At 44.3% G+C, this 121896-nt stretch overlaps 3 protein-coding genes across 3 annotated transcripts; 1 reads left to right on the forward strand and 2 right to left on the reverse strand.

The window, feature by feature from the left end:
• The first annotated feature begins 53098 nt into the window (after positions 1-53098).
• On the forward strand, positions 53099-66374 carry LUZP1 (leucine zipper protein 1). Its single transcript, XM_033158054.1, has 3 exons — positions 53099-56280; positions 63473-63671; positions 64978-66374. Exons 1-2 carry the CDS (start codon positions 53119-53121, stop codon positions 63653-63655), a joined length of 3345 nt encoding a protein of 1114 aa, XP_033013945.1. The 5' UTR covers positions 53099-53118; the 3' UTR covers positions 63656-63671; positions 64978-66374.
• Positions 66375-71465: 5091 nt separating this feature from the next.
• Positions 71466-105828, reverse strand: KDM1A (lysine demethylase 1A). The gene is made up of 20 exons (XM_033158055.1): positions 105445-105828; positions 101435-101600; positions 94332-94391; positions 87972-88105; positions 87000-87078; positions 86183-86275; positions 85000-85106; positions 82941-83022; positions 82348-82442; positions 81944-82086; positions 80728-80818; positions 80125-80259; positions 79272-79345; positions 77857-77968; positions 76574-76706; positions 75553-75740; positions 74781-74895; positions 73889-74016; positions 73188-73334; positions 71466-72052 (listed from the first exon to the last, which is right to left on the reverse strand). The coding sequence occupies exons 1-20, from the start codon at positions 105811-105813 to the stop codon at positions 71867-71869; spliced, it is 2637 nt and encodes an 878-aa protein (XP_033013946.1). The 5' UTR covers positions 105814-105828; the 3' UTR covers positions 71466-71866.
• Positions 105829-107351: 1523 nt separating this feature from the next.
• ZMPSTE24 (zinc metallopeptidase STE24) lies at positions 107352-118095 on the reverse strand. The gene is made up of 10 exons (XM_033158056.1): positions 117884-118095; positions 115727-115873; positions 113436-113522; positions 112889-113005; positions 112414-112566; positions 111583-111724; positions 110777-110964; positions 109618-109722; positions 108560-108703; positions 107352-108214 (listed from the first exon to the last, which is right to left on the reverse strand). Exons 1-10 carry the CDS (start codon positions 118004-118006, stop codon positions 107990-107992), a joined length of 1431 nt encoding a protein of 476 aa, XP_033013947.1. The 5' UTR covers positions 118007-118095; the 3' UTR covers positions 107352-107989.
• Between the last annotated feature and the right edge of the window lie 3801 nt (positions 118096-121896).

Here is a 121896-nt window from a genome sequence, read left to right on the forward strand (position 1 = left end):
TATATTAATCGTGCCTTGGGAAAGGTTGTCCAGGGTTTCAGGGTTTGGTGTCACCAGTATGATGATGACTCTATTTTTTCCTTTCCACCTAAATCAAAGGAAGCTGTCTTGGTTCTGAACCAGTATTTGTCATCAGTTATTTATTTCTTTAATTAATTAATTAATTAATTAATTAATTTCTATACTGTATCATATATTAAAAACATATGCAAGTGGTGAACAAAAAACTGAAGCAACAACCTGGATGGCCAGGTTTCTGCAGTGGCCAGGAGGAGTGCATTTGCACACTTAAATCTAGTGCGCCAGCTGCGCCTGTTCCTAGAGATGTCTGATTTGGCCACAGTGACACACGCCTTAGTTACATCCTGTTTGGATTACTGTAACGTGCTCTATGTTGGGTTGCCTTTGAAAAGTGCTCAGAAACTTCAGCTGGCTCAAAGAGCTACGGACAGATTGCTGACCAGGGCTGGTTATAGGGAGCAGGCGACTCCCTCGTCAGAACAGCTCTACCAGTCTGTTTCTGAGCTGGTTATGAACTATAAAGCCCTACACCAGGGGTCAGCAAACTTTTTCAACAGTCCATCAGACCCTGTGTTGGGTGGCAGACTATATTTTGAAAAAAAATATGAACGAATTCCTTTGCCCCACAAGTAACCCAGAGGTGCATTTTAAATAAAAGGATGCATTCTACTCATGTAAAAACACGCTGATTCCTGGACCGGCCGCGGGCCGCATTTAGAAGGTGATTGGGCCGCATCCAGCCCCCGGGCCTTAGTTTGGGGACCCCTGCCCTACACGGTCCAAGCTATCTGAAATATCATATTTCCTCATATGAACCCGCTGGGGTTTTGAGATCTTCAGAGGAGACACTTCTTTAAGTGCCATCAACCACACTGGCCCACTTGGTGGGAAAGGGCCTTCTCTGTGGCTGCTCCCAGACTCTGGAACTCCCTACCTGGAGAAGCTCGACTGTCTCCCTCCTTGTCCTTGCACCGGCAGGTGAGGACCTTCTTCTCCAACAGGCTTTGAAAATTGACTGCTTTTAATGAAAGTGCTGGTGCCATGCTGTTTTTATTGAAATTATCTGTATGTTTTAAACAGATTTTATATATGTAAATAGTTTTCATTCTATTAATGTTTGCTTGTTTTTAATGGTGGTTTTTTTCTATGTTTTTAGAGGTTATTGTTTTTATCTGTAAGCTGTCTTGAGTCCTGTCAAAGAAAAAGGCAGGGCATGCAACAACAACAACAACAACAACAACAACAACAACAACAACAACAACAACAACAACAACGCAGCCAAGTAAGGAGAATGTAGAACTGAAGACTCGCAACTTTGCAAAACATAAGCAATCCGACCTGAGTCATTTTCTGAGAGCTTTGCTAGATGTGAACTTCATTCGGCTATTTAAATAATTTCACATCTCTGTACTTTTCTGTCTGCTTACCTTACCCGGTCCATGACAACCATCATAAACGCTGCACAACCATTTTATCTAAGCAAAAATAAAATGCAAAGTGATTTGTACCATTCAGCCGGATCCCATTACTCTTAAGGTGACTGGATCTAGTGGGATTTACTAGCAGAGGTAGAACTGCAACCTCCATAGGTTTGGGTAGGCTATATCTTTCCCAACTGCAATTGCTCACATGGTATCTTCTGCAGGTTGATAACAATGTCTGCCAGTAGTTCTCTGTTAACATCCTGGGCTCTGCTATCCTGAGAAGGGGAAGTTATGGGTAGTCTGATGAAGCTGGGAAGCACGGGGGGGGGGGTGTGTGTGTGAATGTGGGCAGAAACTAGCCTACTGTACAAAGGTTGCATTTGCATTAATTGTTCTGCTCATTTTCGCCTCTGGCTCTGCCTGCCAATGGCATGTGGCCCTTGGAATGCTGCCCAGAAGGGGATGCGGCCCTCATGCTGATCACACTTCCTCATAATTGCCATGGGATCATGGTTATTTTTCAAAACCAGGAATCCTCTAAAAAGCAGAGGTGCCAAAAGGTAGCCAAATTGCAACATCGCCACCTTTATATGTCATCAAGAAATGCTCCTGTCCTGACTTTTTCCAAGTATTGGGAGCGGGTGATGATGCATTGCTTCTCAAATGGTGGAGAGCATCCTGTTTGCCAGAGCTAGCACATTTCCTCATTCCGGATGAAGCATGAATGCTTTGGGAAGAGTTCATGGCAAGAAGAGCTGTCCTATCCCAGCTTTGTGAGTGCATTCCTAACCTGCCCATTCTGAAGATTATCTGGATTCCAAAAGCTGGCAAAGCAGTCAAAAGGGACTGTCTTACTGTCTTTCCCTTCCTCAGAAATTATGCTGAGCCTTTGGAATCGGCAAGCAGAGCAGAGATTTAACCAAATAATTGCTGGCAGGATTTTGCACTGCAGCAGCGCACCCGTGCCTCCATACTGGGATCCGTTGTGCAATGCTGCATTTCACAAAAGCAGCAGCAGCAGCCTGCCCCAGCATGACTAGAAGCAAGAGTTCTTCACCCTACTTCCAGGTATTATTGAGGCTTTTTTCTCCCACCCCACCCCCATTTATTTCCTATTGCCAAGTTTAAAACAGGCTTTTGTAAAATCCGGTGATTTCTCTCTGTTGTGCTTTCTTGTACTGCATTATGCTATGAATATACGGGGGGGGGGGAGGAGAGAGAGAGAGAGAGAGAGAGAGAGAGAGAGAGCGAGAGAGCGAGAGAGAGAGAGAGAGAGAGAGCAATCTGAGCAGGATATTAGAGTACTGTATGAGCCATTTAGAACCCTGTGATTCAGCACACTTAGAGCATAGCTGTCAACCTTCCTTTTTTGCAGTGGGAAAAGGCACTGGAATAAGGGAATTTCCAGCAAAAAAAGGGAAAGTTGACAGCTATGACTTAGAGCTATATGTGACTGAAACCCCAATGACAATTGCTTCCAAGCGAATGTGTTTTAGGAGTCTAGGGCTGCAATCAAACTCAGTGGCAAGCCTCCCAAGGATTATGTGTTGCACCATACTATCCTGATTTTACATGGGAGTAAATTCCTCAGATTTCAATGGGATTTACTTCCAAGTAAGTTTGCACTCTTAGGAACAGTTCTCCCTAGTGAAGAAGGCTGCAGTCCTCAGTTCGTATATATCAAAGTAACCCTGTGAGTTTCAGTGGGACTACTCTAAAGTCATTTGAATTTGATGGCTTTAAGTTTATCTGCACAGGTTTGACAGTGAGATTTCCAGAACTCTATGGTTTCATAAAACAATACACTCCACCCCCCCCTCCAAGCATGGATAGTAGAAAACTACCTTGCATTGCTTATCCACCCAGTGTGATATGGATGTAACTGAAATTGTTGAAGCTTATGGAGTATATGGTGTGTGTGTCCCCCTCCCCCGCCGCTAATACTTAGGTTCATTTCAAGCATCTTTTCTTCTATCAGACTGAGAATACAGTCTAAAACACCTAATGGGTTGCATGGCTTAAAGAAGAGTGGGAAGTAGAGAAAGAAGTAATAATAATAATAATAATAATAACGCTGAGTTAGCAAAGGATGGAACAATGCAGCTCAACATAGCAAATCAACACAGTTCATACAAAAAGATCTGGATTTGCTAATATTTAAATGCATTTTTCTGTCCCATCTGTATTTCTGGATAGGTTCTTTAAAAAAAAAAATTGGGACATTTTATGGGAAAATTGCATATGGGATTCTCTAGAAACATTATAGCTGCCTCTTTGACACGCCTTCTTAGTTCATGCAGTCAATACTATGGGGGATACGGGGGGGGAGGACAAGTGTCATATTTTCAGCCCCCCCTTTTTTGCTATTAACTGTTATTAACCTCCTATTAACATGTAACTAAAGCTAGTACAAAGCATCAAGACAAGTGCAACCTTCTTCTGTCAGTGCTGAATAAAGCCATTGTTCTAATACTCTGCAAATCTAACGTATTATCTTCTGCATCCCACCCCTCCTCCTCTCATGTCTGCTATTACAGTACATGAGTGGAAGGGTGTGAGCTTTTATAATGAGATAAGGAAGGTAAATGAAAGGAATATATATATTATAGGGAAAGGGAACAGGGGAAAGTTCTGGTAAAAAGTCTGCTTGGTGCTGTATCTCTCAATTTGGGAAATGATGGCATCGTGGTGTGCATAACAAATTCTGTACCAATTTAAGAAGGATCTAATGTAAGGTTACCAGACGTCCCCGTTTCCCAGGGACAGTCCCCGGATTTACAAATCAGTCTCCATACAAAATCAATTGAAGTTGAAAAGTGTCCCCGGATTCATTGAAACAAATCTGGTAAGCTTAATCTAATGTCGAACTGCATGCGTCCAAGACTAAAATATAACTTGTATTTTGATAAAAGTTTCTAAACATTTTCAATTGGTTTCAGTCCCACTTTTTTTTTTTTTTACGTTGTGATGCTGATATTAGGCCCCATCCTAGGTTGGGGCTTACTTGTGTCTATATAACTGTAGGCACCTGGGATGCTTTAGGTGTTGTTTCAGGTACTCACCTGTGTTTCCAATATATTGATGCGTGTCACTGATTTTTTAAATAAAATATCAACAAATAAAGAAATACAAGCTAAGATACACTTTACATATTTAGAAATATGTCACTGATCCCCCCCCCCCCATGATTGTTGGACGTTAGGAGTTGACCCACATGTACTTAACTTGTTTAACTAAATCAGAGAGTGGGGAACCTGTACATGCTGCAGGACTGCTCCTCAAATCACCCACAGGGCACTAGTTTTCCCACCCAGAACTAAATGATTAGAAGATATTTGGCCAGCCAACTTAGGATCTGACCCCAGGGGCAGTGGAGAGACCTCAGGGCTGGATCCCATCTAGGAAACTGCATGATGACAGCAGCAATTATTGCCACCTTAAGAAAAATCAACTTGCAACAGAACAGAAAGGATCCTGAGAACTGATTCTTACACCATTTGTGGTATAGGACGATAGCTGCTTGCGTGTGATTGAGATATGCAATAAACAGGTCATGCTTGAAAGTGGGAGATCACATGGGACAGATGAATGAAGTTGTAACTTTCTACTCCAGTGCCTCAACTCCCAGGCGACAGACAGCATTGGCATGGAAATAACCATAACATCTCCTGTCCTGCAGTCTCACCCTTCCAAACGTTACTAGTGCAACATGGTGTGTAACATCTGTGTAAAAGTGGCGACCATTATGTCACAGGTTGATATAAGCATCTCCTTGAAATGTACCGGTATTAAGAACCAATGTATATCTCTTGCCTTGCGTAATGTATTAATACATTCTCGAGATCCAGGGCTTACCTAGGTGTAAGTCCCATTGGACTCAAAACTGACATACAGATGGTGCTCTACAAATTACAAGAGGGACAAGACCCTGTCTCAAGGAGCATGCAATCTAAAAATCAGGATGTGGAGGGAAGAGCAGAAATATTCAAACTCACTTCTTGCACTGACTATCAATTTGTTACTCCCTTCTGCAAATAATTACTCATTTGAGCAGCTGTACTCCATGGGCAGTGTATATTGTCAGAGCAACAATCTTATGCAAGATTCCCACCCCTTTCCTTCTATGAACAGGAAAAGGAATAATAATCACAAGGTTGCAGGGTTGTGGTTGTTTTTTTAAGTGTCCCTTAAGAGCTGAATTTCAAAAACAATAGATGAAAGATGCTAACAATTGCTAAAGTTGTTTTCAATTGCCAAAATGCTGAATTTTTTATGTGTACTAAATTTTAGTCCCAAGGATTGAATAATCAAGTGATAGAAAATGTGGATCTGGCCCATATGTACCCATTGCTCCTATTTGATGGGGGCAACATCTGCTTTCTGTTATCTGCCACTTGCAAAACACTGTTTTGTCTTTTGGGGAGTTTTTTTTTAACCAGACCCTTTTCTTGGGTCTTTAAGCAGTTAAATCTCCAAATAAGTAATGCATGCATCTTGCCTCTAATCCACATGAAGTAACATGAATTAACTGACGAGACTGTTTGTCCCATCTACTGGTATCTCAATGCTACCGGTATGTACTGGCAGCAGCTCTCTAGGGTAGCAGAGATCCTTCTAATTGGAAATGCCAGGGATAGAACCCCTGAGCTATGGTACCTTCCCAAATACCCCTGCTCTATCTTGCCTCCTTTCCACCTCCCCATAATCACCTATCCAATCAGTGAATATTGTTGAGTATATTTTGACCTGCAGCCATCCTATGAAGGTTTTGCCCTAATATGGATTTCCTTTCCTTTCTGTGACTAAATGTTATATCATTTTATTAAAGTTATTAAAAGAAAAGAAGTTATGGCCAGTTTCGGAAGCCAGTGCCAGGCAGGCTAGCACAAACCACAGCAGGATGGAGAAAGAGGGTTTGTGGTCTCGGGTATCAATCTTGATGTGAGAATAGGTGTGGCAAATGAATGGTAGGAGAATTCAACTTTGGGGTAGGAGTGGCGACATTAGAAAGAGGTTATAAGGTAGGCTCTTGGAGGTTCTGTTCCAAATTAAGTTGTGTGTCCCCCCCCCCCCCCGGTAAACAAATATAACAAAGGTCACTGTGCTTAGCTGGTATGTACTGAAGATTTGCATAGAAGTGTCTGCCTCTGCCTCTCACAATTGCACCTTTCCCTTATTTATTTATTTATTTATTTTATTAAATCAAATTTAATAGAGTCTCCACAACAAAATAAACATAGCATTAAGATTATAATGTCATTTTACATAATCCCAGGGCATTAATGGGTCAATATAGGCTCTCCAGAGACAGGTTTGCAAAACTGGTGGGAGAAATTTGCTATCTGCTTTCCTGATGTATGAAAAGAAAGGGGGGGAGGTTTAATCAAAGGTGTCTCTTTTTATATATATATATATATAATACCTTTTGCTACTCTTCTAAGCTCAGTGGGTTGATCTGAAATAGCCACACTCCCAGATATTGCAGATGTAAGTGTAGTCAGTGCGGTGCCATCCGCCTGCCACGTGGTGATTGATAAGACCTTACCAATTTATTGTAGTGACCGAACTGCTGTTTGAAGAGCAGATGAGGAACCAGGTGTCCTTTGGACTCCAATTCCCATCAGCCCCGGCCAATCCATGGTCAGGGATGATGGGGAAACCACCCGCACCTGGAGATCCAGACGACCCGAGTCCTTGGAGTAAGGAGCCCCGAGCTGAACCTCCCTCCCCCCCCCCCCGCTCGAAGCTCGCTTGCGTGACTTTGTGGCTAAGTCCCTCTCTCGCTCACCCTAACCTACCTCACAGGGTTGCTCTGAGGACAAACGCGCGAGGAAGGGAAAGGACCAAGAAAGAAGGAGCCCCAAGGGGGGGTGGACTTTGAAAGGAAAGGCAGCAAATGGAACGCGCGAAACCTTCCTCGGAGGAGGAAAAGTGTTGCCTTTTAAGGAGCCGCGGTCCGCGAGTGGCGCTGACACGGGGAGGAGGGCAACCCTCCTCACGACGGCGCTTCTGCGCGGGAACTTGCGAGTCCTGGCTCGAATGCCACGCGCGAGGCGGCCCAGGCCAGCCAGGCCCCACTTTGGCGGGCGAGGGAAGCAAGAGAAGGCGGCTCGGGGAAAGTCTGCGGAGGCGAGGCGAGCGGCCAGGCCCTCCTTTTCTCCTCCTCCTCCTCCGCCACCCTTCTCCTTCCTCCTGACGTCAGGGCCGCCCGCCCGCCAGCAGGGGCTGCTGCTGCTGCTGCTCCCCGCCTCTCATTGTCAGGAGGAGCCCCAGCACTGCAGCCCTGCGAGCGGGCCGGATCCAAGCGGGCCGCCGCCGCCGCGCATCGCGGAGTGGGGGGCCCCGGGGGTCTCCGCTGCCGCAGCCTAAAGCGACGAAACCCCGGGCTGCAACTGCAACTGCTGCTAGTGGTGGCGCGGCTGCCGCCGCCTTCGCCGCTCCTCAAGAAAGTCCTAGGCGGACTCTTGGATCCTTCGTTTCCCGGCTAAGTTCCTTAGGGGAAGGAAAAAGGTGGCGGATTCGGCGGGCAGAAAGAGGTAGGCGAGGGGATTTTGTGTGTGTGTGTGTGTGGGGGGTTGCTATGTGTGAGTTGGGTCAGGATGGGATCGGGGTGCTCTTTGGTGGTCCGGGCAGGAGGGGAAGTTGCGGGGGGCTCTCCCTCCGTGCCTTCAGATCGCCCTTTTCCGCCTCCTCCTCCTCCTCCTCCTGGGCTGATTTCTGGGCTTCAAGAGCGCTGCCAAAACCAAGCTGGGGCTGGGAAGGAATTCAAGGCATCCGCTTTGTTCAAGTTGCCAGTGTGTGTAGACAGACCCTTAAAAAAACTAATTAGCGACTGGAAACTGGGAGGGTTTCCTGTGGCTGGTTTCTTTTTCATCCTTTTTTTTTTAAAGGATGACTACTTTTCTTCTTTTTTTGTTATGTTTCGAGTTTTTGCCACTGAAATCTTAGCTTGGGATAGAGGAGAGAGAGAGAGAGAGAGAGAGAGAGAGAGAGAGAGGGCTGAGGATCTCTCGCTTGCTCGCTCGCTCGCTCTGGGAACTTCCCAAGCATCCAAGTTTCTCCCCGGGAGAGGCCGGGCCCTTTCCTGCAGAGGAAATGCTTCGTAGGAAAAACGGCTTGGCGGTAAGGGTCGGGGATGGTGCACCGTTCCCAAGGATGCAAGCGCAGGCGAAAGGAGTCGGCTTCCGGCCCGATCCTAGCCATGCTTTACTCAGAAGTAAATGTCACGCAGTGGGAGTTGCGAGCAAGGAGGTGCGCATCGGATTTTTCATTTTGGCAGCATAACCGTAAGCGGGTTTACTCGGAAGTAAGCCCCACTGATTTCAGTGAAGCTTAACTCTAGAAGGATATTTAGGGTTACACAGCCTCAGGGATTGGCTTCTGTAGCATCTTCTTAAGACTTCTTGTTGGATTAGATTTGTATCATTATTATTATTCCCATTCTCTAAAGAAAGAATTATATAATTGTTGAGTTCGAATGGACATGGCTCCTTCACTTTTTTATCTACACAACAACCCTGTGAGGTAGGTTGGACTGAGACACTGTGTGTGTGTGTGGGGGGATCACCCAGTAAACTGCAAGGCATAGCAGGATATAAACCTGGATCTCCCCACCATCACAGCACACCATGATGTAGAAGTGAAACCCATTGAATTCAATGGGTCTAAGGTCACTTGAACTTGGTAGGACTTACTTGAAAGTAAACATGCATAGGATTGGGCCGCAAGGCTGCAATCCTGAATGTACTAAATTGAGAGCAGGTCCTCATTGTAATCTGGTGAATATGGTTCAGAGGAAGTATCCTTTTGGGGTGTTGCTTCTCATTTGAACAAAGCTGCTGGAAAAAACCCGTCTGCCTCATATTGTGATTCTGCTATCGACTTCCTGAGTACCCTTGGAAAAGTCCCTTTGTCTTGGACCAACTTTCCCAGGCCTGAAAGGGGGAGTAATTGTGTTCCACACCTCACAGGTTTGTTGGACATTAGTGCGGCTGGAATAACATTATGGTTGCCACCACCTTTTTTAATTTTCTGTCGGTGCCTTTCACAGGGTTGTGATGAGCAGACATTCAGCAGATACAGCTTCCCTCACTGAATGCATATAAGTGCCAGCAAAAGCTGTATCTGTTGAGCCTGTTACTCAGTTGTTAAGGGCACAGGGAAGCTGAGCTAGGAAAAAAGGTTGCAATGTAGGATGGGTGCACGGCTTTGAGGAGGATGCTAAATCTTACTGTCTGAATTGTGTTTGGACTCTTGCAATCATGCCTGTGTGCCTAAGAATTTGGGAGATGGATTTCCCTGTGGTAGGCTTGTCATTGCTAGCACTAGTGTGGCTTAGAAACACTTTTTTTCATCTGGATTATATTTCTGCAGTGCTGCACTGCTGTCTTTATCTTGTTTCTATACCACCTTTCTTCCAAGGAGCTCAGGACACATGGCTCTTCCCCACTCTTTTATCCTTGTGACAACCCTGTGAAGTAGGTTAGGGTAGAAGAAAGCAAATGTTGCACAGTCATGTCACGGGCTTCATGGTTGAGCAGGGATTCAAACTCAGGATCAGTCTGACACCATTAACAGCTAGAGTCTAACCACTATGCAACACTGCCCATGGTAGAAATGCCACTCAAGGTTCTTAGTCAATAGTGGGGAGCCTGTGTTCCTCCAGATGTTGTTGTTTTACAGCTCCCATCCTCAACCGCTGGCCATGCTGGCTGGGGTTGATGGGACCCTCACTACATCTGAAGGTCCAAGGTTTCCCACTCTTCTTTGCTACATCTTGCCAAACTCAGAGTGGGGGCTGCAAACTTTGTCTTCACCTACTTGAGTTGAACCTTTTCCTTCACCATTTTGGAAAGGATTTGGGTGAAAATGGTGGAGGAGACCTGTTGCTTCTTGCCCCAGCCTTGGTGACTGCAGCTTTTGCTCTAAGGTTTAAGATAAACAAACAAACAAACACAGAATAACATGTGAGGACTCCTGGTTTTCTTTGTTCCCAGATACAGTTCCAGACAACCTCCATTTAAACAAAAATGGATCAATACAATAAGTTGGACTATTCCGAAGGAGGAGAATACTTTGGAGTAAGGAAAAGCACTGGAAAATGTTGGTTAGGCAAGGCACTGTTGGTTAAGCAATTTGAAATATGTCAGTTGTAGGGATATGTCTCTCTGTGTGCCTTTGCTTTGCTTGGTTGGCAGTGTTGTATAGTGGCTACAGTGGTGGACTAGAATCTAGGAGACAAGGGTTCAAAATCGCTACTCGAACATGAAGCTCACGGGGTAACCTTGGGCCAGTCCACTGTCTCTCAGCCTACCTTCCTGTGCAAGGTTGTTTTGAGGAGAAAATGGGGAGGGGGCTGCCATGTATATTCACCATTTAGAACCCCTTGGAGGAAAGGTGAAATATAAATGTAAAAAAACAGGTCTGCCGTGAAACGAGAGAGCAAATCTCCTTGTGGCCTGGCGGAGCAGGGAATCTTTAAATGTAGTAGAAAGCTGAGAAATCTTCTGTGTCAAAAAGACTTATTTTAATCAGACTTCACCCCCAGGGTAGAGATGCTTTTGCTCAATTTACTCTGAGGAATTTTTCTTCTTCTTCTTCAGCTTCTTCTAAAATGAAACCATCTTTCCCTCGCACACAGGGGCAGATTCTGGGTGTGAAGCTAAGCATTGTTTATTGCCTTGTAAGTCCATTTCTGCTCATTTAGGGCTGACGCGAGCCGACTCATTGCTCTGAGAGGAAACATGGCATTTGTTTTCACTAAAGAGCAATGGAATTTAGCACTTTTGGCTGTGGCTGGGCTATTGTCTGCAAGTAAAAGCAGGCCAAGGGTTTCTGCTTTCCTTAATTATTAATTGCATCTGGTTTCTCATTCAGGGCCACAGTAGTAAACTACAGGTACTCAGCAAGCCGTAGACAAGGCTGGGGGTGGCAGTGGTGGGGAGATGCCTCCCAGACTTGCACCCCCTCACATTCATAGCTAGAACCCTGCACTTATTTGAAGGACAGGTACTTGTCACATAAGAGACCTTTTCTTTATTATTGTTTGATAGGGTTGGAGTCAAAACAAATAAATGGGTGTTGCAAGGTGGGGATTTTGACCCTAAGGATATCTCTTGCAGTGGATGAAAGAGGACGCTTGTGGGGGTGGGCTGTACATTGGTGGTTATGGCATCTGCTTTGAATGCGGAAGGCCCCAGGTTCAACCTAGGTATCTACAGGTAGGATTGGGGCAGGATCCTGCCTGAAACCTTGGAGAGCTGCTGCCAGACAGTGTAGACAGTACTGAGCTAGATGGATCAGAGGTCTGATGCAGGGCTAAAAATTTTCAGGGCGCCAGGCGCATTTTGCACCTAAAGGTTCTCTATTTGTGAGCACCTCAACAAGTCTGGGTGCCATTTTTTTGCGCCTGGCTGACACTTGACGATTACTGAAATGTAAGTGCTTTGAAGCCTCGAAGAATATGTTAAAGATAGAAACTATGTTAAGGAGTTTAACAATAAAGAGTATAGTCGTACCTTGGTTCTCGAACGCCATGTGACTCGAACATTTTGGCTCCTGAATGCCGCAAACCTGGAAGTGAGTGTTCCGGTTTGCAAACATTTTTGGAAGCCGGACGTCCGATGGGGCTTCCGCAGCTTCCGATTGAGTGCAGGAGGCTCCTGCAGCCAATCAGAAGCTGTGCCTTGGTTTTCAAATGTTTTCGGAAGTCGAATGGACTTCCGGAACGGATTCTGTTAGAGAACCAAGGTACGACTGTACAGTGTTTTGAAAACTGAAGTATGGTACCAATATTTTTATTGTAAACACCAAATTAAACATGCATGTACGATTTCTGATAAAAATGTGATATTAACAATGTGTCTCTTATGTGAATTGCATATTAGTTCATGCTTATCAGAATCATAAATAAAAAGGCTTGCCTACCCCAACTCAAAAAATGGCGACAAGAGATTCTGTTTTGGCGCTCACAACCTAGGTTGCAGGAGCCTTTGGCTCCTAGCTTTTCTATCCCAGTTTCTAACACTGGCTCAGGTGTGGTATAAGGCAGCTTCCTATGGAACTGATGGCATAAAGCTGTGGTGGGCCACATCTGGCTCTCCAGTTGTTGTTAGACTGCAACTGTTACCAACCCTGCCCACTATGGTCAGTGGCCAGGACAGGAGTGATGGGCGTTGCAGTCTGGCAACATCTGGGAAGCCACACATTCTTCACCACTGGTCTGAGGCTTTGGAGAGCTGCTGCCAGTCAGAGTAGGCAACAGTAGATAAATGATCTGACATTGTATAAGGCAGCTTTATATGTTCTGTGTGTTCTCTGTGCCTGTTTTCTGGTAATACAAAATGAGGAACATGCACATATTAAGCAAGGAATGATTGTGGGTCTTCTCATTTTAAGGACCACATAAACTGGTTGCTTGTTTTATCATTTTCATGCATGCACATTTCAGTTGTAAGACTGAAAGTGGTTAGGTGTTTCCTCCATTCTCATGCAACACATTCTGCCTTCAGGCTGCAAGGGATGATAGGGAAGGGTTGTAGGTCAGCAGTAGTACATGTAATTTGTGTGCAAAAGGTCCCAGGTTCAAACCTCAGATTTTCCAGGTAGGGTGGGAACAAATGTCTGCCTGAGACCCTAGAGAGCTGCTGCCGGTCAGTGTAGACAGCACTGAAGTAGATGGCACCAATAGTTTGATTCGATAGAAGGCAGCCTCTTTGAAAGCAGGAACTGGTATATGAAAGGTGTGGCAAGACTTCTAAAAAAGCAATGTTGGTCCTAATCATAAGTGTGTGTGTACGTGTGTACCATTTGTGCTCTACTCTAGGCAAGTAAATATTGGGGGCTGGCTCACCCCCACCCCCACCCCGTGCTACCCCTGCAGCTAGTCCCTGCAGCTAGTGTTTGCCAACACATTAGGGCACATCGGTTAAGGGTGGATTCCCCAAATGCGTGTATTCCTTAACGGTCATCTTGAAATTATCTGTTCCATATACTGCGTCATATTTTCAGTCGCGCAAATACTGAAGGCCACTAGTATTGGCTGGTAGAAGATGAAACAAAGGAACATGTTTTGGGTTTCTGTTTGAATATTTCTGTATGTAGGCAGGAGCATAAGGCAGGCTCCAGATTCCTGTAGTTCTTCCCACTTTTTATTTGCATTGATTGCTGTACGCAAGCGGGTGGCTAACATGGTGCCGTCAAGCTGTTTTGGACTGCAATTTCCATCGTTCTTTACCACTGGCCTTGGTGGCTGGGGCTGATGGGAGTTGTAGCCCAAAACATTGTGGGGAGGGGAGCAGTGTGTTGGCTACCCTAGCTCTGTACGTTCAACAGGGAACTGGCAGTCACTTCATTTTGAGTCCACAGCCCCTTTCAATTGGCTTCACTTGCTGACTGGGTCCTATACAAGCTGAGACATGGGCAAAGGGATCTTTTAACCCCTTTGGTCCTGGTGTGGATAGTTTTGGGCAAAGGCCTCCCTTGTCCGTTTAGCTGCTGCTTCCTTTGTGTGAGTGGAAGCAAATGGAAGCGAGAATCTCAGATGCGTGGAAAATATAAGGGCTCGGCGTCAGAGGCTTGGCTATCAGCAATCGGGAGGAGAGGGGGTAAAGAATATTGGCCAGATGAGGTCCATAATGACTAAAGGCCTTTGCCCCAAATCTGGTATAGCTATTCATAGTGAGGATGAGGATGGGGTGTGTGTTGCCGTCTAGATGAAAAGCTTCTGAAGTGCTTGGTTGAGTACCTATTTAGGGATTTCGACATTGGCTGAAAATCTGCCGAATTGTTGAGCATAAGAGAGGATGACTGAGTAACAAGTGTTTCCATTGCTATTCCAATTTTTTCTTCTTCTTTGAAGGCTGTAGGACAGCAACCAGTTATACCTGGGCTTTTCAAACTTTCTTGCAATAAGCCTTTCCTAAGTCAAGAAACAAAAGTTTGATCCCAACCCACCTGTGCTATGAAGATAAAGCCAACTGTTTTGCAAGGTGTGGAGACAAGTAAATTGGTGGGAAATAGTGAAATCAAGAACCAGAAGAGAACAAGGGAATGCTTTAGGATTAGAGAAAGGAATGGAAAAGTAATTCCTCCGTTGATCTCCACCAGACAACAGAAGTATGTAGCTGCTGGTGATAGGATGATTGGAACTGGGTGTGTATGTGTGTCCATAAGTTAACAGACCAATTCAAGAATAATAATAATAAAGTCTTAACTGTAGGAATCAAGGAAAACAGAAACTGAAATTTAACAACCGTTTTTGTTGGGATAGCTGTCATGTGTTTGGAAAACCTTTCCAAAGCACTTGAAGTGATCACAGAAAAGACACTTCTTATAGATACTGGACATGATCTTTATTGGGGGTAGGGTAAGGGCAAAGCTGCACAATTATGTAGGCAATGAAAATCCACTCACTTTGTTCTGAGCTGGTAGTCGTCTTGAAATTATCTGAAGAAGTGTGCATGCACACGAAAGCTCATACCAGGAACAAACTCAGTTGGTCTGTGTATCTGAAGAAGTGTGCATGCACACGAAAGCTCATACCAGGAACAAACTCAGTTGGTCTCTAAGGTGCTACTAGAAAGAATTTTCGATTTTGTTTTGAAATTATCTATTCCATTCATCCTGTTTCCAGTGCCCAGGTTTGAGTGCTGATGCTTATGTAGGGAAGCAAGTTTATGTAGGGGAAAATGCCACCATCTGGGTACAAGAGGAAGGTATATGGTTGTAAAAGTGTGTTGTTGTTTTTCAGGCTCTTGGGGGGACATTGTGAGGGGGGTGGAAATCACCCCCAAAGCCCAGTGATGACTGAACATGCTTGGTAGCTATGATCCAATATCCTAGGACTGGATTGCTGGTGGAAAAAAATGGAAATCCAAAGGGGAGGAAGAATATCATGGAGCATTTCATGCTGACCAAAAGAGTGAACAGGCCTTCACCCTGCAACATTTTATTGCAGTTCCCTCTTTTGTTGTACATTCTACATATTTGGGGAGCTTTCCCACACTTCTTAAAAATGATCGCCAGAGGATCATGCCTTATAACTATGGAAAATGAAGTCCACATTTTAAAAGTGAATTTGAAGAGACAAGGAAATCTATGCCGTAGTGTGGGCAACAATGACTAAATTAATCCACCCAGCTGTTCTGAAATGGTAGTTATCTTGAAATTATCTAATCATAAAGGCAATATGAGTTATCCCATTATTCATTTTCTCCTCCATCTGCGATTAAATGTCAGTCGTTGAATCTTTTGGTTTGCGACATGGGACACTTTGAGATGCAGTTCTGAAGAATTGCTTAAACGTCTTGGGTTTTTGGCAAGAAATCTAAGAAAATCCGACTTTCTCAGAAGATCTACTGTAATAATAGTAGGCATACATTACTTTCCTTTAATAAACGCTGCAGTTTTATACTCACTTCCCTTGGACTAAGTCTCATTGATACCAATATTTCTATAGGATTTATACCCTGCTTTGCCTAGAAAAACAATTCAAGGCTGCTAAATTAGTTGAACTTAATTCCTATTGAAATCACACAAAACTTGAGTTAGCTAACTTAGGCCTCATCCGCACTGCACATTCAAAGCAGTATCATACCATTTTAAACAGTTATGAAAGCTCCAAAATAGTTCTGGGATCTGTAGTTTGTTAAGTGTGCTGACAGTTGTTAGGCAACCCCCTAGTCCCTTCACAGAACTACAATTCCCAGAATGGTTTAACAGTCAATCCAGCTTCCCAGGGAACTCTGGGAATTGTCACTCTGAGGTGAATAGGGGGTCTCCCCACAACTCTCAGCACCGTTGGCAAACTATATTTCCCAGGATTCTTTGGGGGGGGGGGGAAGCCCAGTTACAAAGGCTAAGCAATGTGAAACCATGAGATAAAACGCAACCGATAAAAGGATAACGGCAGAAGCAGAAAATAAAGTAACTATATTAGCACCTTATCCCAGCGACATAAAACCTTATCAGCTGGCTATGAAAACAGATGTCGGAGGCCAAATGCCCTTCTAAAAAGACAGGTCTTTATTGTTCAACAAAATACCCACAAGGGATAGGGCAGCTTGCTGCAAAAGAGGACAAGGCTCTTGCGCCTTTTAAATAGGAAAGTTCAGCAAATGTAGATGTCAGTGGTGGCTGGTCCCCATTGATCCTGGTGGAGTGGAAGGTAGGCAAAAAAATGGTAGGGGGAACCTGGGACTACAATAGGCAGAGCCAGCAGTAGGTGTGACCACTCCCAACCCATTGCCATTTTTTCCCTATTGGTCCCACTCCTCTACTTTTAACAGCAGCCAGACATGTGGAAATTAAACAAGCAAAGCTATTTGTGGCATGGGAAAAGAACTTCCAGCCTGCCTTTCTTCATGTATGCTTAGACCCACTGTGTTCAAGAGGATTCACACTTTAGGCTAGGAGCATGGTTTCAGCAGCTTAGTTTTTGCATATCAGGCTGCTGTTGCTAAACTCATAGGAGCAGGGCTGGTTTTTAAAAAGGTGGCAATCCCTTCTGCTCCCAGGTATTTCAGGAAAAAGCCTCAGGCCATTTGCAGGGGAAAGTAGAGTCACCACCTTTTTTCCTCCTTCAGCTTGATGCCTCTAAGGACCACCACTTACGAGATACTTTTACTTCAATTCTGAGTCCCAAGAACATGCCTGAACTTGGTCAGTAGCTTTCAGGGATGACCGATCACTTCATTAGATGTATGAAGTGTTATCCCAACTTTCACTTAAGACCCTATACTCTGTGTTGCTCAGACTTCATCTGATGACGTGGTTGGTAGACCATGAAAATTTCTGCCATATGACATTTGTCAGTCTTCAGTCTGCTTGTGCCAGTGCCACATAAGGATCTTGACTCCAGGGCTGAATAATGGTGCATACCAAAAAAAGTGCAAGGAAAGAGTGTAAATGTTTATTCTTTCTCCATACCACAAGTCTCTTGACTCCAACCTCTCATCCCTGATAGCCTCTATCAGTTTTGAAATAAAGGGTTATCCCAAGTTTCACGTAGCCTCATACCTGGTGTTACTTAGGAATTCTACGAAGCCGAAGAAATCGGCGGTTAAAATCAGTGTAGTTTTGAAAGATTCAGTCCACCATCTTGGTTTAGATCAGGGGTCAGCAACCTAAGGCCCCTGGGCCACAAGCGGACCACGGGGCTCGTTTAACCAGCCCATGAGCCACCTGCTTGGTGAGTCCCCACGCACTGAGCTAAACCGGCGCAGTGCGGGGACTTGCTTCCGTGGCGCTGGAAATCGCACATGCACATGTGCGAGCAATCCAGCCCACGGAGGGATCTCCACTGGAGTGAACTGGCCCAGGCGAAGTAAACCTTGCCAACCCCTGGTTTAGACAGCATCCCGTTGTTTCCAAACTTAGGAAAACCTGCTCCTTGAAGCAGGTACCATCATGCAAAATTTGGTTACAATATCTTAAGAGGTACCCAAAGACAATGGACAAAGTTGCAAAATATATAGTACACACACACACACACAGAGAGAGAGAGAGAGAGAGAGAGAGAGAGAGAGAGAGAGATTTGTAAACACTGAGGTTAAAGGAAAATGGACTGCAAGGGTTTTCCAGGGCATCTTTCTCAGCCATCCTTGGAGAGGTTGAACCTGAAGCCTTCCGCATTCAAAGCAAATGATCTACTATTGCACAATGATCCCTTTCCCAGTGGCTTTTCACCTGCCCACTCCAGGGACTGAAGATTCTTAAGCGAGGGATTGGATTTGCCTAAGTGGTTGCATTAATGAGATTTGAACTGGAAACTTCAAGCATGTAGTTCATGCATTGGGTAACAAGGGATATTTGAACTTTGTTGGGGTTTTTTTGGAGGGGGCCTCTTCTAATTGGCTGGGCTTCTTGCTCTGCCGTGACCTAAGGGGTGAATAGTCATGCAATGTGGAAATCTATCTTTTTCATTAATCTTCACATAAGGGACAGACAGCTTGTTCAGTGTCTTGCAAACTCATCCTGAGCTGACTTATTCTCCCTTCACGTATTTAGCAATCTGCATGAATAAGAGTGGACAAGTCCAGTCTTGCTGGCTGAAGTAACAAAGGTTCCAGGTATTGTGCGTTCCAAATACTAAGAAAATAATCATCATGGTTTAGCCCCACAAAATAAAATCAGCGTGGAAGAGAGGATAATGGAAAACAACATTGGCATGGCACCCGTACAACTAGCTACTGTATAATGTGGATTATAGGCAGCTTCACCATGGAAGAACTCAAAGAAGAGCCCCGCTTGATCAGACTAAAAGATCCATCTAGCAGGAAATTTTGCAAACACATAAATAGATAAATGACAGAATTATTAGTGCTGTTTCTTTTATAGCCTGATTCCAAACATCTCTTTTTGGGAGTGCCCCATTGAGTTACTGGGAAACAATCCTAACTCCTCTCCATACCACTTCAGGCCAGCACGGCTTTATGGAGTGATGTGCAATCATAACATGGGAGTGGGCCTGGCTCAGCCCACCCCTGAAAAGCCCCATTTTTGGGTTTCTGGAGGCACTTTTCTGCTTGCATGCTTGGCTGGAATGGGGAGTTCATGCCTGTGGAGTTATGCTGCCATCACTTTTCAAGTGGTGAGCAGCAGGAGGCTGACGGTGGCTCGCAGGGATGAGAGCAATCCAAGCACCCAGCCAGAAGCGGGTCTGGAGTGCTCTGTTAGTAAATATAAGAATAGCCCTGCTGGATTGGACCAATGAAGCCCACACCCCATAATGGCCAACCAGATGCCTCCAGAAAGCCCACAACTGGGACACAAGAGCAATACCAATATCCCTTCTTTTGTATGTTGTTCACCAGTATTCACCAGTATCCTGTTTCTGAACCTGGATATTCACAAAAGTCTTTGTGATTATAATAAGGAACGTGTTCAAATTTCACTCCTCTGCTTTTGGTAAGAATTTTTAGAAAGATTTATACGATCTGAAGAGAAACCAGAGTATTTTTAGACGTTCTGCTAAAGGAGCTTTTAAATCAGATTGAAGAAACTCGGATGAGCTTTTAAAGTGTATAGTTCCTAGGCGTTCATGGATCAGATTTTCATCACTTTATTTCTCCATCCCTCTTTCCCAGCGAAGTGGTCACAGTTGTGATAGGTGTAGATAGAAGTCTCTCTATGTACACAAACACACATGGTTGAGTTGTGTTGGGAGAGGGACATGCCTAAGGAAATGCACATAAAGAGTCTTGTGGCACCTTGAAGACTTAACACATTTGTTGTATTTAAAGTGCCACAATTCTCTCTTAATGTTTGCTGTAACAGACTCACCTGGCTAGACCTCTGGAATTAGTTCCTTAAGGATCTGTGGACAGATGGTGTTGGGGGTGGTAGCATTTTCTTTACTTCAAGAAAGAAGAACTTAGCATCTCCAGCGGCACATTCTGCATTGGTGTTTCTGCCAATGAACCCTTGCACATTGCAGAAGAGTTTTAGGGCTCACTTTCAAGCTTGTTGGCTGTTTCTGATGTTGTCGTTGAGGAACACCTGATAAAATTACCAAGAACCCTGAGGTTTAATTTAACTATGGTTTGTGGAAACAAGCCAGTTGCACATTATGTTTTTGATTAAGCAGTTTTGTTGTGTCCTCTTAATTCCAAAAAAATGGTTGTCAATCTTAACTATGGTTTGTTTGAAACAAGCCAACTTCAAACCATGGGTTATGAAGCTGGTTTCTCCCCCCCCAACAAACCATAGTTAATATTAAGCATGTGTCCATGCAGCATGCTAAACATCACTTAATCTGCAATGCATAGAGAATCTTCAGAGCTCCTCCTCATGACTGCACCAGAAAAGGAGAGGGGAAGGAAGAGCACGTGAGTCTGGTGGGATGTCATGATAAACTATGGTTTGTTGTGATGTCTGGACGCAGACACTATTTCATATATGCTCTGATATATCTATCGAGGAATTCAATTTCATTTTAATAAAGGAGTTGGAAATTGAGGGGGGGGAGTAGGAAGCGAAAGGTAAAGGATCAGTTTTCACAGAAGGGGGGGGGGATTTTTTTTTTTAAGGATGTGTATGTTTACAATCTGAAAAATAAATTCAGTTCTGTAATGCATACCACCATCAGATATCATTGAAATTATCAATAAGAAAAAAGAATATAGTTAATGATGACAAAAGAACAAAAAGAGATAGCACACACATTTCATAGGAACAACATTAAGAACATCAAAAAGAAAACCATTATGTAAGGTTGCCATATGTCACACAGTGAAAAGCCGGACAGAAAAGTTGTTGAGCTTCGGCAAAGTTGTTGCCATACGTCCGGATTTTCCTGGACATTTGACCTATTTTCTCACGGACACAGTATTCCGGATAGGTCCAGGAAATTCCAGACGTATGGCAACCGTGTGTGTGTGTGTGTGTGTGTGTGTGTGTATATAATTACACACACACAAACACACGCAGTGGTACCTCAGGTTACATACGCTACAGGTTACATACTCCGCTAACCCAGAAATAACGCTTCAGGTTAAGAACTGCTTCAGGATAAGAACAGAAATTGTGCTCTGGCAGCGCAGCGACAGCGGGAGGCCCCATTAGCTAAAGTGGTGCTTCAGGTTAAGAACAGTTTCAGGTTAAGAACGGACCTGCGGAACGAATTAAGTACGTAACCAGAGGTACCACTGTGTGTGTGTGTTTGTGTGTGTGTGTGTGTGTTAAAGTAAACTCAAGAGGTAAATCTAAATGCAGTTCATCAAATCTATCATTTATCATGCAGTAGTATTTTGGGGTTAGGTGTTCATTAATCAACTTGAAAGGTGAATTAAAGTGACAGATTTGTGAATGGTGCCAAATGAAAGTCTCAGGCTCTAATGCATGGCTTTGTTGCACCACACAGCACTGAAAGGTCCTGTGCAGATGCCCCTTTCACCAGTTAAACCCAGCTGTATCTGGGATCCAGAGGCTGCGTGGCCTGGCTTCTTCCAGCATCACTTAGAAACATAAGCAGCCGCCTTATACCAGGTCAGATTATTTGTCCATATTGGCCAGTATTATCTGACTGGCAGTGGCTCTCCGAGGCAAAAAGAGGTCTTCCATATCATCGATCCTTTTGACCGTTGAAGCAAAGGACCAAATCTACGACCATCTGTATGCAAAGCATGCTTTTTACCACTGAGTTGTGGCCTTGTGGCCAGGAAAGCAGAATTCCATGAGCTGCAGGCTTGCAGCACCCTATTCTTAGGCTGGAGGCTGTTGTGACTGGTTCAACCAGTTGCAAAACATCTCAGCCAGGAATGGGGAAGTGCTGGTGGTGGTTCTGTGACTGCACTCTCTCTAGCTCCCAGACATGCCTGGGATTTTTCCAGGGCTTGGCTGCTTGCACTGATGGGAAGGTGGAAGGGCAGATCAGCCCAATGTGTAAGAGAAAAGATCTGGTTGGTGCCTCACAGCTGGGATCTTAAGCACACTCACTTGGAAGTAAGTCTTACTGGAACAATTGTATGGGGCTGTCTTTGCCAACAGAATAATCAAGAGTTATTAAATTACATACCTAGAGCTTCCATCTTCATTTACGGGGTATGTCCACAGGCTGTAGACACATTGCATTACTTGCATACTGGTAATCTTATTCTGGAATATTTTTGAATGTAGAAAACATTGGGTTGCATTCAGCTAAGGTAGGTCTGTAGAGATTAATGAACCTAAATTAGTCATGTCTATTAATTTCATTAGCGGGGATGCGGATGGTGTTGTAGTCTAAACCACAGAGCCTAGGGCTTGCCGATAGGAAGGTCGGCGGTTCGAATCCCCGCGACTGGGTGAGCTCCCGTTGCTCGGTCCCAGCTCCTGCCAACCTAGCAGTTCAAAAGCACATCAAAGTGCAAGTAGATAAATAGGTACCACTCCGGCAGGAAGGCAAACGGCGTTTCTGTGCGCTGCTCTGGTTTCGCCAGAAGCGGCTTAGTCATGCTGGCTACTTAGTCATGCTGGCCACATGACCCGGAAAAACTGTCTGCGGACAAACGTCTGCTCCCTTGGCCAGTAAAGTGAGATGAGCACTGCAACCCCAGAGTTGTTCACGACTGGACTTAACTGTCAGGGATCCTTTACCTTTACCTTTATTAATTTCATTGGGTCTGTGCTGCGTAACACTGACATTGAATAGCACCCATTGATTTGGCCCTGAAGAATCTTGCCAGCAAATGGATCTAAAAAAATTTGAATTGAAGTAACAAAATGACTATGGTTTGTTTGAGATTCGTTTCATAACCTTGTTGGACCCGTTTGTTTTAATCATGAGATCTGGTAATGATATTTTTTGTTGGAGACTGTGATTGAATTTTAGGGATGGGGCTGCAGCTTGATTTCATTATTCCATCTTGTGGCAGCTTGATCAGTTCATGGTGTTTATTAAAGGGGTTGCTGGATCTAATGAGTGACGCCTATGACCTCACATGTGGCTCTAACGCATATATTCTGTGGTGGGGGAAGTTGGATATGAGCCCAAATTCATATCTACACCTCACTGTATGTAGACAGAACATGGCGGGGGGGGGGCTTTTGTGAATTGGGCCCAAACGGAAGTGTTATATGGTAGAACTTACAAAACCATAGAATTGGAAGGGACCGCACAGGTCATCTAGACTAACCCCATTCTGATGCAGGAAATTGCTACTTCAGCACACTTGATAGATGACTGTTTTGCCTCTGTTTAAAAACTTCTAATGAGGGAAAGCCCATCACTTCCTGAGCCAGTCTGTTCCGCTGTCAAACAAGTCGTACTTTCAGGAAGTTCTTGTAAGGTTCTTCCTAAATCCATTTTTTTTAAACATTTGAACCTGCTGAATCAGTTCTCCCTCTGGAGCAACAGAAAACAAAAATGTATTCCTTTGTCTATGTGACAGGTCTTCAGATATTTGAAAATGTCTATCATATCATCTCTTTATAATCTCTTCTCCAGGTTAACACACTCAGCTCCTTCAACCTTTCCTAGTAGGACTTATGGCCACAAGCATACCTGACGTTTAGAGATGTATTATACCACTTTAACAGTCATGGCTTCCCCTCCATGAATCCTGGGAACTGTAGTTTGTTAAGGGTGTTGAGACGTGCTGGGAAACCCCTATTCCCCTCAGAGCTACAATTCCAGAGTCCACTGGGAAGAAGGATTGATTGTTAAACCGTTCTGAGAATTGTAGCTCTGTGAGGGAAATAGAGGTCTCCTAACAATTCACAGCATCCTGAAACTACAGTTCCCAGGATTCTCGGTGTGTGTGCCATGATTGTTAAGGTAGTGTAATAATGCTTTAAATGGATGGTGGAAATGTGGCCCTGGTCTCTGGGACCCTCACCATCTTTGTTGCCTTCCACGATTCCATCCTCCTCTGCAGTTTCTCGTTGAGTCCATTTACCATTAGTCCTCAAAAGTGCATGACCTTATATTTTGCTTTTTGTTCTGTTCTTGTTCCGTTCATGAGGTCACCTAACTTGTTGTGTAGGAAACTTCCTGATCCCTTTCTGTGACAAGACCGCCTGCAAACTTGGTGTCACCAGCAGATTTCAGCAAGCTACTGTTTCCTATTAATAAAATGCAAGGGTAAAATAGGTCCCACCACTGAGAACTGCAGAACCTTCCCCAGTTTCCCCCAAACAGCTCTAGTTCTGCAATTCATCCAGGAATAGTTGGGCTGTGCTGTTGTTAGCAACATTTATTTTTCTCTGTGTGTAAAGCCATTGAAAGCCAGAACAGCATTATTATTTCACAGAGATATCTTTCTGCCTCACATTCTGAGCCCAGAGGTCTCCAGCAAGATCCCAAATCTTGCCTCACCAGAGCCATCCTGTCATTCTTTATACATGGCCAGTATTGCTTTTCCACCCAGAGCAGTAGTTTTCCAGGATCTCAAGCAGAGATGTATGCAAAAGTATGAAACGTGCTTTTTGAAAAAACATTCAAAGAGCAAAAGCCACTCTGCCCCCCCCAAAAAAACCCCAGCCAAATGAGGACATAGAATTCAAAGTGGCCTCCAGAAAGCAAAGGATGTTGTGTTTCAGGACTTAACCCGCACTTCCTCATCCCCCTGCTTTCCACCAAGGAAAAGTGCTCAGGCTGAGCAAGCAGCAATTGGGGTTTTCTGTGGGTTGACATTTACTGCAATTTAGCACTAAAGAGCTGGTTTTCCCTAGGAAAGGAGCAGAGCAAGAGGGAAACCGCTTGGACCTGTGCTTTCCAGGCACAGGACAAGCGGAAGTGCGGACCAGCCCTCCATTGAAAGAGACCACCTGGATGGAGGTGGGTGAACAGTGAGTTGAAATCTTAAGCCCCTTTAGTATCCCAGAGGAAGTCATGGCTGACTGGCTGGCCCCCTGAACAGAAGCATTCCTGATACTGGGTGAGGACACCTTTATCTGCATAATCCTCCATGAATTCACATGATGTGGTCCGTCCCCCACCCGGAGTTTGTCTTCTGCCTGGGCCCTAAATCCTTCAAGAGACATTACAGTCCCGTCCCCCCTTTTAACTCTTTGAGATGTATTTTTTGCAGGTCTGTGTGGCCAGCAAAGAGGTAATCACAGCTAATGCTCTCTTGTGATGTCTCTTATGTCTCCAGCATGCGCTCTGTGCAAATGGCACAGAACCATGCTCTTGCAAGACTTCATTTGTTCCAGGGAGCCTAGCTTAGGAGACACTGTGGGCTCCCTATTTTCTAATGCGTTTCATCTCTACAACACCCTGGTTCTACAACACTTGATCTCCCCCTTTTCGCTTTTATTTCTTTTCAGTCCTGGCTGCAGTAATGTGGGTAATATAATACTTCTGGTATTTGTTGCATAAGAGCAAAGACTGTATATAACTGAACACGTCTGGGGGCAAATGCAAAGCAGAAACTACAGAGTAGTTACACTATAAACGTGCTTCACTGGCGCAAGGATTCTGCTTTAAAATCTACCATTTGGTTGTGGGGAGGTTGCCAGGTCTTTTAGCAATCATTTATACTGTTTTTATGGTGTTCTTTCCCCCCCCCCTGTATATATATTTTTGTGAACCATGTTGTATTGTGTTTAGAATGGTAATATTGGTATGTAATGCAGGGTTTCATGTTCTTACAACAACTCTGTAAAGTAGGCTGTTACTACTACCATCCACATACAGTGGTACCTCGTGTTATGGACAGGATCCGTTCCGGAGGCTCATCCTTAGCGTGAAATGCCTGCAACTCGAAGTGCTGCGTCTGTGCAGGCGCACAGCGCGATTTGGCACTTCTGCGCATGTGCGAGCAGCGCAACCTGGATGCAAAGAGAGGTATGACTGTATTGCAGACCAGGGTAGGGGCAGCTTAGCTTGCTTAAGGCCACCCGGTCAGTGATTTGAGCAGACATTTGATCCTTCATAGTTTATACCTTGGCATCTCCTGGTAGGGTTGGTTGGGTGACATTCCTGTCTGAAACCCCGGAGAGCAACTGCCAGTCATTGTAGAATATACTCAGTTAGATGGACCAATGGTCTGACTCAGTGTAAGGCAGCTTCCTGTGTTCCTATATACTTTCTTGATTAATGGGGTGGAAAGCGGGCTAAAAATATGCTGCATTTACTCGAATCTAATGCTCACTTTTTTTGGCCAAATTAGGTTGCGAAAATTAAGGAGGTGCACATTAGATTCGATGGCACATTTACATTTGCCAGCAAATACTTTGTTTTGTTTCAGTGTTCTGAAAATTGAGGTGCACATTAGACTCGAGTAAATACGGTAGTAAATCAAATACTGGTAGTTTGTGTTCTTAAAAATGTATTTCACAAAACGCATTTGGGCCTGGAGTCATCCACTCAGAATCATCTACAAGCTGCCTTGGAATCTTCTGTCGAAAGAAACGTTTTAGAGAAAAACTGAATGCACACCAAGACATCAGTGCTGGGGAGGAGCAGTAATTTGTAAGAACATAAGATCAGACCAATGAACCATACAGTTGTATCCTTTTCTTCACAGTGATCAACTCAGTCTTTCCCCCTAGAAACTGAAAATCATATGGTTTTTGTGGAAAGGCAGATGTATTTGAAATTTCAGGAGATTGAGTGGTGAGACTTTTTGCCCTACTAAATGTGAACTCAGGCTATATGGCGCCATAGTATAATAATAATAATAATAATAATAATAATAATAATAATAATAATAATGATGATGATGTGTGTGTGTTGGGAGATTCACAATCACGATAATTTAATTAGATTTACTTACACTTTCATTAAAGTGAGCTACGCTTATATCCTCCTTGTAATTCTGCAGAGTTCTGTTGGTGCAATCATTGACTCCATTGTGTTTATTTCCGGTCACTTCTTGTGTTCAGCTCTCATTCGCATGATCAGGCAGAAGTCAGCCTCATTCAGAACAGCAAATTTTATTCAGTGGAGTGAAAGAGCACTTATCTGCTGTTGCTTATGGAAGTTCGCCAGAGTTGAATTTGTACTTTTGTTTATTCTAGGAAACCAAACTTGACTCCACAATCGAATATTTTTATTATTATTTTTAACTTGGAAGTGAGAATGCTGCATCCGATGAATTTCATAAGGCTGGCGTGCAGGCGTTCAGAGAATTTAGTGGGGGTTGTGGGAAATTAAGCCAATTGACTGATCCCATTGTTGGTCCCCTAGTAACTCAAAGCTAGCCACCACACTTTCCATGTTGAATGTCCCAGGTTCAGCTGCTGGCATCTCTAGCTATAAGGTGAAAATGTTTCTGCCTGTCAGAGAAGCGAATGCTGAGGTACGCAAGCCAGATAATCTGATTCAGAGGAATGCAGGGGGTGGAATGGGATCCAACTGGTAGGCCACTCCCACAGGCCACATTTGACCATTGGACAGGGTTACCCACCTGCCAGTCACATGATGTCACAACGACATCAAGCGACCCATATTCCTTTGCAGTTGCTGATGATCAGCAGTGCCCGCAAATCTGTTCTTGGTGGAGCTGCATATTTCTCTGCCCGCCCCCCACTTGCCATTGAACCTGCAAGCCAATGGGGGGAGGCCAGTTGGGCCAGAGGTTCCTTATCACTGAATATGTCTACCTTTCGCTTTCTTCATTCATGTGTGCAGTAAAGGATGAGCTGGACCAATTATGTGGAAGGTGTAACATACCTTGTGTGCACCAGTTGTTAATCACAGGGCAACACCAGGTAGCTTACATGTGATCTGAACATAGTCAGGAATTTCCACAAGCTGAGAAATCTTCGTGCTAAATTAGGGATACTCCATTTTGTCTCCACAAGATTTTGTCCCCTGTGAGACAAATTAGGCTGAGATAGTGACTGCCACAATATCAGCCGCTGAACTTTTTTTTTAAATCTTTAATTAAAGAGAACCATAAAACAAATATAAAGCAGATCAGAAACATCAGAAACAAAAGCAGTTATCGTAGCAACAGTAAAAATACAAAAAGCAGCAGGTATCTGTTAAAATCCTGGGCAATATATTATTATTATTATTATTTTGGAAAATATCTAAAACATGGCTCTCAAGGAACCCAGTCAGGTGGCGGCATATAAATAATAGTAATTATTATTAAAACCTGCAGAGTGGCAGGGATATATAGAGAAGTCTGATGCCAGACTTAACAAACGGGTTCCTTTTTAAAAAATTAAAAGAAAAACGAGCTAACATTTTCAGTGAATATATCCCCTCCACAGACACCTCTGTGATGATGATGGCATTAAAATATCCTGTTCTGCTTCAATAAAAGAGAAAAGGGGGAAAGGGGAGACCAAATCATGGTTGAGTGGGGATTTGAACCTGGATCTCCCTGTTCCTAGTCCAAAACACTAACCCCTGTATCGCCTTGGTGGTTCATAAACCACTGTATGCTTGTGCCATCCATTATACAGAGTGGAAGTCTTTGTCTTCTTGTGCACAAACATATCCTATCTTCTTTTTGCTGTTTTGATTGCAGTTTAGGAGAAAGCAACAGGGTGCCCTGGTTCTTCCACTAAGGTCCCACCATACTCATTTGGCCTTTGTGTCATCCATGTTGCACTATGATGTCATTTCACCAGGTAAATTTGCTGCTTCTTGGAAGCTGGATGGAGGATTATGAGTCTGTGCGCTTTGTGGTATAATATATCTCAATGGATTTTAATAGGCTATATCAGGCTTATGCTGTATAATGTAATCTGACACAAAATAAATATTTTAAAGTTGAGTTTTAATTATCCACTTGGAGGTTCACCCCAGTTTTTCCCTCCAGCAGAAAACAAAAATACATTTCTAACAGCCTTGCAAGCATGGTGGATCCATGTGAGCATTTGCTCTTAGTTAGGCTTCTGCAACACAACAGCTGGTGAAGATTTAAGGCATTTGCTTGTCTGAATGGAGGTTCCTGCAAAAATCAAAGGAAGGACGCAAGCATGGATTGTCCCAGCGACTATGTGCAGTTTTAGGAGCATGTAACCCAAACGTTTCAGCTCAGGCCAAAATGTGAGCAGTGGTGCAGACACAGCTGGATCAGAGAGTATTCAGAGGTGGCAGGCTTCATGATTCAATGGCTGAACTTGTTACTCGTGGTGGTGGTGTAGGTTTACCCCATTAGATGGGGAGTTCCCGGGTTTCACAGTAGGAAGTATATGACAATATAACAAAATAAAAGTGCGTTGACCACCCTTGTTTTACCCCAGCTCTCCCAGTTAGTGGCTCTCCAGGGTTTCAGACAGTATTTCCCAGCCCAGGCTGAGGATGCCAGAAGCTGGGACACTTTGCATGCAAAACGTGTGTGCTGCCACTGAGCTGTGGCCATTCCAGAAGGCAAGGCAGTGGCACAGTTCACATGCCATAGGAAACCATAGCAAGCCGTTTTCCACGAGGCTGGAGTTCACACCTCCATCAAACCCACAATCCCCAACTTAGCGTTAAGTCCGAATTGAAGTGTGTGGTTTGTTTAGCTCAAACCGCTGTTGGCAAGCCAAGAGTAAACCTTGGCTTAACATTGTGGTTTGTTTGGAGTGAAATAAACAATGATCCCCATTTTGGGCATAACTGAGTCAGGAATAGTAACTTGTTGCTTGCGCTGGGGGAAAAGTGACATATTTGTCCATCTAGCCAAGTTGTGTACAGTGGTACCTCGGGTTAAGAACTTAATTCGTTCTGGAGCTCCGTTCTTAACCTGAAACGGTTCTTAACCTGAGGTACCACTGTAGCTAATGGGGCCTCCTGCTGCCACTGTGCCGCCAGAGCACGATTTCTGTTCTCATCCTGAAGCAAAGTTCTTTCCCCGAGATACTATTTTTGGGTTAGCGGAGTCCGTAACGTGAAGCGTCCGTAACGTGAAGCGTCTGTAACCTGAGGTACTACTGTACTCTGGAAGGCAGAAAGTGTTTAGCATCTCAATGGTCTTCTGTGCAGAATAAACTCCTTGCAAAGAGAAAACTAGGATGTCAGGAAGGAAGGTTATTTCCCAGGCTTTTGTCTGCTGTTCTAGGTTTTTAATTTGTGTGCCTGTGTGTGTGTGTGGGGGGGGTATTTTAAAATGCTTTCTTCCACTTGTAGCAGCCCATTGTGTAGGGACGGGAGAGACATTCGGTTCAGTTTGTATTTAAAGTTGAACCTACCTAATTTGCACTCTCCGAAAAAATACGCAAACCAAAATGCAGCCACGCTTCAAAATTCACACTTCTCTGACTTTTGCAGCACAGTTCTCCATCCAAGTAATGTAAACAAAAATTCAGATTCTGGGGAGTGTGTTATATGAATGGATATAGCATACAAAAGCATTATTACATTACAGAATATCGCCTTGCAAAAGTGTGTATATTAGGCAAAGTAGCATTCCGAAAGTAGGAGAAGTTTTCATTAAAATGCAGGTGAATTTTCATGACTTTTTTTTAAAATAAAAATCACACCACTGCAAACTGATCTGGAAATGTGGAGATCTGAATCTAAGAATGGAGAAATGAGAAACTGAGAGAAGCCAAAATCATTAGATTTGCCCGTCCCGCCCTTTATGGCGCCTTATCCTCACTTCTCTCTTCTGCATTTGTTCGCCAGTCCTGAGTTTGAGCTCAGTGGGTCTTTCCCAGAAGGAACTGGAGAGAGCCAAGGCAACTTGTCTGCTGCAGAACTGCAGTGCCCTGTTTTTAATTCAGTGTATTCCTAGTGCAGTGCATGCAATATGCAGTTCACGACATGCCCCCCCCCATCCTCCAGGCCAGTGCCTCATTTATGGGGGAAAGGGGGTGCTTAGTGAAATCTACAAGCCCCGTGCTCTTGACCCCCTGTGGTCCCCCCATATATATATATTTAGACAAATCTTGGCTTCCCTGTAACCTTCCAAGAACATCAGCTGAGGGGGTATTTCCCCTCTGGTTCTCCTTCTCCCCGCTCAGTAATTTGGGTACCATTCTTGGCCCCTTGCTTTTGCTCTGCTGCCTGCCTGCTACCAGGTTGTTGTTGTTGTTGTTGTTTAACTTGCTGGTTTGATTGGCATGAAAATCGGGAGTGGGTTGAAACACACCCAGAATATGACGTGTGTGCATGCTTCAGCCCTAGTTAAGCACTTTGAAGTCCCACTGAAGAAGCAGTGTGTGTCTTTTATAGCTTTCCCATTGAAATCGAGGGGAATTCAAACTGGTTGGATCGTGACACCCCTAACCCCCCTTTTCCTTTCCTTTTCTTTTTTTGCATTATTCAGAGCAAGTTTAAAGTTCAGCACACACAGACAAGTAACTCGCAACGTGCTGAGACTTTTGGGTGGGGGATAGAATGCGCCACCCTTTGCCATTCAGTTGGGGAAGGGGGCAGTTTATTTTTTTGAAGCAGCATTAAACCCTGCTTGCTTGACCTCTGCAGAGAACAGGATGTTCCCTGCGTTTGTCTCAAGGAATGTTATGACTCCTTTAGACCTACAGATGGTCCTATTCCAGAGGTTTGGGGATGGATTGATAATAATTCGCTTTCAGAGTACCCCTGTGAGGTAGGCCAACTTCCACCCTCTTTTTTTGCAGATTAGGAAAGCTGAGCCATTCACATCTTGGGTGGGAGAGTTCAGAGGGAGCTTTTTTTTTTTTTTTTGCTGATCACACAGCCCCTTAGCACAAGCCAGCCAATAAACAAGGATGTCTCCCGTTAACTATGGTTTCCTGTTTCGTATGAGCTGGGAAACTATGGTTACTCCACTTCCAAACAAGCCAGAATAGTAAGACCATGGTTTTTAAGTTGATTTAGTATATTGGTTTATTCCAGTAATAAACTGGGAAATTATAGTGAATGAAAGACACACATGCAAAGGGAGGATGGGACGGGTTGTATGTGTTTGTGGCTAGAAAACTCATAGGTTTGTCTGATTGTGGTCAGTAACTGTCACATTGTGTGATGACTTTGCATTATTATTATTATTATTATTATTATTATTATTTGCAAGATACAGATAAGACGCTGCAGACAGAGAGGCCTTCCTGTCCCCACCTCCATATACATACGTACATACGCATGCAGTTATTTTGTAAAAAGGGAGTTTTGTGTATTGAGCTGCGAATCACATCATCTGATCGGTTCATGGATGGCTCTTTTGCCCGAGAAATCCAATTTGAAGTCCAAATTGCAACAAACAGGACCTCAGCAGATGAGGGATACATAGGAACACAAGGAACATAGGAAGCTTATCCATCTACCTCAGTATTGTCTGCCCTGACTGGCAGCAGCAGTCCCAAGGTTTCAGGCAGGGGACATTCACAGTCCTACCTGGGGATACCTGGGGTTGAAGCTTGCACCCTTCTGCATGGAAAGTCACTGAACTGCATCCCTTGAACTGGTCTAATTTGGGAAGTGGCAAGCAAAGGCAAATGGGAAGGAAGGGTGAGGCTGTCGGTGCCTTTGCTTGGAGAGGGTGTGTGTGTTTGGGAGACAGGATTTTTTTAAAAATAAATCTCTCCATGGGGATGCTTTTTGGTATGATATAGATAAACATGCCACTAGAATGGAAAATGCAGGGGGAAAGAAATCCATTCTGGTGCGAGGTTTATTCACATCATTCCAGGAAGCACCAGGAGAAAATTGTTATTTTGGAGCTGATGTATTTTATCTTGAGGATGTGTCTATAGCCTACAATCTTAAACTGCTTTGAAACGGGTCTCCCTGCTTGTGGTTTCTTTCAAAAGACCCTAGTAGTTATAGCCTTGAATAGGTGCTAAGATTTATTTAAAAGACTTCACAGAACTTGACATTCCCAGGGTTCCAGGGTTGAGATACACTCTGCATCTGCACCTTACATTTAAAGTAGTGTTTCACCACTTTTAACAGTCATGGCTTCCCCCCAAATATCACAGGAACTGTAGTTTGTAAAGGGTTTTGAAACATGTTGTTGTTGTTGTTGTTGTTGTTGTTGTTGTTGTTGTTGTTCAGTCGTGTCCGATTCTTCGTGGCCCCATACGCCAGGCACGCCTATCCTTCACTGCCTCCCACAGTTTGGCCAAACTCATGCTGGTCGCTTCGAGAACACTATCCAACCATCTCATCCTCTGTCGTCCCCTTCTCCTTGTGCCCTCCATCTTTCCCAACATCAGGGTCTTTTCTAGGGAGTCTTCTCTTCTCATGAGGTGGCCAAAGTACTGGAGCCTCAACTTCAGGATCTGTCCCTCTAGTGAGTACTCAGGGCTGATTTCCTTAAGAATGGATAGGTTTGATCCTTTTGCAGTCCATGGGACTCTCTTGAGACATGTTAGGAGACCCCTATTCCCATCACAAAGTGCTACAATTCCCAGAGTTCCCTGAGAAGAGGGATTGGTTGTTAAATGACTCTGAGAATTATAGCTCAGTGATGGGAATAGCGAAGTTCCTGACAACTCTCAGCACCCTTAACAAACCGTCCCCAGGATTTTTTTGGGGATGCCTTGACTGTTAAAATGATGTTATACCTACTGCTTTAACTGTTAGGAGCAAATAGGGCCGTAGTTAAACCAATTCAATACTGGATTAACGTGTGTAGGTAGGCTCTAAACCAGTCCTTTGCATCCAGTGTTTTACACTTATTTTATTGTTCCGCTTTTATAAACGACATTTTTTCCTTCCCATCCTACCTCCCATGAACTTAAAACCACTTTTATCCTCACAACAACCCTTTAAGGTAGATTAGGCTGCTAAAAGAAACTCAACTAAGGTCATCCAGAGTGATCTTTGTAGGAATTTCAACCCAGAACTCCTTGGTCATAGACCAACACTCTTAGTCAGGCCAACTGGGAAGGGGAGGATATGTGACCCTCCAGATCTTGTTGGACTTCAGTTCCCATCAGCCCCAGCTGGTGTGGCCAGTGATCAGGGATGATGGGAGTTGGAGTCCAGCAACATCTGGAGAGCCCTTCCCTGCTTTAGATGGCAGCACAGTTCACCAGTGGCAATTCTTTCACCTTAAATTAAAAGTGGGAACTATTTTTTATTTCAGTTATTTGTGCACAGAAATAAAAAAAAAAATGCTATTGCAGTGTTTTCATCCCTCCACAATTAGGCTCAGTCAGTTAGGCTAAGAGGGTGGGACTGATCCAAGGTCACACCAGTGAGCTTCACGGCTGAGTTGGAATTTGAACCCAAGACTCCCTCATCTGAAACAGACGCGGCCACTACACCTCACTGCAGAAGGCAAACTTTGCTATAAATATCAGCAGATATAGAGGCACAGTTCCTCCCAAGCTGGCTGTGCAAGTACAGCTGTCTCCTAGCAGGCTGTAGCTGTACTGCATTCAGCAACACAGTTTAGCATTCTGGGTAGCTGGTTTTGCTGCAGTGCCGCGGGTTTGTTGCGTCCTACACCAGGGTCTGCCCTTGTTGTTTGGTTGTTGTTGTTTATTTCCCTTTTAGTCATCAGTAGTATTAAAAGCTTTTAATTCAATCCGTCTTCCAAAAGCCAAGGGATGCCTGCGTATGTGTGATTTGCCGGGGTGGGGTGGGGGACTGGGAGAGAGGGAGGGAGAAAGACTTTCTCAGCAGAGGTGATTGCAGACACTGGAAATGCAAGCAAGTCACCTGATTCCATTGCAGTACTTTTCAGCTGCTCGCTGATGTCTTGGCAGCCCATCCCCTTTCTCATGGAAGTGTGCAAAGCAACCTGGAAGGTGTGTGTGTGTGTGTGTGTGTGTGTGTGTTTGCGCGCACATAGCTGATGAATTTTCTTTGTGAACTTGTTGTTACATGTGGTAATCCTTAGCAAAACATGCCAGAGGAGAAAGGAGAGCTGGAAAGTGAGTGATATTTCATTGTTGCCTTTCCCCCACCTCCTGGCAGGGGGAAAAATCATTCTGCTCATTCACTTTCAAGGTATTCCTTGGTATGGGCCAAATAATCCCCCCCCCCGGTGCACACACTTCTCAACCACAGACGCCATTGAACATGCAAACATTTTGTCTTAACTTTTAGCCGACTGGCAGCTCGTGGGATGACAGCACATAGAGAACCTGGCTGCTCTTTTTCATGCCCTGGTAACCTCAAGGCTAGACTACTGCAGTGTATTGTGCATGGGGCCAGCCACCTTTGATGACTTCCCAGAAACCTGTTAGTAAAAAAAAAATGCAACTACTATGCTTTTTACAGGGAGCAGTTTATCTTACCAGGTCTTAAGCAACTATACGGGCTTCTTATTGTTCTGAGCATAATTCAAAATGCTGGTGCTTGCTTAAAAAGCCTTAAGTGGCTTGCCGACCCTGGGTATCTAAGGGGTTGCCTTCTGTTGCTACAGAGTTCTGCCCAAGCACTACCTTTATCATCTGCGGTTCTCTTCCAGAACCCGCCGATTCGCAAAGTTAGATGAGTTGCGGCCAGAGATGGCCTTCTGTGACATGGCACCTGTTTTATGTAATGCCTTCTGTTGGGTGGTTTGCTTTACTTGGTTCCAATCATGAATTTATTTCCCCAGGCATTGCAGCACCCAGCGTGAGCTGCTGGCTGGCAGTCTAATCTGCTTTGCTGAATTTTAGTTGCTATTCTATTTTGTATTTGGCACTAACCATTGTAGACTGTCCTGACGTTTCTGGTTGGAGGTGTCCTTAACATCTTTTGAATAAAGCAAAGATTAAATTTTGGACAAATCCTGTCCAAAGTAAGTTGTCTTGAAAGGCGCAAATAGCCCATACAAATGATAAAGATATGGGGCAACCCGCCATTTAGGATTACAGGCAGTGTCCTGGTCTATTGGTTGCCTGGCTTTCCTGTCTTTTTCAGCCAGACCTGACTTTTGGGTGGCATCACTTGTGCATGAAACCAGGAACAGGAGAGCGGCTTCCGCCCACCCGTATATTGGCGTAATAACCACGGCTTGAGTTGTTGGTAATTAAGGACTGATTCATACATAAGTATACACCAGTTAATGTCTCATCCACTTCATGACTCGCAGCCACGGATGTGAACCGCCCCCCCGTTGAAAAGCATTGTGCTCTAGAATGGCTATTTCGCACATATACGTCATCACTTGACCTTGTGCACAAGTGTAAATCGCCCCCCCCCTAAACAAATCTGCTGGTTTTTGTTAGAAAATTAGTGGATTTGAAAGAAATGCTCCAGCTTTATCTTACAAGACCATTATCTACATACTGGATGTGACTGCTTAGGATTAAGTCGTGTGTATAAATAAATCTAATCATGCTACCGTAGTAGACTTGGTTAAAATTTATATAGTAAGGCTCTACTGATTGGAATATGTGTGACTGCCAGATAGTGTTTGTTTACTTTCTAGACTGGTGTTCTGACTTGATTCTAAGCTTGCTCTGTATTTTATTTCAATATTTTGATTCTGGATTTTTATTGACACCATGTATTTCCATTTTATTTGTATTCTAGTCTTGATTTTTCGTTTTTGTTACTTTGTAAGCCACTCAGAGACTTTAAAAAATATTATGCAATCTGTAAATTGGATGGCTGGATGAATGAATGAATAAATAAATAAATATGCTGTCTTTCTGCCACAGGAATCAAGGCATTGTACAATATAAATTGATGTCTTTACAATCCAAGGGACATGTAAAATGAAAGGGGAAAGGACTTGGAAAGGAAGAGGCAAAATAAGCAAATGTAGGTTCCCAAAACATTCATCCTGCTATATAATGAAGTAACATGACCTGTGGAATGGCTGCTGATTAAAGCAGTTCTGGGAGGGGAGGAGACAAATGTCACGTGGACCCAAGCAGGCTTCTGCAGAGGGCCTCAGTGTCTCACTTCTCACTCAGATGGTTGAAGATGAAGGCAGGTTTTGGGAGGGTAGGAGCTACCTGGCAAATGGTCTTCACCAGGCTGAGGGAAGGGGCTCTACTGTCTCGCCTGTCCCTCTGATTTTTTGGGGAAACCCCTGATGCCATGTGGTAGGCCTGAAAAGGAAATCAGAGATTAATCATTTCACCTGGAGGAGAATAGCAGGCATCTGACAGATATGAAATAAAGCTGAAGCCAAGCTCTTCCGTCCCACTGAAGACCAAACTGTTCCTCATTTCAGGGAGAGCGATTTGCTTTGTAGACGTATTTTGCCTCAAGCCAGAAACCATAGACTGCCTGTCCCTGCTGAAAACAAGATGACTTCTTTTCTGATGAGTCAGCAGGGGGCATTATCAAGTTGCAGATGGCTTGCTTGAACTTGCCTTCTGGTACTGGGGGGGGGGGGGTTTGTTTGTTTTCTGGACCCTTGGCGAGTTGTCTGAAGCCTATACCTGATGCTTGTTGGGGGAAAGACTGATCTTGTTGCTTATCGTACAACAGGGGCAATAATTCATTTTCTCTCCCTCTTGCCCCTAAAAAAAAAAAATCACAGTCTTGCCTTCCTGGAGATTGTTCTTGGCCAAGACGTGAAATGGCAGATGTTTAGTTCGGCCACAAGTATCTTTTACAATGCAGCACAAGCTATGGGGCAGGGTTGGGGCACCTCAGACCCTGGAGTGCAAAAGTGGCCCTCCAGGCTTCATTACCTGGCCCTCTGAACCCTTCATAGGCCGCGCCATTCACACCCCAGTTGTTTATGCCTGGTCAGAAAGCCTCTTTGAATGCTTCAGGCTTGTCTGGATGGAGGACAGAGAGTGTGTGTAGAAACTAGTTTCCTGTAGAAAGGTAAAATTTGCATGCATTGCTCTCCCCAGTTCTGCCTCTAGCCCCACCCACCATTGGCATGTGGCCCACGGAAGTTTGCCCAGGAGGGAATGAGGGCTGGAAAAGTTTTCCCACTCCTGGTCTAGGGTGATCTGAAGATGGAAACACGGAGCAGAATTATGATTTTGATGGCTAGTAGGTATAAGCCTTTCTGTTGTTGTTGCCCTTGTATTTTTAACAGTTTTCCCCAAGCTCTCAAAGGTCAAGAGTGACTAATGTAACAGGATGGATGCAATCAGATTTTTGCAGGTGGTACGCTCCAAGGACAAAGCTAAAGGGCTTTGGTCAAGTATTATTTTTAGCCAAATAGGTCCCCTTCTTTGATTCGGCCCAGAGCAATGTGAGCTGCGTAATTGGTTTAAATAAATTTGGGGTGTGTACCTAGATAACTTGAGCAGTAGTAGGACTTCTATGGAGGGACACAACTCCTTGTGGGCTTTTCCTCATGGGAGGTCTTTGAGCAGAGTTGGGGCAGCCAACTCTTGGGGATGTTTGACCACTAGGTTTTCTGCATTGAGAGGGGTGGGAGAGTTTGGATCAGATGGCCAATGAGTCTTTATCCAATGCTGTGATTCTATTATCTCGAGGACTGAGCTCAAGAGAAACAAACCAGTTGTATCAGCTTGCAGAAAGAAGTTGGCTCTGAGCAGCTGGGGTCATCACACCTAACCCCCCCACAAGCAGTTTTTCTACTTAGAAAAAAAATGTTGGCATTTTTTATTTTAAAAAAAATCAAAAGGTGGTGCATGATTGCAAAAACATAAAAACAAAATCTAAACTGCATTTGTAGCTGGCTTTGGTGGCAAGTATGTTTCTCGTTTGCAGTAATAAGGTAAATTAATATGAGATTGCTTTTCAGGAGAACCCCACTTCCCAAAAGAAAATGCAACCCTGGACTAACCTCTATTTCTACAGATATCTGTCTCTGCAGGCAGTTTCACTGGTTCTGCTGGATGATGGGTGATGATAGGCTTCCAGCTCACTTGTAGTTATTTATTATATTTATAGTCATCCCAGATGCTCAGGGCTGTAGACATTGTTCTTCCTTAGTTTATCCTTGCAACAGCCTGTGAAGCAGATGTGGCTGAGAGATGGGTGACTTTCCCAAGTATATTTGTGAGTTTTGCGGCCGAGAGGAGATTTGTACTTGGGCTACTCCAACATGCTAACCCAGGAATGGGGAATTTGGCTCTCCAGATGTTACTGGACTCCAGTTACCATCAGCCCTAGCTAGCATAGCCAGTGGTCAGGGATGGTGGATGTTGTGGCCAAACATGGAGGTTCAGGTAGGTAGCTGTGTTGGTCTGACACAGTCAAAATAAATAAATAAAATTGTCCAGTAGCACTTTAGAGACCAACTAAGTTTGTTCTGGGTATAAGCTTTCGTGTGCATGTATCCAAAGAAATGTGCATGCACACGAAAGGTTATACCCAGAACAAACTTAGTTGGTCTCTAAGGTGCTACTGGACAATTTTTTTTATTTATCAGTTGGAAGGCCATAGTTTCCCTGTCCCTGCTTTGGCAAGTTGAGGATGCAAGTGCTTGCTTCTCTTACCTTGAAGCCCCTACAGCAGGTATGTCCAAAGTCCGTTTCAGGGGCCTAATCCAGCCCACCAGTCAATTTATTCTGGCCCCTGTGGCAGTTTCTTTCTATCTTGGGGTAAAATCCAAAAAGAAGGCCAACAACTTCCATCCTAAAAAAAGGTCAACAACTTTGGTCGGCCCTCATGAATGTTCACTTCATCACATCTGGCCCTCTTTGAAGAAAGTTTGGATACCCCGGCCCTACAGCTTGTGCTGAGAAGGGCCACAGAGAGGGAGACAAGAATGCACTTCTTATGATGTTCTGCCTGTCCTGGATATTTCAGTGATGGTTACCGGGTACAGACCTACACCAGACTACAGAAATCTGTCTCCCTACATATGTTTTCTGCAGCACCCTTTAACCCTCACTGTTGGCCATGCTGGCGGTTGGGGGAAGTTGGAGTCTAACAACAACCTAGAAGGTTACAGACTCATCATTTCTGGCCTAGGGCAGTAGCAACGTCAACAACAATGACATGTTAGACAGAGTGAATGGTAAGACAGGAACAACAGGCCAGGCCCACGCTCCTGCACTCAACAACTGCCTTCCATTCCGATTAGTCAGAGTTTTATAAACCTAGATAAAGTAGGCCATGGATTTCTAAACTAGTAGGTGTCATGGGGTTATTAGAGCCATTCCCATCTCTCACTCTCCACCTGATTTTGGGAGTTATGTTCTTACCCTGCCCTTCCTCCCACTAACTGAAGGCAGCGGACGTGGGTGATCTCATTCTGTTTTTCCCTCTCACAGCAGCTCTCTGGACTGAGAGATGATTAGGTGGTCAAGGGCCATGCAGTGAGCTTCATGTGAGGATTTGCAGGGCTGGCCCAAGTCATTTTGTTGCCTGGGGAGGACAAGATGGTGCTCCTCCCTCTCCCAGAAACCGCCTGGCCTGGCCGTTGAATCTTAATTCAACACTAGTGATAGTCTACTGCCCTTACACCACATGTAAGGGCAGTAGACTATCACGGGCTCAGGGCAGGCCATAGGACACACAGAGTTCTGTTCTCCCAAGACTTTTTCACCACAAATGCAGATCTAGGCACTAGACGCAGAGCTTCCGGGGTGCTACAGCAGGAACCACAGCTACGGCATCCAACGGAAGGCCCGGGGGGGGGGGGGTAGATTTTGGCGCTGCACAGGGCGGAATTTGAGATGCCCTGTCTCACCACTGTTCACTGCTCTGCTTGGTGCCAATTCAAATAAAAGCAGCATGCAACGCATGCATCTATCAAAATAATGAATGGAGAAACTTTGGGAGTTCGTTGCGTTGGCTAAATTGACTCATTATCTTAGATATAGAGAACAAAAACAAAGGTACAAAAGCTTTGTGGTAAGATGGATTTTTAAAAGCGAAGTACAGCAATACACACACACACAGAGGTGGAAAAATGTAAAGTATCAGTTTATAATGCATAGCTTTGTTATGAGTTGGCAGTTAACATGTCTTCACCAGGGCAACACTTTCCCTTTGTATTTCGTAGTCTGGCTTGTAATATTTGCAATTAATTATGGCTATTGATAAAACTGTGATGTGCTAAGGACATTTACCAGTTAAACATTAATTTTAACACATAACATTCAATTATGTAATGTTTCCTTTTCAGTGGAATAATTAAATGTGTTTTCAGTATGGTAGATAAAAAAGCTACATTTTGGGTACTTAGTGAGGGTGCCATTACAACCTTCTGATGTGTCCTGTGAATAAAGCACATTCAGCCACTGCCTGCTGCCTGCAAGGAAGGCTAAAAATGGAGCTGTGATACCTTAGGTTTGTCTTTTCTGTTTTGTATAGCAGGTTCCTGGCTGGGGTCTTGAGTTGTGAGCACTTCGAATGTTCTGAATCCCAGCAGGTCTTAAAGAAACAATACCTAAGAGCTGTGTGTTTCGAGGTTGTTGACGTTTGGTCCAGATCATGGGTCAGCAAACTTTTTAAGCAGGGGGCCGGTCCACTGTCCCTCAGACCTTGTGGGGGGCTGGACTATATTTGAAAAGAAAAAAAATATGAACGAATTCCTATGCCCCACAAATAACCCAAAGATGCATTTTAAATAAAAGGACACATTCTACTCATGTAAAAACACGCTGATTCCTGGACCATCCATGGGCCGGATTGAGAAGGCAATTGGGCCAGATCTGGCCCCTGGGCCTTAGTTTGCCTACCTATGCTCCAGATATTAAATTCCATGCATCTGTTGGGTTAGGTCACACAGGCAACCCGAAAGTAGGCAGAAGCGAACGAAAGACTCCGTTGTTCCACAGTCAACGCTTTCGCTCGTGATTTGCATTTCTGCCCGTGTGGAACCTTGTGGGTCTGTGTCCCCTGCAGCCATCCAGCCCTGAGCAACATGCAGACAGGAATTCTGCATCTTCTAAAGCTGCGTCGCAAGGGCCTGGCATTGTTTTTGCAGTAGGAATTCGAATGCCACAAGGAAGTACAAGAACAATAAGCAGAGTATGTGAGGCTGGGAGCCAAGCGACCAAGTTCCGGAGTATATGTATAGCAGTAAAGTGTCAAGGATCCAGCAGTTTACTCACCCTGCCATAGCACATAATTTTAGGTCCTCCGCCTAACGAAAATGCAGTCCCAGTGAAATCGCATGAGGGCATTTAGCTAGCGAGGTGCCTAGCTGTGACTCAGTATCTGGCTGAAATGGGTGGAGTATCTGTCATTTCTGATTGACTCGACGACAGGGCTTGCTTCCTGACATGCAAATCGTAACTTGACTTGCCTGTCCCCTTGTCCTGTCCTTCACTCCCAGAGGCAACTGGTTGCTGAATGGAACAAGGAGAAGGCTTCAAGTTGGGCTAAGAAGAGAAGAGAGAGGCCTGCAATCTTGTTGCTCGTCAACAGCTGCATGTGAGAAGCCCCTAAGACAGGAATGGGGAACCAGTGGCTCTCCAGATGTTGCTGGATTTCAGCTCCCATCAGCCCCAGCCAATGATCACAGGGGTGATGGTAGTTATAGGTCAACCACGTCCTGAGGACCACAGGTTCCCCATCCCTGTCTTAAAAGAATTTCAAGACTTGCAGCAGGCTCTTGGTCAAAGTCAAATTGCCTCCCTTGGCTCATTCGGGAGGAAGGGTAGGATATATATTGATGATGATGATGAATATACAGGGTGCTTTGATGCAGGTGATGGGAGCTGTGGTCTTGATTCAATGTACAGCTAAAGAGTGGCTTTTGCAGTACAGCATACAATAGAGCTGGCCTTTGCAGTTACGGCACTCAGACCTTGGATCAGCTTGTTTTGAGAAGTTCATCTGGGGCCAGGATTTCTGCCCACTCTTTCTGCAGCAAAACACAATTAAAGCAGCTGGTGCAAATATTAAAAGACCAAAAAATAAAAAAATATGCAAACAGTCACATATAAATAGCAGCAGTTGAAGTAGACATAAAAGAGGCCAAATTAGTAAAATGCATGTGCTGGCTTTTAAAATCTTTGAATTGACTCTGCTCCTCCACATGCAGCTGCTGGGTGACCGTGGGCTAGTTACACTTCTTTGAAGCCTCTCAGCCCCACTCACCTCACAGAGTGTTTGTTGTGGGGGAGGAAGGGAAAGGAAAATGTTAGCAACTTTGAGACTCCTTAGGGTAGTGATAAAGCAGGATATCAAATCCAAACTCCTCCTCCTCCTCCTCCTCCTCCTCTTCTTCTTCTTCTTCTTCTTCTTCTTCTTCTTCTTCTTCTTCTTCTTCTTCTTCTTCTTCTTCATGCCATTGGTCACTTCAGTTAGGGCTGATGGGAAGGCCACAGCTTCCCCCATCCCAGCAATGTGTTAATAGTGACTTCTTTCCCCAAGTGTGGATCCTTATGTAGCCAAAACAGCACTACCTTGCACAAGAAAGCAGGCATTAGCATGCTGTGGGGGGAACTCCCAAGCTTTGCGGAAGCACAACAAACTTTAGAGGGGAGGAAGATAAGGGGCCAAAGGGCCCTCTCAAATAGCCTGCAGAGGGGCTGAACATGCAAATTGGGCCTGGAGGACAGGAAAGACTCATGGTTAATTTTGTGAGATCACTACAGTTACAAGCTGGGGCATTTCCCTTTTTTGAAAGTATATTTTGGGTTCAGGGGAAATGTAAGGTGACAATGTATAGGGACGCGGGTGGCACTGTGGGTTAAACTACAGAGCCTAGGGCTTGCCAATCAGAAGGTCGGTGGTTTGAATCCCCACGACAGGGTGAGCTCCCGTTGCTTGGTCCCTGCTCCTGCCTACCTAGCAGTTCAAAAGCACGTCAAAGTGCAAGTAGATAAATAGGTACCACTCCGGCGGGAAGGTAAACAGCGTTTCCATGCACTGCTCCGGTTCGCCAGAAGCGGCTTAGTCATGCTGGCCACATGACCCGGAAGCTGTACACCGGCTCCCTCGGCCAATAAACCGAGATGAGCGCCGCAACTCCAGAGTTGTCCGTGACTGGACCTAATGGTCAGGGGTCCCTTTACCTTTTTAAGGTGACAATAGGCCTTTAGGCTGCAGCCAATGAACGAAGGTTGCCAGTGGAGCCCAGTCCAAAGTGATGATAATACGTGAACAAATCAAAGTTCAGGTTTGAGAAACCTCAAATGGCCAGCGTCTTGTCTTCCTTATCTTTCAAAGCTGGTGCATTAACTACTTAACATCCGTCACAGAGACCTGCTTTCTCTGAAGACAAAAAACCCTGACATTGCTTCTGGCTAACAGCCCATGTTTCTGTCAAAAGGCTGCAATCCTATGCATGCTTACTTGGGAATGAGCCCCAGTAGATGCAGTATAACCTACTTTTCAGTCAGCAAGCCTAGGATCCCACTGTAAGTGTTTTTTTTCTGTGTAGCTGGGATCACGCAGAGCAAAAACTGAAGTTGAATTAGACCAGAAGTAGGGAACCTCAGGCCTAGGGGCCAAATGTGGCCCCCAAGCTTCTCTGTCTTTCCCCCAGGACCTTCCTCAGACCACACCCCTTTTCCTCAGGCCAGGTCCCTCACAAGCCCTGCTTCACACCCTCGAGTGTTTTTGCCTGGCTGGGATATGTCCTTGAACTCTGATCGTACCTCTTGCTTGCCTCAATGGTGGATAGAGAAGGCTATGGGAATGTGTCTAGAAACAGGCCTACAGTGCAAGAGTAAAATGCACGTTTGCTGCTGCGTTCAACTTTAAACATTGGCATGTGGCCCCCGGAAAGTTTCCTAGAAGGAAATGTGGCCCTCGAGCTGAGGCAGGTTCCCCACCCCCACCTGTTTCAGGGGTGGACTAGGAGTGGGGAGACCTGACCTCAAATCCCAGCTCTGCCATAAAGAACACTCTGCCATGAAGGGGGAACGCTGCTTCGACCCAGTCGCTGTGCAAACACAAAAAGTACAGAACAACATCCTTCAAGGCCAGACCATAGTACACCGGCCTGTGCCTGACTTGGCTTCTAGGCTAAGTCAGGGCTGTCTCAGGCTGCAGGCTGGACCGGTGACGGAATAATTTATTGCTTGCTGAAGTTCCTCAAGATGTGAAGATGGACCGTGATTCATTTGGTGGCATTACTAAGGGATTAGTCCGATTCGTGGAGTAGAATTGGTCTGTCAACAGCTGTTAGATCGCTCAATAGAACTTCCATATTGAATTGCTGTCAACATCTGAATACTAGGGGGGCAGGGAGGACAGAGTTTTTGAAAAAGATTAAGTGGCTTCTAAATCAACCATAAATGGCAGGTCTCTTGTTTCTCTGCCCTACTTGTGGTTGGCCGTGTTGGAAATGCCTGGCTCGGCTAGATGAGCCCTGAATCTGATCCAGCAGGTGCTCTTTTTGCCCCGGCACCTTTCTAAAGCCGCTTGGGCTCATCTTTTTAAGTCAGTGGCAACCTGCTCTGTCGCTTCTGCTGTTATGAGCTCCCAAAGCTTGCGCTTGGCACACAAAGAGGAGCTGGCTCTGTGTTTGGAGGTCATCTTGGGTTATCTCCCTCACTCTTCTTCAGCCGTTGCCAGCCATTCTGAGCACTGTGCGCGCTCACAGTTTTTGACCGCTCAGATTGTTTTGGTCTTAGTAAAGCAGCTTCTCCTTGGTTATATTGTAGTTCAGTGGTAGTGCATTAGAAGGTCCCCGGTTCAATCCCAGGGAGAGCAGGGGAAAGCTGCTGCCTAAAGCTCTGCAGAGCTGCTGCCAGTTAGTGTAGACAGTACTGAGCTAGATGGACCAGTGAGTCAGCACAAGGCAGTTCACTGCTTGGGAAACTGGTTTGGCTCACTTGGTTTTAATGTGTACGGAGCCGTTAACATCCCTTTGCTGGTGTGCTTGCTCTCTGCTCGTGTTAGATATACTCTAGCCTGCACTGCACGCGCAATTTTATGGGCCGTGAGACAAGGCAATAGCTATGCTTGCGACACAGGTTGGACTAAATAGCCCTTAAAGTCCTTTGAACTCTTTTGCCTTCTAATGAAGATTGAAGAGGTTATCGCAAGGAAGCTGGTTTTGTAAACAAGTTCCTAGTCCCCCCCCCTCTGTGTGTGTGTATGTGTCTTTACAAGAAATATATTTAGCAATGGGAGGAATGTGCTAAGAGGAGATGACATTGTGAAACATCACAGTCAATTTCGTTTGATTGGATGCATATCTCTTGGCCATTTCCATTGACGGGGAAAGTACCTTCTCTTTTTAAACCTCCAGCTTACCTTGACATGCCCAACCAAAATTCTTCCTGCAGCCAGCCATGTTGGCTGCAGCTTTGTGCATAAGGCTGTGCATGATTTCCCTCCCCCCTTTAGAAGGGCATCAGATCAGCGGGAAAACTTAGCATTTCGTGGAGCATCTGTAAACTGCTGCAATTAAGCCTATGTTTGCAGGAGCTGCACCTAAGTGGCTAAATTTTCCTGGTGTTCTCAGGATAAGAGAGAAAGCTAGACAAGGAATATTGGGCTGGGGGTGTCTCTGCCAGCTGCCTTTAACTTAAGGGAAGAGCCATAGACTCATGAGGGGAAGCCCCACCTTCCATGGATGACAAGATCCGGTGGTACATGGCCTGGATTGTTAAATAGAACACTTCCAAGTCCAGGGTCTGTTTCCCCCTGGAATTCATGGAATCTTTAAAGAGCAGCAGCAGTAACATCTAAGGGCTGGGGAGAAATACATATTTTTACCATTCCCGCCCCCCCCGCCTTCATCAATCACACTGCTGCCTTATATTTAATTTAAATCTTGCTGTGTTTATTGTGTCTTAGACTCATAGAATTGCAGAGTTGGAAGGGACCCTGAGGATCATCTAGTCCAACCCCCTGCAATGCCAGAATATGCAGCTGTCCCATATGGAGATTGGACACCCAACCTTAGCATCATCAGCACCATGCTCTAACCAACTGAGCTATCACCAGCTACTTTAGAGACCAGCTGCTGGACAGAGAAACAGCAAATAGGTATTTTACACAGAATTGAAATGGGGAACCCGTGATCCTATGACCAAGTCATTCCCACCTGCACAACACCTGATGTCATATATGACAGTAGGTGTGGGGCAGGTAACAAGAGGCTTGGACAAGAGGAACTTTGTAGGCCCCACCAGTCAGCTGATTGGCGGTGCCTGCAAGACTCCTTAGGCGCATGCTGACAGTCAGAACTTGAGAAGAAATGTAAGGCTTCTCATGTACTGACAATCAGCTGATTGTCAACATTTGAGAAGACCTGCTGTGCAAAGGTCTTCGCACACACCATCAGTTAGCTGATAGTAGGTGTTTTGCCCACTGTTCTGCCAACACGATTTGGTTCCAAGCTGCACACTCACCTGGCATTGTTATGTTGCCAGGTGATTGACAGGGGAGCAGCCCAGACCCATTTCCCTACCTCTGTTCTACCGTCTTTAACACTACAGTTTTCTATAATAATTGGGGCTCTGTGTGTATTCCACAGTTCTGGGACCACACCATGCTAGTGAAGAATTCAGCATCCTCAGCGTAATTGTCTATTTTCTGTCCTCTAAGGGTGCATAGGTAACTTTGAAAGGTAGTGCCTGATCAAATCAAAAGGAGCCAGAACAGTAATTAAACCGAAATTTGCAGGGATGCATATTGCACAATCGTGCAGAATGTGCAGATCAGTACAGTGGTACCTCGGGTTAAGAACTTAATTCGTTCCGGAGGTCCGTTCTTAACCTGAAACGGTTCTTAACCTGAAGCACCACTTTAGCTAATGGGGCCTCCCGCTGCCGCTGCGCCGCCAGAGCACGATTTCTGTTCTTATCCTGAAGCAAAGTTCTTAACCTGAAGCATTATTTCTGGGTTAGCTGAGTCTGTAACCTGAAGCGTCTGTAACCTGAGGTAGCACTGTATTGGTAGAATGCTGTGTGGGTGAAAGGAACTACAAACAAGGAAGCTGGCTGGAAAGCCTATATACATGCGTATTCCCTGGATATTCCAAGTGAAATTGGGTGTATGGCTAATGGAAGATGGTTCTGCCGCCGCAACTGATTTCCTAGTGCAGGGGGCCTTTCTAGACACTGTCCTTTTCTCCGGAGAACTGTGACTTATAGTGACTGGAGCAGCCTAATCCTGGGAACGCTCCTCCTATTGAGAGGGAATATTAGGGTTGCATTTAATGCTAGTCCTTGTCTGGGTAAACCTACTGTAATTAATGAACAACGACTAAGTTAGGCGTATTAATTTCAATGGAACTACTTTGAGTAAAACTTAGTTGGAAATAATTCTTACCGTTAAATAGCATTCATGCTTCATAGAGTGTAAACATCAGTCGTTGCCTTCAACTAATGTGGAGTTGGTGTGCAGATGGTGGTTATTTTTAGAGGGCATCTCAAGACGACCTGTTTATTTAGTATTCATCCTAATTTGCTTACACAAGGTTTACATGGTGGTTAGATTATGTCTGGTCTTTATTGAGCATTTGTTCTGATTTGTTTACAGGGCACTTACATAACAAGAAGGATTCAAAAACTGCTAGCACATTTGCAAATTTAAGCAGGGTCCGATATGGTTTCAAATTGGATGCAGGACCTCGTGCTGAGATTCTTGCTTTGCAGGGGGGTTGGACTAGATGACCCTTGGGGTCTATTCCAACTCTACGATCTTGCATTCATCCTTATTTGCTTGTGGGGTGTTTATACACCATCCTGTTAATCATTAGTTCAATGCATTTCCCTGTCACTTTCCAAACCCACACTTTTTCTTTTTATTTTTTAAAAAGTGGACTTGTCCTGCTTCAATCCACTTTAAATGCACAAACCTAAAGTACCAGCGTGCGCCTGAATTCCTCCTGCAAAATACTGACCAACTTAGTTAGTCTCTAAGGTGCTACTGAATGGGACACGGGTGGCGTTGTAGTCTGAACCACTGAGCCTAGGGCTTGCCGATCAGGAGGTCGGTGGTTTGAATCCCCATGACGGGGTGAGCTCCCGTTGCTCGGTCCCTGCTCCTGCCCACCTAGCAGTTCGAAAGCACATCCAAGTGCAAGTAGATAAATAGGTACCGCTCCGGCGGGAAGGTAAACGGCGTTTCCGTGCGCTGCTCTGGTTCGCCAGAAAGCAGCTTAGTCATGCTGGCCACATGACCCGGAAGCTGTATGCTGGCTCCTTCGGCCAGTAAAGCGAGATGAGTGCTGCAACCCCAGAGTCGTCCACGACTGGACCTAACGGTCAGGGGTCCTTTACCTTTAAGGTGCTACTGGAAGGAATTTTTTTATTTTGTTTCAGACAGCCAGGAGGCAGTGATGTCAGTGGGGGCATGTCACAAGTCCATCACCTGCCCCCTCTCCCTCTGTTGTTCTTCCCTTCATTGTCCGTGAATTTTCCCTGCCTAGCACCTGAAGAGATCAAAGGTCCCAAGGAAACAGCAGCCCAGACAGCAATGGAATTGTGACAGGCTCCTACTAAAATCACAGGTGCCAGCCCATCATTACCCATGTTTCTTAAGATAAACACCACAATGACTTTCAGTAGTCATACTGCTTGCAGACAAGGAACCTTGTGAATAACATCAAATAGCCATTTGCACCACAAGATTGCTCATTGGGATAGCATCACTTGGCTCTTTGGCAACTGAAGGCAAAATGTTGCAAGGCTATTGCAGCAAGGCTAATCAGAACACAAGGCTAGCCGTGGGCCTTTTATTACGTAGGAATGAATGGGGATTTGCTGCAGAGGACTAGTCCTGGCAGATCCCTCTGGGATAGCTGTGCGAAGGAGCCTTCAGTCAAGAAGCACGTTAGGAGTAAAGGTCCTTGCAGTTACATTTCCCATGGTGTCTGTTAAGCGCTGGGTCCTTCTAGGTCACATTCAGAAGTCATCCTTTCCCGTCTGGTTTCTGTACCGTCTGTGAGATGGAGAAGATGTTACCGGTGGTTGACCCGGTGTGTGATCTTTGTATTGAATTTTCTATTGAACCAATGGGCTTCAAGTTCCAAGAAAGGCGACTAAACATCAGGAAAAGCTTTCTGACAGTAACAGCTGTTCGGCAGTGGAACAGACTTCCATGAGAGGCGGTGGACTCTCCTTTCTTGGAGGTTTTTAAGCAGAGGTTGGATGGCCCATCTGTCACAGGTGCTTTAGCTGAGTTTCCTGCGTTGCAGGGGGTTGGACTAGATGACCCTCGGGGTCCCTTCCAACTCTACAGTTTCATGATCCTATGAACTTGTTAAGGGAAATTCCTCCTTTCTGCTCTTGCTGGATCTGCCTGTAGCTTTTGGTACTGTATACCGTGGTATTTTGTTGCATTGCCTGCTACATTTGACAAGTTTTTAGGGGAATGCCTTCCAAATGATTTCATCTGTCAATGGCAATTGATAGGAAATGATAGGAGGGTGATCAATATATATTGCTACACTGATGAGACCTCACTCTAAATATATTTTGAGTTGCTTTGGGACTGTTCATGTGTAAAGTGACCCATAAATGAAATACAGTTGTATCTCGGGTTACAGACCCTTCAGGTTACAGACTCCACTAACTCAGAAATAGTACCTCGGGTTAAGAACTTTACTTCAGGATGAGAACAGAAATTGTGCGGCAGCAGCGGGAAGCCACATTAGCTAAAGTGGTACCTCGGGTTAAGAACAGCTTCAGGTTAAGAACGGACCTCCAGAACAAATTAAGTTCTTAACCCGAGGTACTACTGTAATTAAAAGTAACAGGACATTCAGGATCAAGTTACAGGGTTGTTTACAGGTGAGTAAGTGCACAATCTATGTACATAAATAGTTGAACTGCACAAATGAACAAGCTGCACTCTTTCACACAACGACTTGAACATGTACAGAGACAGCTTCAGTGTAATGTGTGAACAAGCTTTATCTATGTCCTGAACCAGGGTCTGAATGTCATCTTCAAATGGCTGAGGGTGAATAAGTTAAAACTGAACCTAGACAAGCTGGAGGTGGGGGTGGTTGAGAAATAGCCTTAGTCTGGAGGGGATCAGCCTGTTGTTGTTGTTGTTGTTCAGTCGTGTCCGACTCTTCGTGACCCCATGGACCAGAGCACGACAGGCACGCCTATCCTTCACTGCCTCTCGCAGTTTGGTCAAACTCATGTTAGTAGCTTCGAGAACACTGTCCAACCATCTCATCCTCTGTCGTCCCTTTCTCCTTGTGCCCTCCATCTTTCCCAACATCAGGGTCTTTTCCAGGGAGTCTTCTCATGAGGTGGCCAAAGTACTGGAGCCTCAACTTCAGGATCTGTCCTTCTAGTGAGCACTCAGGGCTGATTTCTTTAAGAATGGATAGGTTTGATCTTCTTGCAGTCCATGGGACTCTCAAGAGTCTCCTCCAGCACCATAATTCAAAAGCATCAATTCTTCGGCGATCAGCCTTCTTGATGGTCCAGCTCTCACTTCTGTACATTACTACTGGGAAAACCATAGCCTTAACTATACGGACCTTTGTCGGCAGGGTGATGTCTTTGCTTTTTAAGATGCTGTCTAGGTTTGTCATTGCTTTTCTCCCAAGAAGCAGGCGTCTTCTAATTTCTTGACTGCTGTCACCATCTGCAGTGATCATGGAACCCAAGAAAGTGAAAGGGTTTCTACCAGCGACCAATAGGGCTTTTGTGATCCTCGGTTTTCACGTTAAGAGCCTAGGATCCAGCAATACGTTTTAGAGAAGCAGGCCAGTGCTGTTGCCAGGAGGTGTTTTTCTCTCTCATCTTGGGCTGATTAGGAGGCCATTTTATGGCGAGGCGATACCTTGCTACATGCCAATCCATGCTTTGAAACTTTGGGCCTTGATTACTGCAGTTGGTTTTACATGGGGGTTATCATCCAAGATGACTTGGAAGCTTCAGCTGTCAAAGAACACTGCTGCACACTTTCTGACATAGGGAGTTATCTTCTGCCAACTTGGACTATTAAAGACCACTGCTATTTCTATAATGACTGGCCGTGGTTCTCCATGGGTCAGATCAGACATGAGGTGGTAGTACACAGCCATCATGATTGGTAGCTATTGGTAGACTTATGCTCCATGAATTTGTCTGTTTTCCCTTTTAAAGCCATCTGTGCTGGTGACCATCACACCTTGCGACACCGAATCCCATAGTTTAGCTATGAGCTGTGTGGTATCCACCTGTCTGCCCTGAATCTCCCAATATGCAACTTGGGTTTTCCTGGGATCTAGGATTACGTGAGAGGCCTGTGTCCCATTTTCTCCATGCCACGTAAAACAATATGCACCTCTAGCACATTCCCCATGTTCCTAAAACTAAAAAAAACTAAAAAACCAAAAAACTTTCCTGATAGGCGAATTGCTCCTACCCCTTTCTCATTTCCTCCAGGCCCCCTTTCTGCACCTTCCTCAGCCCCCAGGTACTGAATGACGGGCAGGGAACAGGAAATTCCCGACCCTTTTGGGGAAAGAACAGCGGCCCCCCCTTTGCAAAACTGGAGAACTGCATTATAACCTTGTGACTCACACCTGAGGTGGGAATTGGGACAGAGACTTCTGCCCTTGCAAACAGATGGCACCAGGATACCGTTGGAAAGGAACGTCGCTGCCAAATAAAAGGAGGATACAGGAGTATATTTTTGGCTTGCTCGTATATGTAGTGTCATCATAAAAATTGGGCATTCCCTTCTCTCCCGTCACTTTTGTGGGGGCTTTCTCGGTTGTTTTCCTCCTTCCCCTTGGCATAATGGGACTCATCATGATCAGAGCTGAGAATATTGCATACCTTTGCAAATACGCAGCCCGCCCCTCCTTCAAGGCTGAGTTGGGGAGGCGAGGGGCTGCATTATCTTGAAATTCTGGACATGGAACACTGCCTATGCCTTCTGCTCAAAGTGGTAACTTCAGGAAAAGAGCGTGGCCTGCTTTCGCAGAGGCCGCAGGTGGCCGAGTTGCTGCTAAATGACCTTCTGCCTGCGGGATGTGAGTCATTTCCAAACAGGCTTCGCAGAAAGGCGCCACAATGGCCTTTAATGCTCCTCATGACAGTCTTCTCTTGTGAGGATAAACTCATAAGGGCTGGCTGCTTCTGCATCACCCTTGCCCAGCATCCTTGGTGGCAATATAACAAACCTTGAATCATAGAATTGCAGATTTAGAAGGGACCCTGAGGATCGTGTCCGACCCCCTGCAATCCAGGAATATGCAGCTTACAGGGATCAAACCTGTGACCTTGGCATTATCAGTACCACGCTCTAACCAACTCAGCTATCCAGGTTCGCCAGGACCTGTTCTGCATGTGTGACAGAAAACTGTTATTTAGCTTGGCATTGTCTACACACTGACTGGCAGCAGTTTTCGGGGAGGGGGGGGTGTACATTAGTCTTTCCCAGTCCTACCTCAAAATGGCAGGGACTGGACCTGGGACCTTTTGCATGCCAAACATGTGTTCTGCCACTGTGCAATAGCCCTTCCTCTACCAATCTGATCAATTTGAATCACAGCTCTTGAAAAGAATAGCAGTTAGAAATATCCTTTCCATTATACTTACCACCTGCTTTCTCTTTCCAGGTGCTGGTCATCTTCCCAAGGAACTTAATGAAACAAGTAGAAGAATAAAGAGTTATAAAAATCCACTTGCTTGCTCCCATCTGGGGGGGGGGGACTGAAAGCAGGGGGGTAGAACAAACATGGCGGACTATTCAGCTTATAAAGAGACGTCAAATCGTCACTTACGTTTCAAGCTCCAGAGTCTCGGCCGCCGTCTCGATGAATTAGAGGAAGCGACGAAAAACCTCCAGAAAGCTGAGGATGAGTTGCTGGACTTGCAGGACAAAGTTATCCAGGCAGAAGGCAGCAACTCGAGCATGCTGGCCGATGTTGAAGTTTTGCGCAAAAGAGTCTTGAAAATCGAAGGGAAGGATGAGGAGATCAGGAAAGCGGAAGAGCTTTGCCAGCTGATGAAGGAGAAACTGGAGGAGGAGGAAAGTCTCACGCGGGAGCTGAAATCCGAAATCGAGCGGCTTCAGAAGCGAATGGCAGAGCTGGAGAAGCTGGAGGAAGCTTTTGGCAGGAGCAAGAATGACTGTACTCAGCTCTGCCTCAGCCTCAACGAGGAGAAAAACTTGACGAAGAAAATCTCAACGGAACTGGAAGTTCTTCGGGCAAAAGTAAAAGAACTTGAGCAATCTGAAGACAGGCTGGATAAAACTGAGCAGAGCTTAGTGAGTGAACTGGAAAAGCTTAAGTCGCTAGCTCTCACGTTTGTTAATGAGAAGAAACACTTCGCTGAGAAGGAGAAGCAGAATGAGAAAATAATACAAGAGCTGACACAAAAGCTCGAGCAAAATAATAAGCTGAACCGGGCAGATCAAACGCGAAACACATCTAACCTGCTGGAAAGATCATCCAATAGTATTCTCGACAGAAATGACCTGAGGATTGAAGTTGACTTGACAACTTCAGCACTGTCATCGAAGGAAACAAGGAGAAAAGGGAGTTTGGAATACCTAAAGCTTGTTGAAAACGAAACTCGGAACAAATCAGAAAATCAGAAGAATAAAAATCAAGAAGACAACAAAGTGAAGGACCTCAACCAAGAAATCGAGAAGCTAAAGACTCAAATCAAACACTTTGAGTCTTTAGAAGAGGAGCTCAAAACCCTGAGAGCAAAGAATAATGACCTGCATGATAGCTACTTGAGCGAGCAAAACAAAAACAAGCTCCTCATAGGCCAACTTGAAGAAATAAAAACACAGATGAAGAAGCAGAAAGAGTTGGAGAATGGTGAGGCAGAAACAGAGGAAATTAACCTACCTAGCCGAGTGAAGCACGACAGACCCAAACACAGAGCTGTCACAGCCGAGTCAGCCATTTCTAAGCATAAGTCTCGGGAACTTTCTCCTCAGCACAGGCGGGAGAGAATACGCAACCGAGAATTCTCATTTAATAGCGAGAGCCAAGGCGGCAAGAGGGCCACAAGCCCTAACCTGAACAGCAGGAGAGCAGCCAAAGCATCGAGCACCTCAGCATTATTGGACACCTTAGCAACTGATGCTAAACGGGCAGAAGACAAATCCATGCTGGGCATGCACTTTTCCTCACAGAAAGACAGCGGAAACCCACCGGCTGAAGTAAAAAAATCTAGAGAGCAGCCATCTGTGCTTAGTCGTTACCCACCTGCAGCACAGGAGCACAAGTCTTGGAAAGCCTCTTCGAAACCCAAGAATGAGAGCGCGTTGAGGAGCAAAGTGGAAAAAACATCTCAATCACCAAACGACGCTCATCACTGTAAGTCTGACGAACTTGAAGAGAAGCCCAGCAAAACTGAAACCTCCATATCACCTTCTGAAAAGGGAATTAAGACGCGCGTTGCAGAACAATCTGCTCTTTCGACAGAGACTCACATCTCGAAAACTAACCGGGGGGCCTCCAATGGAGCTGCTTTGTCCTATAGGCATTATCTCTCTACGGAGACATTAGCTGCTGAACCTACCAGCTCAAAGATGGAAACCGCTTTGGTCTCATCTCGCAGGCAGCACTTGGAAGAGAGCTCTCCGAAGGCAGTAAACTCCCAGGAAAGAGAACCTCCGCACGAAATGGTAAAGCCCTCACCTTTAGCAAAATCTTGGCTCATTTCAAGAAGTCAGGAAGATCTCTTGCAGAGTCCCCCAGATCCTCAGAAGGAAGAAATGGATCAGACTGCTGCCTTAGCCGCAAGCTCTAACAACGTGGGCCTAAAACCCACGTCTGCAAGAGCCAGAGCTACCAACTCCAATAGCCATGAAAAATTCATCACCAGTGAAGAGACAAGTAAAATGGCAACCGCTTCTGCTACTGCTGACGTAGGGTTGAAAAGGGAACCTGCATCTAGAGAGTTCGCAAGCTCCAAGAGGGCTATTCGAACATCTCCTTTTGAAAACGAAAAAAATGCTAGCGGCGAGGAAGAGCTCAGCAGGTCCTCCAGGGTGTCTTCAGCCGCTGCCCTTACAGGGTCGAAACCGAGAAGGCAGTTCAGTCCCAGAGAAGCACTGAGGTCTAAAGCCGTCATCAAGCCTGCGATTGTGGAAAAGGACGTGAAGGAAATCATGGGTGGTACAGGGCCAGAAGCCAGCTCTGAAAAGCAGCAGCCTGTCTTTAAGACGGTGTCACACAAAATGACAAGCAGTATCACCATTTACCCATCTGAGCCTGTGACTCAAAGGACCAGTGCGAGCGACGCCACAAAAGAACAGCAGCACATATCTGCCAGCAACATTCGAGTGCTTCCGAATGAGCTTTCACTGGGGACAAACGCGACCGGCACACCTTACGAGATACCGATTAACAAGAGCAATATAACCCTGAAGTTACCCGAGGCTGAGAAGAACGGGGACCCTGCTCCTAGGAGCAGGGTGGAAACAGTCGTCTCGAAAAGCAGCATTACGATAAAACCGTCTGAATTCGGCGAGAAGAACAGCGAACCGCCCATGGAGACAATCAACTGGAAGAGCCATAGTGCTTCAGAGGCCAACTCGCCTGACACCAAACACGTCACAGTGAGAAGCGCGTGGCGAACGCGACGGGGCTTGCAATCTTCGGAGGACTCTGCGACGAAGGCTGTTGAAAATGCAGCCCCTCGAAATCCATATAGGTCATCTACCGACCCCCACAAACCAGAAGGGACTAGCGCACGCATATATGCAATTGAGCAGAATTCCAGAAGAGCCAGCGCTGGTATAAACTCTTGGAATGCTCCGGAATTAGACTCTAGAAGGACCAAAAGTAGCTTAACCGCATCTGAGATGCTCGGCCGGAGGAGCTGCATTAGTGATCCTGCGACTGCTTCCCCCTGGAGCTGCACAGTATTACCGGTAAGTGTGCTTCGAACTTTTACTTTAAAACTTTTGCATTCCTAAATCAAGATTTAAAAAAAGAAATCAAGGGGAAGATGAAACTTTATTGAGGGCATGGGCTACACTTGCTAGGAAAGTCAGAATCTGTCTCAGTCTTGGCCTCCCCACCCCCTCAATATGTAATAATACAATAATAACATTGGCATATTTTATGTATGTGTTTATTCATATAATATGTTTGACTTTTGCAGCTTCATAGAACGCCACTTGCAGAGTTCTTTTAAACAATAAAAACGGTCAAATAGTAAAATATAAAATGCATGACCTTGGGCAGGGCTCCACAAACGTTGACTTGGCTTATGAGGCAGCTGTCATTTGTGCTTGTTATCACTTCCCTTCCCTGCATTATTTGGCACTGGGGAGAGACAGGGGCTTTTCTCATTTCCGTGGGATATGGGAGATGAAAGAAACAGAGGGAGTTGCTCCCGTTGCTCAGAAGGGAGCCCTGTTGTTCCTTTCTTGCTCAAAAAAACCCAGTGGAAAGGAGACCTCTTGGGTTTGCCCGGTTCTCAAAAGACAACAAAGTGAGTGTAAGGCAAACCTGTTTGGCTACAGAATTCTGTAACTGGGTTGCCCCCTCCCCTGTCACCACCCACCTTAAAAAGGTAAAGGTACCCCTGACAGTTAGATCCAGTCGTGGACGACTCTGGGGTTGCACGCTCATCTCATTCTACAGGCCGAGGGAGCTGGCGTTTGTCCGCAGACAGCTTCCGTGTCGTGTGGCCAGCATGACTAAGCCGCTTCTGGCGAACCAGAGCAGAGCACGAAAACACCGTTTACCTTCCCGCCGGAGCAGTACCTATTTATCTACTTGCACTTTTTTGGCGTGCTTTCGAACTGCTAGGTTGGCAGGAGTAGGGACTGAACAACGGGAGCTCACCCCATCGCGGGGATTCGAACCGCGGGGATTCGAACCTTCTGATCAGCAAGCCCTAGGCCCTGTGGTTTAGACCACAGCGCCACCTGCGTCCACCTGTAAATGGGTTGTCACGTCTGAAAAAGGCCCCCTCCCCTGTCACTACCCACCTTACCTCACCCCAAATAGCAGTCACCCAGATTCTAATAAACACCAAATATGTATTTAAATACCAGCAACCCATATCTCTTCATTGGATCAGGTGCTGTACTGACTTGTCCCCATCCCTTAGCTAAGCACAGGCTTCCTCAAACTCGGCTGATCCCTAGCTAGCAGGACCAGTGGTCAGGGATGATGGGAATTGTAGTCTCAAAACATCTGGAGGGCCGAGTTTGAGGAAGCCTGGCTAAGCACAAACCCTGGATGTCATCATCGATGGCCAAGGGAGAGAGACTGTGGCTACAGTTTTATACCAATTTACCTGGGACCAAACTTCAGCGAATTCTTGTGGGATTCTCTTCTGCATAGACATTTATAGAATTGTCCTCTTAACATGTCTGACCTGTTGGGGCACAGTCCTTGGGAAACTTTCCAGCATATTCCATACTAATTAGAGAGAGACAGAGAGATGGGTGCACTTTTAAATAATTCTTACTGTTTCACAGAGTTGTCATAAATTTCACATTTTTTTGATGAACTGAAATGGGTTGTTTTCTTCATCTTACAGTGAAGTGGAGGAGGTGGGGAAGGAGTTCTACTTAGATTGTTTATCTCAGGCACCAAAATATCCCAGGCCCTTCCTGTCCAGTCAGTTGCTTTATTTTCTCTGTGTGCAGTTCATTGGGGATGGGGTGTCAGTATAGCACCTAATCTAGTGGAGAGATTCTTGTCAATATTTAGATAACTAATTGGTGCTTGATTTCTAGTGTTAGGAGGGAGCAAAGTAAACTCTTCTCTGCGCACTTTCTCCACAACATGCATAATTTTAAAAAAATTCTATCATGTCACCTCTTGCTTGCCTTCCCTCTAAATGAAAAAAAATCACCAGAATGCATAGGAGCATAGAATCTTAGAGCCAATGGCCATCTAGTCCAACCCCCTGCAATGCAGGAAACTCAGCGAAAACATCCCTGACAGATGGCCAACCAACCTCTGTTTGAAAACCTCCAAGGAAAGAGGGTCCACCACTTCTCATGGGAGTCTGCTCCACTGCCAAACGGCTCTTACAGTCAGAAAGTTTTCCCCCGAATGTTTAGTCGGAGTCTCCTTTCTTGCAACTTGAAGCCATTGGTTCAAGTCCTACCCTCCAGATCAGGAGAAAACAAGCATGCTCCCTCCTCCATATGACAGCCCTTAATATATTTGAAGATGGCTATCATATCTCCTCCTAGTCTCCTCTTCTCCGGGCTAAACATACCCAGCTCCTTCAACCGTTCCCCATAAGGCTCGGTTTGCAGACCCTTGATCATCTTGGTTGCCGTCCTCTGCACACGTTCCTTCTTAAATTGTGGTGCCCAGAACTGGACACAGTCTTCCAGGTGTGGTCTGACCAAGGCAGAATAGAGTGGTACTCTTGCTTCTCTTGATCTGGACACTATACTTCTGTTGATGCAGCCCAGAAGAGCTTATCCATCCCCTTGATAATTCTGGTTGCTCTTTCCTGAACCTTTTCAAACTCTAAATATATCCTTTTTGAGGCGAGGCGACCAGAATGGTATGGTTGCGTTTGGATTTCTGAGGTGGGGAAACCCTGTACCTATAGACTTTTATGTGCACAGGCTTCCTTGCTTCAGGCATGGCAGTGGCAGAGCCAAGGGGAGCCCCGCTTCAGCAGTGGTGGCAGTGCAGTCCCAAGGCCCTGTAATCTCCCATCGTGTGACTAATGTGTGAAGGGGGGCTTGTCTTAACCAGCCCAAAGTGTGCCTAGGTTTCACTGAAATCAATAGGCCTTGAGGTTATAAGTTCAACTGAAGAAAAAAAATGTTTACAAAAAACCCCACCACTGGGCACAGAACAACGACCGGCCGTTTGTTGGGTGTTCACACAAAACTATGGGGGTGTGTTTGTGTGTGTAATGGAGTTTCCTGGAAGAGGGCGTGACTGAACAGAAGCATTGCAGGCTGCAGCACATCGTTGCACATCCCATCTGTTAAAAATAAATTATGTAGGCAGTATTTACAGTGCTAATAGGAGCCATGTCAGTGAGAAATGAAATTTTAAACCCTTCTTACACTTTTGGCACCTTAAATTTAGAATGCAGCGAGGCAGGAAGCACTTATTCCATCCAAATCAGCTTTGCTGCCTCTTCGTGCTCTTTTACACCTGCGCTATAAATATTCTAGGCAGTTCCTTCCATTGCCCCAATACTGTCACAGGTAGGGTGTGTGTGTGTGTGTGTGTGTGTGTGTGTGTGTATGTATACACACCTCATATATACATAATGCATGGACCAAAAGGAAAAAAAAGACACACAAATATAAGTGCATTAATGATACACTGATACACAAGTCAACCTATTTCAAAATCATTAGCAAATACAGTGTAATGAGAGTCTTAATCGCACAGCTTACAAGGGCGTTATCTGCAGATTAATCAACGATAGGAAAATGGGTCTAACGACAGTGCATTATATAGCTCGAAAGGAAACAGATCAATCTCAAAACGACTTGAATCATGAGCATAAGGCACAATCAGAATTGGCTACTGAAGGATTTCATTTACCGTATTCGCCTGAATATAAGTCTCACTCTCCCCAAATTCCGACTGCGAAAAGTTAAAAGTGCGGCTTATATTTGTGACCTTACGGTATGCAGCCAGGAGTGTTTCCTGCTTGGCAGGGGGTTGGACTGGATGGCCTTGTGGTCTCTTCCAACTCTATGATTCTATGATTCTAAGTGGTGCCCGCCCCGTGCGTAGTCCCCCATCCTCTCTCCCAAGGCTGGGATGGGAGAGAGTGAGGTAGGGGAAAGGCCTTTGGCAATGCAGCACGGCTCCCCCCTCCCCCCCAGCCCAGTGTGCAGCAGCTTATATTTGGGTTTCTTTTTTCCTTCCCCTCCCCTCCAATTTTAAAAGGTGTGTCTTATATTCGAGTGCGGCTTATATTCAGGCCAATACGGTATTTCATTTATAGCTTTCCTTTCTTTCTGCTTTCGTTGAGATCCCTGCATTGCAGGGGGTTGAACTAGATGACCCTTAGGGTGCCTTCCAACGCCACAATTCTATGACCCACGGGGGTCTTTCATCCAGACCCAGCCCTGCTTAGCTTCAGCGAAGCTGCTGCATCGTATTCCTTCAAGGCCATGCCCTGGGATTTATTTGTGGAGTTTTATCACTTTTAAGAAATTTGTAAGCATCTTAGGAGCTTCAAAAGACTCTGAGATATGCCAAAAGGTGGTTGTTGTTTTTTGGGGGGGAAGATCTTAAGAAGCGGGGGAATCTCTTGCTGACTCTCTTGTTAGGATATATCCCTTTCCCCTTCGCAGAGCTACAATTCTCCACGTGGTTTTAACAGTCCCTCTTCCCAGGGAACTCAGGGAGCTCTATTGGGGGGGGGGGGGATAGAGGTCTCCTAAGAACTCCCGCTGCCCTAAACAAACTACAGCTCTCAAGATGCTTTGGTGGAAATCATGACCGTTTAAAGTGCTCTCACAGTAGCGCAGAGTACTAAGACCAGGCAACTTGATAATCACATTCCAGTGAAATAGTTTGATTGTAACCAAAGTGCCGCATAGTTCCACTCACTCCTGTGCCATTTCCCTAAACAAAAGCTTTTAACAGAAGAGCCATAGCTCAGTGGTAGAGCACCTGCTTTGCATGCAGAAGGTCCTGGGTTCAATCACCAGCACCTCCAGGTACTGCTGAGAATGTCTGCTTCCCCTAAAGACCTGGGGATACTAGTCTGATTCAGTATTAGGTAGCTTCCTAAGTGACGGTCTCTTGTTTCGCAGCTGTCTCTTGAACACATGGAAGACAAGAATCAAATCCTGTTGCTTTTGTCCACCTGTGTGTGTTTGTGTGCAGGAAAAATTGGAAATGGGAAAGCCCTGACATTAGGGAGGGTCTTCCCTTTCTGATGATAGCCATTTGTTCGAATAATATAATCAACGAAATGTTCATAACACGGAGATTATTTCGGGTAGAGGGAAGACTTAGCAGACCTCAAGTGCACAGCCTTCTGAATGCTCGAGGAAGCAGAAGGCAACAATTAAAAGTGCATGCGTGCATGCACTTTTTGTTTTAAAGGGCATGTGATTCTGAGGGACGCTTACGGAATGATTTTTGAACGTTTCTGGGTTTGGTTACTGCCCCACTTGAATAATTCCAGCTTGAAATTAAAGCTTGGCCTTGTGTTGTAGTTCCCTCTGCTGGTGGTAGCCTGCAAGTGCAGTATTATTATTATTTTTTAACGCACACCCCAACAAAGTCCCATCTGGAGTACTGCAGTGCGTTCTACGTGGGGCTGCCTCTGAAGGTGATTTGGAAACTACAGCCAATCCAGAATGTGGCTGCTAGACTGGTGACTGGGAGTGGCTGCTGGAACCACATAACACCAGTCCTAAAAGACCTACATTGGCTCCCAGTACGTTTCCGAGCACAATTCAAAGTGTTGGTGCTGACCTTTAAAGCCCTAAATGGCTTTGGCCCAGTATACCTGAAGGAGCATCTCTACCCCCATCATTCAGCCTGGACACTGAGGTCTAGCTCTGAGGGCCTTCTGGCATTTCCGTTTTTTTGTGAGAAGTGAAATTGCAGGGAAATTTTGGTTGTTGCACCCACCCTGCGGAATGCCCTCCCGGCAGATGTCAAAAGTGCAGTCCCCTCCTGAGAAAAAGATTGCTGCCCCTTTTGAACTTATGGGGGCAGCCACCTTTCCCCCTCAATACAATGCCCCTAAAAGGTACTGTACATCTTTTCCTCCTTACAACACCCCAGGAGGGGGCCTGCCCAGTACGATGTGCGGTTGCTTCCTAGAGCATTTTAAAAGGCATTTTCTGCATGTGGTGCTGTGCTTCACTTGCTAGGTGCTCCAAGGAAGTTGAAGATGATTTTAAAAGAAAGAAAGGGAGGGAAAGATTGGAACACCTCATAAATTGTAAGTTGTCAGACTGTTACGCCCAGAGTGGTTCATTGGTGCGCTGGTTGGACTAGCACCTGGGAGACTAAGGTTCAAATCCCCACTCGGCCATGAAACTGTCTGGGTGATTTGGGGCCAGTAACTGCCTCCCAACCCAATCTACCTCACAGGGTTGTTGTTGATTAAATTAGGTGAGGGGAGAAACAAGTTTGCCACCTTGTGCTCCTTGGAGAAAAAGGTGGGATATAAATGCAACAACAACAACAACAACTACTACTACTACTACTACTATTATTATTATTATTATTATTATTATTATTATTATTATGTTTTTATCCACCTATTTCTCTCCTGTTTGCTGGCCCAGGAAGTGCACCTTGACTTTGTGAGTGCTGCAGCAGTTCTTAACTTCCGTGTCTCAACATTTTGTTTGCACTGGTAGGCATTTCTAAATCCACTGGAAGGCAATGAGAGGAGGCTCCTTGCTGGCCGCAGCTACCCTTCTTTCTTTCTTTTTCTTTTTAAAGCATTTTAGTAATTTTTCATCCAAGATCAACAAAAGATCCGTAAAGTACAATTGAACAAATGCAGATCTCATATCATCCCCCCCCCCCACCCCGGTGAATTAAGATACATGGCAGGTGGGGCTACAAAGCCAGTGTGCGAAATATAGAACAAGAAAAACGTTGAGCCAGTCGTGCCAATGCACAGAGTCTCTCGCAAAGCCAGCATGCAGAGCAGAGGGCTTCAGACCTTCGGAGGTGGAATTAATAAAAGTCAGAAATGGAAATCGCACATTTTCCAATGTGTCTGGTTTAGCTTGGCCTTTGGCCAGTCTCAAATTATGAGTAAGCTTCTCCATCAAAGCCAGACATCAAATACGCCTGGTACCAGTTTTCGGTGGAGGGGGCTGAGGATGTTTCTCACTTTCCCACTATTGATATCCTAGCTGCAAGGAGAAGAAAGGAAATGAGAGAGCCCTGTGGCTGACCAAAAGGGAAAGCAGGGCTGGAGAGGGAGACTTGGGGACTGTGTGGCTTATGTTTTTAGAAAGCTCACAGCCCTCCTACAAAGCCACGGAGTCAGGCTTTGGGGAAGGAAAGCTGGGGGAAGTGAGAGGGCAGGGCTCGATGGCTTTGTCCAGACTGTGTGTCTGGAAGCAACTCCTGCGGGGCTCCATCGTATTAAAACACCCAACCTTTTTCCCGGTTCTGGTACAGGAGGAAAACAAAGATTTTGTTCCCAGTTCCAGAAGAAAACCGTTTGGCTCCTCTGAGCAGCTTGCCCGGGCTGACACACCGAGGAAGAGGCCAGACGCCAGGCTGGAAGCGACACGCCAGCTGTCGGACAGCAAGGCTGAGGAGCGGAGGCGTTGGACCAAAGGCTGCTCAGAAGACAACTGAGCCTGCTGACACTGAGGTATGTTTGTGTTGTTTTAAACAAGAGGTCCTTGTTCCACTTTGTCCTCTTATGGGTAGTGCCTGAGGGTGTCATCTCAGCCATGTGCTTAAGTTGGATTGATGGGGCAGCATGCAAATCACTTGCTTGAAAGCATCTGATCGAAGTCTCCCTGCATATGCAAAAATGTCACAGGCTTTCCATGAATGGTGATGATAATGAATGATAATATATTGCTCCACGTGTGACTTCATGCTATGCGATCTCAAGGTGGTTTGTGTAGGACAGAAGTCGTATAAAAATGGATTCCATTTCAGGAAACCGCGAACAAACTGACTACAACTTCAAATAACTGAAAACCTGCAACCACCCGCACAAACATTAGCATAATCACCATCAAAACAGCTAATAACAAAACCAGCAGACCACCTAGAAGTAAATCTTGACCTACCACTGAAAAGAATTGCAAGGTTGATGTCAGGCAGGCCTCCTGGGGAGTGCAATCCAGTCGGAGGAGCCACTCCTGGCAAGTCCCTCTTTCTTGGCAGCCTTCTGTATTTCTCCTGGAGTAGACATGAAGAAAAAGGCTCGGATAATTACATAAGGGTCCGAGAGGTAGATTCCTACTGGGAGAAATGTTTCTTAAGATATTGGGATCCCAATCTGTAGAAAGGCTTTGTAATTTAGAACTGGAACTTTGAATTGGGCCTGCAAATGTATGCAGTCTGTCTATGCATAACATTTACTGGGAGTAAAAAAATAAGGGGGGGGGGAGAGGAAACGGACCCTTGGATGGTTAAGTTCAGTCAATGGCAACTATAGGGTTTTGCCGCTCATCTCACTTTCAAGCCAAGGGAGTTGCTGTTTGTCCACAGGCAGCTTTCCGGGTCATGTGGCCAGCATGACAAAACCAATTCTGGCGCAACGGAACACCGTGATGGAAACCAGAGCGCACAGAAATGCCATTTACCTTCCTGCCACAGCGGTGCCTACTTATCTACTTGCACTGGCCTGCTTTCAAACTGCTAGGTTGGCAGGAGCTGGGACAGAACAACGGGAGCTCACCCCGTTGTGGGGATTTGAACCGCTGACGTTCTGATCGGCAAGCCCAAGAGGCTCAGTGGTTCAGACCCATATTTACTGGGAGTCACAAGTGTGGAGAGTGCTGTGTTCAGGTCCTGCTTTCAGGCTTCCCTTCTGCTTGGCCATTGACTGCACAGACCAGGAAGAGCAAAGCAGTAGCGATCTGTGAAAAAGAATTATTGTCTGTTATCCCACGGCTTAATGTGGTGACTTTTCTCCCTCCCCTCTCTCTCCCTCTTCCTAGGGTCTTTCCCCCTCCAGTTGCATGACCTCCAGAAGCTGAGCTTCATTCTTCATCCCTACACTGGTCTCTTCCCTGCAGCCAGTCCAACACAGGGACATGTACAGTGCCTGACTTTTAACCCCTTCAGTGCTCAAGGTCCTTTCTGCCCACTAGCTGTGGGTGGATTTTTTATTTTAAAGGTGGCTTTGTGTTTTCCTTCTCCTCCCTGGAGGAGGCCGCAGACACTTTGCTCAGGGGAATCCCACTCTGAAATCTTATTGAGCTTGAATCAGTGGTAACCCATGGCTGGTGAACGGCTCTGCATCTGTCTAAGAGGTACCCAGTAACTTTGGATCAGGTTGGACAAACCTTTGAGGCCAACAGCCTTGACCTCTGCCATCTGCCACGCTTTTCCCTGGAGAAGCAAGAGGTGTTTTCTTGTGTGCGGGTAGGTGTTGGTAACCGCTGCAAAGCAAGAACCGCCCCAGGCACACCTGCTTGCCGGATCTCAAGAGCCCAGAACGGCACCTTGAGAATTTCCATTCCTCGCCGGATTTTTGCTGTTCCATCTTCTGAAAGAAGTTTACATTACAAAGAATCTGGTTTCCGTGTGCCACAAGTACTCTCTGAGATGCCGCTCCGGAAAGGATGATGCGGGGAGGGGAATGACACAGTTCCAGGAACCCAACTCCAAGGCCATTGCTTCCCACCAGCCATAGCTCTCTCGCAGCATACCTGCACTGCAGTGGCTTGGCCACTTGCAAGGAACTTCTGCCTGAGCCCGACACATAAGCAATAAGCGCGACATCCAAGATTTTCGCCCATCTCCCGCTCTGCAGGCTGGGTGCTGAGGAAGCAGCCCCTTCCCTCCCCGAGCGCTTGAGTTCTTGCCTTCGCTTCCTTCCTTGCCCGCAAGCCTCGCAGGATCCAAACTCTGGCTGGACTCAAATCAGGAAGAGCAAGAAACCTCGCCAACACCCCGAGCCCAATGTCATCCCAGCCAAAGCAGGCGGAGTGCTCCGTGGGGCCTTGCTGGCTTCCTTGGAAGAGCCTTTGGCGCATTACTTGAACTAACAGCCTGAGGCCTCAGTGTGGGCTGCACCACACCTCAGGACTGGGGCAGCCACTGGGCATTTGGCACAACCTGCTCAGAGAAGTGGGGAAGAAGAGGCTCCTTTGTTCAGCACCTCAACATATCCAGGGGGTTATTCCTTTATTTCTGCTACCTCACTCTTCACTTGCATGGGCAAAGGGACCAGCGGAGACTCATCCAGAGACACAGCGATTGCCCTCTTCTGCACCCGAGTCAGCAGACAGAACGTTGGACCCCACCAGTGCCACGGCAGCTGCTCACCTTGTCCTAGTCTTCTCAGTCTTCCCCCATGCATTTGGAACATAAGGCTTAGATGCTGCTGTAACGTAAGTGTTTTGTACCCACCTCCCCTGCTGGGCCTTTCTAGGTATCCATTTGGTGGCAGATCAGACAGCACTGTTCCCTTGAGGAACAGTGCCCCCGCCACTCTCCCTCCAAGCAGAGGCAATCCATTCATACTTAAGAAGGAGGCAGCTCAGTTTCAAATCCCCATGAACAGGAATTGGGAACAAAACAATGTTTTAAAAGTTAGGTAGAGTTTAATGTGCATTAGCAATGCATCGCCACATGGGTTCGGTGCATAAAGCGCATTCATTCTGCCCGGAGTTCACACATGCACAGTTAGGAGAGGCCTACAACTCTGTTGAAAAGCCAAGAGCATCGGCTAGGCTTCCAGGGGTTGAGATGGAAAACCTGGCTTAGGAAAAAAAAAACCGAATTCACTTCTTTGCCTTTAAAAAACAAAACAAAACATAGCGAACCTTTAGAAATGAGGTTTGCTGTGGTTCCTACTCTATCCTTTAACCAACAGTTTTTAATTCAGCCAAAGGTTTTAAAAAACATTTTAACTGATTCAGATGTGAGAAGCACAGAATGCGGACAATGATGCCATTTATCAGACCAAGTGGTTAAAAGTGTTCACAAGCTTCAGGAGGACCTTGAAGCATGAGTGTTCTAAGAATAAGTTTACATGCCCCTGAGTTTGGCTAGCAGTGCTATAAAAGGCACCATTGTTACGTACTAATTTCTCACAGGTGGGCAGAATGGTGTGCACCATCTTTTTAAAATTATTATTACCTAAACTGTGCTAACAAAAATTAACTTCTGCAACTTGTATGAATCATTCACATTTTCACGTGCTCTCCCGCTGGTCAGTGGACTGGGGAAGGCACAGAAGCCAAACAATGAGATCATCTCAAGTATTGACCACGTTCTTTCACGCATATTTTCAGTGTTGAGGTCTAGAACCTTGTGTTTCATGCTCCCGTCTCTTTGTGATGTAATCACAGTGTATCTGTGGTCCCACTTTCATTCACAAATTACAGGCCTCTCACCGGGGGGGCCAATTCAGATTTTAGCTTGCTTCCATTGATGGGTAGTCTGTTTACATAAAGGTCTCAGCAATAATTGATCTGTAAGCAGCCATTTTGAACTGACACACCCTGTTATGCTCAGATGGTGCCCATCTAGCGTTCAATGGGGGTTGTGATTTAATCCAAAGTAGGATGGTGATTGTTTTTGCTAAAAAAAAAAAACATTTTAAAAAGCCATTTCGTAGTTGATTCAAGAAAGCACTTTAGCACCTGAAAAGTTCGATTCAACGCTGATGTTGGATCTCAGCCTACTTGAAAATTAAAGCAAGCCACCAACGGGGGGTGTTGCTATCTGAGCCATTTGTTTGGCTGGGTCATAAATGCCTAGAATTTCCTGTGATGTGTACCAGCTTCAAGACCACTAGTTCATAAAGTGATAAAATAGCCCCTTACTGAAACATATTTATATGAAAATATAAAGTTCCTCTTGGACTTGTTTGTCTGCAATTATACTTAGGAATGCAGCCTTAATGGACACCCCCCTCCCCCGGCATGTTGAAATTGGAGCCATTTTCATTGTGCCTGTTCAAAGCAGTGACACTTTCTGAGTGCCCTTAGAACGCCCTGCCTGATTTTCTGGTGCAAAAGAAGCCCCACAATGCAAATGACAACCCAGGTAATTTTCCTGTTGGAAAGTTGGCTTGTCTGCATTCAACACTGCAAACTTTTCACAGGATCTGGAAAACACTCCACCCCCTCTGAGCACTCCGTTTACCATAAGAGCTAGAGATTATTCACTTGAATTTGAAACTATCTTCTGCATGACTAATGCATTCACAAGTTTAACCATACACGCACTGGTGCAAAAGAATGTTCTGAACGACACTTTCTCCAGGACTGAGTGCTCAGGGTCAGAAAGCTAGGTATCTGGATCCATGTAAAAGTCGCCCAAGAATAAAGGGTTTGGCATTTTAGCCAGACACAGAAGGATGAGGGCAAGTGTCCCTTGTTCCTAGGCTGACAGCACCTCTGAAAACCGCACTGATACCTTTCCCTTGCCAAGTGGACATAGCAACGTCCTCTTCATCTTTGCTGGGGAAGAAATGACCCAGTGGCAGTCCAGATTTTTACAAAAAGGGAAAACTTAAAGGCACCAGTTATGTGTCTTAGGCCTTTGTTCCCTAGATGGGGAGTGTAAGCCCTCCAGCTAGTTTGACCACCATCCTGGGTGGGGCTGATGGGAGTTGCGAGTCAACTATTGCTGGAAGGCCACAGGTTCCACATCCCTAGAACATACTTGAGCAGCTGAGAGGAAGAATACAAGTCTCTCCCCCACTTCAGATTAATTAGGAAGCTTTTATAACAGTAACACCTGGCCTTGCTTAACCAAGGAATCTGCCTCAGCAATAGGGCTTGATGGACGAGGTTGCTGCCTCCTTTCTGAAGGCACGTTATGGATTCCCCGCCTCCCCCCAAAAGAGAAATGAATTTGCCCTGAGTTATTTTAGCTAGTTTATTGCTTCAGGGCGGAGGACCCCCCCCCCCCTTTTATGTTTTTCAGGCCTGGGGTCTGTCAATAGTCTTACATTTCACTAAGCATAAGGAATGAATGTAAATATCTGTTACAGTATCAGTTGGGGGTTATTTTATTGATGGCCCCATAAAAAAGGATAAAACCCTAAGGAGACCTTAACCCTGAGTGCAATAGGAGCTGATTGTATTATTGAACTAGCAGTGGTGAGTTCAGGAAACAAGAGAGACTGTTTGGCTCAAATTGCACACTTTAAAAATAAACAGCTGTAAAGTGTATTTGTAAATATTTGCCAGCATTTTGGCAAGTTAATTTTTGTTTTAACTGTAGCATATAAATACAGTAGGAATCCCCCAGGGACTTTCTAATGCTGAAAATTTGTGTGTAAAAAAAACAAAAAAACAATTCCAGTGTTGTAATTATATGTGCTGCATGTGATTATTCCTTTTTATGTAAAGAAACAAAAAAAGCAAATTCTTCCAACTGGAGGTCAGAATTGCCCTCATGTACAGCCCGCACATCGTTGCATAGCCTAGTAAGATCTGCTCCTTCACCTTCTTTCATTGCAAAAAGCAGAACCGCTTCTCCGATGAAAAGCCAGAGAGAGACCATAGCTCAGTGGTAGAGCAGATGATGTGCATGCAGACAGTCCTGGATTCACAAGGCCTTGAAAGAGAGCCATTGTCAGTCCAGCCCAGTGTAAGGTAACGCCATACCTCCTCAGGCCATTAGTGAGTCTCTGGTTTTGCGACAAGATTGTCAAGAGTGCCAAGAACCTAGAGTTTTAGCCATACATTTGTCAGAAGGGACCCATACGTATGCAAGCAGCCAGGACATTTATTGTCTCACAGGCTTTTTGGAATTGACATTTCCCCTTCTCAAAATGTGTATGAGATGAGAGGGGCTTACATGATGCCACCCCTCTATCCTGGGCATCAGTGGAAGACAACCCCACAAAAGATCTTGCTGCTTCAGTTGAAACCCCAACTTTATATCCAAAGAGGGATAAAGTGGTGAAGGTACTGCAGTGCAGGGCCCACATCCTTCCTCCCCTTTCTCTTTCCTCTTGGCTAGAGACCAAAGGATTTGCTCAACCTTTCTGTGGCTGTTGGGAGTACAGTATACGCCTTCCACATCTGCACAAGGGGGAAGGCATGCCGGTCTTCCTGCCATTTATAAACACTTGAGAATCCTTCAGATTGTGTGGAATGTATTTTTAAGAGATTAAAATATATTTTTTCTACTTGCTAATGTTAAGACTGGGTGGAAAGGGATTGTTGAATCCTGACATGGTGTGCTTGCAGGCAGATGAGCATCTCCTGCCTTAACATTCCCTCGCTTTCAAGTTAAGAGAAAGCAAGTGCAATTTTTAGCAAAATGTGTTCAGAAACCCTCATTTGCCAGCCCTCCAGAACCCAGAAAGCTACCAGCACTGTCCCAATCACTCCATTCCTGACTCAAAAGGAAGCACTGTGGTGCTAGTATGTTCAGCTGGGGAAAGGCCCTGCTCTTTCACCTCCCAAACCTGCCTGCACACGGGACAGCAGGTGGTGCTAGCCTGCTAGTCACAGAGCAACAAGTCTGCATGCTATGTTTAAATGCAAACATTTGTCCGCATGTTATCTTCTGACTAATGCTGTCTGTTCTACAGTACTTAATCAATAAAACTATTTGTATGTTACTCAAATGTGTGAATTGCTTTGAGATGGAAAAAACCTTTTGCTTCTTGTGAAGAAGAAAGCCCAGCCAATTTTGCATACCCCACCCACAATGTTTTGGCAACAGCTCTAAATACAGTGGAACCTCGGGTTGCGGACGTAATCCGTGACGGAGGCACATCCGCAACCCACAGCGTTCATAACCTGCAGCGCCGCGTCTGCGCATGACGCTATTTGGTGCTTCTGTGCATGTGGTGAAATCTGGAAGTAACCCGAAGCATTTGTAACCCAAGGTACCACTGTACAGAGAACTGCATTGACTTGTTCAAGATCCACATGGTTGCTAAATAGTCAGCACTTTTTCAGGCATTTTTTGGACCTGCACAATACAATTTTTGTCCCTGAAATTAAAGGGTTTACAAGAAAACCTGCCTTTGTGCATATCAGGTACCTCTTGCCCCCGGCCTCTGGCAACCCTGTCAAATGAAGGCAGGACTGGGTAAGACATTGGGCCATGAAACACAGGATTCAGAGCCTGGCCAGGAGAGTGGAATCTCATTACAAAACAAGTATAAATATAGTTTCTCAGTGCTTGGTGTCCTCCAATTTTGTTCTTCCTTGTCCTGGTCTTTGAATATCCCCTTACTTAGAATCAAATCCCAGCAGATACTTCACTTGCACCAAAACCGATTCCACCCCTTAAGCTTCCTAGCAAGAACCAGCATTTATCTGTAACTGTCCCAGATTCAATGTGCCTCCTCCAAGTACCTATTCTAAGCGCTTTGAGTTATGCAGTCATTTCCCCTCACATCTGAGGATCCTTAACTGGCATCTAATCTGCAACTTTTTAGTTGCATATAGCAGAGAGTAGGGCGTTGCATCATGCATCATACTCAAAATGAAAAGAAATTGTGTTTCTGTTGTCTGTGTTTTTATAAAAAAAAAGTTTTATTTTTGCTTCCCAAAACAAAACCCACATAAGACAATCTTACCTTAGTGACTAACAGCAGCTAACTTACAAGAGTTCTAAACCCTGGAAAGAAACAAACAAAAACGCATCTGTACCAAAATAGATCTCTGTCAAGAGAGACCTGAAGTCTGGATTTGGGGAGAAGGTGCACCACTCCAGAAAATGGAGGCTGCTGTGGCAGTTCAGAAACTGCATTCTTGGATGACTGAAGTCTAGGGAGGCTGCTCAACAGGGACGATGCTCTTGACTCCTGGTTACACCTTATAATTGGTAGTGCTACAGACCAGGAAGGCAACTTGCTTCTAATCACAAGTTCATGCAAGGCATTCATAACCCACTGCATCGTTACATGGCAGGAGCCTGCTGTGCAGCTGCAACAGGAGTAGCTTGGCGAGGCAGTGTGTACATTGCACCGAGAAACTGGTCTGCAATGCGTCCAGCTTCTCTCAGTCCACTCAGCAGAGCTCCGTGAACAGTCGCTGGGTAGTTGCGAATTGTATGTTCTCCTGCAAAGAACAGGCGGGGAATTGGCTGGAAAAGAAGTGAGAGTGGCAATGTTACAAGAGCCCCAGTTTACCTCCTGAATATAGCATACCTGCAAAACACGGAAGGTTTCCTAAAAAGCTGTCACTCCAAGTGACACCCAGGAATAATTTTATCTTCCCTTCCCACCCCCCACCCCAGAATCAAGCATCCCATGTGGACTGCCCACAGAGAGAGTAGAGGAAATGTGTTTGGCATTTCAGTGTGGCAGAGGACCAGTTTTCCTCCCTGTGGTCTAAAGGGAAGCAGAGTGCAAATTTAGCCACAGGTTGTCGTGAACTTGAAAAACATATTCAGCATCTCAAGCTGGTTTAAACTCGCTTCTGTGTGTGTGCTTGGATAGAATGACCCAAGTGCACTGGGGTAAGGCCGCTTGGTTGGTTTCAGAAGCAGAAAGCAGGACCAGTTCCCAAGTTGCACCTTAAATTCTTAAATTTAGCCTCATGTCCCTCTTTCTAGAGTTTGCAAACAAACACATTTGGTGGGTGGGGGGTGGCAAGAGGGAACTGTAACTTCATTCCCATTAGCACCTTAGAGACCAACTAAGTTTGTTCTTGGTATAAGCTTTCGTGTACATGCACACTTCTACAAGAACAAACTTAGTTGGTCTCTAAGGTGCTACTGGACATTTTTTTTATATATTTCAACTGCGTCAGACCAACACGGCTACCTACCTGAATCTTCATTCCTATTATTTATAATTCCTTACACCTACTGCAGAGTGAGCCCAAAGGGCAGGCATCAGGTCCTTCTATGGCTTGAACAGCACCCAGCTATGGGTTGCTCCTAGTCAATGTTAACAACCAGCAAAGTTGCCATGTTTTTTTTTATCTTCCCTTTTGATTCTCCATCCCCCACCCAACCCCCCCAAAAAATGCCGAAGAAAAGTAAAAAGGTTGCTTTCATGAGGAGTTGTACTGATACTTGTAATTAAGGGGGGGGGAAGCAGCTCCCTCCCATGGTACCTGCATGGTAGACAAGGAAGCCAAGAGGGATGAGATTAATAATAAAAATAAATTTATAAATATAATGAAACGTTCCAGGAAAAAATGTGGTACAAAGTCGAGAAAAATCCTGAAAGGATCCTGCTGCTTCCTGGTGGTAATCTGAATGCAGTTCTCACCTGGGGAGCTCCTGGAATGGCTGGTCCCGGAGTAATTGGCTGAGCCATCAAGTCATAATCATTTCCTGAAGATCCAGCTGCTACATAGGAATAGGATCCTCTGGCCCACGGGTCTGCTCTCCAACGAGATACCACCGTTTCCTTAGGCTAGGGACAAAGAAAATGGGGGTGGGGGGGGTGGAAGAGAGGTTACTCAAGTGTGTAACATTTTGTGAAGTCCCTGATACTAGGAGGATGTGTGCATGCATGCATACCCACATGCTTTTTTTCCTAGGTTGAGGAAAACTACAAGTAACAGCCTTAAAAGGCCTGGAAGCAATGCCCAATTATTCTCCTGTCAGCTGTGCTTTCAGTGTTTGCCCATGTCTGCAGAATGGAAAGCAGGAGCACCCAGAGTGAGGGAAGGGAGTCCCAGCAGTTGTAGTTGAGGGCAGCAGGTGGTGAAAACAAAGCCTATGGAAGAGATTCTCTTTTTATAGTCAACAGCCAGCCTAAAGTATGCAATCCTAACCTATAGGTTTAAGCTTTTCCCTCATTTTAGAAATGGCCCTTCTCTGTTGGAAGGCTTTTTTCTAATCCCTTTAAGGTAGCTGGAAAATTTCATCATGCTATAGGTGGTATCTAGAGGGCTCATGTTGTGCCACACACTGATAAAGTTAAGACTAGCTAGGATCCTGAACGTATGGAGCTCAGCGTGGTACCTGAGGGACAGCACTGCTGCCAAAAATGCCCTTGAGAATTGCAAGACAGCGCCCGACAATGACATCATCACTGATGTTCTCCATTATTCCGGCTGCTTCACCTGCCACCAAGGCCAGAAGAATTGGTGCTGTGGAAAAGATTAGTGGGACATCAGCAGAACGCAAATGCTAGCCAAATAGCTTTAGTTTCATCCTGTACAGGAATGTGCTTTTATTAAGGTTCTCTGGCAAACAGCCTAAATAACAAGGTTTCTCACTGAGATAAAGACCCAAACAAAAACTGAAGGCTTTTGTTTCTTAGGGAGACAGAGTTTATCGTCTCCTTAAGAGGGCATAGAAGGCAAAGATGGTGCCAAGTAGGAGTCATTTCTAACCACTTACAAATTTCTTAAATTATGTATATTGCTTTTGGTCACACATCTGACAATAAATGCAGTGTCTCCAACAGAGAAGTGAGAAAAGGGAGCTCATTTCAACCAAAATCTCCTAGGCAAAGACTTCTCACTGCCCAGCTGAGCTGCTGCCAGTGACATTGAGCAACACTGAGCAAGGTGGACTGATGGTTTTTTAGTTTCTATGGTGGGACATGCAACCAGAAGCTGGCATAGCAAGGGGGTGGGGTGGGCTGGATCAGATCAAATGCAGTCAACTAACAGGCTCAGGATTCAGTGGGTGCCAGGCAAGCTCAGCCCTACCCCAGAATGGAGGATTCCTGTACTTCAGCACACAATTTTGATGGCAGAACACTGGTGTCCCCCTGAGGGCTGGCATAGCTTTTTTGAGCTGGGCAGAGTCCCACTCCATCCAACTCCACCACCACAGAGGTGGACCAGAGTTTGGATTTCAGCCAAAGGCGCCTATGAAAATAGTTACATGCTTTGGTGCCAACTACCTTTGTAAAGATTCCAAAACAGGAAAAGCTCTCCTCGGCTGGCTGTTGTGCTGCCAACGTGACCAAACAAATTTACACTGGGATCCCAGAACACACGGTCAAAACACAGCACAACCTAAAAAGGAAGGAAATGTTAGGATCCAGGAAAGACTCTGGTCTGGTTCAGCGTTTTTAAGATTTGCTGCTGCTTGTCTTTTTCACATGGATCGCAAGGGAAGGGGGGCGCTTTACATTTCTCACCAGTTCCAAGCTGAGCTTTAAATAATTTTCCCTTGTTCTGCTTCTTTCATGTCACAAGAAATCTATATACAAGTTTTGTGTTTTCACAAAATAAACTCAGAAAATACTTCAGGCCCTGACATACACACATATTTTAATATATATGAAACAGACTATAAGAGTAAGATACATTTGCTTCAGGAAATGTTTCTCTGATTTCCAGCCAACGTTCATTGACACCCCCAGTACCCTATCAAGTGTAAGTGGAAAGGAAGCTAAGCTTTCCGATTCAATGTGCCTGGAATTGATTCATTTGTTCTAGGGAATGATTTTCTTCAGCATGTGGTGTACATTGCACTACTCAGGCCCCGTCTGAAGCAAAAAAGGCAAAGCTATATATGAATGGTTTGGGCTCTATTCTCAGCTGTGGAACACCGAAATGAACTGAGGAAGAAAGCTTCCACCTATCCAAACAGCAGGTAAGAGTATAGCTATTGTAATTATTCTCTCCTGCCCACCCCCCGCCGCTCCACTTTTGTACATTTCAAGCTACCTTGTTAAGGTTTCCAAATCCCATTCTCTGCACAGCAGATGTCTTCCACTCCGGAAGAGGAGGAACAAACTGTACAGCAGGAGGCTGCTGCTTCAGCACTCCCAAGGGAAGGGTACAGAGAACAGCATCACACTTATAAATAAATGTCTGGCTAGTGGACCGGGTGTTGACAGCTATCACTTCACATCCTGGTAAAATGAAAGAGGAAGGGAGGGGGAAGGAGAAGAGAATGCCATGAAAGAAAATCACTAGTATTGTTGGGTAGTTTTATAGGGGTGAAAGAATGGCTGCTCAGATATCTTAAAGTATGAATAACAATATTTTTAGTTCCTGAATATTAGGCAGATTCAGATTCTGCTGTCAGATTCTGCTGTCACAATCCTCATCTCAAAGAGCCTCAAAAATCACACTGCAAAACTGCTTGCTCAATGCCACCTTAGGACATTAGAGCTAACTTGGGATTCAAATCTGCCTCTCCCTTCTCTAAACCAGACTCTCCTACTGGCACTGTATTGTCCTTGCCCTGAAGCCATTGAATGACAGCCAGTTACACTTTTTTTTCGCACATCTCCCCTTATTCTCAATTTTGGCTGTTCTCATTCCATGCAAGCTCATCTACAGCAGCCCTTAGCTTCACATCTTTGGACATGACTCCTCATACCTGAATTGTCACCCTTTCTTAGTTTCAACTGCCTCTCTTCTCTATATACTCCCCCCAAACCATAGTATTTGTGGTCTCTTTGTGTCTTTGTCCACCACAAACTTAAATTCTTGGCTCTGATTATTCTCACCCACCCTTGTCACACCCACTTTCAAGGTCTGGCTTTCCCTTTCATTGTCTAAGTACATACATCACATCCTGAGACCTTGTCATCATTCCACTATCCTTCATCACCAAACAGTGACAGAAGGCACATGACTGGTGGGTGCAACACCATCCACTGGCTTTCCCTGGAGGTAGTGATCAAACAGCAGCCTTAAAACTACGGAACCATCAGAGATGACTGCAAGTTTTGCTCACCTGAGGCTGTGTAGCGAACCTGCCGAACGGCTGTGTTAAGTTTAATGTCCAATCCTTCAGCCAGAGCCACGGGCACACAGGAATAACCATTTCTCACAGTCAGATGACTGCCTGTGAACTCAAAATCATCATCCTGAAATGGAGAGGGGGAGATTCAGAAGTCCCATCAGTGAATTTGTAAGGCAATTAATTGGTCTTGGTGAATTCCCCTCACGCTGCCCATGGACAAAAGTGGTGACAAATTCCCACGGATGGCAATGACGAAAAGCTACTGCTTATGTGAAACAAAATATTTGGCTACTTGCAGTGAACAGGTCTCTCTGGGGGGAAGCAGGGGGCATTCTGAAAAGAGTGGAAATTGCCTAAGCGGAGCCAGATCAGGGAGGAATATCCTAGGAAGGTGGAAGCAGCTGCTGCAGCAAGAGCATGTCTTTCCTTCCTGCCCACCCAGCGTGCTTGTCTCACCTGTGAGCATCTACACAAGGGAACAACGTTCTTAAAAGGCATGCTAAGTATAAATTCCCGTACCCAGATTGTATAGTCGGTTTATATAATTTATTTGGAATATCATTTGTATGATTAGGCCTCTGTGCGTTGGATTTTATTGGATATATCCCTTATTGGATTTTATTGGGATATATCCCTTTAAAGAATGTTATACCATGGGCATCCAGTAGTGTTGAAGGTGCACCAGATAAGTGGGGAGGAAGGTGCTCTCTCATTGCCCACCATGTGTGCACAGGGGAGCTGATCCAGGCAACATCCCGTCCAGCCCAGGGGAAACCAGAATGCTGAAGTAATAAATCCAAGTAGCATCTAATCTGCTAGGGCTGGCAACGTTGCAAAAGAAACCAATAAAGTGCAGGTGGAGTTTTCAGTCTGTATTTGAGTGTGTCCTGTGTCTCAAAACTGCATTTTAGAAACAGTGCCAGGGCTGTGTATATTCTGCAATCATACTGCTAAGCCATACAAAGTGTGTGTGCCTGTGAGGAAAGGTTTGGAAATAGCACATACATAGCACTTTCAGAGATCAAAGGTAGGGACTTCAGTGCTTTACATAATTATTTGCAAAATAACACTTAAAAAAGAATTTTGCAAAATCAACATTCAGGCTCTTTGGAGGTACAGAATTTGTGTTACCCTGGAGCAGATTTGTGTTCAGGGCATAATATACACAATCCTGGCCATGAGTTGCTCCACAATTCCATCTTTCCATACAGATAAATTCAAACTTCTTTTGAAACACTCACTTAAATGTCAGTCTGGAGAAAACATGGAGTTACCTGGTCCCAATGTTTCAATGACAGAGTAGAGAGTGGTGTGGCGTTGGCGAATTCAAGATTTGCAAAATGCCAGTCAAGAATCTGTCTGTCCCTTGATGATAAATAAACATCACTGCAAATAAATTTGACAAAGAGAAAAACAAAACAGCTGTTAGGGGGATGCTACCAGTGCATGGTCCTGTATCAGGTGGTCTGCAAACCTCTTGCCCTTCAACACAACTGAATATCCCTTGTGCTTACAGCCACTTTTGACAGGAGCTCATTCACTACTTTTTCACCTTATGGCTGAAATGTTACTGACCAGAGAAAGAAAGACTGATGTAAGGTCACCTCTTATTCAGATTTTATCCAATGTTGCTGATGAGAGCACCCAGTTTTTTATTAATTTTACTGCACTGCATATTATCCTATCAGCTCAGAGTGGGTTTATAAACAGGAAGAGGCTGATCTCTGCCTTGAAGGCTCATAAGAGCATTAAGCCACAGAAAAAACAGAAGGTGAAATATGGACTCATCCAGTCCCTTGAAGAGCAGCCAAAATGCTCTCTCCCATGTACAATTCCTCATTTCATATCCTTGTCCTCTTTCCGTTTTCACATCCAGTCCTACAGCTTCCACACTATCCTAATGGTCAACCAACTGAAATTCTCCCTATCCTTAAGGGTACCATCGCCTGAGACCTCCTTTCCCCATTGTTCATCTTCATCTTCTTTCAAGTTGTCAACATTTCAGTATCTACTTCTAGCTTCCAGATTTTATGTGCCATGGCAGCTTGTTCCTACCGTGAAGGCATTTTGCTTTGCAATAAATTTACTAAGAGTTTTTCTTAAACACAACTCTGTCGAGGACCACGTTTACTCCCCTTAAAGCCATTTTGATGTTTTGGGTGTGTCTTTTTTACAATCAAGTCGTGTACAAATTTTATGAAATAAATAAAACACGGCAAACTGTGAAAGCCGATGTTTGAAAGGCAGTATGAATTAGCGCTCAAGTGCTGCATTTGCCTTCTGCTGCAACTGAACTAAGTGCTATGTGCACACAGGAGAGAACTGTGCACACGGCCATAGCTTTCTTTGATGCTTCCACCACTGCAAACCACTTTTGGTTAAAACTGCAACATTAGGCTGAGAAGCGAATTTCCTCTTCAACATGCGGTGGGAGCCTCCAAGAAACCACCAACTCTTCAGAATGCTACTTTCATCATGAACCTGGGGACTAGTTGTGAATACAATTGAAACCCTCTGATCGATCTTCAGACCACAGTTCAAGAACCACTGGCTTATTCTTCATCACCTGAACTATTCCACTGCATCTCTTTGACAAGCAGAACTCAAGGAAGACGTAACTAAAAGAAAAGAAAAAAAGCACCTTCACTAGCATCCAGCCACTCAGATGAGTGTGTCTACATTTTTATACCTTGGAGGATTGGCTTCTAGTTCCTGAAGCTTCTCTTCCAGCTTTGCTTGTGTTTCAGACAGCTCATCATACTCCTGATAAGTGCATAGATAAAGAGAACATTACTGAAGGGCAATGCTGAAGAAATCTCTTATTATTTAGTTTATAATAGTATTTACCCTCTGATAAAATTTTGGGCTGGTATACAGCCATAGGCACACATGGAAATATAAAAACAGATCAAGGTAATCATTAAAATGATTGGTGAGTCAAGAGGTTTTAAATAGCTGCATAGGTGTTCTCAGTATAAAAAAAGTCTTTAAGAGACCGCTGAGAGTCAAAAGCGAGAGTGCTGCTGAATCTCTGCTGGAAGAGTGTTCCATAGCATGGGACTGGCAACACTAAATTGTCTGATTTCTGGTTGAGGCCAGTCAGGTCTTTGTAATTATTAAGCTCCAGGAGGATAGGAGATCATCTTCCTTCTCTACTAAAACTTTTAGCACTGCACAGCCCACCATTTGCAGTTTCTGGAGACATTTGTTGTTTCAACAGGCTTCTTCACCTGGATGAAAAGAATTCTGCCTCAGTTGTTCATTTTGTATTGTTTTGAAGGCTACATTCAGTTATTTTTGATGCTGTTTTTCGAAACAATGCTTAACTATCTTCTATGACAGATTTGTAACTTGCCTTGACACACACACACATTCATGAAATGAATTTTTTTAATGCACTGATCCAAAAATGAGATGCAAAATTCAGTCATATGTAGCAGTGCAAACTACCTGAGCTGTGATATTTAACAGCTGAAGGACTCTTTTTCAAAAAATAATAAAAAAAATTCAGTAGGCAAAGCCATTTTCACATTGATCCTTACCTTACACAGAGCAGTAAGATCTCTATGCTTACTCTTCACAAGGAACTCTGCAGTGATGTCTCGAGGCGGTTTTACTTCAGATGCCTCCTTGTACTGCTGGTGGAGCTCCTTTATCTTCTCTTTCAAGTTCACCATCTATAAAGGCGGGTGGGATGGAGAGAAAAAACACTTAGCAGGAAGAGAGGGGGAAAGCCCTTTTGTACCTTTCAGGACTCTGCAGAAGAGCTTTCTGAACTGTGTGTCACGACACGTTAGTGCGTCGGCTGCACAGTGTACTGTAGGTTTGTTGGGCAAACGCTCCCTGCACTCTGCCCAGGGCTGGAAGGGGGTTAGTTTAACCTCCGGTTTGCTAGTAAAACTGAATCACTGTGTCGTGAAATGATGCATGTCTAAAAAGTGTGTCACCAACCAGAAAAGTTTGGAAAGCTCTGTTCTACAGCAATGGCATATCGTACTCTCATATGTAGGACTGCACAGATAAATGACTCTTCCAAGCCACTGCACTGGCCCCAAAATGGGGCCAAAACCTTTCTACACCAAGAAGTAAGTTGTACGTAAAGGGAACATAGCTGTGTGTGTTTCAGGTTGGGATAAGCACCTGACCTTATTAAGAAGATCTTTAAGCTCTTCTTGAGTTTTCACTATCTTCTTCCAGTGTTCAATCTGTTCATCTTTCACATGCTTCTCCTGCAATCTAAGTAAGGAAAAGAGAAAGAAGAAGAAAGAATGGAAGATGGCAAAACAAGAGGTAGAGTAAGGATTTCAGGCTGCAGCAGCATCTAGAGCCTAGACCAGGGATAGGGAAACGTTTTTCAGCCCAAGATTCACATTCCCTTCTGCAAATCTTCTACGAGCCACATGCCTCTTGTGGGCAGGTCCAAAGGCAAAAGTGGTTTGAGCGACAAATGCAAATATGACCTTTGTACTGGGTAGTTTCTACACACACTCACACACCCATCCCTATCCTCCATACAAACAAGCAAGAGCATTGTCAGAGTTCAAGGATGTATTCTACCAACACAAAAACACTCAAGGAGGGTGCAAAGCAGAGCCGGTGAGGCAGGTGGTCTGGGGAAGCCCCAAGGGCCAGAAAGAGACCCCTGAGAGCTGCATTTGGCCCCTGGGTATGAAGTTCTCCACCCATGGCCTGGGCCATATTGCAACACCTGCTAGACAGCAGTTCAAGCAGCTGCCTCAAAGTATTGTTCAGATCACATGTGAAACTGCCTTCCGCCAGCAGCCAACTCCATCAATTCCCAGATGAGGTGGTGGGGGATACAGAAACGTTTGGCAAGCATTTCAAAAATACAAGAAACCCATATTTAGCACTCAAGGAAAGCTGTAAAGCCCACTGACTGGCAGTCTCCTCAAGTTCAAGGCAGCATCAAACATGAATACAAGTGGCAACCATTCTAGGTGTGTCAAACTGACATGTGATCGTCAATGCACAGGTCCTTTTGGACCCTTAAGGCAGCAGAAGGGAGGTGGGGTGTAAAGGAGCGGGGCATGCTTCTACCCACTTTGCCGACACGTGTGGGGGCCTGGAACGGAACCCCTATGTGAAATGGTCACTTTCTGTCATTGCTTATACAGGGCTTCTTCGAAGGCATGCGGGCAAAAGTGAGATCTGACAGTTAATATATTACAAACCTAAAGACACGTTCCAGCAAAATATACTTAACACACAGTGGTCAGATCCACTGAATTTAATCTAGGCTTATTTATTCACACAGAATAATTTCACCATCACCATCAGCAGCAGCAACAACAACAACTGAGGATGTTTTCAGAGTTATCCATGAAACGTAACCTCACTTACTGTATGACAACTTCTAAAGCCTGACCCAGGGAGACAGGCTTGTTATTAAGGACATTGAAGTCCAGCTGGTGGCTGAGATATGAAGTAGCTTCTAGCAAACGATTGAACTCTTGCTCTACCATTTCATCTTTCTCCTTTGGAACCTGCAAGAAGGATCCTTGAAGTTAATCCTAAGTAAAACAGCAACAAAAGCTCAAGAAACACTTTCCACTCACACACTATATACAACTCTTTTAAAATGTGGACAGAACAGCTAAAGGCTTTAAGTTGTAGGAGGAAGAGTTTGATTAAACAGTAAGAAAATATTATCTAGTATAACAACAGACTCATATTTTCAAGCCAGTATGTAATTTTGCTCCAAACTATTCTCTCAAGAGAACATTTCCAAGAAACATCAAACTTACCGCTTGTCCATTGGCCTCATAGAGTGGACACTTTTGTTTTATTTTGGCCAGTTCCATATTTACTTGCTTGCTCACCACAGCCATTGGGTTTCCTCCTAAAAAAAAAAGAAGAGAGATTGTACAGAGAAGAATATAATTGTTTCGATTGTCATTTCCACAGGGTTTGTATCTGGCAAATGAAGGAACTGAAACCTGGAAAACTTGCAGAAGGAACACATCTCATTCTTAAAATACAGCTAGATAAAAATAATCACAAATATTGGATAATTTACTCTGAGTCCCAGTAGTGAGATTGGGAAGGGCCCTCCTTCTCTCCCTCTAGTTTTGCTTTCTCTCACCATTCCCTTTCGGAGAGAGAATGATCTAGGACTGATCAACTGTCTGATGAAATAAACTAAGGCCCACCAAGTAATACCCACCAAGTAAGGCCAGAGAGAAAAAAGGGAGAGAGAAAATATTCATATGGGGAAGCCATGGAGTATTGCTATTGCCAATCATAAAAAATGGGTGCCAAGGAATAGTAATGTGTAAAACTACTCAGTAGTAAGTCCACAGATGCAGGGTTTGAATTCAGACTTGTTTTTAAGACTCACCAAGTCCTGTTACTACCATGGCTCCTAGGTCTGCAACGTAGTTCCCTTTGCGAAAAGTGGCAACTCTGCCCCCTACACGATCCTTTAAGAGAGAGAGAAATTCCAGGGGTTACATTTACTGAAACTATATGCTCATTTTAGTAAATCCTTTGAAACACTAGCAGTAATGCTTTATTTTTCAGAAAGTGTTGGACAGCCGATTTTAAATAAAATTCAACCCTCTAGTTGAAAAAACAAAATAGGAAACAAGACTGTTGAAATTGGCTACAGGTTAGTAAATCCAAGTATGTTTAAAACTAAACAGGAAGCCCCTTGAGAGGAAACAGACTGCAGCAGCTTGATGGAGAATTGTACCTGTGAAGTATCACCGTGAGACCTGTCTTAATTTTCTCTTTATTAACTATGCCCCTGCAGCCACACTCTGAACTTCTCATCAATCCCAAGCCTGATCTGAAGGCACATAATACAACTAAGTCTCAGTCTGGTCAGTGCATGAACAGGAAAACTATCTGGGAGTTCCGTATCAGTATTAATTAAGAGTAAATATTTATCTAACTAACTTCAAATACACTGCCGGAAGCAGTTACAGAGTTGCTTGTATTTCAAACTATTGGTCTATCTAGTTCAGTATTGTCTACCCTAGACTGGCAATAGCGCTCTGGCACAGGAAGAATTAGCTAAGGTCAAGGACTAGAGGACACTGAACAAGAGGGCTCAAGGCCACGTTATTAGTTAAAGCTTAACACTGATATTTTTCAGTCATAAAAATGAATGTTAATGTGACCTGCTTCACAGTTTTTTCAGTGGCAAAGTCAAGTTCCAATGCCTAAAAGCACTATTGGGATCCACTGTCAATCCAAACTCCATGTTATACAAGCTGCACTTTTAGATATACACAAAGTATTTTAGGTGTGTATCTTAAAAACATGAAGCAGTTATAAAAGGCCAGGGAATCAGAAGACTTTTGGGTGTGTTTTTTTGTTACACTACTATACCCTTGGTGACACAATCATTCTACATTTCTCATCTCTTGCCTGAATTCATTGTAATTTGTGTCTAATCAAATCTATCTCTCAGGCCCTGTAGCATCCTGTGTGGGGAAATGAAGAGGCTTGTAAACAAGAAACAGGTCTGCATAAGAACAATCAAGTTTTTCATGTGCTTATTCAAATTATTATTGTGCCTCATTCTCTTCTTCACACAGCCCCCAAAGCAGCTTACAAAATATCATTTTTTTATAAAAAAAATATTACTATAAAATGGTAAACCATCTACAGTAAAACAGGTAATAAGACTTTGCTACACAGCCATTTAAGAACTTAAGAAGAGGCTGTTGGGTGAGGCCAATGACCCATCTGGTCCAGCATCCTGTTGCCATGGTGACCAACCAGATAGATGCCTGTGGGAAACTTGCAATGACATGGGCACAATAGCACTCTCCCTTCCTGCTGTTTCCAGCAACTGGTATTCAGAAGCATAGTGCCTCAAATTATGGAGGTGGAACACAGCTATCGTGCCTAGTTGCCGCTTATAGCCTTATACCCCATGGATTTGTCTAATCAACACCATCTAAGCTGGTGGCCATTACTGTTTTACAACAGCATAGATCAGCCTGCATGGAAGGCTTTTTCAAAAAGCCAGGTTTATATGTAGTGATGGAAAATGATCAGCAAGGACCCCCTAGTGTACCTGAGAGGGCCACAGAATGCAAATGCCACTGCAGAGAAAGCCTGTCTTCATAACCCTTGCATCTTACACTTTTGCAAAAGACAGAACATAGATGTGCAGAAGAGGCCATGCTCAAAGATACATGTGACAGGGACTGAAATGTGACGTAAAGATGTTCAGGCAGTTTCCAGGGATATTTTAGTCTCCTCTTTCTCATTCAGCAGTTTTTCTACTGGTTTTGATGTGTGGTGCCATCATGTGAACTGTCAACTAGGCCACAAATGATTTCTACAGGTATGCGTAGGTAAGCAGGCTCCTAGTAAAAAATACTGTAGACCAGTAACTTCTGGACTTAATTACAAGGCTGAGACGTACTGCGCAAGACACTCACTCTTGCTTCTAGAAGTGTGACATCCATTCCGAAGCTCTGCAGCTGACGAGCTGCTGCTAAGCCGGAGACTCCAGAACCAATAATGATCACCTTGCCAGTCTTCTTAGCTAAAAGCACAAATGCATGGATAAACAATGGTATGTTAGTGAACTGATTAGCCCAGGCTAGGTTCTGGCAAAATGACCAAGGCTAGGATCAATATGAGCTATGATCACTGTGTCTGTTTCTTTCTCTTTCTCCCTCTCTGTCAGCTGGAAATACATTTTTAGGTTACAAAATTAAGAAATTTGCTTAACACTGCATGCTAGCACTAGGAGGGAAAGCAAACTAAGCCCGTCTGAACAAATCCCCGAACTAAGTTTTCAGATGCATCAGGAAATATTAGCAAATCAGCAACCAGGAAAGAACTCTTGGATCAAACCTGGAACCCTGACAGAAAATAATAATAATAATAATAAGAAGAAGAAGAAGAAGAAGAAGAAGAAGAAGAAGAAGAAGAAGAAGAAGAAGAAGAAGAATTTATTATTTGTACCCCACCCATCTGGCTGGGTTTCCCCAGTAATTGTTCCAAAGAGTCAGAATTCCATAAATAGTAACTCTCTGAACTTGATGGGCATACAGCACCACAAGGCCAGGCACTCAGATCTACAGAAGGACACAGTAGCCAGATGATACAGCTTATCAGAAAGGAGAGAGGGCATTTGCCTGCTTGCCTTCCAACCCCTCCCCTCTCTTGACTATTCTGCAGGAGAAAAGAAAGAATAAGGCTCTTTCCACTGGACTGCTTTGAACCATTTTGATTTTATAGTTAACTGCCTTGAATTTCTCTAGTGAAAGAAAGGCAAGATGTAAACACAATAAAGGAGTGAGCAATATATTAGGGATGAGAACTAGCAGCTGAAGGGTTCAGTCTAGTCTCAAAACTGTCTTCAAACAGCTTCAAATGAAGGACTGCAACACAGGAGGCAAACAGACATGCTGGGCTGCAGAAAGAGCACTGGGCTTCAAACTGAATTTATATATGGCATAAACCACATAGGTGAGTCTGTACTCCAGACAGTGATGTATGACAGATCAAGCCTGAAAATGAACAATTAACCATCCCACCCACTGCCAAATCTTTATTGTAATGATGAAGCAAATGACACGTTCTGATTCAAAAGTGTTGACTTGAACTCCTTACTTGGTAGGGGCTTCACTCTTTTGTAGATGCCAAAATTGATCAAGCCATGCCGTTCCAGATAGCTGTGGACTCTGTGAACTAGTACAGTATCACCTATGAAACAGAAGTGTCTCTTAATATACAAACTGTTAAAGAGCAGACCTACAATGCTGCTAGTTTCACTGTATTAGGGGGAAAGCTTATTTTGAAATACCATGCTTTAGTTTGAATTCATATCCTTAGATATCTCCCTGCAGTAATAGCTCGCATATTGATCTACTGGATGAGGAAGTCATGAGCTCTGAATGGCATGTACCTGTACATAAACAAGGCATTTTCAGAGAGAACTTCCCCAATGCAGACACAAATTGGGAAACTCCTTTCCTAGAAATAACCACAAGCAAAATATGTTTTTAAATAGTCACAAGAGGCTTTTGCTGCTCAGCACTTGAAGAGACTTGACTGTACAAATGTATTTGTAACAGCAGTTTGGATTTAGTCGTACCTTGGAAGTCAAACAGAATCAGTTCTGAAAGTCTGTTCGACTTCCAAAACGTTTGGAAACCAAAGCGCAACTTCTGATTGGCTACAGGAAGCTCCTGCAGCCAATTGGAAGCCCCGGAAGACGTTCAGCTTCCAAAAATAGTTCGCAAACCGGAACAGTCACTTCCAAGTTTGCGGCATTCGGGAGTCTAAAATTTCAAGAACTAAGCTGTTCGAAAACCAAGGTACGACTGTACATGAAAAGGGTTACTGTTATTATTTTCTTTATCCAGCTTTACTAGTCAAGTATCTCGAGGAGCTTACAATTATGTGCAAGGTAAGAATGGCAACTCACTATTATAGGGTGTTTCCAACTGTTGTAGTGTTGCTTCAAACGTCAACTGAATCTTTGGGTTATCCAACCAAAGCTGCAACTATTTAAATGACACAAACACACAAAACTGTTGTAAATTCTGTAACTGAGCTAGTAATTACTAGAAAGCATTGAGGGGGGAAAACCCTTCATATATATGCTTTGTGGCCACTTAACAATTCTAATGTGCAGTGTTCATGCTGCCTATGGGTAACTTTCTTAATGAAGTGGAATGACTGGCATGCTTCCCCAGTGATGTGCAGAAAAGAATATGGCTAATGAAACAGAAGTTAATTGGGCTGCATAGTTCATCTGAGCAGTCAATGCCCTAAAATGCAAATGCCATGGAAGGCTACAAATTCTGTTCATAATAAAATGAATGTTTGTCAGGATGTGCCACAAGAATCAGTACTTAGACAGCTGGGTTTGGAGCAGAATGGGCTTCTTTAAAGAATCAGAAATATTTTCAATATTTTAATTCCTGGCAACGTCATAACACGTCACCATGCATACCAGCTTCCTTTATCCAGACCTCCTGAGACTGGTTGGTTGTTTTTGTTTTTTAAGAAGCTGGTGCATCTGAATATTTGGCCCTGAGGACTGTGTGTGGCTTCGTCACTCTGGAGTCTTAGCCTGTGTAAATGCTATACCTTTAAAGCACATTAAAAAAACCCACAAAACTTCTTTCCTCAAAGAATTCTGGGCACTGTGGTTTAACCCTCCCTGAATTACCATTCACAGTAACCCTTAACAAACTACAGTGCTCAGAATTCTTTGAGGGAAAGATTGTGCTTTGAAGAAATAGTGCATACACAACCTTTTCTGTGAATTGCCCTGAGACCTCCTGGTATAGGGCGGTATATAAATTCTAACAACAACAACAACCTAAAACTAAAGACCCCAGTACCAAAGACCACTGAGAATATTCCATCGAACTTTTAGTAATCAACATACCGTCCGATTTCGGATGTAAAGGAACACCTTCTGAGTCTGCTGTGGCCCACTGATGATATCCGGAAAACAAGCAGCTTCTTGTGAAGTCATCCGATCATGTGGAAGTCTGCTCTGGAAAGCTGCACCTTCCACACCTACAATGAAAGAACCCACATGTGACAAGTACTGCCGAAACACCTGGGAAGCCAGGATGCTGCAACCCAGGAGACACTTTCATCCCTGACTAAGAAGTGCAAGTGTGTCACCTCAAACTGTTTCTGCTTGCAAAATATTTGGACCTCCTTACTTTTAAAAACTTGGTTTTTTGATATATTAACGCAAGACACAACTTAACAGGCTAGCACTCAAATGTGTATGAACACATTGACAGTGTCACAGTGCAGTTATGCAAATCAACCGATGGCAAAGTTTCTTGATTTAAATACTGCAAAGTGCAGAGAATGCAATAATTGCCCATTTAAACGTTAACCACTGTGGACAACTGTGCAACGGGGGGGGGGGGGGTGGCAACTACCAAAAGTGCTTTGTACAGGAAGCAGAGCACTTTTGCTGTCAATAGCGGATAGGAGAATTTATCTTCATTGTGTGAGTGCAGAGCTGCCTCTCAGGAACAGCAAGGCCACAGATGAACAAAGGAATCAGGTCAGGCATGACCAGGTATGGGATGGCAGGAGGCAAGGAGCACAAAAGGACCTGGAGTGTAGGGCAGTTCGGTCAACAGCAGCAACCCACTGAGACCAGGAGGCAATCACAGACCTCAGGAGAGGCTAAGTTGTCTGGTACATCTGCAGGAATAGGGGAAGACAGAATGGAGGAAGTAAAAAAGGGGGGTCAGACTCCAAGATCATGAAGACTGAGGAAGGAAGGCTATCACGTTGAGGTACATCTTAATGGTTAGCCTAGAAACCCAAGCGATTTGCCAGCAGCATCAATTCAACAATCTAATAAAGAATGCCAAAATGTATTTGTTACATAGGATTACTTGGAGGGGGGATTCTAGTTGACATTAGCAAAGTTATTTTCCTCACACCCCCATCCAAGTCCCCCAAACAGGTTTTTGACTATTAATCTGAGGGCAACACTGCAACACTAATTCCATACCCAGGCATTTCACTTTTACACCCTTGGATTTTACAGGCATTTTGGTTTGGAAGAAAAGGAGGTAATGAAACTCATCTTCAATAAAATCTAGGAATTGATTGATTATTCTATAAGATTAACCAATTTAAAACTTTTTCAATACATGCAATGGGCATCTGTAACTGGGCAATCATTTGAAAACAAAGAACCAACAACTATGGATTGTAGCCAACAGAGTTCTACTCAGAGTTGACCCAATGAAATTAATGTCCCTAACTTACTCATGTTCATTAATTTCAGTGGGATTATTCTAATTTAGCTGACTACCACCCAAAGTATACTTTTTCTATTAAAAATATTAATTTATCATATAATCAGAGTTGGAAGAGACCCTGAGGATCATCTAGTCAAACCCTCTGCAAAACAGGAATCTCAAGTAAAGCATCTGTGACAGATGGCCATCCAAAACCTGTTTAATCATATGCAAATGTTCACAAATATTAATTTGATTTACTTACAATTTTTATCATTTAATTTTTTTCTAAATATCAGGAGACAGCCCTACCAAATCCCACCTTTTACAGGGCACTCCTAAGTAAGTTTACCCACATGTAAGTCACAGAGAGTTCAATGGGGCTCATCCACAGGTGTGGGTTTAGGACTGAGGTCTTAATGTCTCTATGGCAGAAACCCTTCCCTTCTGCAACAACTTGTGCTGAGTGCACAAAATTTCTCATTTCCGATTTCACAATGTCAAAAATAGTTAAGCTATCGTTGACATTTCCAGATATTAGTAAGGCCGAGAAGGTGATTGATTGAAATAGCAAGTGGTTTTTGCGAGAAGTAGAAACAACTGCAGGTTTATATTGAAATGTTTTTTGTTTTTAACATCACCTACGAAAAAGTGTGTGGGCTAAAACTCTGCAACAACTTCATGTGCAATTAACAGAAGGCTTCCCTGAAATAAAATGCCCTACAAACAACACTCATTCCTATTGCAAGATTGAGCATTATTTAGGTATTAAGTTTTTCAGAAATAAAAACAGCTAAATCCTGTAAAGAGCTAAAAGGTCACAAAATACAGATCTAATCATTGGTTCTACACTGATGCTTCAACACAGACCTGAGTGCATAAGATTAAAATCCTACAAATAATTACAAGATTGCTCAAATGTTCATTGAGGCAATTGCATGTAGATCGTTATCCACTGCAATCAATGGGAATACAACTGAATGCAGACTTCTATGCATGCTTATTCAGAAGTAAGGTCCACTGTATCCAAGTAAGGTTCAATGTATTCCCTAGCAAGTATTTCTAGGAATTCAGGCTGAATATGCAAACATATAATGACAGCCTAAGTATTTGCACTACACCGAAAATGGAAACACTTGGCATCTTAACAATGTTAGAAACACAGTATGGACTTACAAGTTGTAATGTGATGAGTGAAATAAATTGCCTTTCTAATACATATTATGCCATTAAAACTAATTTTAACTTGTGCAAGTTTCTTTAAAACAAAATAACTTCCAAGTTTAACTCAAATTTCAGTGGCTAAGTTATTGAATTCTGCCCAAATACTCTGTGCCTTTATACAATGAGTAATATGGACAATAAGCAACACCTGCAGGACTAAGATCAAGCCTTGTATAAAGGCTACTGGCTAATATCTGTGAAGAACAATCCCAAGAGATGATGGCAGGCATATACAGTGGTGCCCCGCTAGACGAATGCCTCGCTAGACAAAAAACTCGCTAGACAAAGGCATTCGTCTAGCGGAAGGCTGCCCCGCTAGACGAAAAAGTCTATGGGGCTGCCTCGCAAGACAAAAAAATTTCGTCTTTTTTTTTTTCTTTTCGTTTTGCGGAGCGCGGCTGTCATTGCCGTTCCGCAAGACGAAAAACCCGCTAGACGAAAATCTTCGCAGAACGAATTATTTTTGTCTAGCGGGGCACCACTGTAGTGACAAATGCACTGATAAATGCATTTATCCTGCAAGAGCAATAACGGCAGCTCTAAATGATGAGTTAGGGATAGACAGACCATGCTGTTAAGACTGACACAATACAACTGAAAACGCATTTGAGTTTGGCATTGCTGAAAACGCATTCAGAGGACAAACTAAACCTGGGAGAAAATGAGTCAACTAAGGAAGAAACGTGACACTGTCCAAAACAAGTGACGGGTGTTATACCTGAGTGTTAGCTCAGTTGGTTAGATAAAGTATGGCAGCCCTACCTTTTGGATAACTGAATAGATAATATAAATATACTTAGCAAGATGTCCACCAATGGTAGGAATGTGCCTGCAAATCTGGCCATAATGTTGGGCTGTAGTTGTGGCTGGGTAAGCAAAGTTTCCTTTTTCTGCTCACCACAAGCTTCACCTTCCTTTCCCTTGGTAACTGTTTCTCCTAGGGGTGCCTTTTAAAGCTTGCTTCAGGTAACTACATTCCAACCTTGAACTTTCACACATATATCCACACTGAAGCATTGACTTCATAGTAGTCACCAGTCCCTTCCTCGCCACCCTGACAGCCCCCAATCCCAGTTGTCTTCTCTTATCTGCCTGTGCTGTATAGACTTGGTCAAGGAACAGGGACTTATCTCATTTCCTGCACTGTTTGCCCTCAAAGCTTCTGCTTTCTGGAAAACCACAACATGGAGGGGATGGGAACTCCCTTCCTCATTTTCTCTGAAATATGCTGGGAAATCAGGAAAGAACTTCGCAGTGGAGATCCTGAGGATGGAGCAATTGCCTTTGCCAACTAAATCTACAGAGCACATTTGGAATTTTGAGGAAGTGCCAAGGGCACCAGTCAGAAAATGGCTTCAGTAGGGCATGGCACAGTACAAAATTGTGGTGGTGGTAGCGTAACACAAAATGGCTGCCAAAATGCCACATCTAAAAGAACAGAATAAAGACAGGGCAACAAAATGGTACCGGCATGCCCTGCATCAATGGGAAAATGAAACGTACATCAGCTTCACAGAGAGGAGCACTTTGTACTTCTCCTCTGTTCAGAATGAAACAGAAGTGGGTGTCTAACACTGCCATCCAAGAAATGGGAGCATGTTTATGAGGTTAAGCTAGTGCTAAGAGGAACACTGTCTCCTGTGCATTGTGGATTTTTGAGGGGATATTTATTTGGAACCCTTCATGGGTGCCAGAGGAGGTACTGATGGGAATGCAGGCACATTGGCAACCGCCTGCTGTAGTTTTGTCATGAAGGGTGGTTTACACATTCACTACATAAATATTCATAACATGGCAAGCTCCCAAGAGCACATTTATATTTTAAAAATATATAAATCCAGCCAGGAGATTTGAGAAGTTGCAGTCTACTAGTTACACAAATTAAACAGAAAAGAGTTGTGCTAGATCTTCCCATCTAAGTCCAGCATCGTGTTCTCCTCTATGAAAATCAGTCTCTTTAAGCTGCAAGTGCATTACAGTGGTGCCTTGCAAGACGAAATTCGTTCCGCGAGTCGTTTCGTATTGTGAAAATTTTGTCTTGCGAAGCGCAGTTTCCCATGGGAATGCATTGTGCGAAAAAAACCGCAAAACGTTTTCGTCTTGCGAAGCACGACCATAGAAAAATTCGTCTTGCGAGTCACCTAAAAAACCGCAAAACCCTTTCGTCTAGCAAGTTTTTCGTTGTGCAAGGCATTCGTCTTGCGAGGTACCACTGTATGGTTACATATTTTGGAAAGGTATTTGATACAATGCAATGTTCTATGTATTTGCTGCCACAGGGTGCAATTGCTGAAATTTGGTTTCTGCCACATAATTCAGTATCTTGAGATGTTTGAATTTTATTTTAAGTAATCAGATCTCTAGGCCATATACCTGCAGTTAAGCTTAAAATTGTACAGCAGAAATACACAAAATAAGGAAGTGTGCAAACTTGCAGAGTTTATTTAAGTGTGGGTGCTTTAGCACAGAGCAGCTGTCAACACACAGTTCAGTGTAACAACAAAGAACTAGTTTTTAAGTCCCAATATTATAGGCAAGTCTGCTTTATCTTGCTCAGGAACTCATTGTACACTGAGGAAGTGACTTGTAAATCAAGTCAAAAGTATGTAAAATATAATCAGCAGCACACAGTGCACATTTTTAATATAGGTTAATATGATGAACAGCTTTCAGATTTCACTTAAGAAAGTCTTCCTGGTGTGGAGCCAGCTAAATAAATCCTGATACAGGTGAAACTATTTTCAAATGTTTTGTTTGGAATAGCAATTCAAAAAGCAAGCTCTTCTATGTCAATGTGTGCAATTATGCCAAAGACAAAAATATACCCGAGCAGCATTCAACCAAAATGCAAGTACTGTACATGAAAAAGAAGAAAATGCTAGCAGGGTCCCATGGGTCTGAAGTAGAGCTGGGGCACCTTTTCTGCCTGAGGGCCACACTCCTTGTGTAATCTTATGGGCACTGGTTTTACAATTTCAAATGTACCTAGAACCAACCCCATAGATCTCGCTTCATGAATCCAAAAGAGCTTTCAAAATTGTGGTTTCTCAGACATAAATTCTAGCCCATGTGCATCAACTGGAACTATCTGAGGTGTTCGAAACCAAACTAAAACAGTCGGTGTACCCTGAGATTATTATATCACTTACAACACAATCCTATGCATAGAATCATAGAATCGTAAAGTTGAAATGGACCCAAGGGTCATCTAGTCCAACCCCCTGCAATGCAGGAATCTCAGCTAAAGCATCCATGACAGATGGCCATCCAACATCTGCTTTAAAACCTCCAAGGAAGGAGAGGCCACATGCCCTCCAGAACTATCCTCTTGAAGTCCTCCTGCATGTTTACTGAGAATTAAGTCTCACAAAGTTTATTGGGGCTTTCCTCCCTAATTCTATGTAAACATACAGCAACTAACTAGAAAAAGGATATTCCTCTTGCTATCATTCCTTGGAATCCCACACAGAATCACACTGTGCAAAAGGTCCTATAGCTCTGAAAGGAGGGAGTCTAACTGCCCCTTCGATTTGTAAAGTGACTCTGTTTTCTCTACCAAACACAGGGAAGGGGGTGTGTGAAGCTATGAAATCTGTCCAATGAATTTCAGAGTTCTTTTAATTTCCCATCATGTTCTCCAGCTGCAATAGAAATCCCTCCTTTTCAGTGGGCAAATGCATTTATTTCTCCTGCACCTCATGCTAAAACCTGACGACCACCACCCCACACATGCACTTGCAAGCATCAATCCCTGATTTGGGGGCTCTTGCTACTAAGTGGCAAGCATCAAACACCACCCTCACCTGATGCTTGGCAGTCTCCATACCCTCCAGAACTGTCGTCTTGAAGTCCTCCTGCTTGCCCTGTGGAAGGAAAGAGGAGATCTCAGGGACCTTGCTCCACAAGTTCAAGTCATTTGGGGACATGAAGGCCTGATAGCTGGCGATTCAGGTTTAGCAGTTCACCAACTAGTGTGGGGACATTTCCTGAGAATTCCATCTTCTGGAATATGGATCAAGGGCATCACACTCTGCAATCTTCTAATGCTTCATCCTTGTTGTTGGAACCCTTTGTCAGACTCCTGCGGGGCATGAGCAATAGATATACACCGTATTTGCAGGGCACCTAGATGTTAAAAATTTATGAAACAATTTTTTAAACAGATTAGTACAAAATAAAGATAATACTTCCTGTGACCAGTAGGAAGAATATGTAGATGGACAGTCTAGCCAAGGGTTTGAAACACCAAGGATCTGTTACGGCTTAGCCAAGTCTTGCTTGGAAACATGAACCAATCTGATGCTATCTTACTTCTCTTCCACAAGCTACAAACATATTAAGGCTAGAAACTCACTGACTCTATATGCAGGCTACAACTACACAAATACTAAATGACATTTACACTGACTGTGCTAGTATTCACCCACAAGCGTACCGTTGACACATATAAAGAAATGAACTATAGGATTTAGAACTTTCAACAGATCCTGAGAAAGAAGCATGAAAAACATGTCCCTGAAATAAGTCTTTAAATTCTCTCTCCCCTACATTATGGGAATGAGCATGCCCAGTAAGCCCACCACACAACCAGGCACACAACCAGGATGAGTTGGTTTAAAGTGACAGCAGTTTGTCACTGTGGGTCATAAAGGCAAACTGTAATTAGTTTCAACTACAATTTATTTAAACAAGCCAGGGTGACAAGCCATGGTTAGATCCGTGCTTGTTTCAATAAATCATAGTGAAGGCAGTAAGAAGCTACAGTTCATTTAAACCAGGAATTGAACGCTTCAAATCTCTTTAGCTGTGCCTCGGAGGAGGAATGGGAGATGGGATAACTTGAGTTGAAGCAGGATCATTCCTGCAACATCAAACTATAGTTTAGTGTTATATGTATACCACTAAACTATAGTGGCGTATATATATATATACCAGGCCTGATTCTAACTATGTGATTCATCTCTAAAAGGAAAAGGATTGGGAATACACTGCTGCTCCTCAGCTACACATTGCTAGGCTACGCCTACATCAACATGCCTCCAAAACAGTACCTTGTGGGAAGCTCCAATTCTCTGAACAAGTTAAGATTGATAAAGGTCTCCTACCTGCAAAATAACCTTTCAGGACTCAAGGGGAGATAACAGGGGAGCATATTTGAACCATATACAGTGGACACTCAGGTTGCGAATGTGATCCATGCGGGAGGCACATTCACAACCCGCAGCGGCACGTCAGCACATGCATGGGTCGCAATTTGTTGCTTCTCTGTGCATGCACCGAAACCCAGAAGTAACCTGTTCCGGTACTTCCGGGTTCTGCACATTGCGCAACCTGAAAACATGCAACCTGAAGTGTCTGTAACCCGAGGTGTGTATCTGAAGAAGTGTGCATGCACACGAAAGCTCATACCAAGAACAAACTTAGTTGGTCTCTAAGGTGCTACTGGAAGGATTTTTTTTATTTTATTTTGTTGTAACCCGAGGTATGACTGTACTAACATATCAGTAAGCAGCTCACCATACCATTCTAGCATACTCTGAACACAGTAAAACATCAAAAGTTTTGGTAATCAGTAGGAGCCGTATCATGGCTATCTATTCTCAATGAACTACTATACCCATCTTTTCTGTTTCATATGGTGAAAAGGGCACTTTGAACAGTGGTGACATGTTTTGTCTGGCTTACTATTGCTGTGTTTCTACTGAACCCTCTTTTCCTCAACTCAGAGAAAAGAAGGGTATTGAGCAGCCCTAGTGCTGTCTCCTCCAAAAGCACAAGGGGAAAAGAGAAAAAACACTCCTTTTCTTTGTACTGACTGGGGGTAGCGGTAGAGAAAGGAGGTTTCCATCTTACAAGCTGTGGTTTTGCAGAAAACACCAGCAGAACGTCGTCTGTGCTGCTACCACCACTAAAAACTCAATAGGAAGCAAGAGAAACCATCCCTTCTCCTTTGCCCAGACAAGGGCTCATTTCTTTGCTTTCTGTTGGGAGTTTCCAGGAGGCAGAAGCAGCAAGACAATGCTTTGCATATTCTGCAAAAGCACAATTTGCAGGTGGAAGGAAACCACTTCTCACTTTCCTCCATTCTTTGTGAAGAAAATAAGGGAAAGAGAAAGCAACTACTGTACTGGCTCTTTTTGCAATGGAGGTCAGTTAATGAAAAAGGCAACTTCACTCTCTTCCCCTTAGGTTCTTACAAGAGGCAACGAAGAGGTAAAGCTGGGGCTTTCTGCAAAAGCCCCAACACAGAGTAAAACCACCTTTCCTTCCTGTACTTGGGGCAGCAGAGAACCAGTGTTGACTTTCTCCCTGTCGCTTGCAAAAAGGTAAGAAGAAAGGACTATGTCTTGTTTCTTTGACAAACATCTATCCATTCCCATCAGATTTTTGCAGAAAGCAGCAGCAACGTGCTGTTGGCACTTTTTTATTTTAAAGCACTTTTTTTATTTTAAAGAACAAAAGCTCAACTTGTAGGAGATAATGCACCTACAAGTGGGAAGGGAAAGGTAGTTTCTGAAAAGCAGGGCTTTGGGTTGAAGCATGGGTGCTCACCAGATGGAAAAAGGCACTCACGTATAATGAGAAGGTGAGAGGTTTTATTGAATCCTAATGCTGAACTACTAAAAATTCAAGGTTTAAATGGCCAGCGAATAGTAGTCCGGGGTAGCACCTGTCTGTCATAGACTGACTGGATGCAGAGGAGTGATGAGAGGCATCAGCTGGGGAACCCCCAAGGGAAGAAGGCTCAGAGGAGGAGGCACAGAGGAGGAGGAGGAGGAAGCTGAAGAGTTAACAGGGTTTAGTGAGAAGGAAGAGTCTGTGGCAGAGAGCAGTCCACAACAAGAGGCAGAAAAGGAGGCTGGAGAGTAGGGGGGGGGCATAGGGGCAGCAATGAGTTAGGCTGGTTAGGAAACCAGGCTGAAGATAAAGGAGCCTCAGATTGCTTGGAAAGGAACTGGGGGAAGAGGAGACAAAAGGAGCTGTGTGAAGGAGGAGACCGTCAGTCCTTGCAAATAGGGGCAAGTTCTATCAGGAAGGATAATCATAGAATCTCAAGAGTTGGACCTTGAGAATCATCTAGTCCAGCTCCCTGCAATGCAGGAATATGCAGCTGTCCCTTAAGGGGACCTGCATCCTTGGCATTTTCAGCACCATGCTCTAACCAACTGAGCTACCCAGTGTTGCTGTGCTCTCTAGGCCTGATCTCCTAAGCTGTCTTGTTTCTTTGACTAAAGAGTTAACTTCACTGAAGCTGTGTGAATTATTTCTGACCTGCTCCTGGCACTGTTTCACTTTTGCTCTCAGTCTCCCTTTTTAAGAGGGGATCACAATAAAATACAGTGGTGCCCCGCTAGAAGAATGCCTCGCTAGACGAAACTCGCTAGACGAACAGCATTTGTCTAGCGGAAGCTGCCCCGCAAGACGAAAAAGTCTCTGGGGCTGCTTCGCAAGACAATTTTTTTTTTAGCGCAAAAACCTCCGCACTCCATTGCCGCTTCGCTAGATGAATAATTCGCTCTACGAAAAAACTCGTAGAACGAATTATTTTCGTCTAGCGGGGCACCACTGTACAAGGGCCATATGGACATGTGTCTTTATTATGCTTGGAATTTTTTAAGAACGGATATTATCCCCCCGCCCCATTTTGCCCTTTTTAGTTGCCAATAAAGTAATAGAGAGAAAAATTCTATATGGGCCATGAAGGGGTAGCACAATGAAAGACGCATGCACTAAGAAAGGAATGCAAAGGCAGTGAGGAAGCACAGAAGACAGGAAGAGTCCTGGGACTTGGCTTCCTGCTCAACAGTGGTACTCAATCTGATTCCTCAGCCACAACAGTTACTGGCTACTGACATAAAAAATGAAAACAGACCATAGGTAAAATGTGTGCATGCGTGTGTAACAATTCTTTCCATTCTATTATGGAAAAGTGAACTAGCAGATTGCACTGTGTGGAAACGCACACATTGTGCCTCCCGCAAACTCCAATTCTAACCAATTAAAATGACCAAGGAAAAACGTATAAAATACTCAGAAAGAAAAGAGCAGAGGAAGCAATGCTTAAACCACAGACTAGCCAACTGTGTTTTGCATGGAGCTAGCATAGAATCTGAACCCAGCTCTCCCAGCCCTAGACTGGCACTCTATTACCACCACACTGGTTCTCAACCAAACTATGTCTGAACAAAAGTATTCTGTACCATTAACTTCATAACAACCTTGTAAGAGTACTCTCACTTCAAAGTCAACATATTTCATTTGCATACCATTTTTGTGGCGGGGAAAATATAAAAGCATGTGCTTGAAATAAAACTATCGAGTTTAACTTTTTGCTGGGCTGGCAAAAAATAAAAACATTCCGTAACGTTTCTCTCTAAAACAATGTTCACACATAGGGAAATGACACAAAATATGTTGGGGTCTTAAAAAACAAAAATATAATAAAATATACCTTTCAAAGTTCTTTAAGTTTATTTACATGAATATAAAGTTTTGATTTATTTCTGGCAAGCTCCAAAAACCACAAGAATGCAGGTGGAGAGTTTAAAATGTTTTATTCAGATATTTCGAAACAGCTTCTCTCAGTAAATCACAAAGCAAATTTATGTTCCATACAAAACAACTCACTTTTCTAATTCTAGCTCTCCTGCCTATCTGCAGAAAACTGAAGTGGTCAATAATTTCAACATCTTGCTGTCCTATTAACATAAGAAGATGGTTGTTCTTGACAAAAAAGCCAAAAAAGAAGTCCCTATCTCAATAGCCTGGTTTGCACAACACTACAATTCCCATCATTCTTGACCACTGGTCCTGCTAGCTAGGGATGATGGGAGTTGTAGTCCAAAAACAGTTGGAAACCCTGGTCCAAGGTCTGGTTCAAACAAAATGTGGAACCAGACCTTGGCTTAGCTCAGTGCAGCGTGTCAGCAAAAATAACTAGGGAGGCAGCTTTGAGTTCCACTTCAGGAGCCTGCACACTCTCACTAGGACATGGTTTGGCTTAAGAGTGGCGTGCATTCCAGGGCAGTATGAAAAGCAATGAGGTTGAAGATTTTACCATTTTAGGCTGACATGTGATTAGTTATCTGCTATAAAAGGAGGTCACTAAGAAGAAAAGTACAGGTGAACTAGTGTAGGAGTACAGATATGTAGCACTTTGTACTAAAGCTGACAAATGTCTAAAATGAATAATGGGGAAAGAATGGAGCCTTAAAGTGGGGAGAAAATACTCATAAATTTGAGATAATGGATTTGATCCAAACTAAGTTATTTATTTACAACATTCATTGCACTAAACCCTTCAAAGTCAATCTAATTTAAGTCATTACTAACTTGAAATCAGTGAGCAAATTCAACTAATTAGGTTGGACCAAACCCAAAATATTTCTGTTTATAACTGACAGCAGAAAGGCACTGAACATAAATACAGTTGTACCTTGGTTCAGGAACACCTGGTGACTTGACCGTTGGTGGCTCCCGAACGCTGCAAACCCGGAAGAGAGTGTTCCGGTTTGTGAACGCTTTTTGGAAGACAAACGTCCGACGTGGCTTCCGATTGAGTGCAGGAAGCTCCTGCAGCCAATCGGAAGCCGCATCTTGTATGACTAGTCCATTTTCACAGCAAGAGGCACAAACATCCACTTCCCTCTTCACCAGAGGAAGAGGAAATGTCCTTAGGTTCTACTCCATGAAACTGAACTCTTAGCAGATGTGAGCTATGAAAAAAACTTGTGGCAGAGAAAATTATTGACAAAACTATCCAATTGCAGAAGACTTGCATTTTGCATGAGATGGACATCTCTCCCCTTTTGCAACAGATGACAATGACATGTAACAAGGAAGGTAAGCACATGGATCTTTCAAGTATTAAGTCTACCTACACAAGTTCAATTAGAAAATATTTTGTCTAAAACCTACTTAACTGGCTTAAAACAAGCTGTGCTCACTCAGCTGATGCCTCCTCCTCAACCCAAATAACAGAGCCAGGACATCAATGGCTAAAGGATTGCTACAGCTCCACTTAGGCTTCTCGTCAGCACCTGCTCAAACTGTGAGGAAGTGTGCTATGCAGAATGAATGCAATTTGCACCTCCCCCAAAGCACATGATAGTATGTCAATTGCCATTTTGCATTCATACTACCATATCATCCTACAATTGAAGCTTGCCATAGGCAGCTTTAGAAATACAGAGGGCATACTCTATGTCAGCCAGCTAGGAACTTCCTCAGGGTGCAGCTTTGGCTCACAACCACTAATTCTTACAAGCTGGAGGCAGTATTTTAGGAATGGACATAAACGAGACTCTTTTCTCTCCTCAAGCTATACGTCTGATATTTAATAGAGGGAGATCAAAGCTACAACTAGATTCACACAAAAATAAAAGTGGCCCTTTTATTGAGAAATCAAGATTCACAGTAGTTTTAGACCAGGTAGAACCAGTTTTATTAACAGGATTAAAGGCATCTGAACCTGTTGCCAAGTAGCTAAAATGTACAGGGGGAAGCCCAGAATACAAAAGAGAGAGAGATGAGAATGACTCAATTTAACAAAGCAAAGCTAGAAAATTTTATCAGCCAATTTCTGGGATTCTTCTCAACAGACCACAGAAAGATGATTGCGAGCATACAAAATCTAAGGCCAGGTAAGGAAGCAATGGAGTCAGTAAAGTCACTCTATTAAGGATGTTAATCTGAAGATACGTGTTCAAAGCAAATAATACTTTCCAGGGTCACATTAATGCTGCTCATGTGTGGCCTATCATCCATACTTTCTGCATGGCATTCAGTCCTTAATGCCATAGCTAATCTAAGCTAAACTCAGTGGAGGGGGAGTGTCTGTGCAACCATATTGCCTTCAAATGTGCAAGACCATTGTTGTCCTGCTGGATGGGGGCCCTTTACTCACCAGATGGCTCTTCTGGCTCACTTTCATTCTCTTCCTCAGGAGGTGGTGGGGGAGGGGGTGGAGGCAGCTTTTTCTCTTTTTCTGCTTTAGCATTCCTTTCTTCTTCAGAGTAATACTCATCTTCAGAAAGGTTAGCAAGGCTTTCATCCATTTCTCTATATTCCACCTGTAAGCAGAATGCCCCCCCCCAATACAATCAATACAGAACAAGCAAATTGGCACAGTAGTGTGATTCGCATAACAAACTTTTATAATGAATTCTCATGGGTAAATTGAAGGGTTCACTTTAATGCAAAAGTGAGGAATCTGTGGACTTCATGTTGTTGAACCCCAAAGATGATGGGGGTTGTAGTTCAGCAGAATCTGGAGGGCCAAAGGTCCCTCACGCTTGGGTCTATACCTTGGTCAACCTTTTCAGTTCCAGGACTTTTAACTCAAACATACATTTGGGGACCCATTTCTTTTTAATCTTTTACTATACATTTGCATGGTGGTAGTGCTCCTGTTGCAACCCACCTTAGATCAGGCTGCAACCCACTAGTGAAGACAGTGCCATAACGCATTATTGCCTGTTTGTGCACTCTACAATTTGCAATTCTCTTTTTCTATGAATAACCCACTATCCACTGAAAACCTCATTTCATCCACTTAAATTAAAAAAATAAAAGCACACTATATTTCACTCTAACATTGTCCACATTAGACTGCTACAGTCCATAACTTAGTTTTTTCTGTACAGTGCAATTAGTGTTTCCCAGCAGTTATTAATATACTTAGAAAATACTGAAGAACCTTTCTCAGTTATACTTCTCAGCCTAGATTGTAGCAGGACAACAAATAACCAATGCACACCATAAATATCACTGTTCCAGGAAATTAACAAACATATTAAAAAATAAAAATCTAAGAGCTTTCCCTCAACTACCACTAAGTTCTCCTCCTAGATTTATCAGCTAATTTAGCACAATCTTTTAAATAACCTAATCTAGTGAAAACACAGTCTGCTTCAAAAGGTACAGAAAGCTCTCTCCAATACGGCACTACTATACTGTACTGCAATACTTAAGAGGGGCACTTCAGCCAATGAGAGCAGTGACTGTGAGAGTAAAACATATGGTGCTGCATATACAGCAGACATAGGCAAACTCGGCCCTCCAGATGTTTTGGGACTACAACTCCCATCATCCCTGACCACTGGTCCTATTAGCTAGTGATGATGGGAGTTGTAGTCCCAAAACATCTGGAGGGCCGAGTTTGCCTATGCCTGGTATACAGCATTTTTACATACAATATGAACTGCATCCTGCATCACACACACGTCCCACCCCAGAAAAGAATCTAGCCTGCCTTCAGTTTCCCCTTGAGCTGCTACACTTATCATGTTTCACATGTGACAATTGACACACATGGCAGACGTCTGTATAGGAAATAAAGCATATTTCATTTTTTTAATTGTGTATAATAGTAGCATACATATACTGGGAAGTCACAGCAGTGGGTTAGAAAAGCTAGCAGTCAAATGGTTCCTTGGATCTGGGTTGTGGGCACCAAAACAGAATGTCTAGTTGCCATTTGGGGGTCGGCAACACTTTTTATTATTTTGATAATCATGAAAATAATTCACATGAGTGGCAAATTGTTAATATCACATTTTAACAGAAATTGTTAATATATGTTTAATTTGGTGTTTACAATAAAAATATCTGTACCATACTTTAGTTTTCAAAACACTCCACTCTTTATTGTTAAACTTCTTAACATATTGTCTATCCTTAACAAGGCTTCAAAGTACATACATTTCAGTAATCCTTGAGTGTCAGCCAGGTGCAAAATGCGCTTAACACCCTGCTAATTTTGAACCCTGAGTGAGAGTTTATTTTTACCACTTCCTATCTCACATACATGAGCAAATTTTAAACCAAAACAGTCTACATGAATGTTGCGTGGTTGTCCCTCCCACCAGACGTCAAGGAAATAAACAACTACTGTATCTGACTTTTAGAAAACATCTGAAGGCAGCCCTGTTTAGTTGTTTTTAATGTCTGATGTTTTATTGTATTTTTAATACCGAGCCAGATGGGCGGGTTATAAATAATAATAATAATAATAATTATAATTATACGTCTTTAACTGAATTTTCTGTGTCTGTAGTTTTTTGAATTTATTTGGTATATTTATTCTGTTTAGCATCCCCACACACACCTGAGAATAGCACTTCACAAAATGGATGAATTGGATTCTAATCCACAAAAGCTTTATGCCATAAAAATGTGTTAGCCTTTGATTTCACATTATGTACAGTCTATGTACATTATAATGTGTTTTGAAGCTGTTTTCTTATAACGATCTGTACAGGTTCCGTAGCAACCTAAGTCACATAAACTCAAACTAAAGTAGGCTACAAGTTATTTATGAAACCCAACAAAGGCATAGGATTCCAGGAAGGGATGGAAAGCATTGTTGAGCCTCACAAGTGCAGCTCCAACTCCTATGCAGCTGCTGCTAGCCATCAAGAAGGAGGCACTGGGAGAAAGACAGCAAACGGGTAATTTATGTTTTCAAAGCCATCCCAAAATTCAAGTCCTGTACTCACGGTACTGTACAAACTGATTCAAGTAAACTAAATAATAATTCTTTTTAAGTTTTACAAGTCAACTACAAAGGACTAACTGTAAGCCCTCATTTCAAAAAAGCATTCCTATTTGTAAGCCATGCAGAGAACTCAGAATAGAATAGGGCCCAAATTAATCAATGCTAAAAACTAGTCAAGCCATGTGTTACATACTTCCTTGTATTACAAGCCTTTCCCTGTATTAAAGAAAGTAGAACCCTCAAGTCTTGATGATCACATAATGAAATCAACGTCTAATTGTTAAATATATAATGCTCTCCCAAGCTATATTCAACATCTTCCCTGTGCATCTACACGATATAAATATACACATATCAAAACATATTTCAAAGCTTTATTTTATCACAAAGGATCCTTTGTGTTAGAAAAGCAAGAGCCAAAAAAAAAACACCTCTTCATTTTGTTAGGATCTATTTCCCTTCCTTATTAAGATGGCTTTGGGGCATTTACTGCATTGCACACTATTAAATCTGCTTCTGTAAAACAAAGGTAGCAGTCTAGCCTACACATTAAGAAGCAAACAATAAATGACATTCATTAGTGCCTTGCAACATGGGCTCTAGCTACTCTCACATTAACTTTGTGTACCGTTTTGGGGGGAAATTGTAATTAACAATAATGGATAATCAATATACATACAGCAGAAGGTAGTATATGCCCAAGAGATACCAGAGGGGTAGCAATCCAGCACACACAACCCACACAAGCAAGCCCTGCAGACTGTTTGTGGCCTGTTACGTCAACCAGATCCCAGCTGCATATGATATGAGCTTTAACCTATACAAACCTGTGCCACAAAAACTGCCATTCTTTACGGTGTGCGCCCGCCTCCTTAAATCCTTACGTGTGGGTTGTACCACTTTAAATGCTGACATCTCACTTTTGTATCTTTTTGTTTGGACTCCGCCAATCTTCTACTTATTGCATTTATTATCGTTGTTGCTTCACTCCCCGCTTTTTCCCAGATGACCCGTGTGGATAAAATGCGCGCTCCCATTTCGGCCCCACAGCAACCCTGAGAAGTAGGTCAGGCTGAGAAACAGCCTCACTGGCTGAAGGCCACCCAGCAAACTTCACGGCTCAGCCGGACTGGAACTTACAGGCCTGCCCGGCCTTTACGTTTCTCCTTGCAGGAAGTAGCCTCTCGGTTTCTGCTTTAACGTGCAACAAAAGTAATAAAAAATAACAAACCACTAACCCGCCCAGCTGCCCGCTTTTTTGAACCTCCACCGTTTTAAAGATAATAGATTTCCTCACAAACCGGTTCGTGGGAGATCTCGCACGGGACGACGCCCGGCCCACCCAAGCCAGCCACGCCGCCGTCCCGGGTAGGTAGGCCCCGGTGGGCGGGAACAGCGGCCGGGGAAAGAGCACCCACCTTGGCCCGCTTCCGGCGGCTGGTCCTGCGGCCCTCGGGGGTCTCGGCGATGCCGGTGGTCTCGGAGCCCCCGACGGGCCCCGGCCCCGCGGGGGGAGACGGCTCGGACAAGCCCCCCGGCGGCGAGGCGCGCGGAGGCTCCTTCTTGCGGGGCGTGCGCTCCGAGGGCCCCGAGGGCCCGCCTCCGCCCTCCGAGGAGCCCAGGGGGCCCGACAGGGCCGGCGGAGGGGGTGGCGGAGGCGGCGGGGGTGGAGGCGGCGGAGGGGGTGCCGGGGTTTCGGCAGAGCCATCGCCCGCCGGGCCGCCTGAGCCGCCGCCGCCGCCTACCGGAGCCTCCGCCGCAGCCGCTTTCTTCCCCGCAGACAGCATCGCCTCAGACGAGCCCAGTCAGTCCGTGGGACAAAGGCGTCCCCCCGCGCGCGAGGAGGCGAACGCGACGAGAAGCTCCGCCCCTGGCGGCGATGCGACGTCACCGCCCCCGACGCCCCGCCCCCTTCCTACGAACGGTGCCGAGGTGGCTCGCGCGACTCCCAGGAGGAGGAAGGGGCGGGGTTCTTGACCAGCGAACCGTTTTTAGTTCTTTAGCGGCCGCCGTAGCACGTGCCGCTGGGACAGCCGCACTCCCCTAGAATGCGGCTCTCCGCCTCTCAATTAACATGTGATTAATTCTGTAATTTTAATAGGTTTTATATATGAATGTAGTTTTTATCCTGGCTACGTTTACCCCCTTATGTTATTAGAGGTTCTTATTTTTACCTGTAAGCCGCCTGGAGCCCCCGTTTGGGGAAAAGCCTGGGCGGTTTACAGCATATATAAAACACAATATAATTGGAATAATCGGTGGATGAATCAAAGTATTTGATATGATGAGACTATTAGGCCCCCTTCCTGAACGTCAGTAGTAGCACACTTTTTGGGGTGCTGCAAATCTTTGGGTTTGTGTTACAAAATGCTGTAAAACACTTGGCAACAGTTTGGAGTCCATTGGAGAAAGTTGGATTTTGAGTGGTATTAACTAGGAAACCAGGTTTGATGTATCACCAGTTTGGAAGGGATTTCAAATTGCAGAGTTCATAGTTAAGGAAGCTGTAAGTTTGTGATCGACTGTTGGCTATGCCCCTGCTGCATAGGCCAATGACAAAGGCCAGACTAGTAACTGCAGAATAGGAAGAAAAATAAATATCTAATGTTTAATGCAATTAAATTAAGCATATAATTAAAACCTAAATATACATGTTTAGTACATGCCAATTATCACAGCACCATTGAGCACAACAACCAGAGTGCAGCTTTGCATTTTATCCAGCAGTATGCAGGGTTTTTTTTTGTTTTGGTTTTTTTGAAGTAGATTTGTTTCCTAGCAACTATACTTAAAGTAGGATAGTTCCAGCTGTTTTGGTGAGAATAGAGATGGTATGCTAAAAATCCAAGAGTTACGAGTCATAATTATTTAAATGGCTCTTGAAACTCTTGACCTACATAACATGAAACAGGTAGCCTTCCTAGAGCACAATGTCACCTTTTTCTGGCAGTACTTGTGTGCATTGAACAGCTAAATGAACAGGCAAGGCTCCCACTCCCCACTTTCTATAGTGCCATAGTAGAGAAAGGAGCATGTTGAATTGCTGCCTATATGATACAGACAAGAGAAACAAATGAAACAGGAGATAATGGCAAGCCGCCACATCTAGCACAGCACCCACTTTAGGGATTGAATATATGACTATTCAAATATGCAAGTCAACCATGTCAGTTTCTTTTTTTCTTGACAAAAAGTATAGCTTTTGTTACATAGTTATTCCTCCAAAACCCCTGCTATCCAGAAAATCAGTGGGTAGGGGGAGATGAGACCACACAAGTTCCAAACCATCATCATACACACAATATATGGGACACACATAAACAGGATGTTTCATGAGCTGCAATTTATTCTCCATTCCCCATACAGGGAGAAAGGTGACTTTATTTTCTCTGTAAAAAGTAGCCTTTTCATTCATTGCAGGTATGAACTTGGACCTAAAGGGGAAAGTTCACACTTTCAGTCCAGAGAGCGTTTGGTTTAAATGCTTGAAATCCAACGGTCAAAAGGGGAGGGGGGGAAGGATAGTTATCCAGGATCAGACCCCCTCATTGAATGAGGTAGGAAAGCTAGAAGTTTATCGTACTGTAAGAACACCCAGACAAACTGCTTAAAAGGTACAAAAGTCACATTCAAAGCTTTCACAAATTCAAGCATGGATACTTCAGGCTGTGACAAGTAAAACTTTCCCCTCAAGTACTGCTTTGTTAAGATTTTCAGATAAAACTTTACATATTTCATTCCTTCCCAATTCAGTCCCCGCAAGGTATTTCTCTTTAAAATTCAGTTCCGTAAATTGGATACAGGATTTTTGGGCGCTACTTTCAAATAAGGTGAACAGCACATGTTGCTATGCAGAATGGTGTGCTCAGGAATGGAATGAATATATATATATGTATAGATGGTTTTTAGAAACTGGAAATTTGTTTTGGGATGGAAGCTCCTTTGAGCCAGTAGTTATTTCATTCAGTCTTGCTTCGATTGTTTCAGTGCTTGAAGTCTTTCTAACAGTGGAGGATGAGAATAATGCCACATTGAAAACAACCAGTCTGAAACAGGAAATCCCAGATTATCTTTGTTTAACTTGATCAGAGCGGAATACAAGTCTGTAGCCTTTCCAAGATCCTTGGCAAATGCATCCGCTTGAAATTCAAATCGCCTACTTAATACAGTTAAGCAGAAGGAGAGTACCTGTAAGGGAAACAATACAGGAAAGTTACATTAAGAACTCGGAACATGTTTCAGAATCCTCCAAACCACAGCCTCATACCCACTAGCCTTCTGCATGTTAAAGACGGCAAAGACAATTCTTTGAATTGTATACTACTTCAACAGCTTCTGGGTGTGAAGCAGTTTATAAATCTGCAAAATAAAAACAAAAAAATACTACACAACTGGTGCCACTGAGGAAACTTTTAAAAAATGAATCAGAATACCGACAGCATTATTGTGGGATAGGAGGGTTTAAGTCAGCAAAGAAACTACTAGCATTTCAGCAATGATGGCTTGAGTGTGAAATCAAAAGCAGAACTTTACCTCATTATAAGGAGAGAAAATAAACTGAAAGATGATCAACAGGCCTATCAGGGTTGGCTGAGTATCATAAAATCCAAAAGCTGCAAAGAGCTCCCTTCGACCAATCAACACAGCAAATAAAAAGAAACACAAGAAGGAGTTCATCTAGGAAAGAAAAAAAAACAGCAGCATGTGTTGCCTTAATGATTTGTTAGCAACCTTTTTTATTTGTAAAAGTATTTATATACCACCCTCTCATAAAATATCAGAGCGGTGTACAACAATATATATAAAAAATTACTAAACCATTTAAAGTGGTGGTATGGGAGCAATCATTAAAATTAGAAAATGTGGAACTGCATAGAGTTGTCGGCATAAAAAAGCCTTGAATAGGCACCTGAAATTCAAAAGCGAAGATGCCTGCTTGGAAGAGTGTACTGTAGCATGGGGCCTGTGACACTCAGTACCCAAATTCTAGTGATCTCAGTGATCGGGCTGGGATATAAGGGCTCAGGCGGGCCTTAAGATGTCCCGGACCCAAGTTATTCATGGCTCTGCAGATCAGCACCAGAATCTTGAACCTGGTCCAGTAGCGCAGTGTAGATGTTTTAAGAAAGGTATCACATGCTGTTAGCCATCTGCCTGCATCAGCAGTCTTGGCACTGAATCCAGCACTAGCTGGAGCTTCCACACCTGGGACCAAAATACAGGTAAATACATCCCCAACCACTGTGGCTTATAACAGCTTCTGAGGAATACAGTGCAGGGGAGAAATAGAGAAAAGCTAACCTCCACCCCAATGGCACCTAAGCACTGATGCAGTCCATTTCCACACACACACCCCATCTCCTGGACTGCTTTTAAAGTCTTAAGAGGGGGAAAGTGGGAGATCAATCAGATTTCTGTGTAATGGGCTGCTCAGCTCTAAGTCACCTCTCCATTAATACCCCTCCCCATTTACACTCTAGCTTGCCCACCTTCCTTTTCACTGCATCCATAACTAAAGGAATGGCGCTGCATGTCAATATAAGCACACTGAAACAAAACCCATGGGAATTTCCTCGGTGCTTTCTGCTCACCTGGCTGATGACGATGTTTTTAATCGTGTGGCCAAGTTTCCAGTGCCCCAGCTCATGACCCAGCACAGCCAAGACTTCTTCATTTTTGCAACCTTGCTTCTTATTCTAGAGTAAAGGGGGAGGGGAGAGAAGGAACATGTTATCCAAGCATGAGCAAAAACAACCTTCCAAGCTCACAAATGCAGGACAGGAAGCAGAAATTATTCACATGATACTTTGTGAATGGCTTTCCTACTCCTGGGTGCTTTTTGACCCTCTTTTGACTCTCTGGGTCCTTAGTCACCCCCACTGCACAATCTAATCAATCCCAGGGGGTCAATACTGGACACTTTGGGAAAGCCCCTTTTAAATTTTGATAGTTTGCGTAACCAACCCTGGGACCATAGTACTGTATCTGTAGGCCTCCTGTCAGGGTTACCCCTTCCAAGATGGCTCATAATATAAATATTTACAAGCATATTATCCTAATGCACGGCAGAACACATCTAGCCATAGAGTAACAGCAACAGCTCAAAGTGGCATCAGAAAAATAAGGTTGTTCAAAAGTTTATTTTAAAATAGGGTTTCCCTAAAAATAAATAGAGAGGAAGTTCCTGGGAAGAGATCTACGAAGTAATGGAGCTACTGCAGAAAAGCTCTGGTTGCTCAGAGCTTTGTCCTAAAAAGAAATGTGCAGAATAGCAGGTAACAAAAGTTCATAGCTACAACCAATTATGAGCCACATTCTGGTTTTGGGGTTATTGCAAAAATGGGAAACCATTCTCTCGCAAGTGACCTCCCAGGGGCTGTGTGGCAGTGGTGGGTGTGGCGGGGGAACATAGGTGACCTCTCTTTGTGCAGAAGGCTACATTCCACCCATGCAAAAGTCATCCTGGCGAGCCAGAAGCTTTATAACAGTACTCATTCCACCCATGCAAAAGAATGTGATGAGGGCACAGAACAGGGTCAGTGAAGGGTGTGGCCTGGGGATAGCCCTGGGTAAAAGCCACCTACAAGCACTTTAGCATTTATTGCCAAGGATCTGATATGCACACTTGCACTCCCTTAACAATTGCCCTTGCCTTCTTTCCAGTCCACCTAGGAAATCTTAGATCAGAATGACTGCACCTTAGTGATATAACCTCCCCACCCCACCCCCACCCCCACTCCAGACGCTTACCTTGGCTTTAGCCTTTGCCTCGGCATCTTCCCCGTCTCCTCCAGCCACCTGGTTCTCTGAGCCAGGCTCCTCAGGGCGCTCTTTGTTAAGGGCAGAATAATCCTCCAAGAGAGTGTCAAACAGCACAATACGCTTGTTCTTGAAGAAGCCATAGAAATAGGCATTGCTGTGGGAAGACCGTTTGGAACCTGGGGCAGGTGGGAGAAGGGTGGGAACGAAGTCACATCACAGAAGCAAGCAAGTGAACATGTCCCCTTTATCTTGGGGACAGATTTTAAGTGGGGAGGTAAGTCCACATGAATCTGTCCTTCAGCCAAAATAGTCAGCTGGCCCAGCCCTTGGAGGTTAGGTGGGTGACTATTGTTGGCCACTGTGAGAACGGAGTGCAGGACTAGATGGGCCTTTGGCCCAATCCAGCAGGGCTCTTCTTATAAAACACATCTCCTTTGATGGTACCCTGTAATGGTGATCCTTCTGTACCTCCCCAGGAAAGCATATTGGCGCCATTGCATGTTGTCTATACTGTTAGTCCAAGGGCGATAGTCAACTAAGTAATACTTGCATCCACAGGCTTCAGTGGGTCTACTCTACAAAAAAGATTGGCAATCACCCCAAATTTTTACAATCTAAAATGGACTATGGTAAATATGGTAAAACGATAAATATGTAAGGTTGTAATGTATTGTAAGGGTGTAATGCATTTTAAGTTGCGTTGGGGTTGGTTCTTGATAATATATTCTGCTGTTTTCCTATCATCACGAGCTGCCTTGTGACACGTGCTGCCCCAGAGATGTATGGACTCTCACCTTCCACCACATACACTTTGGTCAGAGGAAAGTCTATGTTCTTTGCCATCTCCTCAATCTGCTGCTTCAGCTCTCCTTCAGGGAGTGGAATGAATTTATCGAACAAGGGAGCAATGTAGTCTGCATAGATTGTGACAAGGACCTACAGTGGAGCACAACTGTTAAAACAGAGACACCTTAGGCCACTTTATTCATCGTTAACATTTATCTCCAGGAATGTGCAATACAATGTCAAAGGCACTTCTACATCAGAGAGAATTGCAATAATCCAGCCTAGAGTTACTAATGCAGTGCTGGGGCACCTCAGGTCCGGATATCATTGTCAACATACTGATGACACCCTGCTCAAAATTTCCTAATGACCGCCTTCAACAGCTTCTTTTTTGGTGGGGGGGGGATCCATATACACTGCAGTGGGCCCCAAAAATCCTGTTGGCACCCCTGCCCTTCTGTCACACACAGAAGAAACAGCCTCCTCTAAAATGCTGCTTGGTATATTTTAAAATGTGTATCAAACTTGAAACATCAACTGCCTGATTAATCAAGACACATTTTCATTTGATTTTTTTAATTAAATGTTGTAGCCAGAGATTGAATAGTGCTTAACCTGGACTAGATTGTGCCCTCTGCCACATCTGCCAGGATAACTAAATAAGAATAATTTAGTTAAACTGACCTGTTAGCAAAGTTACAGTTTTACAGGGCAAGATGGAAAGGAAACCATGATAAGCAGACAAGCCGTTTTGGTGACTGAGACAACCAACCCCGCCAATTTAATCAGAGTTATAGATGCAGCAATTGTGGACACAGCGGACTGCATCACATACTCACCAAAGAAACTACTAAGGTGAAAAGCCATGCATAAATGAAGAAATAGTCTCCACCTATTTTAATGATGTAAAGTAGGAGCGACGTTACTGGCAGCAGGATACACTGGGTCACTATAAACTTCTTGATTGCATCTTTAAAAAAGAATCCCAGAGTCTGCAGAAGAAGAGATAAATTAAGATGAAGTGTTTGGAAGCCAGCTATGTGCATATATATAAGGGGTTCAAAAATTGCATGCTGTTTAGCCCCACTCAAAACTTATCCAGGCCATTGGGGAACAGTTAGATGAAACAGGAGAATTGGTACAGCAGGCATAGGCCAGCCTGGTCAATGATGGTTGTTGTAATTCAGCAACATTTGGCGGGCCAAAGGCTTCCCAAAGCTCATTTACAGATTTAAAAGGCAAATAAGCACAAATCATACAGGCACAGAAGGAAAACTGCTATCAATTTGGCAGCCAACAAATACTATAAGATACCTGCTGGTTGAAGCCATGTTTTTCCTCGATGACGAAAGTATTATAGAGGCTCCACGGAAGACCGGTGACAGCACTGAAGAGTGTAGCAAGCAGCAGAAACACCAAGGACTGAACAATCTATGCATAAGGAGGGGGGGAATACAAGTCAGTACTTGCCTAACTTCAGACATATTGGGAGGAATTCAATGCCATGCTATTACGATTGTTCCATCAGTGCAAGCATCCCTGCTTTCCAAATGGAACAATCCCCATTGTGCTAGTGGGAGCCAGATGGAATGAGTACCTCTCTCCTCCCCCCCCCCTACTGTTCTGGGGATTATCCCAACGTTGCCTCCATGCCCCGCTTAGGGACTTCCTATAAAGGCATCTGGCCTGCCATTGCAGGAAAACAGAATCCTGAACAAGATCAGCCTTTGGTCTCATTCGGTAGGGCTTTTCTCCTAGGTTCTTGATACTCATATTTAAAAAGGCAAAGGCAATAGCAGCTGGAATTTTATTAAAAATGGATAATTTAGTTACAGGTGGGGTGGGGGACATAGGGACCTACCTCATATTCAGGCCCAAAACCAGCACGAGCTGAAATGTCTCCAGATACAGACCAAAGGAAAGGGATTCCTCCACACAGAAGAATCACCTGTAAAAAGCCAACCCACAGCTTTATGGAACAGGCTAGCCCTGAAGTTTAGGAATCTCATGAACAACAAAATCAAGCCTCTCTCATCCTCTGCCTTTGCACTACCGTAAGAGCACCTTAACATGGGAAGAGGAGATGCAAATAAGAGAACAGAGCTTCTTTCCTGTTAATAGCCGTGAAGAGGGAATTTCAGCCAACGCCGCTTCACACCTCACCCAGCAAGCTGCCCTTATCAGAATCCCCTCTTTGGTACAGCTGTTAGGGAGTAAGAACCATGCCTGCTAGTTCTTAAACTAGCGACATATTTGGTTTTTGTTTTTTTTTAAGCAAACGAGGGTCTCACACTGCAGGCTAGGTCCAGGATCAGCAAAACTGCTGAAGACTACTGCACTAACTCATTGCCCTCTAGTTACAACGGCGTGAATCCAAAGTGGTGCTAAGTCACTCATTATGTTAGCACAAGGCTCCCTCTGTACGCCCACTAAATCTATTCTGGGGGTTCCCCATACCTTTCAGAGGAGATTTGGGGAGAGCATGGGGCACATGCAGGCGGAGGAAGTTGTGCTGTGCAAGCACAACTCCTTGTGCTAATAGAACGAGAGTGCAGAACGAGGGTGCACAGAGCCAGAAAGTCAGTGTTGTGCAGGGGCTAGTGTGTGCTGAGTTAGGATATGAAAAATCTAGCTGCCAATGCCCACTCAGTTGAAGCTCCGTCTGCTCAGTTAAAGTTCCACTCCGCTCACAGCTATCCTTGAAAAAGCCCTTCGGTCTCCCTTCCTTAACTAATCTCACAGGATTTTGTGAAGCAGAAAAACCACTCTGAGCTGCTTGGGGAAAGGCTGTAACACAGCAAAGGTATTAAGAGGCCCCTGTGCCACAGTGCTTTCCCCACTTCAAGAGATGGTTCAGTTAAAACTATCCAGAAAACTGAAATGAGTGAGCCAAGCTACAATGGAAAGCACCCACAAAAGAAATCCTAGTAGTTTAGTGTCTATTTTATTTGTATTTATCAAATGCACCCGTTATCCTTGCCTTCAGGTCAAGAAGTACTTGTAGGGTAGCAGACAATTAGAAAATAAAACCATCACGATTATGAGACTAAAATCAACAAAATGGAAAATGGGGGGGGGGGGTAAGCAGGAATTCACAAAAAAGCAGAAGGCAACTGAATATTATATACAGTATAGCTACTCAGAAGTAAGTCCCACTGGATTCATTGTAGCTTACTCCCAGGTAAGTTGGTATAGGATCATAGCCTAAGAGGACTTGGTAAATGGGTAAAGGTATTTACAAAATTTGGGCAATTTCCTCCCTTACATGGCAAGCCATCATTTGCCATTATATGCAAATCAGCAAGCTATGGTTTGTGCTTGCCTTGCAAAGCACAAACCAATGCTTGTCAATCTGAATATAACTGGCTAACAATTGTTTGCTGCAAAGAGGAAGTGCCGTAGGAGGAGAACTCAGGGCTTACTCATGTGATGTTAAATCATGGTCCATGTAGCAGCAAACCATGGTTTGGTGTCACATCTAAACCAGCTGAGTGTCACAAAGTATAACAGTTTCAGTCTGACCCCAACATTAAATAAGCAGCAAAATCATTAAAGACAGCATGCATCATCTCTTGACAGAAGTATCTCTAGAAAAAGCATTGCACCCCCTAAATTCTGTCACTGGCCGGACAGTGTTCTAGCACAAGGGAGGGCAGAAGGTAGATCTCTGAGTGATTTTCAGTGGATTGGTAAGGATCTATGACTCCCATTTGTTTAATAGCAACAAAATGACTGTCTCTGTCCTAATTGTACTGCTGAAATGAAGGAAGCTTGTGGGGTGGGTGGGGCAGAGAGGTAACCATAAATTAAATTTTATGTTAAAACACTGTGGGTTTCATTCAGCTCTGATACTCAAAACAAATTCCCAGACTCATAATTCTTTAAATCTATCAGTACACTATTTATATGAGGTTCCAGTGATGGATTGTGGGGGTTCTAGTAAAAAAAGGAGGAACCCCACAAGTCTGAAGACTGTCCTAAGATATTGAAAAACCAGAAGATTCTTACATCCTGTCATAGGATTAGGCTTGATATTGTGCATTTTCTGATGCTTAAATGAAAATCTCATTCCCAATAAAGTTTGAAATACTATTTTACATTCTAACTAATAAAGAAAAACCACATAACTTAAGAGGAAAAACAGATACTTACTGTGCCCTCTATCTCTGAGTACAGCCCTGACCAAAAGCTGAAAGCACTTTTATCCAATTGATAAAGGCGAGATTTCTCAAATGTTTCCGAGTCCATGATCGGTCCTAACTCCAGTGGAACATGGGTGGTTGTCCTGTACACAGTCCTCTGAAATATTTTAAACACAGCAGTAAACACAAGTTACCATATACCTTCTAAAGCTCTGTTCTCAGGTGTCACAGGAAGCCTCTCTTCTTTCTATCCAAGGATTGTTGGTGACAAAGTATCCCAAGACTACAAAATGATACAGTGATATTGGGGTCTCCTCCAAAGCCTGGGCTTGCAACAACAAATCAATGGGCCGAAAGAACTAACCTTGTGAGCACTCTTAGCGATGTATGCAGGCAGGGTAGAAATTTTCATACAAGTAAATAAACAAACGCCTACAAAAATAGAAGGCAGAAGCTATGCCTAACAGCAAAATGTGACTTTTGCCAAGAGTAATAGAACATTGAGACGTTTTAAAGTAGCTGGCAGAACTTCCTAGTTCTACTTGACTACCTGATGCCACTTCAATGTTCTCCATTTTCCTCTTCCCTATTATTTGATTCAAGAGTGGGGGAGTAAGAAAGGAAACAGATGATATGAGAAATCTGAGGGTGGTGGTGGCTAAATTCTTGTTTGTCTCTGTAGCTTCAGAATTAATACCATTAATAAAATTAAAATGGGGGGAATCCCATACACTACAACATGCCCTAATTTCCACCACAGATTCATTGTCGTTTCTACAAATCTACATAGCCTTAAGTTACTATGGAAGAAATTTGCACAATTCAGTTATTTGAGACAAACCTTACATCCCATATTTTGAGAAAAGTAAATGTGGCCTTGGGTCTGATTTTATTTTAGTCTCTCAATGATCCTGTTGGTATAAACCAAATTTCAGCAACGTACTGAGAAAATTCCTTAACAATTTTGATACCAGCAGCAGCAATGAGCGAAGTCCAAGAAACCTTTAAATAGACACACCAATAAGGTCTACACACATAACAACCCCGTACATGTTTGCTTGGAAATTAGTAGCACTGTATCCAATGAGGCTTACTTTCTTGTAAGCATGCTCAGAACGGTTGCCTGAATGAATGAGGTCTAATAGCTGCATGGCTGCTCTTATCAACCACTTGCTATGGGTACTTTGAAAGACACAAGTTTGTAGTCTTTGCTCTACTAATTTATTTTAACACTAACACACAATTGCTGTACTAAATCAATCCAAGTACCCTGCTATTAGACCCTGCTATTTTCAAAGTGGGGCACCTTGCTGAGGAGGACACAGAGGGGACAAGGAGGTAATATTAAATAATCACATCCCCTTCAGCACCATATATGGAGAAAAGAAACAAAGGGCACAATGGGGGGTGGCGGAGATGACTATGGCTCCAGCTAAGAGTCCAATAGCATGCAGAAGGCCACAGGTTCTCCATCACTGCTACAAAGAGAAGAGCTAGCAAACCAAAAGCTATTCTATACAGGGAAGACTACAGAAGAGTTAACAAAATCATTTATTGGCTTAGGAAGTGCGGTATTAAAAGCCTTAGATCAGCAGCAATGGATGGGCACCCCCTTCCCAGCTGCCAAAGCAGGGGTAGGGTTGACAGCTGTGAAGAAAAGGAGGAACAAAGTTGTCAGGTCAGGAGGCTGTTATTTCACGCCCACAAATTTAACACCTAGCTTCTCCCCCCCCCATGGAACTTAAGGCAGTGTCAACGTGGCTGCCTCCCCACCCAGGCCTGCTTAACTTCAGCAAGGGAGGGGGGGTCAGGCAACGGGAGAGTCAGCCCTGCAACATTTGACCCAGCCTTTCTCAACCTTGGGTGGCCCAGATGCTCCTGGACCACGACCTCCGCCATTCCTAAGCAAGCGGGACCAGAGGTAAGGGATGATGGGGGGTTGGAAGTCCAACATCATCTGGGGACCTCAGGTTGAAAAAGGCGGGTCTGAAGGGCCAGGAGTTCCCCCCACCCTTGCCTTGACAGCAGCCTCGGGTGCTGGAATCACCCCCGAGGGGGGGGGGAGAGAACTGTGTCCTTCCTCCTCCTCTTCAACGCGGCCAGCTACCAATTGCTGCATCTCAACGGGGGGGGGGGCGTGAAAAGGGAGGGAAAGGTTGTCTCCGACCTGCCGCCAAGCGAGCAGCGCCTCCCACAGGTAGACGGCCCACGAGAAGAGCAGCACCGAGCAGAAGATCCGGCTCTCCAGGGGGGTCTCGGCCCACATATCGCCCAGCCGCTCCGCCGCCATGCTGGGCCCCCAAGCCCGCCGCTCGACAGCACGCCTGTTCCCTCCGCCAGCTTCCTCCTCGGATGACACCGGCACTCACTTCCGCCTGGGGCGCTTCCGGCAGGAGGAGGAGGAGGGAAAGAACATCTTCCTCTCTTCCACTCCCGCCCGCTTCTCTCCATTCAGATAGCCGACCAATCGGAACTGCCGCCTCAGTTCTCGCTCAAACAAATATTGCGGTTCGCGGTGGCTGTCGGCGGAATGTTCCGCGGCTGGGCGGACAAAGGAGGATTAATGGAAATGGGTTAATAGTAGAAGCTGAAAAAGATGCGGGTCTGAACGGAGCTCCTCTTCGTTGCGTCGCAGGAGAATGATGTCATGCGTGCCGCCATCCCCTCACATCCTCCACCCCGCCGCTCCCCCCACCCCAAAAAATTAGTCAATCCCGAGTTGCTCCCCTTTCCCTGTTCTGGTGCGCTTCCTAAACATTTTTTTTTTTTTGCTGTTGCTTTTTTATATGTTTTATTGGTTTTAAAAACTGTAACATAAGTAATCAACAGAAGATAAAGATAAAAATAAACATTCCATAATTTGGGCTTCTTGTAACAATTTTTAGTTGGATTCAACACAACCGCCGGTGCGCCCCACTGTGGTTCCCAGATTTACGTTCTTTATCTGCACACTATACTTTTGTCTCCTCTAAAGGTAAAGGTAAAGAGACCCCTGACCATTAGGTCCATTCGCAGACTACTCTGGGGTTGCGGTGCTCATCTCGCTTTATTGGCTGAGGGAGCTGGCATACAACTTCCGGGTCATGTGGCCAGCATGACTAAGCCACTTCTGGCGAACCAGAGCAGCACACAGAAACGTCGTTTGCCTTCCCGCCACAGCAGTGCCTACTTATCTACTTGCACTGGCGTGCTTTCAAACTGCTAGGTTGGCAGGAGCTGGGACAGAGCAACAGGAGCTCACCCCGTCGCGGGGGTTCGAACCGCCGACCTTCTCATCGGCAAGCCCTAGGCGTTGTGGTTTAACCCACAGCACCACCCGCATCCCCTTGTCTCCTCTAGGTTGTTTCAGTTACATTAATTTTATACGATTACCTTATTCTACGCAGAAAGTAAATCCAGACCTGCCAACAGATTTATATATTTGCAATGTTCTTTTAAATTAACTCTGTATACATCCCACACTCTACTGAATTTTTTATCAGTAACATCTCGGAACCTTGCTGATAATCTGGCTAGTTCTGCACATATTCTCGCAATTTGTTTTGCCAGTCTGATTTGGATGGGATAGTGTCTCCTTTCCAACCTTTTACAATTGAAATTCTGGCTGCTACTGTAGCATACATGAAAATTCTCCTGAATTTCTTTTGAGATTTCATTACTCATTATTCCTGGCAGGAAGGCTTCGGGTTTCTTGGGGGAAAGCATTTAAACATTTTTAAAAATTTGTTATGGATCATCTCCCAAAATTCTCTGATCTTTTATTTAGACGATAGGCTAAAACTCAAAAAACTTGAAGGAATCTGAAATCACCTGACAGACTGGATGCAATATTTCCAGTTGAATGAGACTTTCCAAAAAGATTTTTTAAAAACCAGTTTTCCACAGAACCTTCAAGACTTGAAAAAGATTTGATTCAAATTAAATATAAACCACTCTCTAAAATGCATAGGCTACTCCTTGACTGGGAGGTCAAGGAGGAGGAAGTCAAATCAGTAATGGTGCAGTGGGCCAGGGATTTTGGCTACAACATCCAAATGGAGTCATGGGAGAGCCGTTGGAGGGAAGATATAAAATTCACAGCATGCTATGATGTAAGAGAGAACTGCATGAAAATGCTCTACAGGTGGTATTCAACACCTGTCAAATTGGCCAAAATGATCAAATTTAGGCCAAACACCTGTTGGAAATGCAAGGAGGCAGAAGGCACATTGATCCACATGTGGTGGGATTCCTAAGCTTTTATCAAGATACAAAGAGCGGGATAATGGGAAGGCCTACCCCTGACTGATTTCTGCCTGTTCTCCAGGTTCAAAGACATGTAGCTCTGGAGAAAAGGCCAGAGCACTGAATTAAGGGGGGGAAATGATTTGGGGGGGGGGGAGGCAAGAACCTCATGCAACATTTAACCTGTTTTGGCTCCTGCAGCACAACATCTCATTAGGATCTTAGAAAGGACCCTGAGGATCATCTAGTCCAACTCCTTGCAATTGCAAGGGTATGCAGCTGTCCCAATATGGGGATCAAACCTGCATCCTTGGCATTTCTAACACCGCACTCTGACCAACTGAGCTGTGCAGGCTATATCAGTAACAGTGATAACACACTAGCATTATGGTGAAATGCTTTTGAGGACTAGAGGCCATCAGGTCTGGCTGACAGGTGGGTAAGAGGGGCACATACCCAAGGGGGAACCTTCATCTGATGCACTGTAGTCCACAGCAGATAGGAATATAACTTATACTGAGCTACACCAAAGGTTTCATCCAGCTCAGTATTCTTGGCATCAGCTGGCACTTCAGGATTGCAGGAAGGGGTCTCTACTCTCTACCCATCCAACTGGAGATGCTGTGGACTAAGCCTAGGACCTCCCACACGCTTGGGTCATAACGCAATCCTGCAACATCAGCTCAAAAATAAATCTCATTAAGCTCGACAGTGCCTATCCTCTGAAACCGGCCTGAGTAGAGACATGCATTGTAAATGTACTTGTCTTAAAATGTGCTACAAAAGACCTCGTTTTTGCCACACAGCATACTTAAGACAGACACCTCTCTGGAACAAAGGCGCTGAGACAGAGGAAACCAACCGCTGCCTTCCAGATGTTGCTGGACTACAACTGGCATCATCCTTAACCATTGACATGCTTGCTGTGGCTAATGGGAGCCGTAGTCCAAGAACAACTAGATGGTGCCACATTGACTAGCCCTGCTCTGAGGTTTCAAGGTGTTTGTTCTGGAATTTCAGTTACAGGTAGATAGCCGTGTTGGTCTGCCATAGTCAAAACAAAATAAAATAAAAAATTCCTTCCAGTAGCACTTTAGAGACCAACTAAGTTTGTTCTTGGTATGAGCTTTCATGTGCATGCACACTTCTTCAGATACACATCTGTCTATCTGTCTATTTATTTTGTTTTGTTCTGGAATTTGTCTTCTTCCCTCCTGGCCTCCCTAAAAGCCCAAAGACAATTCCCATCAGTTCCAGCTAGCTACAGGTTGGCACAAACCGACCTACAAAGACTACTAATGGAAGCCATTTTTCTTAAATCTGTGCTGGGAAGAAAAAGGGGGGAAACACTCTGTACAACCATGGCTTTGTTAGGCTTTGATGGCAGAAGAAATGGAAAAGATACGTCCACAGCGCAGACAGAACTTACCAGAGCCTGTTTTTAAGACACCTTGCATATTATATATAACAATGAAGTAACTTTTAAGAAAGCACAAAAATAAAATCCATTTTAGATGTATAAAATTCAGAGCTGTTTTCCTCAAATCATCAGAAACAAGTCACAATACTATGATTGCTCTGTACAATGTGTACAAAAGAGGCTCAGGTACTCCCCCAGGCAAAGCTATTGAAGCTCAAAGTTCGCATCAGTGAGCATGAGAGCCTGTTCCTTTTATTTTTGGTGCTTCTTGGTGTTGCTGTACAGTGTGTTCATTAGCAAATTGCAGGTGTTCCTAGGGCGGAAACTCCCTGCCCATAAATAAACAAGAAGTCCCCAATATGCTGCTTCATAGATGGAGTATAACATCAACTGGCGCCTTCGCTGCACATCATAAAGTATATGGGTATGCTGAATTACAAAATATTAGGCAGAAAATCATATGAGAGCAGGCATGAGGAAGCTTTGACCTTCAGATGTTGGATTATCAACACCATCCAGCCTGGGCAATGGACAAA

Source organism: Lacerta agilis, chromosome 8 (genome assembly GCF_009819535.1).
Source record: "Lacerta agilis isolate rLacAgi1 chromosome 8, rLacAgi1.pri, whole genome shotgun sequence".
Taxonomy (NCBI): domain Eukaryota; kingdom Metazoa; phylum Chordata; class Lepidosauria; order Squamata; family Lacertidae; genus Lacerta; species Lacerta agilis.

Coding starts and splice junctions, on each gene's coding strand:
- LUZP1 (XM_033158054.1), top strand. CDS start 53,119: ATGGCGGACTATTCAGCTTATAAAGAGACGTCAAATCGTCACTTACGT. Junction 56,281..63,472: donor GGAGCTGCACAGTATTACCG/GTAAGTGTGCTT, acceptor GTTCTGGTACAG/GAGGAAAACAAAGATTTTGT.
- KDM1A (XM_033158055.1), bottom strand. CDS start 105,813: ATGCTGTCTGCGGGGAAGAAAGCGGCTGCGGCGGAGGCTCCGGTAGGC. Junction 76,707..77,856: donor CATTGAAACATTGGGACCAG/GTAACTCCATGT, acceptor TCTCCATTTCAG/GATGATGATTTTGAGTTCAC. Junction 75,741..76,573: donor GGTTCGCTACACAGCCTCAG/GTGAGCAAAACT, acceptor TCATTTTACCAG/GATGTGAAGTGATAGCTGTC.
- ZMPSTE24 (XM_033158056.1), bottom strand. CDS start 118,006: ATGGCGGCGGAGCGGCTGGGCGATATGTGGGCCGAGACCCCCCTGGAG. Junction 113,523..115,726: donor ACTCAGAGATAGAGGGCACA/GTAAGTATCTGT, acceptor GGCTTTTTACAG/GTGATTCTTCTGTGTGGAGG. Junction 111,725..112,413: donor TCACCTTAGTAGTTTCTTTG/GTGAGTATGTGA, acceptor GCTCCACTGTAG/GTCCTTGTCACAATCTATGC.